A 144,179-nucleotide genomic window follows, 5' to 3' on the forward strand; every position below is an offset into this window, starting at 1 on the left:
GCACCCCCTGTTTTCTTGCCGAGCCATGCGGCCAACTGGGCGGCCAATTCAGGCGGCATGTCCTCCTCGCTAGCGGGCGTAATCGCAACCGGAATCGGCTGACCCGCGTCTGGGAGTACCGGGGCCTCGACCGGAATGGCAGGGCTCACCGGGGGTACCTCGGGGACTGGGACCTCCCCCCCTGGGGCCCTATTCCTGACCCGCTTCCCCTACCCTCCGGGGCAACACCCGGCAATGCCGGGCATATTACCTTCTTTGGTTTACCCGGATTGTTCATTGCAGCCATCTGCTTCTTCATGTTCGCCATATCTCGACCGAGAGCTGGGACCATACCAACGTTTCGTTCGATCTTCGCCATTCTGTTCACCAACATCCGGAGCATCTGGTCACCCTCGGACTTCTTTCCTGCCTTCTTGCCAGACATTCCTTCCGAATAGTCGCTCTAAGATGATCAGAAACGGTTCTAGGTCTTTAGCCTCGAAGTCGCTGAAAGAGAAACACAAGAATTATAAATTCTCAAAAAATGCTCCTTGTTCCGTCGAGGGCTCACGTGCAACGATGGGTGCAGCTTCCAAGCACAGGAACAAGAGGATGCTTCTTTGGATTCCCGCTCTCTTTATTCCTCGTCGGGAGGGCGTGAACCCTCCACTGGTACGCCTACTGGGCGTGGCCATCGGTGTAGGTGTCTAGGACAACCCCTCTTGGGCGGGAAAAGGCGCGCCCCGGCTACGCCGCTTTGGGCATACCAGCCGTGACACGCCCCCCGCCCAAAATGGTTTCCCGGGGGGATCCGGGCCCCCAACCATACGTTCAGGGGGACCGAGTGGTCGCCCCTTTCCAGGAGTCACACTGACTACAAGGAAATCCGAAAACCCCTCCATTGTTGTTCGGGCAGAATGCATATATTATGGGCCTGATTCCGATCCTGGATTTTTTTTTCCATACAAATAGGATTTGTAGTTTTTTTCCATACAAATTGTACAAGTCCCTTCCAAACCGTGTAGTACGATTCGTACGGGAAAAATACATACAGATCGGCCCAATCCTTACAAATCGGATCGGGAAAAGCTGTACGACACGGACTTGTAAAAAAGACCATACAAATTGTAAAAAGGCTGTCCAACCCGTCAAGTACGATTCGTACCAGTTTATCAGCATACGATTTGTATGGAAAATGGCCTATATACGGGGAATGACTCGTACCGGGCAACGAAGCGAACCCCTATACGCCTCATACCCTGGTATGACTCGTTCTGGGGGTACGACTCATACCGGGGTACGGGTCGTATAGAGGTATGAGGCGTACAGGGGTCCCCCCACATGCGAGGCATGTGTATGGTGCGTACACCAAAATCGCATATGTGCGCACCGTACCCCAAATTGCCCGTGTACGCACTGTACCCCAAAATCACGTATGTACGCACCGTACCCCAAAATCGCCCATGTACGCACCGTACCCCAAAATCGCGTATGTACGCACCGTACCCCAAAATCGCGTATGTACGCACCGTACCCCAAAATCGCCCATGTACGCACCGTACCCCAACATCGCGCATTTACACACCGTACATACGCGATTTTGGGGTACGGTGCGTGCACGGCCGATGTTGGGGTACGGTGCGTACATACGCGATTTTGGGGTACGGTGCGTACACGGGCGATTTTGGGGTACGGTGCGTACATACGCGATTTTGGGGTACGGTGCGTACATACGCGATTTTGGGGTACGGTGCGTACACTGGCGATTTTGGGGTATGGTGCGTACATACGCGATTTTGGGGTACGGTGCGTACATACGCGATTTTGGGGTACGGTGCGTACACTGGCGATTTTGGGGTACGGTGCGTACACAGGCGATTTTGGGGTACGGTGCGTACACGGGCGATTTTGGGGTACGGTGCGTACAAACGCGATTTTGGGATACGGTGCGTACACGGGCGATTTTGGGGTACGTGCGTACATACGCGATTTTGGGGTACGGTTCGTACACAGGTGATTTTGGGGTACGGTGCGTACACGACCAGTACCCCTTCATCGCGTATGTACGCACCGTACCCCACTTTCCGTGTCATCTGTACGCACTGTGCATACGCACCGTTCCCCTATATTCATGGGGTGTACGACGCGTACATGGGGGAGTCTGTCCCATACTGTTTTAGGGGTGTACAAGGCTTTTCCCGCACTTTTTGGCTCTTGTAAAAAAAGAGCCGTACCGCATGCCGTTTGTACGAATCGTACTTGCCGGGTTGTAAACTGCTGCCGGGAATACATGGGAACGTCGCGTACAGAGCAATCCGAATCGGAATCACTTGTATATACGAGTTGTATGGTCTTTTTTACAATTTGTATGGAGTGCGTCTATTTGTACGGATCGTACTTCCTAGGTTGTAGGGGCCTCCTTACAAGTACGAGTTGTATGGTGAAAATGCTCCATACCACGGTTTGTACAGCGTTTTTCCAGGATCAGAATCAGCCCCTAAGTGTAGTCTATGTATACAGCAAAACCAAAGGGGATGATGGACGGAGTGTTGAACATTGCAAGCACTCACCCCCAGTCAACTGATCTGGGTTTAATCCATCATCATTCTTTAGCTCACTCCGCCACCTCAGTTCAGACATGGCCATATACAAATCAGTCTGACCCTGTGCCTCATGGGAACAGTCCAGCCCGAACTGCCAAGCCATGTCTTCCCTGGCCCGGAAACAAGCATCCTGGGACCAGTTTCTGGCTAATCAGCAATCATCAGCCAGGATAGCTTGAATCCAGTGGCAAAGTGAGCAAGGGACCCACGTCTGGGCATACCCTGCCAAATTAGGGCGAACAAAGCAAAACCAAAGAGGATGATGGACGGAGTGTTGAACATTGCAAGCACTCCTCTCCAATCAACTGATCTGGGTTTAATCTGAACATTGCAAGCACTCACCCCCAGTCAACTGTCCCTGCTTCAAGACACACAACCCCTGTACCCTGGATAAGCTGTAAGGAAATGTCATACTAACTGCTCTGTACATGTAGAGGGCAGGTACACGAGGATAATCACATTTAATCATGTGAGATGGTTACAGGTTTCAGATGATTACATGTTATACTTAATGGTTACAGTTCTTCATGATAAACACATTGGATCATGTTCTCTGTAGCTGAAGTTCCTGTTGAGTGTCAAGAAGATCCTTCTGGATCCTGCAGTCATTGAGCAGGAACCAGGCTGACACTAGTAAGATGTTGTGAATGTGTCCTGGTGCAATATACAGAAAATATGACACATTCAGCAGCCCCTGCACCTTGGTGCTTTGAGTTCAGAGCAGCAACCTGCATGGGGTGATGAAGACCTATAATTTTTAGTTCCTTAGGGCCCAACACAAATGCCTCACTGAAAGGGCCATCAGCACTCCTTTTCTTTTGCTCAATTCTCAATAGATGAAACAAAGACACTCGCCTTGTCACTTCACAATAAACTAAGGTTTAGAGGTAGTTTAAAAAAAATATTTATCAAAGCTTTCTAGGAAATAAACTCATTTGGAGGTATGTTTTTCACTTTTCCAATCTTTGTATGAACGTGATCTATATGCATGCCCATGAGCATATCAGATGCATCTGCCTAGATGAGTATTTAGACTAATACTCACTTATACAGCACTTATAAGAAGTATTTACTACCAGAACAATAAATCCTTTAAGCAACTTAAGAAAAGCGAAAGATTGAGAACATAAACCGCGAGATCGTACATTGTTGCCATGCTTTTTCCATACCATCTGCAGAGGCAGCGGCTTGTCGGAGGAGCAGCGCCCTATTACGAGTTTGATGATTGCGAGCCCGTTTTGCAGCAAATACCTGCCGATTTGCTTTACTCCAAGTTTGATATTTCGCTTGGAAGTATTATAAATAACGTGCTTTTCACTAGATCCCTCTCCGGAGTTAGCAACCAGGAAGATTTTACTAATTACTGACTTAGCCAGGATTTAATATTCCACATGGAATGCTTATTAGGGTCGTTCAACAATTTTTACTCCACATCCTGAAGATGGTCTAAAGCATGGGTACTCGCAAACTGTCTGTCGGGGCCAAAATTACAGTGTGGTTTGTGGCCAAGGGCCCCACTGGTAGGGGTGGGGTCAGTGGGGTGGGGGCGGGGTCAGTGGGGGGCGGGGCTATAGTAAAAAATATCAAACCAGTTTCAAAACCTTAGACAATGCGACAATGCTGTATTTCAAAAGTAGATGTAACTACAAAGAGCACATTTTGAGAATACATTTTTATTAGCAGACAATAGCAATCTTAAGAGGCACTGCATACCTTCATGCACACTCTGACCCCAATTCCATCACAGTCTCTCACTCAGTCAATCAGTCTCTCTCTCTCTTTCTCTGTCAGTCAATCTCTCTCAGTCAGTCTCTCTGTCAGTCTCTCTCTCTTTGTTAGTCTCTCGGTCAGTCAGTTTCAGTCAGTCAGTCTCTCTCTGTCGGCCAGTCATTCTCTCTCTCTCTCTCTCACTCTCTCTCTCTCTCTCAGTCAGTCTCTCTCTCCGTCAGTCTCTCTCTCTCTGTCAGTCAGTCAGTCTCTATATCTCTTAGTCAGTCTCTCACTCAGTCAGTGTCTGTCAGTCAGTCTCTCTTTCTCTGTCAGTCTCTCTCTCTGTCAGTCTCTCTCTGCCAGTCAGTCTCTCTCTTAGTCAGTCTCTCTCTCTGTCAGGCAGTCTCTCTCTCCCTCAGTCAATCTCTCGGACAGCCACTCAGTCTCTGTCAGTCTCTCTCTCTCTCTCTCTCTCTCTGCGTCTCTCTCTCTCTGTTCATCTCTCTCTCTCTCTGTTCATCTCTCTCTCTCTCTGTGAGTCTCTATCTCTCTCTGTCAGTCTCTTTCTCTTTGTTCCAGGACCGCAGAAACCACATACCGATACTCTAGAGAATCATGAATTCTATCCACCCCAACAACTGATATTTGCCTTGAAAAAGCCCACAGCCTATAGGCTATAGGGGCGAAACACGTGTCGGCTGTCTCTTTTCACAAATATAACTAGTAAACACAAATAAAAATCACACACGTAAAACTTTCAAAGAACGTTTTATTTTTTCTTTTGGACAAATCGTGAGGGCACAATCCTTCTTTTTCCTCTATACCTACCCTTACAATGGCTCTTGGGTGAAGCCTTTTGCGAGGAATGTGCCACAACACAATTGGGTCCTGACAATTGTAGCCCCTAAACCCAGAAATTTCCACCTAAACAGTTACCCATAGTCTCTTTCTTTGTCAGTCAGTCTCTCTCTGTCAGTCAGTAGCTCAGTCTCTCTCCACTCTCTCTCTCTGTCAGTCTCTCTCTCTCTCTCTCTCTCTCTCTGTCTCTCTCTCTCTCTGTCAGTCAGTCTCTCTCAGTCCGCCTCAGTCAGTCAGTCTCTCTGTCAGTCTCTCAGTCAGTCTCAGGCAATCTCTCTATGTCAGTCCCAGTCAATCAGTCTCTGTCTCAGTCAGTCTTTCTCTCTCAGTTATGGTATGTTATGCGATTTATAGAGCGCATGGCTGTCCCAGCAAAGGGACGTCCCAGCGCTAAGAATCAGGGAGAAGGAGAATGTGATGATTTAGTTACTGAAACAACCATGTCTTTACTGCCTTTCTGAACTCCCAGAGATTGGGGGATGCTCCTTATTGCGGGGGCCATTGAGTGCCATAAACTAGGAGCTAAAACTTTGAATGAACGGCCTCCGGCTCTGGCTTTATGGAATTGTGGCACCCGCATCAGGTGTAGATCCGCAGAGCGCAGAACCCAGGAAGGAATATAATGGTGGCCAAGGTCCCTGAGAATCATGGGCCAGAGCCTGCCAATATTTTGTGAGTAGCACAGAGTGCTTTGAAACTGATTCTTTACTCCACATGCAGCCAGTGGAGTCGACGCAGCACCCTTAAAACAGCGCTATATTTAGGCAGTGCAAATAAGGCGCGAGCTGCCGCATTCATGGTTCATTAGATCCTATTGGTCACAGATTTGTTAGCACTGAGCAAGAGGCTGTAACAGTAATCTAACCAAGCCAGGATTGTGGCTTGCACAACCAGCTGGCACATGTGAGGGTCAAACAGACCCAGAATGGGTTTAAGGCCACGCAAAATGCAGTAGCAGGTCCCTGCCACGGACTTGGCATGCTCCTCAGACGAGAGTGCAATGTCTAACTGGATGCCAAGGTTTTTTACTGCAGCTTTGGGGGTAGGAGGACTACCCAACTGCGGCGGCCACCAGTTGTTACCCAGAGGTGTGAGTCTCTGCCAAACAGGAGGATCTCAGTTTTAGATGAGTTTAGCTCCATCCAGCCCGCTATAGCTACCAGATCCTCCTGAAATATGATCATGTCCTGGCTGGAGTCCTTGGTACAGGAAAAGACCAGTTGTTTCATCTGCATGTGATACCAAATGTATGTTACGAGTTTTGGCCAACAAGGCCAGCGGACGAACGTAACTGTTGAACAGGGTCGGACTCAGTGCTGACCCCTGTGGGACTCCACGGCACAAAGGGTGTGACTGTGATTGAAAAGGTGGAGATATGACCTGGAAGGACCTGTCACGCAGAAAAGAAGAGAACCAATCAAGGACACTACCTGTGGTGACACCGATCTAATGCAGCCAATATAACAGGATGTTATGTGAGACCGTATCAAAGGCTGCACTGAGATCAAGTAGGATGAGCGCAGTCAGGTTGCCCTCCTCCATGGAGGCTCTTAGTTGTTCTGTTACAGATAATAAAGCTGACTCTGTGCTGTGCTTAGTACGGAAGCCATTCTGGGACTGGTCTAATATGGAGTGACACTCCAGATACTGCATAAGAATACTGTTCTGTTGTGATGAAATAAGCGCCAGCACGAGTAAATCTCTGAGTTGCAAGTAGGTTTATTCTGGGTGAATAAGCTGAGTAAGAAAAGTGTGGCTCTTCCCTTGGCCAGTCCAACAGCAACTGCCACGAAAGGGAACATTGAGACATAGCTGGAATGTGGAACATGGTGAGACATGAATCTAAACTCTGCCCACCCTCGTCGCCAAAAATGTTGTGATGAAATAAGCGCCAGCACGAGTAAATCTTTGAGTTGCAAGTAGGTTTATTCTGGGTGAATAAGCTGAGTAAGAAAAGTGTGGCTCTTCCCTTGGCCAGTCCAACAGCAACTGCCAGGAAAGGGAACATTAAGACATAGCTGGAATGTGGAACATGGTGAGACATGAATCTAAACTCTAAGGTGGAAATAGAAGATTACAACATGTTCACATGGGATTCTGTGACTTTGGCTCAAAATAGCAGAAGCGCAATCGGGCGATAGTTCTCCGGCCTTGAGGCAACCAGAGAATGTTTCTTCAAGAGGGGGATTACTTTTGCATGCTTCCAGGTTTGTGGGACCTCGGAATTGAAAAGGCATAGATTCATGAGATCTAGGCAGCTAGGCAGTAGGCAGTCGTGATTTTTGATGAAAAGATCTTGCTTGAGAGGGTCATCGGGGGACACTGATTTAATCTTCATAACAAAAGCCTTGAGGCCCTTTAGAGTAATAGAAGGGAAGGTAGGCAGAGAGTTGGCCCCATTTCCTGCAGATTCATCCTTCAACATAGCAGAGGCTTCACACTTTCCATGGAAGGTATCATAAATGCCCACTACTTAATTGATAAAGTAGGTGGCCAACACCTCACACTGGTTTTTAGAGGTGATGGAGCTGTCACTGGAGATTTCAGCATGTCCTTTAATAGGGATCTCAGTCGATCAGCCTCTCTCTTTCTGTCAGTCTCTCTCTCTCTCTCTCTCTCTCTCTCTCTTAGTCTGTCTCTCTCTCTCTCTTAGTCAGTCTCTCCGTCAGTCAGTATCTCAGTCTCTCAGTGAGTCAGTCAGTCTCTCTCTACTCTCTCCACTCTCTTGCTCTCCACTGTCTCTCTCCACTGTCTCTCTCGCCACTGTTTCTCTCTCTCTCCACTGTCTCTCTCTCTCTCCTCTCTCTCTCCACTCTTCACTCCCTCTCTATCTCTCCCTCTGGGGGACCATGGGTACATTACCTGCAAGGTCCACGTGCCGCCAAGGAAGGCCTGCCGGGCAGCTGGCACCTAGCGGGCCGTACTATGAGACCACGGGTCTAAAGGATGCTCACACCAAAAAAACATGAAACGTCGACAACCTCATCTATTTCCATAGCGATTGATTTTATTTTAGAAAGTGATTTCTGTATTGTTCAGACTCATTGTTCTATTTATGTATTTTGTTCATAATAGATGTTCACAATAACGACTCTGGGGTATCCGTAATTTTGAATCATTAGTAAACCTCTGTCGTATTTTGTATTGCTTTAGTCTTTTGTAACTTTTTTATTTATCTCTCATTATAAAAAATCGTGATATCTAAAGAATTCACATCCATCTCAAGAGTATCTTTGATAGATATATTGTAAAGTAATTCATAAATTGAATTATTGATTGTTCGACTGTCGGTTACCGGTTGGTACATATACACATTGCTGTATGCTTTAATTGTTCAACTGAGTGAGCTGAAAGAATTCCCTTGCAGGCACAGGTACCTGCTAGTATATACATTACCCAAGCCTCCAAGGGTCAATTGGGTTCCCCACTTTCTCCTGCTATGCTTTTTCCATGCAGCGCATTGTTGCTGGTTCATAACCAGGGCCACTGCAATTATGTGATTGTGTTCGCAATGGCGATTTATGTAAAATTATAGATTAGCCGCATTTGCCACATACTTTTTCATCTACTGCATAATTTGCGGATTTTCACATCAACAAAAATTGTTTCTAGCTCAAATGGTTCACAAGTTATGCTGCGAAATGGAAGGCAGGTTGAAGAGGTTCACTGCTTGCTTATTAAATGTAGCTGTTAAAATAAGGTGCAGCTAATGTCCAGACAGTATTAACAAGTGTAACAATGACAAAATAATGACATACTATGACGAAATGCTCCTCATAATTTACCTTTTCTTGCTGCATAATTTACTCAACCCTGCCGCATAATTTGGCTCTCCCTTGCCGCATAATTCCAGTGGCCCTGTTCATAACTCATAACTCATTAAGCTAAATGACACATAGTTGTAACTTGTGATCTGCAAGTAACAAAACGATCTCTGCAATGAAAGCAGCAACCCATTGAGCAAGCTACTTAAAGTACAAATCTGTGACTTATTTGTTACATTCTGTGCTTTGCATACTTCAGCTCAATGCTATTTTACAGTGAAATATGCTACTAGACTGCAGATACTTCTCTCCAGCAAGTGCATTAATATCCCGAAGTATCTCACTGCTATTACAACACGTAACTTGCTGGAAACCCACACATCTCTAGCATGGCATAACCCTTCAAAATATCTCAAAATCAAGTTTGTGTGACCAATTACGTAACCCCGAAAACACTTTATGACATTTGTCTTTGTTACCAATATCTTGGGAGGGAGAGTTTTTATAAAGAAAATGTATAGGACTCCGCTCCTCATGACGCTGCCCCTTGTGACTCCACCCCCTTCCTGTGGCCATCTCTAGTCCCAATTTAAAGGCTCCTGGGTATTTTTTTTTCCATTTCCAGGATGCTTGTATGGATGCATGTAAGGATACAGCAATGCCTTCCTTAATTCTTGTCTGAAAATTAATCCTCATACTCTCAAAGGGTGATAAACCGCATAGGGCTCTCATGCTACTCGAATTGCCCAGTTCCACGCATGAGAAGCTAATTCAGATCAGGATTTTTGGGGGCATTGTTGGTATCTGTAGTTCTGCTGAACCGAATATGTTTAGTGCACAGACAGTCACACTAAGCACTAACTTATCCATTGTAGTTTCTCCTATTGTTAGAATTGGCATTGTCTGTTTGGCGATGCCTTAGCCAGGCATAACCTACCACTCCCACCACTTCCCACTTGGAAATATTACTAGCAGTACTTGGTCCAATCCTGTTAAAATGACATCAGTAATATGCACACTTGGGACGGATCCTATTCTAACCCTCCCCCCAGCACCCTTATGCGGTACAACACGTTGGCAACCCCAGACCCACCCTAGCAATTCGTATAATTCAGTACCACACAGTTATAGGGTGCACCCTGGGCTACAACGATATCAGAAATATGTGCATACAAAGAATTATAACACTTTCTGGCAACACCGAGGGGCAAGGCCCCACAGGTAAAATCAATATCAACCACAGTGGTATTCTGGCAAGAAATCAACATGTAAGGTGACGCCGCAGGTTAGTGTTGTGAATCACAGGCGGTCCGCAGACTGTCACTCCCACACACACAGACTCACTCCACACCAATACCCTGTGCAACGAATATCAGACAGGTCTGTGCAGAACGCACTTGCACACATATGCACTCAGCACACTAATGCGGTGCAACTGATACCCAGAAGGTTAATTGATAGCCCACAGCCAAAGCCTCCCTCCAGCTAAACCTGACTGACCTACGCCCACAGATGGAAGATAACCAGCCCTCCTTTGGCATGCGGCCAAAGTCATACTTAAGAGAGTAATCAAGGAGGGGTACGAGAAACCATATATTTACAGAGGTCCTACACCCATGTTCCTCAGGGGTATGGGATACAAAACACAAGAAGGGGTAGTTCCTCAGAGGGATCAACTAGTTCCTATTCAGGGCAGAATCAACCTCTTCCGACTTCCTCGATCTGGGGGATCTGAGTGGTCCAAACGTAAGACCCTCACACACCATGGTCTCCACTTCCCGGCGCGACTCAAGGTGATCTTCCAGGACAAGACATTCTTTTTTGACACCCCCCAGGCGGCATGGACCTGGCTCACGGAGGAGCAGTCCCTCCTGTCTGGTGCGCCCCCCTCCCCTGCCTGAAGATCACCGAAGCAGCCTAGCCAGGATGCTCCCAGGGCCCAGCGACGCCGAACCGGATCTCGAAGATGGGGCAACCGCCGAGGGGGGAGTTCCCGTTCACCGGAGGCGCAGTCCCAGCACTCCCCAACTCAGACCCCGGACCAGAGAGCCTCTTCCCCCACCTTGGCCTCTTCCTTAATCGATGTGGGTGGCATCGCTGGGCTGGATGTCACTCGGCGAAGAGCCATGTCAGACTCTGACCTGTCTGGGAGCCCCATGATCCGTGGCTCCGGTGGGGAGGAGGGGGTGTGACTAGCACTGCAGGCTATGTGACTCACATTTCTCCCTTCAAGACTCTCTACAACGGGACTGCTCCTGCCCCCCTGAGCGAGGACCTACCTGGCTACACTGGGTGGCCCGATCGGGGTTTGCTTTTCCATTGCAGTCCCAGGGCTGACTCATCCTATTAATCTTACGTTAACCGCTTCTTGTTTTTCAGCTGTGGGCATTTATCCATATACATGGAGGGGGGTCCACGCTCTTGATTGATTGTTTGTTGCTAACCGTTTTAGATTAGCGAATCACCTCTTCGTGGGGTAGTTAGTGGTTGGGGTTTTTTTGGGGCGACAGATGCTTCCACTTCAGAAGTGTAATGTGGGGGGAGTTGGGGGGCAAGGGTGGGGGGGGACCATTGTCTCCCTACAGTTTGTTGTTTTTAGCCACCTACGGGCTGCTGTTCATTTTTCTCACTGGCAGCCGTGATTCCCTAGTTGTCTCCGCAGTTAACAAACAGATCATCACTCTCCATGTCTCCTTCCCTAGGCCCCAGACTCTGGTGGGTGCTTCCCCCGGACTGGATTGGCTCCACGTCTACATCCGCCCCTCCACACATCATTCCTCTAGATCAGGGGTCTCCAAACCGGTCCTGGAGGGCCGGATCCATGCCAGATTTTTAAAATAACTACATGTATCTCAATGGGGATATCCAAAAAATCTGGCATGGATCCGGCCCTCCAGGACCGGTTTGGAGACCCCTGCCTAGATGACCTACACCCTCAATAGGCCAATCCACATCCTCTCCTGGAACGTCAATGGCCTCCTTGATTGAATCAAGCGCACGGTCGTCCTCTGCGCTGCCCACCGCCAGGCGCCGGACATCCTGTACCTCCAAGAGACGCACCTCCTGGGTACACAATGCAACTTCCTAGCCCGATATGGATTAGACAGGGTCTGGCATTCTGGTTTTGCACGGGGTTCCCGAGGGGTGGCTATTTTACTCAGAAAGGGACTTCCCTTTATCATGGCTACAACCGAGACTGATGCACAGGGCCGGTATGTGGCTGTTTCTGGAATGATTGAGGGGCACCCTATCAACCTCCTATGCACTTACATTCCCCCTGCACTTATGCCCTCGACCCTTCGACACCTCACGCTGGTATTCTCCTCCTTTCCACAGGGCTACCCGGTGGTGGGGGGGATTTCAACGCCGTCCTGCAACCCCTGCTTGACGCGACGGGGACCCCATCGGAGGGCCGCCTTGCCTCCGCGAGGTCCCTCTTGAGTTGGTCTTCGGCCCTGGGCCTTTGTGACATATGGAGGGTCTGGAACCCCTGCAAAGAACAATACACCCACACGTCGGCAGCCCATCATACTCACTCCCGTATAGACCTCCTCCTGATGCCTGCCAAAGACTGCCAACTGGTATCTTGGACCGCGATTTTGCCCAGGGGGATCTCGGATCACTCCCCCATCTCCCTCCGTCTTGGGACCTCCTCAGCGGGTCCGCGGGCAACTTGGCAGCTGAACGCCTGGTTCCTGCAGGACTCCACCCTAGTGGAATCACTCGGGCAGGAACTGCGTCATTACTATTACACTAATGCGGGCTCAGTTCCCTCACCGGGGACGCTGTGGGAGGCCGGCAAGGCTGTTGTCCAGGGGGTGGCCAGGGGACTAGTCCACGCGAAATGGGTGGAGCAAACAGCCCAACTTGTGCAGCTGGAATCTCAAGCAGCGCAGCTGGAAAACACCCAGCTCACTAACGGTCGCGGAGACTCCTTGCGGCAATTGGCAGTGGTCAGCGAGGAAATTCGCTGGATCTCTTTGGAATCCGCTAAAATGCTCTGACGTTCATCGGTGGCACGTATTTATTGGTGGGGCGATAAAAAGGGTAAGCTCCTCCACAACCTAGTGTCCTATCCGAAGGTCAACGGCGTTATTCCCGAAAACCGTTCGGATACCGGGGCCCACCAGGTGACGTCCTCAGCCATAGCACAAACTTTTGCTGATTACTACGCAACCTTGTATGCCGCTCGCACTCCTGGTGCTCCGCTGGTGGACCTGCTGGAGAGGTCCGGTACCCAGTTGCCTTGCCTGCCCCGGGAGACCGCGGAGGCTCTGGACCATCCCTTCACCCCGCAGGAAATTCACGAAGCGATTTCACTATTGCACCCCGGTAAAACGCCTGGTCCGGACGGCTAACCCCAGGTGTATTACGCGACCTTCCACGAGCTTCTGGTTCCCCACTTAGTGGAGCTATTCAACCATGTGGCGGAGGCAGGATCCTTCCCACCTGAATCTGATGTGGCCACTATAGTGGTCATTCCAAAAACACAGCCGCCCTCCCTGAGCTGTGCGGACTACCGCCCGATCTCGCCGATTTAACACGGAGCTCAAGATCTTCGCTACCGTGATAGCCCAGAGACTCCGGACCCTTCTGCAGGACTTGGTCCATCCCAACCAATGTGGGTTCATGGCTGCCAGGGGCATTTGTCACTGCATTCGCCGCCTCCACCTAGCTATGGCCCACCGTAGTCGCCTAACCCCGTATCTGGCGTTGCTTTTCATTGACTTTGAAAAGGCCTTTGATACGGTGGACTGGTGGTACCTCAAGGATGTGCTGGAGAGGATGGGCTTTGGCCTTCCCTTCTGCCACCTGATCAGGGTCCTTTATACTAACCCCAGAGCCCGTGTTCTCATTAACGGCGAGCTCTGCGAGACATTCCCAATCCGGAGGGGCACACGTTAGGGGTGCCCGCTCTCCCCACTCTTGTTCGCGCTGGCGATGGAGCCCCTGGCGGCGCTCATCCGGCAGGATCCACTCATCCGGGGTTGGGCGTGGGACTTGAGCCAGGTTGACAAGATAGCCCTTCACACGGATGATGTCCTGCTCTATCTGACGGACCTGGACAGTTCTGTCCCCAGATGCCTGGAGGTTCTCTCCGATTTCGAGCGGGTCTCTGGACTCCGCCTCAATGCGGCAAAATCAACTTTAGTCCCTTTACATCCCTCCTGGGCTTGCTTCGACTGGCAGACGAATATCCCCCTTCGGAGGCAATATATGGGCGTCTGGATTACCCTTCTGCCAGAGCTAGGATGGGCTTTGAACGTTGCGCCTTTGGTCGCCCGGATGAAGTCAGACCTCAAGAAATGGCAGGCCCTCCCCCTTAGCCCCCTGGGCAGAAGTGCGCTCTTTAAAATGATGACCCTTTCCCGCTTTCTTTACATTTTGAAAACCTCACCATCCATCTCCCGGGGAGTTGGTTCCGGGAACTAGACGGCGTTCTTACCCGGTTTCTCTCGGGAGGAGGGAGGCCGCATTTATCCCTGGCGCACTGTCGTATCCCCCCTTCGAAGGAGGTATGGGAGTAACTAATCTCCACCTCTACCACTTTGCCACGAGGCTTATCGTGATTCACGATTGGTTTACAGGCGGCTGGTCTGACCCAGCATACTGAGTGGAACTCAGCACAACGGACTTCACGAAGATCCAGGCGTTCTTGTATGGCAGCCCGGTGCCACAGGCGCTACCCCCGGTCACGAGGACGGTGCTCATGGCCTGGCACACAGCCCCACGCCATGTGCGGTGGGATCGGAAGCTCACTCAACAAACACCGCTCTGGCATGGGGCCTGGCTACAAGAAGTCTCGTCCATGCAAGGGTTCCGCCGCTGGGGCCTCATTGGGGTCTCGTTGCTTGGAGATGTCTGCGTGGGAGATCACATTCGATCCTTTGCCGACCTGCAACAGCGCCACGCCCTGCTTCCTTCTCAATTCTATAAATATCTACAACTTAGACACGCCCTCCAAACGCACATTTCATCCCCTACCTCTTTTCCGGAGTTCAGCCCGCGGGAGGCTCAGGTGATGATGGGGAACCTGGGGAGGAGGGTGTGGGGGGAGTGTCCCGCATATACCGGTCATTGGTGAACAATGGTCCCGCTTCCCTGGACCCGCTCCGGGCTCGATGGGAGGGATGGTTGGGCCCCCTAGAGGAGGCGGACTGGTGCGATGCCCTTATGGCACCCAAAACCTTGACCACATCCTCCAAACTGCGCCTGGTCCAACTTTACTACCTTCATGCAGCCTACCTCACTCCGGCGTGCCTATTCCGGGCCCGCATGAGACCTTCCCCAGTATGCACGCGCTGGGACTCTGCTCCAGCCGATTTCTATCACATGGTATGGCAATTTCAGGCTTTAGCGTTGTTCTGGAGAGGGGTTGAGCTCGAACTCACGTGGGCCCTAGGATGGGAAGTTCCCCATGATCCGAGACGTTTGCTGCTGGGGTGTTCGACGGCCTGGATGGCTCTAGGGCAGACAAGCGCTTTCTGGGGACAGCTGTGGCGGTGGCCAAAAGAGATATAGCTGCACTTTGGTCCCAGGCGAAGACGCCCACTATACAGAAATGGAAGAGAGGAGTGGATTGGTGTGGAATGCAGGAGGAGTCTCTCTTCGAAGCCCGGGGCTGCCATGACTTATTTGGTAAAGTGTGGGGTAAATGGTTTAATCTGCTACCAATGTGATGATCTGTCTAATTCTATGTATTTGCAATGATTATCCGATCTGCCCGACCAAGCCCAGCTGGGCCGTCCATGCCTTGTTGACTGTGTATAATTTTATTTATTTATTTATTTTTTTAAACAAGAAAAGAGTGACCAAAGGGCACACACAATTCGAAAAACAAATGGAGCAGCTGGGGGAATAAAACTAACCCCACTCAGGTCAGTTTAAAAAGCCCTCACTCACCAACCTGGTTGGTGACATGCTTCATCATTGGGCTCCACTGGAGAGGCCGAATGCCTTGTTTAAAAAGCATAACCGGGGACTAAGAGTGTTCCTCATTCTCCCTACCTCTCTTCTTGTTGTTGTGACTGTGTATAATGACATGTTTCTTTCAATGATGAATGCTCTGCTGCCAATGAATTTTCGTGCTTTTGAAAAATCCAATAAAGTTGATTATCATAAAAAAAGACCCTCACACACCTGGTATGGCGTCATGCTTCATCATAGGGCGCTCCTTGTCTGGCCGACGCTGCAATGCCTGATAGGCATGTGGACTCTTCATCGGAGCTCTTTTGAACCGTGGACACCGTAAGGTGAGTGCAGGTGAGGGGCTCAAGGGTAGGGTGGTGATAGGGGTGACATAAAAGAGTCTAAGGGAGCCTAGAAAAGCTTTAATCCTGTTGGGGTCCCTTGACACAATAAAACCAATGATGCTATCTAGGGATAATAATGTACCCTTAGCTGTTATGGGAAGGAAGTAAATCTAGTGAGTTCGACATGTTTCATGCCTTCTTTGCCAGGAGGGTCAATTGGCATTTCTTAAAGGCCAAAACATTACCTACCGTTTTGTAGTAATCTACGAGGGTCAGTATAGTGTATAGTGTGCACTCCGAGAGTGTAGAATACTGCACCTGTTTTGGTGCAGTTCAGGCGATTCCACCTATGAATATGCGCAGGGGAGAAGGGAGAATAGTGGCCTTACGGTATATGACTGGAGACCTAAATTTGTCAACTCAGTTCCGGGGTAAAAAAACAACAAATCCCCTCTTCAGGAGGTACAACCACCAAACCCTTTTTGTCTCTCTCATTGATCACCGTTGAGGAAAGGCAAGCTATCATACAAGATAAGAACAACACCACCCACGCCTCTCTACCTATTACTATTGGTTGCCGCCTCACTTGTAGAGATTGTAAATCAGTCCTTTACAGAGACTAGGATCCCCAGTGCAACTAAAACAATCATAGATCACTCTTTTACTAAAATTGCTCACTCTGAACCCACTGCAGCTGTTTAATTGCCAACTGATCACTGTCTCTACCTTTTTGTTCAGTGCATAGAGAAGGTGGTAATTACCCAACTGCCTATGACCATCATGTGCTGATGGGAGGTAGTCAGATTTTCACCAAACAACAGTAACCGACGTATGTTGCTGTGTGTGGCTGATGAGTGTTCTGCAGCCCTTTTACTGTTGTTGAACTTGTCAATCAGCATTGAGACCATAGAGTAGAATGTAGTGTAGGACTGCCCGTTTAAAGAGGTCCTGGTCTCGGACTCCTCAAGTATAGTCTATACAAAAGAATTACACAAGCTAGATCCCAAGATTATTGGCCTGTTTGCTCTCTGGCTATCTCTGGTGTGCTTCAAGGTTCCACCTGTCCATGATATCACTCCTCGCTTCTGCCTCGAGTGATCGCTCCCCTGCCTGCGCTCCCTCTGAAAGTGGTATCGTTATTTCTATGCTGCTCTGCCTCTAAGAATTGCATATTAAGAGCGTGTGAATTCAGTATTTAGTTTTTCATTACCTGCTTATTTCTCTCGCTGCTTTGTGTCCGAGTTTGGCGATTTAAAAGCGCATGCAGTTAGTTTTCATATCGTGCTTATCTCTAAGTTGCATTGTGACTAGTTTGCCATATTTAAAGCGTCTGCATTCCGTTTTCATTTCTTGACCATTTTAACTCGACCTGCGCATTGTTTGTAAGAGCCCCCGGCGCCCTGCCCTCCCCTCCATTTTGTGCTTGTTGTTGTTGTGCTCCGTCCCTTGAGCCCGCCACGCCTCCCAGCTGAGCCGCCCTCCCACTAGCATTAAAACGCGTCCTCTGTCCTCACGGCGCTGTGATTCACTCCTCGCTTCTGCCTCGAGTGATCGCTCCCCTGCCTGCGCTCCCTCTGAAAGTGGTATCGTTATTTCTATGCTGTTCTGCCTCTAAGAATTGCATATTAAGAGCGTGTGAATTCAGTATTTAGTTTTTCATTACCTGCTTATTTCTCTCGCTGCACTGTGTCCGAGTTTGGCGATTTAAAAGCGCATGCAGTTAGTTTTCATATCGTGCTTATCTCGAAGTTGCATTGTGACTAGTTTGCCATATTTAAAGCGTCTGCATTCCGTTTTCATTTCTTGACCATTTTAACTCGACCTGCGCATTGTTTGTAAGAGCCCCCGGCGCCCTGCCCTCCCCTCCATTTTGTGCTTGTTGTTGTTGTGCTCCGTCCCTTGAGCCCGCCACGCCTCCCAGCTGAGCCGCCCTCCCACTAGCATTAAAACGCGTCCTCTGTCCTCACGGCGCTGTGATTCACTCCTCGCTTCTGCCTCGAGTGATCGCTCCCCTGCCTGCGCTCCCTCTGAAAGTGGTATCGTTATTTCTATGCTGCTCTGCCTCTAAGAATTGCATATTAAGAGCGTGTGAATTCAGTATTTAGTTTTTCATTACCTGCTTATTTCTCTCGCTGCACTGTGTCCGAGTTTTGCGATTTAAAAGCGCATGCAGTTAGTTTTCATATCGTGCTTATCTCTAAGTTGCATTGTGACTAGTTTGCCATATTTAAAGCGTCTGCATTCCGTTTTCATTTCTTGACCATTTTAACTCGACCTGCGCATTGTTTGTAAGAGCCCCCGGCGCCCTGCCCTCCCCTCCATTTTGTGCTTGTTGTTGTTGTGCTCCGTCCCTTGAGCCCGCCACGCCTCCCAGCTGAGCCGCCCTCCCACTAGCATTAAAACGCGTCCTCTGTCCTCACGGCGCTGTGATTCACTCCTCGCTTCTGCCTCGAGTGATCGCTCCCCTGCCTGCGCTCCCTCTGAAAGTGGTATCGTTATTTCTATGCTGCTCTGCCTCTAAGAATTGCATATTAAGAGCGTGTGAATTCAGTATTTAGTTTTTCATTACCTGCTTATTTCTCTCGCTGCACTGTGTCCGAGTTTGGCGATTTAAAAGCGCATGCAGTTAGTTTTCATATCGTGCTTATCTCGAAGTTGCATTGTGACTAGTTTGCCATATTTAAAGCGTCTGCATTCCGTTTTCATTTCTTGACCATTTTAACTCGACCTGCGCATTGTTTGTAAGAGCCCCCGGCGCCCTGCCCTCCCCTCCATTTTGTGCTTGTTGTTGTTGTGCTCCGTCCCTTGAGCCCGCCACGCCTCCCAGCTGAGCCGCCCTCCCCCCTCCCCCTCCACTTTCCATATATGACAGTAGTTCCCGCGCGCAGCGTTCACGCGCAGCGATCGCGCCCAATCCGCGCCGAAGGTGCGCCAAAGGTAAGCCCGTCTACGCCCGTCCGCGCCTGGACCGCGCCCAGTGCCAGACCCCCTGCCCCTCGCGCTGCCCAGCCCCACCGCATTACCTACGATGCTACCACCCTCCTAGCCCTTAACCCCGGTCGCGCCCCCAACTGCGTCCAAGCCGCTCCTGGACGCACCCATGGACCGTTCTCCTGCATCTCCTGCAAATTCATCGGCACCGACAACATCCCCGCTACGACCACAACACAGACTCCCGACCCCGACCACCTAGAATGCATCCTTCTCAACACCCGCTCGGTCCACAGGCACGCCATTGACCGTTGGAACCTACTAGACACCATCTCTCCTGACGTCGCCTTCCTAACGGAAACATGGATGAACGCTTCCTACGCCCCTGACATCGCCATTGCCATCCCCGATGACTATAAGATCACACGCAAGGACCGCACCGACCATACAGGAGGAGGAATCGCTATCGTCCATAAGAAATCAATCCGCATCTCAACCAGCTCTGACGCCAACCTCACCAACTCCGAACACCTTCACTTCCAGATCCACATCGACCCCAAGACCACACTCAGAGGCACCCTCCTCTACAGACCACCAGGACCCCGCGCAAAATTCAGTGATGACATCACGGACTTCATCACCCCACACGCGCTCCCCTCCAAAGATTACATCCTTCTGGGAGACCTCAACTTCCACCTTGAAAAGATCAACGACCGCAACACCGCCACCCTCTTGGACAACCTAGCCAACCTCGGACTTAAACAACTGGTCACTTCCCCCACCCACATCGCAGGTCACACACTCGACCCCATCTTCACCTCCAGCAACCATGTCTCCTTCAGCCACACCACGGATCTCCTCTGGACTGACCACAGCTGCGTTCACTTCACCTACAACAAGCCAAAACCCACCAACCACCTCCAACCAACTCTACAAAGAAACTGGAACAAAATCACCACGGAGCAGATCTCCACATCGCTCCTTCAAACCTCCCCAGCCCTCTCTTCTAACGCCAACGAAGCCGCCTCCAACCTCACCCTTTGGTTATCCAACACCGCCGACACCTTAGCACCACTGAAGAAACGTCAAAGCAAACCTGGCAGCAAAAAGGCCTCATGGTTCAACGATGATCTTAAGAAGTCCAAGAAACTGTGCCGCTCCCTTGAAAAGGCCTGGAAAAAAGACCCATCCACCAGCAACAAAGACGCCTTCAAAAGCGCCATCCGTACTCACCACCAACTGATCCGTAAAGCCAAGAAAACAGCATTCAAGGATCGACTTGACAACAACGCCCACAACAGTAAGGAACTTTTCAACATCGTCAAGGAATTTTCCAACCCCTCGGCCAACTCCAACGACATCACCCCCTCTCAAACCCTCTGCGATTCCCTAGCCTCTTTTTTCCACAACAAGATTGCTGACATCCACAACAGCTTTGACAACCAACCCGGAAGCCAACCCACCCTACCATCAGCTGTCCATCTTCCCCCCATTAACACCCTTAACGCCTGGAACCCTATCTCCACTGAGGACACCATCCGCCTGATGAATTCCATCCACTCTGGATCCCCCACAGACCCTTGCCCTCACCACATCTTCAACAAAGCAGACTCCGTCATAGCTCCGCACCTCCGAGACGTCATCAACTGCTCCTTCAACTCCGCTACCTTCCCAGAACATTGGAAACACGCTGAACTCACCGCCCTTCTGAAAAAACCAACAGCAGACCCCACCGAACTCAAAAACTACCGCCCCATCTCGCTTCTTCCATTCCCGGCCAAAGTCATCGAGAAAGCTGTCAACAACCAGCTCGCCGCCTTCCTCGAAGCCAACAATTCACTCGACCCCTCACAATCTGGCTTCCGAGCCAAATACAGCACTGAGACCGCTCTCATCGCAGCAACAGACGACATTCGAACTCTACTGGACAATGGAGACACAGTCGCCCTCATCCTCCTCGACCTTTCTGCAGTCTTCGACACAGTCTGCCACAGCACCCTTTTACAACGCCTCAGAAACATCGGAATCCAAGGAAAGGCACTGGAATGGATCACCTCGTTCCTCACCGGAAGAACCCAGAGAGTCCGCCTCCCACCATTCAAGTCCAAGGCCTCTGAAATCATCTGCGGCGTACCACAAGGATCCTCACTCAGTCCCACCCTCTTCAACGTATACATGAGCCCCCTCGCGGCCATCGCCCGCCAACACAACCTCAACATCATCTCTTACGCAGATGACACTCAACTGATCCTATCTCTCACCAAGGACCCCAGCACCGCCAAAACTAACCTTCACGAAGGAATGAAAGAAGTCGCCGAATGGATGAAACAAAGCCGACTGAAACTGAACTCAGACAAAACAGAAGTCCTCATCTTAGGTAAATCCCCCTCTGCATGGGACAACTCCTGGTGGCCAGAAGCCCTCGGAAATGCACCCATCCCGACAGACCACGCACGGAACCTTGGCGTCATCCTGGATTCTTCACTCTCAATGAACAGACAAGTCAGCGCCGTATCGTCTTCCTGCTTTAACATTCTTCGCATGCTCAGAAAAACATTTCGCTGGATCCCCACCGAAACAAGGAAAACAGTCACCCATGCTCTGGTCACGAGCCGACTGGACTACGGAAACACCCTCTACGCAGGTACCACCGCTAAACTCCAGAATAAACTACAACGAATCCAAAGCGCCTCAGCCAGGCTCATATTAGACATCCCACGCAACGAACACATCTCTGGTCACCTTAAAGATCTCCACTGGCTACCCGTCAATAAGAGGATTACTTTCCGACTGCTCACCCACGCACACAAATCACTCTACGACATCGGACCAGACTGCCTCAACTCTCGACTGTCCTTCTACACCCCCTCCCGCCAACTCCGATCTTCCAGCCAAGCCTTCGCCACTGTACCTCGCATCAACAAGACCACCATGGGAGGCAGATCCTTCTCTTACCTGGCTGCCAAAACTTGGAACTCACTCCCCGCTTACCTTCGCCTCACCCAGAATCACCTAGCGTTCAGAAAGCAGCTTAAAACGTGGATATTTGACAAATAATCATCCCCCCCCTTCCTAAGCGCCTTGAAACCCTCTGGGTATGTAGTGCGCTATATAAATTTTATGACTTGACTTGACTTGACTTGACTATAAAATGTACATGAAACCTTTGCAGGGCCTTCTGAGGTTCTGGTGGGTGTAGTTCTAGAGCTAAACTGACAATACACCGCTGTTTTCAGCTTGCTGACCACTATGGAATAGATTTGTGGGAACTAAACAGGCAAATCAGATTAATTCGGGTATATATTGGCAGAAATTGGTTATCCCTGAATAGGGGGAAACCTGAGGGAATGAAAATTTAATCCAATCATAAGACCAGAAAGCTGAGTCCAAACTTGCACTTATTCCAAGTGAATGGAGTAAACATTCTGCTAGGAAAAAGTCTGGGTTGTGTGTTTAAAACACACCTGGCCCTGAGAAAGAGGTTAATTCCATCACACATAACTGAATCCTTTACAAGCAAGACGTGCCTTTCCTGGATATAAAACTTTTGCTGCTATTAGTCCGTTCATCACTGTCTGAAGGATTGACTAAGATAACCCCATTTACAGAAACCTCATTAAAATTAATAAGCAATTTGCAGAACGTTTTGAGCTATTCAACGCTCGCTCTATGGTATTTCTAAATTTGATCAAGTTTCTTCAATTCTGCAATCTCGTCGTTGGCTTCCAAGTTCCAATTAAGGACAGGTTTCAGTTCCAGAGTTTGACCCTGATGTACCAGTTTCTTCATGGTGGGATATGTGGAAGATATGTGGTCTAGTGCCTCGAGCTGCCGCCTTTGGAAACTGGAGACTCCGGTTCAAATCCAAGACTATGCATCCCTCCTGTAATGTCACAGCCTGGTTTGTGCTGTATATATACCAACACATACATACATAAAACAATTGGCAGATACATTCATTTCAATCTTTATTTCGATCAATTTAGATCATAAAAGAGATGCACACAATTTAAAGTCAAAATACAGATAATACCCAATGAAAAGAATTAAAAGGCAATACAGTAAGCCTGTTAAAATCAATTGCTATATGTTACAATTAAAAAAACATCAATACAATCAATATTTGGCAGATACATCCCAGTATGAGAGGCGAGGCCCACAGAGAGAGCTTGGTGCCACAAGAAGGTCAATGTCAGGGAGTTAAAGCGTTGTCTCTAGTGTACTGCAGTTTTTGGGATTGTGATTCAATCTTTTCTAGGTGCTCAGCATAGATAAATCTATTTTTTCATTAATAATGTAAGTAGTAGACCCCTCTTGCCTGCTGCCAGCACAGTCCAAGCAATGGTGATGCTACAGCTCTATGTGTCTGTCTCAAGTCCATTGCTCACCTCCTACATTTATATCCCATTAGAAATGTCATACCTGCACTAAGCAAACATAAGGCACAACGCTGGATTAAGCTCCCGTTGGCATGGTGGGATGGCGGGTCAGATAGCTATTATAAAAATGATTGTCCTACCCCGGTTTCTATATATTTTTTTAATATTCCCATTTCCCTTACTAACAGGATTTTCACTTCTTTGTGCAGTCTACTCATTCGATTAATATGGGCCGTCTCTCGGCCCACATTCGTTGGGAGGTTCTTGCGCTTCCCTAGGAGCGCCGCAGTTTTGGAATCCCTGATTTTCAGCTATATTTGTATGTTGCCCCGGCCCATTACACATACTTCTGGTATCACCCAGATGTCCATTTACAGTTTCTTAACCCCTTCAGTGCTTAGGACGGCCCCCGGCCATCATACGTCACGGTGGGCCTGTGCGGAGGACGGACAGGAGCCGTCCAAACCCCACCCGCTGATTTAATTCAGCCACACAGCAGGAGAATTATTGCAGCTCGCAAGGCGTTCGTTATCGTTTCCCTGGACAGCAGTCGCCTTGTTTCTAAATTGTATCACACTTCCTTACAGCTGAAGCCTGCTGGTGTGGGGAGAGGCATGATTGCATGGGAAAGAGACCAAGGTATTTCCATCCTAGATAAGACATGGTATTATTGCTGCACGCAGACTAAACTCATCTCAGGCAATCACCACCATCAAATATTGCATTATAAATATCTCTGCAGAGCCTACACTACACCTGATGCTCTAGTGAAATTTGACCCTTCTAGATCTCACTGCTGCCCCAAGTGCCAGGCGGACCATGCAGATTTTCCCCATTTGGCATGGACCTGTGGGATGATAGCTTCCGTCTAGAGAGACATCTATTCCGCATTATCCATCATGGTTGGATGCTCTTTCGCCGGACCCCCTGTCTGTCTTGCTGAGATATGTTGAGCCATTGCCTCTAGGGATAGGTCGTTTTACTGCTATTGCTTTATTACTCACCAAGCAGCAAATCTCGCTGCTCTGGGGAGCTCGCACCCCCCAACTCGGGCAGCATGGTTGAAAGACCTGTCTTGTGATACAAACTTTGAGCAATACGTTTCTCTACAGCCAACTACATCTAGGTCCAAGGACATGAGTCAACCACTGCGTATCTATGTGTTATCTCTGGATTGTTCTACAGTAACGGGTTGCATACTTGCTATTTGTTAACTGCTTTTTCCACTTTTTTCTGTAATGTCTCATGATATTTGATATGTTGACATGTTAGAACGTGTATGCCCTGTCTTTGGCAATTTTTCCATTTCTCGGTCTTGAATTTTTTTTGCTACTACTGGAGATCTACTGTACCACAGGTAAATGCTATCTCACATTTTTTCTTGGCTTGTCGTGTGTATTGTTGGGAAAATGACAACGTTAAGAAAAGACATTACATACCTCACTTATAACCGAGAATGTAGTGGCACATATATGCTGTGTTATAATCAATATTATTTATGCAAATATACAAAATGAAACACAAAATTAAGTGTACACCACATAAAACAAAAATTCCATTATTTCAATATTCGTTATATTGTCCTCCCCATAATCACCCATTCGCACTCCTACTCACGAAATTAAAACACTGTTCTGTTCCTGAATTCCATTCTGTAAGGCAGACCCACAATTCAGTCATTATGATCGCGTAAACATTGCCTCAATAACGGTGAAAGTTAACAAAACATCATTGCAAGTTTTCAGTGGTTTGCATAAAATATGGCCACTTTTATCAGAACAACTTTTTTATTCCACTCAATACCTAAAAAGTAATGTTCTCTCATATAAAGGTTCTCTGATGTAAAGCATGGAGGATCATTCTGCAAGATATCATTCATACATGCGCAAAAAAGTTATTTACCAATGTTCCTTCATGGCACCACAATCAATGTGTCGCCATCATAATCCAAGCGACTCATGAGGGGAGTGTGCTAATTGCATGTATGTGTTCGCTAAGATTACATCAAGCATGATATTTCCACATGGGAGATTAATCGTAGTCCATTAAACTCCTATCCCATCAAAATAATTAATTTTATGCTTTGACCAATCACCGTCCTGATTAGGATTCTCGATCACTTCTAAGTTTTTTCCCGCATTTCCACTTCTGTGTTACAGTGAAAACATCTTGAAATTATTCCAAATATCTCGCAGATCTTACACCTCCTAGAAATCACTCTCAGGCAGAAGGTTCTTCAGCACAGTAGGTGCATTAAGCTCAAATCATCAACTTTGGTATGTACAGGTATCACTATTTATTTCTAAATGAGGATTTTATTAATTATCCCTTCCAGTACATGGCATCCATTTATTCAGACATTGGCACAGGTCTGCATTAAATTGCATTTTTTTTCTTCTACACAAGTGCATGTGCTACTGTGTTATGACCTAATATTCACGTCTCTACACCAGGTTGTTGTTACCTCGTGTTGTGTCGGGCAGATTACAACTACCCTGAACTTCTTCAGATGCCCTCACAATCCTTGGACTGATAGAAGCGCCATTTTAGGCCCGGCTGGAGTTAACCCTATGTAAATACACATTGCTCTTTGCTTCTCAGCATTTTAAAAAAATCATCTTACTTTTTAAAAATGTAATAATATATTTATTACGAGCAGTTCTTCTCTACACCCTATTTAACTTCTCAATTTATAGCCAGATAAAAGATCCGCAACGTATGCCCCCTTTCTGAAGATACAACATCAAGATATGAGGAACCTTGCTATCTAAGCGAGTGACAAAAATAACAATTAAATGGTGCTAAACCAGGCAATTCCTAATCCAATGAGTATGGGCCACCTGGGCTTAATTGTGCACTCTAGGTCCTAGTATATCATTCAGGTCATAACCTTTAATTTAGTGTGAGGCAAGGTGCCAAACCGCTGGTCTGCTCTCTGGACAGCGAACCAGATGTTTCTAAGTTCCACCTATACAGTTTACGAGCAATCTCACCATTGCATGGGGCTCACTTCTGTACCGCCATAGAACCAGAGATTAAAACATAATCTGGTGAAAAATGAAAGCTGGCCTTTTACGATCCCTCCTGTTTTTCTGGAGACCTATGAACGCTGTTTGTGGTATTGCTTTCTTTTTCTGTTTACCCTTCTTCCCTCCATCCATTGCTAGCTGTCTCCTGTATCCCACTTTCCTTTTTAGGTTTTGCCTGGCGAAAGATGCGCTCTGCGCATCTTTTTCGCGCAGGCGAAAACCTAATGAGTATGGTACGGGAGACAGGAACGGCCCCCGTCTTTCATTGGCTAGCTCCATAAATGGAGGCTAGCCATTGGAAGACGGGCCTGTCCGTCAATGCCGGACCAGATTCGGGGGCGTTCCCGAGAATTTTTGGCTTTTGGCCACGTAACGCTACGTCAGCCAAAAGCCGGGAACGCCCCTGAATCTGGTCCGGCATTGCCGGCACCTGCCTTCCTGCTCCTGTTAGCGCTGATTGGTTGAGCTGCGTGGACGTCACTGCTGGTTGAGAGCCCCCGCCCATCTCCGCTCAGAGCGATCCGCGAGGGAGCCCACTCCTCTGGAAACTTCGCCGCCCGCCTGCCTGAGCTAGAGACGGGCCGCCGCGCTGCCCGCTGCGACCCGGAAGTGACTAGCCGGCCAGCCAATCCTAGCGCGGCCGGCCGGAAGTGCCCGCCCCCCCACCCCCGCAGCCCGGGGGAAGAAGGAAGACGGCAGCCCAGGAGAAGAAGTATGGCGGCCCACACGGGGCTCCCGTGGCCTGGAGGGAGCCCCGGGAGAAGTGGAGGACGTTGCCGGTCTCCCATGCTGAAGAGGGAGACCGGAGAAGTGCCCAAGAGATTGCCGCCGTCGCAAGGAGCCCCCGCCAGGACGGGCCCAGGAGAAGAAGTATGGCGGCCCACGCGGGGCTCCAGTGGCCTGGAGGGAGCCAAAGCATACCGGCGGCGGAAGGGAATCTGGCAGCGATGCCTGGAAGCATTATATGAGGAGATCTACCTGGTAAGTCGCATCTCTGTCTGGGGTATTTTAAAGGGCAGGGTGAACTGTAGGTGGAAAATGTACTTCTTTGTGGTTCGCTGCGGGAGACTGTTAGGCACCTGCTAATTATCATTTCTGAGGAACCTGTTTGCAGTGGCTGCTGTTGACATGCACGCTAGCAACTGCGGGGAATGAGATTTTGATATCTTTTCTGATTACCTTGATACCTATCTCATTCATCCAATTTTGGATCGATTATTGACTGTCATTGAGTAAAAGGCAAACCCACATAAGTTAAATCAACCCCATAGACTGACGCAACTCTGAAAAACCACTTACGACTGGTAAAGTTTAAAAAGTTTAATATAAACCCAAAGTTAATTGCAAATACAATCCTCTCAAGATAAGATTCAACAAGTATACAGGAACTAAAAGGAACATAAATTCCCTAAAGAATCTTAGTCTACAAAAGAAAACGATCAAAACCAATTCCAGAATCAACAAGTTGAATAGCATAGACACAAAATGAATCTGATGCGTCATTTACAGAATAAGAATGAAACAAGTTAAATCTTTCCCTACTCTATGCTAGATGACATCCCTACTCAGCAAGTCCTTTTACCTAAAAAGGTGTCAGCAGTTTGACTTCCAAAGAAGTTCAAACTCTCTTAATCTCTGATGGAAACCTATGTCGAGAAGCAGTACCCTTTCTGCCTACCCATCCGCTCTCTAAGGGTCCTCGGCTTACTGCTCTCTCTCTCTCTTGCTCAGGCCATCTGCTCTGCCTCCTCCCCGGGGTGCTGTCCCTAAATACAAAATCACAGTATGGATGGAACGCCCCTTTGAGACGCCCACCATGTACACATTTCACGTAGTCCTGCTTCTGGTTTTTTCCATAGCTTCGTCTCTTCACGTCGTCTGTTAAGTTGACCTTGCTTCTCATGGCGCCGTCTTCGTCATCGTCCTAGTAACCCCATGACATTCCAGTTGACACTTTCAGACCAAAGTCTATCACTTCAACAGAGCTCTATTCATTACAACTGTGATTGTAACCCCCTTTTGGTCCTGTGAACAGACACTTTGTGACAAGACCCCAAATTCCAAGCGTCCCTTATCTCACTAGGCCATAAACTTCGTCCAGTATTGTCACTTTAATTTAACAAGACCTTTGACTCTTGGCTCGCACGTACAGATCAAAGCTATCCCCCTATTCCTGTGAGCCCACTAAATTATATGCGGCGGACTACACTCTTGCGAACCCTTGGTCCGTTAGGTTAAAATCACATATGATCACACCATTCTAAAATTCCTACAAACTCTTCTACACGGTATGACTTTTAACACACATATATATAATCGAATTAGCAAATCATTGATTATAATCGAATCCATGTTACATAAAATACAATGTTATACTCTCGTTCTTACACAGTGCTATATAGTCTGCACATTTCTTCAATTTACATTTCATCTCTTTCTCCGTTTAATTATTGCATACGTACATGAACTCTGTTTAGCACGTTCTACTGTTCTTAAGCATTTTCACATTTCTATATTAGCCCAACCTATGTATACGGGCCTTTCTAATTCTAATGCACATTCTAGAGTAAATACAGATACCTTTTCTATTACTTAAGTTACATGTGCTAACTTTTCGTTACAGTGCTAACTTTACATTACAAGTTCTAACTTTATGCTATAGGCTTGTAAATATGGTACGGACATATGTTTCATTCAAATTGCGCTCTCTCAGTTCCCCCCTTTGATGACCTCTAGGGGTCATCACAAATACTTCAATTTGAATGTCGCTTTACACAGAAGTAGTTACAAGGCTCCCTCTTTTTATCGTCTCGAGAGCTCTTAAACTTCTATACTGCTGATCTTGTAAAGCAGCTAATCTCCTTTCTTGCTCTCTCATGGACCTTTGCAACCGGTTCGACCTATACCATTTGTACAGTCTCACTAAACCCCACAATGTGATTATGCAAATCAATATTATTAAGACAGGTTTCAAGATGTACCAAACAACACTTTTCCCAAGGTTGGCAAACCAACCTCCAACTTTTCCCATTCCATGACCTACTTTTTCCCACACATTTATTTTTGTCAAATCTTCGATTTCTTGATGTATCTCAGTAATGTTCTGTATAACCTTCTCAAGTGGTTTTGAATTGTCTGGAATGTAAGTACAGCATTCCTGGACCTTCAAAGCCTTGCAAACTCCGCCCTCTTTTGCTAGCAGAACATCTAAAGCAAGACGGTTCTGAAGAACCATTGCCCTAATCGACTGCATCTCTCCTTCTACTAGCATCAATGACCTTGCAGTACTTGCAGACAATCTATCCACAACTGTAGCTAGTCTCCTGATCTTAACATCATTAAGTATCAAACCTAAAAGAGGAAACATTGCTCCGAATACGTCTCCAACAACCTCAACATCTCCTACTTCCCTTTTCCCTCTTGTCGAAGCCTTTCCCTCTATGATCTCTAAATCCTTTGCATGATATATTTTGGGGAAGACAATTGCCAAATAACATGAACCATACCAATTGTCTGGCAATTTTACATAGGCATTTCTTCCACATACAAAATATACATTAGGAATCGCTTGCATCCCTTTCATGAAATCTTTCGTATAGTATTCCAACCGAAAAGCATGTTCACAATTAACTTCACCTACAAATACACTCTCATAATATGTCTTGCTTCGAGTTAAACATAACTTTCCTTTCTGCGTTCTATCCAAAGCTATTGGACCACTACTACCCTTCCTTTTGTGTGCCTTTTCCTCTTCGGTCCAATCTGTTTTCCATTGTCCTGACATTTTTAGAATCTTCTGCCTCCTGTACCTGTCATCTACTTGTCCAATAAACTTCTTCTCGATCTCTGACACTTTGCAAGTTAGATTATTTCGGCGTGCATATGAAGTATCTAATGTATCCCAAGGAAGAAAGAATTTTGCTAATCTATCTTCCTTTTTGTGATAGTCCCACTTATTCATTTGTTTATAATTCGGGACTTCAGGCAGTACCGAATCATAATTTGAAAAGTAGTACTCAAACCCTTCTCTACCATAAAATATACTAAGCAATAAACTACACGTTATCCCATATGTCAGTGGGAGGTGATGATATCTGATGCCTTCATCTACAGAAGCCGGCAATTGCATGCAAACATAACAATCTTTGGCCTCCATGGCATCAATATACTCGTATAATAACTTGGCATATGCGTTTGATCTAAAATTTCCCTGCGACTCTTCTACGTGTAACCTACGAACTTCATCTGCCAGTAACGCCTTTTCACGGATTACATTGCTCTCGCCCCTTCTTCCCAACAAGAGCAGGTTTCAAAGTCGTTACAGGCTTTACATCTGTTGTCTCCGTTACACTTGCATGTCCTACTATGTATGATATGGTAACTACTGTAATAATGAGAAAAATTACTACTGCTATTAGTGTACCTATTATGCATTTGACCTTTCGGTTTGGGTTGCCATTCTCCATGTTATCAAACAACGTGGCTCTTTCTTTTTCGAGGAAAAGTTTTCTTTTTCAGGTCTCTATTTACTTTATTTGATTTCTCAGTCTGTGAAGCACTCTTAACCAACAAAAGTCTCTTTTTCACAACAATGTCTTTTTACTTCAGCCACAGACAACCCTAACCCTTCTCCGTCCTCTAAATGTAATCCCTAATTTTATTCTTCTTTCCACTCGGCGCTAGGTTATCTTCTTCTTTATAGCTTAATCACAAAAGTCTTTATGCATCTACAATGATTCTAGTACCTACAGCTCTAATGGCATATTCCAATAATTCTAAACGAATGACTTTTTCTTCCTGTGCTGGTATGGATGACCCAAAGTTGGAAACTCTAATCGATTCAGCACTAGGTCTTTGATCCGACTTAGGTAAGGGGAACGGGAAGTGTGAAGGTCAGTAACCCCTCAGTCTCGATTCCAGGCGTCAACATCCATATCTCCACCGTCACAATTGGATCGAGATTGGTCACTTGCACCTCTCTCACTCTCCCAGATCTCTGTCCCCAAGACATCTGCTGCTAGATAAGTCCACTCAGGGGTGGCGTATCTTCTGCGGGGCACACGTACCCTTCTTGATCTTCTCGGGCTCTCAGAGCCTGAGTCCGTAGCTCCTTCGTCTAGATCTGAATCTTCCGAGATCGGGACAAGGGTTCTCTCTGGATTTGCTCTCAAGCTTGACCTTCTCCTTCTTTCCGGCCAACTAGCTTCTCCATTCCTTGTCCTCCTGCTCCTTGTTCTTGGACTCGTTTCTTGACCACTTACAGCTTGTTCAGTGTCTGACTCGAACTCCCAGCTACTTTCCTCTTCTGAGGCAACTTCGGTCTCACTGGTGTCCTGACCATCATCGGCCTGTTCCGACACAGGCTCAGCCTCTTCGATCACCTCTACAGCTTGACTTTCCCTCTCTGTGGCTCCTCCGCTTTCCGCTGGATTTTCATCCGAGAGAGGAGCTGTTTCTTCCAGAGGTGCTGGAACTCTTCGGGTGTGTGAGGCGTGTATCCAGTTGGGCAAGCCTCCACACTTTACTGCAGTGTTCGTAACTAGTATGACTTGAAATGGTCCACGCCAGCGCACGTCTAGACAGTTCTTCCTGACATGCTTCTTCACCAGGACCCAGTCCCCCGGACACAGGTCATGGCACAGGTCTTGAGCTGATGGAACCTCTGCAGCCTGCACCTGAAGGGACACAGAATGAATGGCATCAGATAGTCCCTTGCAGTAGTCCAAGATCAAATCGTCTGTGATGTTCAACAATGCTGCAGTCGGAACCGATGGCAGTCTCATAGCTCTCCCCATTAGCACCTCGTGTGGAGAGAGACCTGTCCTTCTATCTGGTGTGCTACGTATGCTCATAAGGACCAATGGAAGTGCATCAGGCCAACTCAGAGATGTCGATGAACAAACTTTGGCAAGTCTGGATTTTATGGTGCTGTTGATTTGCTCTACAATCCCCGAGGCTTCTGGTCGATAACTACAGTGGAGCTTCTGGTCAATACTTAAGGCTGAACATAGCATCTTCACTATTTCGCTGTTGAAATGAGTTCCTCTGTCCGATTCCAAAGAGGCTGGCACCCCAAACCTCGGTATCAGTTCTCTAAGCAACAATTTTGCTACTGTAAGTGTATTGCACCTACGTGTAGGGTAAGCTTCAACCCATCTGGAAATTATACAGGCAATCACTAAGACGTATCTGAGTCGATTGCACTTGGGCATTTCAATAAAATCCAGCTGCATTCTATTGAAAGGCCCCCCAGACCTCCCTATGTGACTTAATGTGACTGGTGTTCTCTTTCCTACGTTTAGCTGCTGACAGATCACACAACGCTGACATACTGCTTCTGCCGCTACTCTAAACTTCGGATTGTACCACGTTTGTCTGAATACTCTCACCATGGCATCTCTACCTATGTGTGCTGGTCCATGCAATCTCCTTGCCATTGGACTAACAAGTTCGTTTGGTAAAACTGCTCTCCCATCTGCGGAGATCCAAAAATCCATCTCACTTTTGGTACAACCTGCTGTTTCCCATGCCTTTTTCTCAAAATCAGGTGCATTCTCCTGGACACACTTCAGTTCATCCCACGTGTCTACAGTATCTAACAACATAGTCAAATCAGTTCTTTCCTGTATTCCCCCCACTTCTACCTTAGTGAGAGAATACCCCTGTTCCGCGCAGTAACGTGCGACTTCATCTGCATATCGGTTACCTTGCGACACAAAATCTGTATTTTTTGTGTGCGCGGCACATTTAACAACCGCTATAGCTGCTGGACCTTGTAATGCCTCTAACAATAATCTCACGAATTCTCCATTCCTAATAGGAGAACCCGAGGAGGTCATGTAACCTCTTTGAGACCACAACTGCCCATAGTCGTGAACTACCCCGAAACCATACTGGCTATCGGTGTATATGGTGACTCGAATTTTGTTGCCTGCCAAACAGGCACGGGTCAAAGCAATGATTTCAGCTACCTGAGCGGAATGTACTCCTTCCAGGCAGGCGGCTTCCACAACTCCGGTAATTGTACAAACTGCATATGCTGCTCTCAGCTGACCGATATCGTCTCTTACGCATGAACCATCAACAAAGAATATTTCATCAGGGTCAGTCAATGGCTCATCTACGATATCTGGTCTTGGTTTGGTGCATAGTTCAGTCACATCAAGGCAGTCATGATCTGTACAGATTTCATCATCAATATCATTTGGAAGTGGCATCAAGGTAGCAGGATTCAAGACGGAGCATCTTTTTAGGGTCACATTCTCAGCAGCCAATATGACTTGCTCATATCGTGTGAGCCTGCTATTCGTCAAATGCTGAGTCTTGGTCCTGGTCATTAACAATTCCACAGAATGCGGTACGTACACCACTAACTGATGTCCCATAACCACATTTTCACACCTTTCAATGCTGACACCCGTTGCAGCAACGGATTTGAGACATCCGGGCAACGCTGCGGCTACTGGATCTAAGGTAGCCGAAAAATATGCAACTGGTCTACGGGCATTTCCGTGTATCTGGCCCAAAACTGCTAAGGCACAACCTTCCCTTTCACAGCAGTAAAGCAAGAATGGTTTCTCGTAATCAGGCATTCCCAAAGCCGGGGCACGACACAAGTCCTCCCTCAGCTGCAAAAATGCCATCAAACAATCTTTGTCCCATGGTACCGGATCACTCACACCCTTGTGCGTCAGTTTTTGTAAAGGTTTTGCCTTCAGTGAAAAGTTGGCTATCCACTGCCGACAATAACCGACCATGCCTAGAAACATCCTGACTTCTCTTTGTGTTTTGGGCGTACTCATTTTCATGATCGCCTCTATTCTGTCTGGAGACACCTTCCGCTTTCCCTTTTCAATCCTATGGCCCAAGTATTGTACTTCAGTCAGACAATACTGCAATTTACTTGGAGACACCTTGTGTCCGTTCTTGGCCAAGTGATTTAGTAAGGTGATGGTGTCTACTTTGCAAGCTTCCTCAGTTTCTGACGCCACAAGTAGGTCGTCTATGTACTGGACCAGAACCGAGTTCATGGGCAGTACTAGACTTTCAAGATTTTTCTTCAGCAGCTGGTTAAAAATCGATGGGCTTTCTGTATACCCCTGGGGAATACGACACCATGTTAAAACGCGATTTTCCAGCTTAAAAGCGAACAGATATTGGCTTTCCTCATCTAAGGGGATTGAAAAGAAAGCCTGACACCAGTCTATCACGGTGAACCATTCAGCTTGGAACGGTATCTGAAACAATATCACTGATTGATTCGGTACCACTGGACAACATGAAACAACGATATTATTAATCTTTCGAAGATCCTGCACTATTCTGTATTTACCACTAGGCTTCTGCAAACCCATAATCGGGGAGTTACATGGACTTCCCACGATCTCCTTCAATATTCCCTGTTTAATCATGGATTCGATCACAGGCTTTATTCCTGCAATCGTCTCCGGTGTCAACTTATATTGTGGTGTTCTTGGATACTCGGCATTGGGTTTTACCTTGATCTTTACCGGTTCTACCCCTTTAATCAGTCCTATTTCTTCTCCAGTAAAATCCCACACCTCAGCTGACACTGTCTCCTTCAAGTCCTGTGGAAGCTCCTCCACCGTTAGGGTAGGGTATAGTTCCACGCATCCCTGCGAGTTTACAACCTTAAAATCGGCATCATCATAGTTAGTCTGCACTTCTACTCCTTCAGGTGTGCAATATATGGTGCAGTTTAGTTTACACAACAGATCTCTTCCTAGCAGACACACAGGGCTTGAATCACAAATCACAAACTGGTGTTCATCACTGTATTTCCCTATCTTCACTGATACTGGTTCTGTCAGAGGATTCGTCATTCTCCTATTTGCGACTCCTACCACCTGGATCGTTTCTCCCGACATTGGCAGACCTGGGACTACCGCCGATCTCAAAGTGGATCGAGTGGCCCCCGTATCCACCAAAAAGGTCGTAGGACATCCAGCCACCTCAGCCTCCACGTATGGTCCTCTCTGGTCTACCTCTAGGGCTGCTCCTAGGGTACAGTCTTCTTCCCTATTCACTCGTTGTCCCGTAAGGGGATCAACGTAGTAGCATTCTTCTCCTCCTACGAACAGTGGCAGTTGTCTATAGGTTTTCCCTCCATTTGCAATGCGAGGCGGTTGAGGGAACTGAGCTCGAGGAGTCTGAGTCCCCCCTTTGATAAACTTTCCCTTCGGGACCGCTGTTCCCTTTACCAGGCTGTTCTGAACCTCATCCTCCTCCTGTTCAAATTCCCCCGTCTCGACATTATAGGGACACTCGCGTCTCCAGTGTCCCACCTCGTTACACTGATGGCACCTCGTTGTCTTTTTCAGTGTCGCGATATCTACCCTAGGTCTCGGTTTTTCCTCCTCATCTCTGCTTTGATTAATCTGTTTCTTCCCTAGGGTTCCTGTTCCCTGTTGCCGCTGTCCACCCTTTCCAGCTGATTGCATCTGCACCAACATCAGCTTCTCCTTAAGTTTCTTTGCTTTCGAATCTATTTCATCGCTACAGTATCTCGCATACCTCAGGATCTCATCTAAAGGTTTGTTTTGCCAACAGATCAAATGCTGTTGAATCATTAAGCTTATGTCTGATCTCAATCCCAGGACGAACTTCGACACAAACTGTCCTATGTCTTTAGGATCCATCACGTCCAATCCACTGTACTGTTTGAATGCTTTCAGCAATCTCTCATAGTACTCGTGAACGGTCTCTTTAAGTTCCTGAGTGGTTCGATCTATCTTAACCCAGTCTATGTCCTGCAACGGCACCTTCTCTTTCAACCATGCCATTACCCTCTCGTACTTTTCCATGACTTTCTCTGATGGTCCATTCGTCTGGGCATCCCTATCTGGTTCACAAATGGGCCATTCGACACTGAGCTTGCATGCCGTCCACAAATCTCCGGGTACTACAATGTCAAACAGGGTGTTCAAGTCGACCCACAGCACCTTAGAGATCTTCACGAACCTCTCTACCTGTTTGTACCATTCGACGGGATTCTCCCTTAGCTTTGGGAAAGAATTGGTAAATGCCGCTAGATCCCCCCTACTCCAGGGCACATGCACGTAGTTTCCGTTCGCGATTTCTCGCAAAGGGAAAGCTTCCATTCGCATTAGCTCTCCCTCCGGGGACCTCACAAGTGTACTCCTTCTGACGGATCCCCTCTTGGACCATCTTTCCTCCCATTTATCCAAACCCCTCCACAATCTGATACTCGAGATCAGTTCCTTTATGTGTATTTTCAGCCCAATCGTCCTACGCTCATCTAGATCCTGATCCGTGCAGTTTAACCTATGGTTACCCTGTAAAGCTTTAGTTCGTGATAAGTCTATCATATACCTGTTTGCCAACTCAGATAATTTTTCATGAACTGACCTCGCTTTCCGAGTAACATCCTTAGACATAAACAGTATTTCATCCTGTTCATACAGATCGATCCTTTCCATTGGCAATGTGCTGTCTATTATTTCATCCAAATCTGATTTCAAGCTGGTTACATCGAGCCGTTTTGCTTTTATCTCAGCTCTCAGTACCTCACTCCTAGGTGGTTCGTTTACATCCCTCTCACCCCCACTACGAGTCCTTCGTCTAGGCACAGGCGAGTTATGAGGAGTCCTCCTTGCTTCTCTTTGTTCCCACCTCTCTAGGTCCCAAGCTTTCCCATCTTCCCTAGGGGTATGGTGGAACAACGTTCTATTCCCCATCACTGCATTCTGTCTTTTTGGCTCGGTCTCTCTAGATGCAGGATAGGATCCTCCGTTCTGTTCTAAATCACTGCTATTCCCTTGCTGTCTGGTGTCACTCAATAAACGGAAAGGTCCCTCACGGCCCTCCATGTTCCCGCGATCCCGTCCGTGATCACCGGATGCATGGCGAGACCCTTCGCGACTCCCCATACCCTCGTGACTCCAATGTCGCACATTTTCGTCCGGGGCATGGTGAGTGCACCTGAAACTATCTCGGTACTCCTGTGTCTTTCGTTCTCCCTCACTAAAGATGGGGCGAGGCATCCCCCCACATCCTGTACTCTTGTCTTCACACAATTGTCTATTGCCACCGATGGTATGGCAAGTATCTCCTTTGCTTCCTTGACTCCCTCCCTCCCACTCCGGGCTGCTTTCGCCAGCTCCGCAGTGAGAGAGGATCCTGTTATCTTGATCTCTCCATTCTGTTTCTGTTTCTATTCTTTTATTCTGAGTCTCTACGGCAGCATCCCATTCCTTCAAGTACTCTCTTAACTCCTTAAAGGATTTTGGTTTCAGTCCCCTCAGATCCATCTGTCCTCTCTGACCCCCCTGTTCTATCCAGGGATCCGTTACTGGACCCAATGGGGTACTCCGACTCCTTGGTCCTAGCAACTGCCTTTGGGAATTGATCGTATTATTCCTACTTTCCATCTCTGCCCTTTCCCTGTCCCACCGTGCCTGTTCCTCCTGCTGGGCTCCCTCCGGGTTATAGATTGACACTATAGGACCTATGGTAACAGGTACTTGTAGAGCATCCGGCAGTTGATACGACCTTGCACACTCCGTTTCTGGCACCTTCTGGACCACAAATCTTCCTACTACTCTCTGTACGGGACTAGATTGAGGTACTTCCTCACCTTTCTTGGGTTCCCACTCGGTTACGGGGAGCGGTGTATATTCCCCCTTCCTACCCCCGTCCCCCTGCTGTAATTCGGGACTTTCGGCTTCTCTGTTGTACGGAGGTGGTCTGTCCAATAATAGCCTATCTATCAGATCCTCCTCCGTCTCACTCTCCTCATCCTCTTCTGGAGGTTTCTTTTCTCCCGTAGCCTCTAGCATTGGGTACAGTTTGTCTGCTTCTATTCTTTGCACCCTCCACTTTTTAGCTTCATCATCCCATTTAGCATCCTGCACTGCTCTTACCGATCGTCTCACTCTTTCTTGGCGTCTATTCAAGCTCCTGTCGTTTGCCGCCCTGAACCATGCACTGAGGGCTTCGAACTGTGTTGGCCTCGGTAGAGGTCTCGTTGCGAGCATTACCGCTTTCAGCTGATTCAATGCTTCTAACCTAAACGTCCCGTATTTCGGGAACGTCAGTTCCTTATTTCCTTCTGTTAGCTTACTCCACTCGGAGATCCATAGTATTGAGTGTAACCCTACATTCACAGCCATATAATAAGCTGGTGTGCCCTCCGGTGGGGCTTCTTCCCCTGCATACGAGTTTCCTCTATCTCTCTTAAAGATCGCCCTTAAACGTTTAAAACACTTCATTTTCAAGAATCTACGATTTTCCTTAATTCTCTTCCTTATTTACTTCCCGATGACAAACAACCAATCCCTGCGCGGCTCTCGCTGACCGGCCTATCCCAGCGCGACTCTACGCTAACCAGCCAATCCCAGCGCGGCTCTTACGCTGACGTCACTCGTCCCCTCTGCAGCAGTTCCCCTCCTTTCTCAGCTCGTCTCGCGGTCTTGCATGCGTTTTCATTCATACGCCGAAAAATGACTACTTCCGACCAAGCGATCACTTTTCTTGACTGTACGTCCACAGTCTAACTGTAATTGTCACCTCAACTGACGAGACGTCTTTCCTCTCACGTTCAGACGCTCGCCTTAACTGATAGGTTACTTACACACAGTAAACGTCCGACCAGCGTCCGTTACTCATACACTCACTCAGACATTCCCCCTATCTCGGTCCTGCGGGCGATCAATGGTACCTCATGACCCCCTTTACAATGGTAGACAATTACTCTGGGTGTTCGATACACCCGAACCACTTAAGCCCTTCTCTGGACTTAAGATTTTTATCCGGTTGCGCACGCTCACAACCTTCCCTCAATCACACTACAGGCATTCAACTCCGCTTGACATTACAACACAGGTACAACACAAAACACCGCAATCTGGCAACGCATGACCCTTATACTCACTCTCGACCGACTCTGCTGCTTTTCTCTCTCGCACCGTCAGCACCTTCTTCGGTGAGGGACTCTTCTTCTGGTCGTCGATGACTAGGGACCTTGGGGTAATCTAGACCTGACCTAGGTTGCCTTCCTCAAGAAGCCAACCATCTTTCTCTGCTACCAACTGCGGGGAATGAGATTTTGATATCTTTTCTGATTACCTTGATACCTATCTCATTCATCCAATTTTGGATCGATTATTGACTGTCATTGAGTAAAAGGCAAACCCACATAAGTTAAATCAACCCCATAGACTGACGCAACTCTGAAAAACCACTTACAACTGGTAAAGTTTAAAAAGTTTAATATAAACCCAAAGTTAATTGCAAATACAATCCTCTCAAGATAAGATTCAACAAGTATACAGGAACTAAAAGGAACATAAATTCCCTAAAGAATCTTAGTCTACAAAAGAAAACGATCAAAACCAATTCCAGAATCAACAAGTTGAATAGCATAGACACAAAATGAATCTGATGCGTCATTTACAGAATAAGAATGAAACAAGTTAAATCTTTCCCTACTCTATGCTAGATGACATCCCTACTCAGCAAGTCCTTTTACCTAAAAAGGTGTCAGCAGTTTGACTTCCAAAGAAGTTCAAACTCTCTTAATCTCTGATGGAAACCTATGTCGAGAAGCAGTACCCTTTCTGCCTACCCATCCGCTCTCTAAGGGTCCTCGGCTTACTGCTCTCTCTCTCTTGCTCAGGCCATCTGCTCTGCCTCCTCCCCGGGGTGCTGTCCCTAAATACAAAATCACAGTATGGATGGAACGCCCCTTTGAGACGCCCACCATGTACACATTTCACGTAGTCCCGCTTCTGGTTTTTTCGATAGCTTCGTCTCTTCACGTCGTCTGTTAAGTTGACCTTGCTTCTCATGGCGCCGTCTTCGTCATCGTGCTAGTAACCCCATGACATTCCAGTTGACACTTTCAGACCAAAGTCTATCACTTCAACAGAGCTCTATTCATTACAACTGTGATTGTAACCCCCTTTTGGTCCTGTGAACAGAAACTTTGTGACAAGACCCCAAATTCCAAGCGTCCCTTATCTCACTAGGCCATAAACTTCGTCCAGTATTGTCACTTTAATTTAACAAGACCTTTGACTCTTGGCTCGCACGTACAGATCAAAGCTATCCCCCTATTCCTGTGAGCCCACTAAATTATATGCGGCGGACTACACTCTTGCGAACCCTTGGTCCGTTAGGTTAAAATCACATATGATCACACCATTCTAAAATTCCTACAAACTCTTCTACACGGTATGACTTTTAACACACATATATATAATCGAATTAGCAAATCATTGATTATAATCGAATCCATGTTACATAAAATACAATGTTATACTCTCGTTCTTACACAGTGCTATATAGTCTGCACATTTCTTCAATTTACATTTCATCTCTTTCTCCGTTTAATTATTGCATACGTACATGAACTCTGTTTAGCACGTGCTACTGTTCTTAAGCATTTTCACATTTCTATATTAGCCCAACCTATACGGGCCTTTCTAATTCTAATGCACATTCTAGAGTAAATACAGATACCTTTTCTATTACTTAAGTTACATGTGCTAACTTTTCGTTACAGTGCTAACTTTACATTACAAGTTCTAACTTTATGCTATAGGCTTGTAAATATGGTACGGACATATGTTTCATTCAAATTGCGCTCTCTCACATCTCTTGTCACCTCGAGCTGAGGGATAGCTGCAGCGGATTACTTTCCGTAGCTATCCAGTTCCACCAACAGTAATGGGAAGTGTTATACTCTGTTGTACTGACAGAGGCAGCCCTCACTGGTTGTGCAGCTTTTTCATGGCTCTAGAGGGAGAGACGGTGGTAGAGTCCAGGGTATGACACATTTAGCAATCCTCGTCCTCTTCATCACTCGATATAGCTGCCACCATGCTGCTTTAGTTTTCCCCTACACGTGTCACATAGGTCTTATATGGGAGAATCCGATTTTGCTCATCTCACTGACGTGCCGTTACTCTGGAACAGCAGGTCTTTCAAATTGTTCAACTTGGTTACACCCCTTCCCTTTTTGTCCAGCCCTCCACATGTATCACCAGTAGGTGATCAGACATTGGTAGAGCATGCCAGCATTCTAATCAGAAACGTTTGGGTGCTGTTTGCCAGTTGTGCGATCAAATTTGACCCAAGGCAGCATGGGGCGCAAGATGCTACTATCAATACTTCTTTGGGGGCCAGGTGGGAGAAGTGAGCTGTGAGGAGTGAAGCCAATACTGGTTCTCAAGACAAGTTCAAATCCTTTCTGCCTTGGATTCCCAAGATCAAATGGTGTCCTTGACCTTGCAGGACATGCACTTTAACGTGTTGCTTCTGCAGTCCGATTCTCCCTCCAGTTTGTTGTGGGGTTGGAGTACTTAAGTTTACTGTCTTACCCTTCTGTCCTCCCAGGTATTTACAAAAGTGCAATTAGTTGTTGTGGCTCAATTTTTCCATACCTCGTTAACTGGCTGTTAAAGGCTGTCCTATGCCACTTGAAAGCAACAGTTTCATTGCTGTCCACCCTAGGATCTCCTGTCTTCAACCTGCATGGAGGAGTACCTTTTATAGGGACCATCCTGGAAATGTAGCCTTTGAAGGCTTTTCCATCTTCGCAATAAGTTGGGGAACATTTCTAGCTCATGCCTTGCTTCCGACTCAGATTGTCCTGAGGCTTCTTGGTCTTGTGCATAATCCTTGAGCATCGTACTCGCTGGCACATGTGGGCTCCGCAGTGGAACCTTCAACTAACCCAACACTGTGGATGCCTCTTGGACAACAACCACATATCCGACGTTGCAGCCCTTCTATTGTGGGTGACAGATGCTAGCCTGACCTGCGGCATACCATTCTTCCTGTCCTATCCAGAGCTCACCGTATTAATGAACACATCTTCTGAGGGCCGGTGAAGTAACCTGGATGGCGTGGAGAACAGAGATTTCTTATGTAGCACCATCTACATACAACACCCTGCCTGTATGTAAAGGCTCTGAGGCTGTGTTTTGTGGCTGCTCAGCGGCATATACCACTGTTATCCATGACAAATTGGTGCTTCAGACTTGAGCGTCATTTCTCGCATTCTTCTCTCCCCCACATCTCATTATGGAAGAGGAGAGGCTTCACCATTTGGAGCCTAAATGAGGCCTTAGTTATAACAAAGACACGACTGAGAAGCACCTAGAGGACAATCCACTTTCTGTGCAGGATGCCTGCTGGAAACAAAGGTTCCACACCATTATTTCCCGCCCCCCGCCCTGCTCTGCTGGGCCCTGCTGCTGCTCTGCGCCCCGGAGAGCTCCGTGCTGGCAGACTTCTCAGGTAGGACCCTCTCTGCTTCCCAGCCTGCCCTCTCCCAGCCTGCCCTCTCCCAGCATGCCCTCTCCCAGCATGCCCTCTCCCAGCCTGTCCTCTCCCAGCCTGTCCTCTCCCAGCCTGTCCTCTCCCAGCCTGTCCTCTCCCAGCCTGTCCTCTCCCAGCCTGTCCTCTCGCAGCCTGTCCTCTCGCAGCCTGTCCTATCCCAGCCTGCCCACTCCCAGCCTGCCCTCTCGCAGCCTGTCCTCTCGCAGCCTGTCCTCTCCCAGCCTGTCCTCTCGCAGCCTGTCCTCTCGCAGCCTGTCCTCTCGCAGCCTGTCCTCTCGCAGCCTGTCCTCTCGCAGCCTGTCCTCTCGCAGCCTTTTCTCTCGCAGCCTGTCCTCTCGCAGCCTGTCCTCTCGCAGCCTGTCCTCTCGCAGCCTGCCCTCGCGCAGCCTGCCCACTCCCAGCCTGCCTACTCCCAGCCTGCCCTCTCCCAGCCTGTCCCCTCCCTGCCCTTTCCCAGCCTGCCCTCTCCCAGCCTGTCCCCTCGCTGGCAGACTTCTCAGGTAAGACCCTCTCTGCTTCCCAGCCTGTCCTCTCCCAGCCTGTCGTCACCCAGCCTGCCCTCTCCCAGCCTGCCCTCTCCCAGCCTGCCCTCTCCCAGCCTGCCCTCTCGCAGCCTGCCCTCTCGCGGCCTGTCCTCTCGCGGCCTGTCCTCTCGCGGCCTGCCCTCTCGCGGCCTGCCCTCTCGCGGCCTGCCCTCTCGCGGCCTGCCCTCTCGCGGCCTGCCCTCTCCCGGCCTGCCCTCTCCCGGCCTGCCCACTCCCGGCCTGCCCTCTCCCAGCCCTTTCCCAGCCTGCCCTCTCCCAGCCTGTCCCCGCGCTGGCAGACTTCTCAGGTAAGACCCTCTCTGCTTCCCAGCCTGTCGTCACCCAGCCTGCCCTCTCCCAGCCTGCCCTCTGTCAGCCTGCCCTCTCCCAGCCTGCCCTCTCGCAGCCTGCCCTCTCGCAGCCTGCCCTCTCGCAGCCTGCACACTCCCAGCCTGCACACTCCCAGCCTGCACACTCCCAGCCTGTCCTCTCGCAGCCTGTCCTCTCGCAGCCTGTCCTCTCGCAGCCTGTCCTCTCGCAGCCTGTCCTCTCGCAGCCTGTCCTCTCGCAGCCTGTCCTCTCGCAGCCTGTCCTCTCCCAGCCTGCCCTCTCCCAGCCTGCCCAGTCCCTGCCCTCTCCCAGCCTGCCCTCTCCCAGCCTGTCCCCTCCCTGCCCTTTCCCAGCCTGTCCTCTTCCAGCCTGTCCACTTCCAGCCTGCCCTCTCCCAGCCTGTCCCCTCCATGACCTTTCCCAGCCTGTCCTCTCCCAGCTTGTCCACTTCCAGCCTGCCCTCTCCCGGCCTGCCCACTCCCGGCCTGCCCTCTCCCAGCCCTTTCCCAGCCTGCCCTCTCCCAGCCTGTCCCCGCGCTGGCAGACTTCTCAGGTAAGACCCTTTCTGCTTCCCAGCCTGTCGTCACCCAGCCTGCCCTCTCCCAGCCTGCCCTCTCGCAGCCTGCCCTCTCGCAGCCTGCCCTCTCGCAGCCTGCCCTCTCGCAGCCTGCACACTCCCAGCCTGCACACTCCCAGCCTGCACACTCCCAGGCTGTCCTCTCGCAGCCTGTCCTCTCGCAGCCTGTCCTCTCGCAGCCTGTCCTCTCGCAGCCTGTCCTCTCGCAGCCTGTCCTCTCGCAGCCTGTCCTCTCGCAGCCTGTCCTCTCGCAGCCTGTCCTCTCCCAGCCTGCCCTCTCCCAGCCTGCCCAGTCCCTGCCCTCTCCCAGCCTGCCCTCTCCCAGCCTGTCCCCTCCCTGCCCTTTCCCAGCCTGTCCTCTTCCAGCCTGTCCACTTCCAGCCTGCCCTCTCCCAGCCTGTCCCCTCCATGACCTTTCCCAGCCTGTCCTCTCCCAGCTTGTCCACTTCCAGCCTGCCCTCTCCCAACCTGCCCTCTCCCAGCCTGTCCCCTCCCTGCCCTCTCCCAGCCTGCCCTCTCCCAGCCTGTCCCCTCCCTGCCCTCTCCCAGCCTGTCCTCTCCCTGCCTGTTGTCGTGTCCCGGTGGCAGCAGGCAGCAGGCAAGAGTGTGCACTGCGTCCCCGAAGTAACAGCCCTAAAGCAAGCAAGAAGTACCCCCCCTTCCCACCAATCCCTGTTAGGTAGTGGAAACTGTCCAAACTGGGGTGCAGACAGCCCCTCTCACCTTTCTGCCTGGTACCACTGCACCAGCCGCACTACTTCCCTACTGACCGTTCTCCACTTCAGCCCCGTCTAAATTACAATTCCTGCTTGTGACCCTTTTGCCTGCTTGTGCTTGTTTTCGTGACCCTGTTGCCTGCTTGTGCCTCCGTGTGCCCCTGTTGCCTGCTTGTGCCTCTGTGTGCCCCTGTTGCCTGCTTGTGCCTCCGTGTGCCCCTGTTGCCTGCTTGTGGCTCAGTTTTCGTGCCCCTGTTGCCTGCTTGTGCCTCAGTTTTCGTGCCCCTGTTGCCTGCTTGTGCCTCAGTTTTCGTGCCCCTATTGCCTGCTTGTGCCTCCGTGTGCCCCTGTTGCCTGCTTGTGCCTCCGTGTGCCCCTGTTGCCTGCTTGTGCCTCCGTTTTCGTGCCCCTGTCGTCTGCTTGTGCCTCAGTTTTCGTGCCCCTGTCGCCTGCTTGCGCCTCAGTTTTCGTGCCCCTGTTGCCTGCTTGTGCCTCAGTTTTCGTGCCCCTGTCGCCTGCTTGTGCCTCAGTTTTCGTGCCCCTGTTGCCTGCTTGTGCCTCCCTGTGCCCCTGTTGCCTGCTTGTACCTCCGTGTGCCCCTGTTGCCTGCTTGTGCCTCCGTGTGCCCCTGTTGCCTGCTTGTGCCTCCGTGTGCCCCTGTTGCCTGCTTGTGCCTCTGTTTTCGTGCCCCTGTTGCCTGCTTGTGCTTCCGTGTGCCCCTGTTGCCTGCTTGTGCCTCCGTGTGCCCCTGTTGCCTGCTTGTGCCTCTGTGTGCCCCTGTTGCCTGCTTGTGCTGTGTGGGTGTGTGAGGAAGGCTCTGTGTGGGTGTGTGGGGGGCTTTGTGTGGCTGTGTGTGTGTGGGGGACTTTGTGTGGCTGTGTGTGTGTGGGGGGCTCTTTGTGGCTGTGTGTGGGGGGGGCTCTGTGTGGGTGTGTGTGTGTGGGGGCTCTGTGTGTGTTTGTGTGTGTCATTTGCGAGAGATAAAGCTAGTGGCATTGTAAATGACAATGCCGTTTATTTATGTTAAAAAAAAACATAAATAAAAATAATGTCAAGAGCAATGCCAATAGCTCTAACTTTAACAAAGGCAAAACCATTGCATTGTAAATGCTTGTTTCTATGTCCTTTTGCTTTACTTATTGCGCTCGCTGCTCTACTCTCAATTAATCAAACAATCATGGTTGGTAAAACGCAACTCCTCACCCATGAGGGTCTCAAGGCGCTAGGGGGGGGGATCGGGGTGGGTGGAGGGCTCTGTTGAGTGCTGGGGTCATCAGAAGAGCCAGGTCTTCATGAACTGGGGTTCTGCATCTGCGATGTGCAGATCTTTGGGCCTAGACGTTGAAATAAACCATTTGCCCCATCCCCTACAGCAACCTTCTCCCCACCCAACTCCCTCCCCCTCCCATAGGACGCATAGGCAGACACCTGTCCCCTCCCTATCCGGTATGGGCTGCCACCACCACGTAACCAAAATCTGGTGCACCAAACTCCTCCTTTGGGACGCAACAAACACAGCTTCCTCAGCAGTACCTAACATTCCCATCCACATCGACCCACAGAATCATCCCGCTCATCACACCACGCCCTACCCCCCCCCACTCAATACCGATCACTGACGCCCGAGACTTACGGTACTGCTCCCTCCTTCCCCCTCAGCTTGGAGGTCCTCGCTAACTCGTGACCTCCTCCCTTCTCTCGCCCAGAGCGTCCACCAATTGAGGCCATCACAAAGCTGCCAACAAGGGGAATGATTGAGGCACCATTTATGATGCCCACTGCAACGAGCCAAGTACTACATATTAAGTTGTTTGCGTTGCTGCACTGTTCATGTTGATGATCTATCTCTCTACATTGTTATCCTCCCCCATCCCTCTCCCCTCCTACCCCCGACCCTTCCCACCGCCTCCACCCCATTGATGTATGGATGTATCCAGCATGCTATAACCTCCATTTTGTATCATGTTGTGCGCTTGTTGCTCTGCTGTTTCTTTTTGGTACCCAATAAAAAATTACGCCACAAATACATCATATGATTTATTTCATTGGAGTCCCTATTGCCCTTACTTGTTATGCTGTTCCCAGAAATAAAGTCTCCTTTACTTACTCTTTATACTTCACATTTTAAGTTATAATGGCGATGTGAACAAGCATATCCATCAGCTGCTGATGGGCTCCCACATACCTTATTAGTAGTTCATGGTCAGGCGTAGAAAGTCTCTGCCACTTTTATTTCTGCACTCTCTTCTCAGAGAGTGGCTGCTCAAAAGGTGTTGCCAGGTGTGGACTTGTCTGCTGCGGCTTACATCACCTTCAACCATGCACTTCCTCTGGTGCACTTACAGGTAGGAACATGGGAATAATTTTCCACTAGGGTGGTTCTTATCTTCATTGATGCAACAGTCCTCCTCCGCTGCCCGATGTCTCTGGTCGAGTACTGTCACCACCTGAACCTAAGTTTGTCCCAAACATAAAATCAAAGTTTCATCTGTCCTAAGAGATTATTCCCCCAGTGTTCAATCCACATCAGTCACCTAACAGTCTCCCCACTCTAGATGACAGAAGTACACTCTTAAAATACTTAGAGTGAACTACGCTCTTTAGAGTATCCAATTCACTCTGTGTGTTCTTTGACTTGGCCATTAAAGGTAAGAAGTCTACTTCCACACTTAGTAACCAGCGGGTCAAGTTGCAATAATACAGTCCTATAGAACAGCAAATGTGATCCCCCAGCAAACATCCAAGTCAGATCTACAAAGTCCATTTCAGCCACGTGGGCAGAAGGTGGTGGAGCATCCTTGGTGTAGATATGTAGGGCTGCAAAATGGAAATCGCCACAAACATTCGTCAATCATTATAGATTGCACCTGAACTACGTTGTTAGAACATTTTGGTTCAGTAGTTCTGAAATCAACAATGAAGTAATTGTCGTCTTGATTAATAAACATTTATGTCTGCTTCTATGTCTCCATTTGGAGCAAATGTTTGTTTCCTTGTTAAATCCTCACTATTGTTGGAATTGGTACGAGGATGACGAATGATGGGCAATGAATCCGTTACTCACTGATAATCTTCGCTACCCTGAATTTTAGTCCTCCTCGACCCAGTCTGCATCCCTCCTCTCCTCCCTGTGCTTTGCTCCTCATGGAAAATAATTCTTCACTTGTTACAAACAGTAACAAGCATTTGAAATGCAATAGGTCTCGCATTTACGAGAGTTTGACCGTTTGTGTTGTTTTTAAAACCGATAAATAAAAGGCATTGTCATTTAAAATGCCAATAGCTTCAACTCTTGCAAATGCGAGACCTAATGCAAGTGCATTCGTCCTAAACATTTTTTTAAAAAGCGTTAGGAGAGAGCGTGTTGTAGTCAGGACAAAGCTATTTGAGAAAATAGTGCAAGGAGGCTGTAAGTAAAGCCTACCGAGGAACAACACACCTAACCGGGGGTGTCCCCATGGGAGGTTCCAAAATAAGACAAGGCGGTATTAAGGGGGGACCACTAAGCCTATTGACCAATGAATTGCCACAGTTTATAGTGGACTATGACACCAGCCAATGAAAAATATGGGCAGAGTGGGCGGAGCTTCAAGTCCCTACCTGAATCCAGCATGCCTCACAGAGCAGCGCATGCGCTGCCCAGTCTCAACCTAAAAATGAAGGAAAATTAGTTTTGGTGTAATACAATGTTTGCCTAAAATCACAGTTTATGTGGGGAGGCCTTGATTTATCCAGGGCCTCTGGTTTCACTTTGTACAAATCAGTAAATCAGTATCCATTTATCTTTCCTTATGTTAAGATTTTGGTTTATCTTTTGGTGGATTTTTCTGCAGTTTTAAAAATATATTGCGAACTTGACCCATAGGTATTGGAGCGCATTACGTAAGCACCAGCTACATTACTCAGCGTTACAGGCATTGTTTATAAACACAGCCACATGAGATCGGCTCGTTATGGGCTTGCGGTCCCAAAGGACCTCGACCTGAGCTAGAGCCAGGCTTCAGGCTCGAGTCTGACTTGAGTTCTCAGTGGCTCGCCCACCTCTCTGCAAAGCTACCAAGTTCATGCTGAAGGCAAGCTCTGCAAAAATCCGCCATATACTGCAGGTATCCAAGCGTAACGTTATTTTGACTGCATGTCACCGGGGACACTACGTTACTTCACTTTAAATGCTTAATGCATTCTTGGAATTGTCTGTGTGAATTCTGGAGTTGAACCAGTTGGAGTGAAGTACATGTTTAAATTAGTTTCTAAAGGAAAAGCCCATTACAGGACGCTTGGGAGTCCCCGGTGAGATGGTGCCTTCTGGTGACAAACATTTACTAGCTACTTCTGACTTTTGGAAATAGTCCAATGTAAGAAAATAAGATATAGCTTACACAAGTGTTACAGGCCATTCATGTACAGTTGAACAATTTCATAGCACACGTCACACACCCATTTGTATGTGCTAAGACTACCCACCTCAATAGCTTTATTATACCACTCTGTCAGGATTGTCCTGCGCCGATAGAATATCAAAAATGCTATTGCGTCTCAATAAGTACATACAAAATGCAAGTTACACTATTTTTATCGGCCTTAGTGGGATGAAAGGCAGAAATAACCACATGTGTGGCTCAAGAAATTGAGGTACTTTACCTGCGCAGATCTGCCCAACAGGTGCTCCAGCGATGCCATCACAACAAACCATTGAACCTGTTAAAGGTGGAGGTTGGATGAGCATTGTCAGGCCCACTGTTCTGTGGGTCAGGAATTCGGATAGAAAACCCATTGCAAAGGCAGCAAAACTGAAGCCACCCCTCTGAAAAGCAATTAGATAAGAAAAATGGCCGTACTCAGATGACAAGGATGACAAATAGCCCCTAAATCTGTAATTACCACACTAGCACATTGCTAACAGAAACCAGGAAAAGGAGATTTGTGGTGAGAGAGTGGTCTTGGGAGCCAGAGGAAGGGCTGCAGCTGTTTGTTCCAGCGCCCCCTCTCTGTTGCTACCGTGTGTGCCGGAGCATGAGGAGAGAGAGTGCCCGCCGTGCCTGGCCCAGCTCGGTTGGGCTTGCTGCCTCTGGAGGCTGAGCTGGGAGGAGGGAGTGGGAGGGGCGTGTGACTGCTGCTGGCTGCGAGGCTCCTTCCTATGAACGTGGGGAAGGGAACAGGAAGGAAATGCTATATTTCCAAGCTGAGGATCAGCGCAGAGTCTGTTTTTCCCATAGTGGAAGCAGAGGCACTGTCATGAGAGAGCAAGAATAAATAAAAAACCAAGCTGAGCATAAACACGTATGTGAGGCAGGTGCCATAGTAATTACATTTTAAAAAATATCAACGCGTGTCCCGGGCTGCTTGGAAAGTAAAAGCGTGCATGACGCTCTGCAAGTTGCAGGAAAGCATGTTGTGCCTTCAGAAGGAGAAACGCATGAAAGAAAGTAGTACAGACTAAATAAGGCCTACTGTGTAACAACGAAGTAAAAGGGTCTGTCCTCATGGGAGGTTACAAATGAAGACAAGGCGGGACTAATAAGCCTATTAACCTATTAGAAGCCAGCATTTACAAAGGACTAATGGGAGCAAATGAAAAATCTGGACGGAGAAGTGGGCGGAGCTTCAAATCCATATTCGAATAAAACATGTCTGCAGAGCAGTGCATACGCTGCCCAGGCTTGACCTAAAAAGGGAGGTTTGGGGGAGGTCCTATTGGAGGCATGCCAATAGACATAAAAATTGGGCCTTGGGTCTTTTGATATATACTTTACACACCTGTAGGAGAGACGAGACTCCCCACTACTGTTAGGAAGAAGACGAAGAATAATAAAATTTGGGGTAATGAAGATTACCAATAAGTAGTGGTGTCATGGAGATGGGCTTTGCCTACGCACTGTGTTAAGTTAGCATGAGCTTATTAGAAGTTTAAACGCCATCTTTCCTTTCTGCTGCTTTTGCAAACGGCACATATTATTATAAATGTTTAGAGTCTAGCAGAATAATTTGCTTCACACAAGAATAATATGTTTTCCTATTGTATCAGCTTTGCTTGGTAGGCTATATCTGTACAGTGAGTGCCGAGGCCTTCAAGGTTATTTGTTTCAACACAGTGGTGGTTGTTCGGTCTGACCAGCGCACATCCTAGACATAACACATATGCAGCTGTGGCCAACTCTGGTTTTGGCGCGTTTAATAATGCACTGCGCTGAGCATACAAACACACTTGAAGAATATTTGCATGCAGAGAGTTGGTGTAGAAGATGATGTGATCCCTTTCTACTAAGACCAGAGGTATGGGGCTGCCCTTCTAAAACCCAAAGAGACCTTCTGTAGATATAATATAATCAGGGCAATAGTCCTAAAAAAAGAAGGGGGGGACTCACCAAGTTAGGTAATGTCACAGGAAGTGACATCACGGCCGGAAGTGACATCACAACAGGAAGTGACATCACATGTGCAGCAGATCTATCATTTGTACGTATTGCAAGATTTAACAATTAAAGCTGCTCAGTACTTAAGCCTGTGACTTAAGGTCCCTGTATGGAGGAATTAACAGCCCAAATGTGGATGAAGTTTGGCGTACAACTACATTAGTCAAGCCACACTATTTTGGAATTGCTGCAAAACAACTGAAATAAAAAGTTGCGTTTCATACCATGTTCACACATTCAAATGCAATCTATAGTTGTGAGAAATTGGACAGCAAATACTGATTAGCCTACACATGCTTCAAGCAACAAAAATGTAACCTTATGAAAGGTAGCCAATTAAAAGCGATGGTAAAGTACATATGCTTCATGGGACCGTTGAACAAGATTGGAAAGCCGAGGCACAAGTGCTGACCACACATGTTACTCTTCAGATTTGTGTTGCTTTCTCCGTCATGTGCTTTCTTCACCTTCTGAACACCCCTGCACTCTGTGTTGCTCTCTCTCCTGTGTGCTTTCCCTTGCAAATCCCTGTCTTGCTCATTTCTCCCCTGCCCTTTTACTGTAATTCTCCCCTCTTGTGCGCTTCTTTCCCCTTCAAACCTCCTTTGCCCAATGATCTCTGTTCCTCCCTAGCTGTTCTGTGCTTCTCCCCCAGGAAGATGCTCCATCTGCTCTGTTTCTATCTTCCTCGTGCACTTCCCCTTGTAAACTCCCTCCATGCTTTGTGTTACTCTATCCCCCCTCTGTATGCTTCTCTCCCCTGAAAACACCCCCTGCCCCGCACTCCTTGTCACTCTCTTCCTTTTGTGGTCCCCCAAAACCTGGAAAACACTTCCCCTGCTCTGTGTTGGTCTCTCCCTCATGTGCCGCACTCCTCTATCCACCTAAACCCCTGACACAGCATTGGCAAAACCAGTAGCCCATCTTGTTGGGGGTTTCTTAGTTTTGTGCAAGGAAGCGTCGGGAGACTTACAAATACTGGAACTAACACATGGCGAAGACTTGAAAACGTTTAGAGAAGCTTGGCATGTGTGTAACATTAATCCGAAGTACAGCAACTACACGCCATGGGTAAACACAGGAGAAGAGTCCAGGAGAGTGACAGAGATAACACAATCAGGCAAATCAACGGAACCTAAGACAACATTAACAGAGGATCAAGCTGGCCAAAAGAGGTACACCTGATGCTTCCCAAATGTTAACAAAATGATAGCGATAGAGACATGTCACAAGGTACCCAAAACAAGGACTCAATGTATGGTCATTGCACACACATTGGTGTCACTGGAAGCAGCCGCTCAGAGTGCAGTGTGCTTTTGACTCTCCCAGCAATATGCAGAGTGGAGATGCAGGGGCTCTAAGAAGTGGTGAAAGCAAATGGTCAATCTATGAATCTGTGAGATCCCCCAATTACGGCACTGCCTCACAATCAAGGCTTCTTCCCGGTCTTGATGGGTCAAGAGAAACCGTAGACTCTGACTCGGGGTTCAGATTTATGACTCCTTCAATAGATCAGATACAACAAATAATGTTGGAAATTAAGTCAGGGGGTACCATTGACCCATGCCCACCTACGATCTTCCATCTGTTCCCAGAGATCCTTAGCAAGCAACTCCAGACACTTTTTGATAACATCCTGCAGGCAAGCACCTTCCCTAAGGTATGGAAAATGGCATCTGCCACACCACTACTGAAAAAGCCTAATCTGGATCCTTTAGACCCGGCCAATTACAGGCCAATATCAAAAATACAATTTCCGGCAAAAGTGCTAGAAAAAATTCTAAATTCACAATTGACAGGATTCCTCAGGTCCTCTTGCGCCCTAGACCACTCGCAGTATGGGTTCAGGGAAGAACACGGGACCGAGACAGCTCTGATTATGGCAGTAGAAGAACTCAGGAGTGTGTTGGACATAGGCGGGAAGGCTGTCTTGATTTTATTAGATCTGTCCGCAGCCTTCGAGACTGTCAACCACAACACACTCCTGGATCACCTCGCTGATCTAGGGGTTCATGGTTCTTCCCCTGCCCTAATGGCATCCTTCCTCAAAGATAGAACCTTTACTGTCAAAACAGGGGATTGTACTTCCAAATCCCCATGGGGGTACCACAGGGCTCCTCATTGAGCCCGACCCTTTTTAATATATATGTAGCTCCATTAGCCTCCATTACCTGAAACGGCGGGTTCCTTCCAGTCTCTTACGCCGACGACACCCAAATAGAGGTGTCCATCTCCAATAATACTGATGAAACGGCGGAGAAGTTCAGGAACTGTATGGAACTAATTGGCGACTGCATGCAACACAATTACCTAAAATTAAATGGCGACAAATCAGAGGTAATGTTATTTGGTTTACAACCTAATAGCTGGTCGCAGAACTGGTGGCCGGACAGCCTGGGATCATGCTAACTTCCAGTAGATAAAATCAAGAATCTGGGCTTCGTCCTAGATGATAAACTTACTTTCCTAGCCCAGACAAACAAACTGACTTCATCAGTATGGTACACTCTAAAGATGATCAAAAAGCTACTACCGTTTATTCCTGTAGAGATCCGTAAAACTGTGGTTACTATGCTAGCCCTCTCAAGGCTGGACTACGGGAACCCTGTTTGCAGGGATGCAGAATCAGTTAATGCGAAAACTTCAACGACTTCAAAATGCAGCAGCTAGGTTGATCCTGGACATTCCCAAATATGAACCAGTATCCCACGGACTCAGGAGTCTGCACTGGCTCACCGTAGAGAAAAGGGTGCGTTTCAAATCCGCTTGCTTGGCATATAAGGCCCCCCCCCTAAGCACCTTGAGACCCTACGGGTAAGTAGTGCGCTCTATAAATGTCTTGATTGATTGATTGATTGATTCATGGGATTGGCTCTCACATTTTAAAACAGAACCTAAAACCGTATGAACCCACTTGAAATCTCAGATCTAGCAATGTGTATTGAATACTCAATTTATCTTTTACTTTTCCATTTGTCTTATGTTGCTTTCTTTTCAGAAACCTTTTGTACCAATGATGTCGAAGATCAATCGGAATTGTTAGCTTTGTTGATGCTGATACAAAAACCTATAAATAAATATTTAAAAAGAAAAATTTATTTTGCTTGCAAAGGCAATTGTGTCCTCAATTGGGAATACCAGAGATTTCTCAAAATTATTTTATGTCCTTGTGTTCCAGAACAAGTCATTGTAGTACCCAATGTTGCATGGTCTGATGCATAACATTCCCTTAAAAAGTAATGCCAAACTAGTGAGCAGGGCGTGGATATTAGCATGAGAAAGTGAATCAGGGGATTGGGTATTAGTATGAAAAAGGAGTTGCAGAGTATGCTGTAGAGAAAATGGTTGAGGAAGTGGTCATTACAAAAATAGAGTCCTCCTGGTCTGTATCTCCTATTGGTTTGGCCAAGAAAAACAACACCAATCTTCACTCGTGCATGGATTTATGAACCTTGAATTGTTTTACAATTTTCAGCACATCGACTACCAATGAATATTGAGATTCTCTCCATGTTAGAAGGTGTTGCAGTTTTTTTCAACTCTTTACTTGACAGTGGCTTATCATGAGATCGAACAATATATGAAAGTAGAGCTTCAACAGCTTTTGTCACCCCTTCTGCTTCAAAAAATGCTGTTGTGGCTCACTCTTGCAGCTTCAGTCACCCAGAGAGCACAGTTCCCCCTTTTCCATTATTCAGGAGACTTTTTGGAATAGTTCCAGAATGACATCTCAGTTTTCCCTATGGTGTACTCTTGGAGGTTTGCCCTAGACTTGCTCGTAGCAGGTTTGTGCTGAGTGTAGAGAAATTTGCATTTTTCTGAGCTAAGGAGGAATAACCTAGGGCTTGTTGTTGATACAAGAAATGCTCCAGTACCTGAAACTAAAGATACATTGTTGTCCTTCAAAGGGCCGTGTGAATACTACAGTAAGAACATCAGGTATTATGCAGCGGTTATAAAACTAATTCGATATTTTCTCTGTGAAGGCCAAGATGTTGTCATTATTAATCGAAGAGTCGATCATTTTAGCCCTGAATATCAATAATTTAGGTGTCCTCATTGTTGATGGAAGTGAAATTGGTTTAGGACATTTTTTTGTGGCCAGGCATGGGTTGGCAAGTAGACAGTTGAGAGTAGGTCTTATGAAATCTGTGCATCTAGCAATAGGAATCTGATAGCCACTTACATTAGCTGTGTCGCTTGCACCTTGTTCACAATGTGCTTTGCAAAAGTTAGGTTTTGGCATTGTTGATATGTTCAGTAGTCTTCCCAGACACAAGAATTTTGCATTAGCCCTCAAAGAAATAATACTAAATGACCAGTGGTTCAATTAATTGAAAAGTCAGTAAAAGTTCAATGAGTAAATGTCTCTTAGGAGTTCCTGCAAGTATAGTTTTCCCGAAGTATTGGTAGCAGGCAGCAGGGTCCAACTTACTTCTTAAGACTTGTTTGACTTCCCTACTATAACATTTTATATTTCCTATCAGCCTCCAAGATCCACATTCCAGTGGTCAAATTAAACATTCACTTGTTATCTGAACAGAAACTGTTCGGATGGATTATTGTTGCAGCCAGCACATCTTGGGGGATATTTTTTGTAGGAGACAGTTTATGGCCATAAATAATTAACTTCCATTCAGATGCTAGCACTAAGCTCTAACTGGTGCTCATGATCCCCATTATGACCTTAATGATGAATGAACAAACTATTCTTAAATGCTGGTCTTTCTTTTGGTAAGAAGGCGAAGATTAGTAACATGTTTTACAATGCATGTTGCGTCCGAATGGAGATATGAGAAAGAAACCAGGGAGAAACAAATTAAAATATGTGATTGGAGTCATATTCACCATCTAAGTCCTCCCAATAAGTGTAGCTCTAGATTTAGTAAACCTGTCGAGGTGAATAAAGGAAATATTGTGACTCATTACTGGAGGTGGTAGAACCACAGATGGCAGACAAATTCATGATTCTAAATTCCAAGAGTTCTCCACCTGATTAAGACACAGAGATGACTTATCTAATGCCACTAATGCTAGAAGGAAAGACTTTTTGGCTCTACGTCCTCAGATGAGACAATTAAATATCAGATATGGTATCCTTCATCCTTGCCTGTGTAAAGTTACTCATACACATGTTCGTTCGATAATCCTTTTAAATTGAGGTCTTTTCTCCAGAACATCTCTACCACTTTTACCGGAGACTCTACCTCTCATCCTTAATGTTCCTGTTGTTCCATTTGTCTGATTAGCATATTCATTGTGGCTGTTCGTAACTATTTCTTTGTATATTTTTCTTTCTCTGCCCCCCATCTCCTGTTGCTGCAGCTACGCCTCATCCTGTCATCGTTCTAACTTTCTCATAGATCTAGACTTCTGTCCTTGATCTATCTTCTTTTTTCATTATTGGTATTCCCTTTCTCTGTTTTCTCTTCTTCTTGCTTTTTCCATCTGTTTTCCTCACTTGTTGTTTAATTTGTGGCATGTGCCCATTATTAGTATTTGTTTTTCTGTAGCATATTTCTTCTATGGACCTCATTTGTGGTGTTTTTTCTTTTTTAGCCATATCCCTGATGTGTATCATCTCCAAAAGTGTATGACCCACCCCCCATCCCTTCATCATGTGTAAGTTTCTTATGTGGAACATTCGTGGTCTTGGACATCCCGTCAAAAGACAAAAGGTATTCTCTAATTTGTCCAAACTAAACTCTCAGGTTTCTTTTCTTCAAGAAACACATTGTAGTGAAGCAGAATCACTTAAATTGAAAAGACAATGGGTGGGTCAAGTTGTTTACTCTACTGCCTCTAGCAAAAAAGGGGGTGTTGCCATATTGTTTCATAAGTCATTGTCTGTACAAATTCTATCTACACAAAATGATGAAAATGGACATTGGGTAATGGCAAAGGTTGTTATACAAAACAAAACACTGGTATTAATAAATATTTATGGCCCTGTTAAATCAGATCCTAAGTTTTGGAATGATATTAAGATTTTACTCTCTTTAATTGATTGTCCTAACATTATTTTTGCCGGTGATTTTAACCAATGGATTGATCCTTTTTCTGATAGATTATCTAAGTGTAAATTTAACCCTCATAAATCTCACAAAGCATTTCAATCGCCCATTGCCTCTCGTTTTTTATACGATGTTTGGAAAACTTGTAACCCCGACTCACTTGAGTATACTTTTTATTCTAATGTTCATCAATCACTTTCCCGGATTGATTATATTTTGGTTAGTAAGTCCTTGCTTCCTTCCATTCAACCCTCCAAAATTGGTACCCATTTTTATTTCTGCCTATGCACCAGTCCATACTGTTTTAGATCTCTCCCATTGCTCCCCACAATACAGCCGCTGGAAACGCAATAATTTTTTATTGTCTGATGATGTTTTCATTAAAGAGGCTACTACGTTTATTACTGAATTTTTTAGAATCAACAATCCATTAGACACCTCTGTTTCTAATACTTGGGATGCATTCAAGGCCTCTTTCCGTGCCTTTACTATTTCATATGTTTCGAGAAAAAAGAAAACTACTCGGAACAAATATACTGACCAGTTGGAACAACTTAAACTCCTGGAACATAATTATTTTACTTCCAAATCATCTTCGACTCTGCATGAATTGATCAAGGCCAAATCTGAACTCAACAAACTTGCCACAACGGAAGCATGTAACATTATCCTTAAAATAAAATCTAAATATCATGGTGGTCAAAACAAAGCGGGTAAGATGTTAGCTAACTATTTGAAAATTAAATCTGACACAAAATCATTGGCCTCATTTTAAAAGAATCAACTAACAAATTGGTGTCATCAGATGAAGATATTGCTAATGTTTTTCATGAATATTATCAATCACTTTATTCTGATGACACAAATCCCTCAAATCAGAATTCAGATACCTTTTTTCGGGCCTCCCTTCCCCACCTTCTTTACCCGATGAATTCAATTCATTGGAGAAAGAGGTTACTGCTCAAGAAATAACTAACGCTATTAAATTCTTTAAAAAATCCAAAGCACCAGGACCTGATGGTTTGTCTGAATTTTATTCTACCTTTTCTTCCATTTTTGTCCCCAAACTTCTGACACTATTTAATTAATTTATTGACGATGCCAAAGCATCCGGTTCGTTTATGGACGCCCTAATAATTCTCATTCCTAAACCTGACCAAGATCATTCCCTTTGTAAAAGTTTCCGTCCTATATCCTTCATAAATTATGATTGTAAAATATTTGCCAATATTCTTGCATCACAACTTGAAAATACTATTCCTTTATTGGTTAAAACTGACCAACTATTGCTTGCTGCCGCACGGTCAATCAGCTTGAGCGGGGCGGAGCTCAGAGGTGGGGTCAGACCTCAAAAGGAGCAAGTACGCGAGGGGCCAGCTACTATTGCTTGCTGCCACACGGTCCGTTCTGTTTGGGCTAAATAAAAATTTGGAAACGAAACTGTGTTAGGAATATCGTGGGAATTTTTAATAGTTGTGAAATACTGTGTTTTTAAAATGTACTTGGGGGCGTGGCCAAGATGGCGGGCTGAGAGGACGCACTCGCCGAGAGCTCCCGAGCCCCTGGAACCCTGCACCGCTTATATCCGCTGATCCCCCCCCCGGATCGAGCGGTAACCACACCTGGTGATCCCCGCGGTGGTGTGGAGCAGTCGGCGAGCCCCAGGTGTCCTGCGGCAGTGGTGATTCCGGCCGGATACCGCCTGAAACTGCGCCCGCTGAGCGGCCTGTGAGAAGCCCGAGAGCCGCGAGACCTTCAGGCTTGGGGTCCCGGCGGCGTGATCCGGAGACTGCGAGTGGCCTGTCGGAGGACCTGCGCTGCGGCGATCGAGTGGGTGCTGAGGCGGCCTTTGCCGGCGGAGCGGAGCTGAGCGGAGAACAGCGACGGAGGCGTAGCTGGCCTGCGACTACTACGCAAGACCGGGGCTCGAGAACGCCTGCTCCACGTGGTTGCTCCGGCCCACCCCTGACCGTGGCGGAGTAGAGTCGCGCCTCCGGAGTACTTGCACGCTCAGGCGAGCCGGCCCCAGTTGTCACTCGCCCTGCGGGCCTGCCCTCCGACTGTGTGCATTGCAATTGGACCCGGGACGGAGGCAGGCCTCGTTCCCTGGGCGTTGGCCCCATTGACTGTAATGGGCGGCCATTTTGGAGACCTCGGACCGGCCGCCCAGCCTTGATCCGGGCCTCTGCGCTGCAGTGCTTCCTGACCGACGACGGAGTGCTCGACCGGCTCAGCGGCCTTGCCCTTGGGCGCCTCTTTGCCAAGCTGCGGCCGTCAGTGACTCCCGCCCGCCAAGATGTCAAATGCCAGGGGTCATAGGAGAGGCGACCGAACTTTGCCGGACATGTTGGGACGTGGTGCCCTGCGGAGCGGGGGGAGCCAGGCCGCCCCGAGCTCCCCAGCCCATTCCAGACGCGCTGACGGCGGAGAGCCCCCAGTGACTCGATCGTTCCTGGAATCGCTGTTTAGCTCCTTGAGGGAGGATTTTCAGACTCTTAAGCAAGAGGTGGCCGGAGAGGTCCGGGAAGTCCGGAGAGAAGTGGACTCCCTGGGGGAGCGAGTTAATACTGTGGAGGAGGCTGGTCATTCCAGAGATGAAGAGATCACCCACCTGCAGCAGGAGGTCCTGCGGCTGCGGGAGCAACAGATTGAGCTGCAGGCCCACGCCGAAGATCTCGAAAACCGGTCCAGGCGGAACAATATCAGGGTCCGGGGCGTCCCGTCCAACGAGGAGGGCGACGACGTGACCGCCTACCTGAAGGCCCTCTTCCGCGCAATCTTGGGGGAGTCGGAGGACTTTCAAGTCTGTATCGACAGAGCGCACAGGGTGGGCCGCCCTCGCAGAACCTCGGCGCCCCCCCCGGACATTTTGGCCTTTCTGCCGGACTTCCCCCTGAAGGAGCGGATTCTCCGTGAGGCACGGAGGCAGCAGCCTTTCCGCTTCAGAGATCACCCGGTGGCCTTCTATCAAGATTTAACCATGGTCACGCTGCAGAAGAGGAAATCTTTCAAACTTGCCACGGACTTCCTTCGGGAGCACGGAACGCAGTATTCTTGGGGGCACCCCTTCCGCTTGATCTTCCGGTGGAACGGGACACTGCACCAGCTCCGGTCCCTCCAGGATGTCTGCGCTGTACTGGGAATCACGGCCTCGGATGCAGACACCCCGGCACCGCGCCGCAGGCGAAGCACTCGAGATGGTTGGCAGCAGATCGGGGAGAGGCGCTCCCCTCCACCGGAGCGACCTGACTCGCCCACGATTCGGGCGGACATGTCGAGCACTATCCAAGAGGCCTCCAGAGCGACAGCGAACAGTGATGTGGCCTTGACGGCCTGAATGTACTCCGGGGGGAGTCTACATTAGCTTTTCATCATTGCAGGTGCGAGGGTTCCAGGGGTAAGGGGGGACGGGGGTGCTGGTGGTGGTGGCTGGACGTCCACTTAATCGACTCTCCACGGCCTTGTCCGATAGGGACCGGACTGGGACAATGACTTTTTTGAATGGCTTGGGAAGCGGGGGGTGGGAAGGGGAGTTGGGGGGTTTGTTGGGGGGATGGGAGTTGGGGACCGAGTGGAGCTGAGGGTGTGAAGTTTCGGGGGACAGGGGGAATCCACTCAGTCGGGGGATTTTGGGGTTTGGGGACTGTACTGTGCCGTAGGGATGTTTGCTCTCGCTGTGTGCTGAGGTTTTTTGCTGTGGCCTCTGTGTTTCGTTTGCTGGGCCCTGCCCGCCTTCATGTGCGTTTCTGGGGTTCCCCTCCTTGCTGGCTCTTAAAGTTGTTACTCTGAATGTGAAGGGGCTGAATAACCCGGTTAAAAGGCGGGCCGTCCTGTCTCTTTTGGAGAACTCTCAGGCCGACATCTGCCTATTGCAGGAGACCCATCTGCTGGCCAAGGATTGTCCCAGAATGCGCACTCCCAAGTTTCCCACACAGCTCTTTTCCTCCAGTGCTTCTAAAACGGCAGGTGTAGCGCTCTTGTTCTCTAGGGGGTTCAGGGGGGAGGTTTTGCAGAAGGTAGCGGAACAGAAAGGGAGACTTTTGGCATATAGGATCAAGGTGGGGGGCTTGGTGATAACTGTAGGCTCTATATACGGCCCCAATGACCATCAAGACCAATTTTTGCGTAGGGCATTGGAAGACTTGGCGTCCACTTCTGATAGGCACATTGTGCTAGGGGGGGATTTGAATTTGGTCTTTGATGCGACTCTGGACAGGTCAGTGCAACGGCGCCACCAGTTGGGAGAGCTTTCGGGCTCGGTTCGTACCCGGCTGGAGGAGCTCGATATGCACGACATGTGACGCCGCCTCCACCCCGCGACCCGCGCGTATTCCTATTTCTCTCATGCACACAAGTCCTACGCGAGACTGGATCATCTTCTAGTGACGGGCCCGATGTTCGCACTAGCCTCGAATGCCGACATAGGGGTCCTCTCTCTCTCCGACCATGCGCCGGTGGAGGGCACCTTCAGTCTACCCCCGGTGGCTCGTCCGAGAGGGGTTTGGCATCTCAGGGACACGCTGTTGCACAGGCGCTCAACGGTGCAACAGATTCGCCTGGCCATAATGGACTTCCAGCGGGTAAACGACAACGACGACACCTCCCGCGCGACGCAATGGGCTGCCCTGAAGGCTGTACTCCGGGGCGAATTTATCGCTATCTCCTCGGCGGAGAACAAGGATCGCCAGCTCAAGAGGGACGAGCTTACTCAGCGGGTGCGGGAGCTGGAAGAGGTCCACCATAGAACTGGCGCCCCCAGAGTCTGGAGGCAACTGAAGGCCGCCAGGAAATTCTTGTCTGCTCTTGACACTGACCGGGCGGAGTACGCGATGCTTCGCCTGAAGCACAAGTATTACACCGGGGGAGACAGGTGCGGCCGGCTCTTGGCACACAAGCTTAGGGTGCAACATCAGCAGCACCGAGTGAAAGAGCTGGTTACTCCTGCCGGAGGGTCAGTCACGGAGGATGAGCGAATTGCGGACGTTTTCCGTAACTTCTATGCTGACCTCTACACTGGCGAGCCCCCCTCCGCCCGGGCGGAGGCGGACTATCTGGAATCGGTGTCGCTCCCATCGTTAACACCGGAACAGGCCCAATATCTGGAACGGGAGATCCGGATCGAGGAGGTGGTTACGGCGATCTCCCGGCTTAAGACGGGTAAGGCCCCGGGACCGGATGGCTTTATCCCTCTTTTCTATATGACCTTCTGTCAGGAACTTGCGCCTTTGCTGATGCGCCTTTTCAATACATTTTCGGAGCCGGGTGCCATCCCCCCTGAATTTCTCCAGGCCACGGTCTCCGTGATCCCGAAGCCGGGCAAGGACCGGACTGCTTGCGGGTCATACCGCCCTATCTCGCTACTAAACACGGACCTGAAGGTTTTCACTAGCATACTGGCAGCACGTCTGGCACTCCATCTCCCGGGCATGGTCGACTCGGATCAGGCCGGCTTCGTGCCAGGCAGGCAGACAGTGGACAACACGAAGAGGGTGACTCATATTCTTGAGAAGGCCTCCAGGATTCCCGGGGAACGCATGCTCCTCTCCATAGACGCTGAAAAGGCGTTCGACAGGGTGCACTGGCCCTATCTAGAGAAGATCCTGGGCAGGTTTGGGGTCGGCGAGAAGTTCCGACACCTGATTTTCAACTGCTACCGGTTTCCGTCAGCGGTGGTTCGGGTGAATGGAGGCAGCTCCCGACCCTTTCCAATAGAACGTGGTACGCAACAGGGATGCCCGCTGTCCCCTCTGCTCTTCGCTCTTTATATGGAGCCGTTCGCTCAAAGGGTCCGACAAAACCCCGATATCACGGGGGTCAGGATGGGAGAGTTTCGCCATGCGCTCAGCCTCTACGCGGATGACGTAATTTTGACGCTCGATGACCCGCGGAGGTCCCTGCCTGCATGTATCGAGGAATTGGACCTCTTTGCCGCAGTGGCGGGCTTCAAAGTGAACCTTGGGAAGTCTGCTGCCCTCGATATTTCGCTGAATAGCGCCACCAGTGCTGACCTACAGAGGCTTTTTCCTTTGAGCTGGTCGGGGGACCGGATTCCGTATCTGGGGATCCTCTTGGCACCCTCACTCCCCGCGATGGTCACGGCCAATTACACGGCTTTGAGCACGAAAATCAGAGAGGAATTGGCCCGGTGGGATAAGGGCACCTTATCGCTGCTGGGCAGGGTGGCCGCAGTGAAGATGACCCTTCTACCTCAGGTGCTGTACCTGTTTAGGGCGCTCCCGCTGCAGCCCCCCAAAGGATGGCTCGCAGAGACTCAATCGGCCATCGCACGTTTTGTGTGGCAGGGCCGTAAGCCTCGGATCAAACGGACCATAGCTACGCTGGCGCCTGAATCTGGAGGACTAGGGATTCCAGACCTGCAGAAATATTTCCAGGCTGCCCAATTGCGCTATTTGGTGGAGTGGAGCCGGTGGGAGTCGGATAAACACTGGTTGTTTCAGGACCAGGCGGTAGCGGGCAGAACGCTGCAGGAGGTGCCTTTCCTGAGACGGGCTCATCGGCCCCCTAACCTTTACGCCTCCTTTGTGACGCGGGTCCCGCTTCGGGTGTGGGACTCGGTGGCTACTAGGCATGAACTCACTACCTTTTCCTCACCCTTCACGCCGCTGATTGGCAATCCGGACTTTGGCCCGGGTATGGAGCCTGGCGCCTACGATCATTGGCGAACGGCCCGTTGCTGCACCCTGTTTCATCTATATGGCCCGGAGGGTGTCGTCCCCTTCCAGGACTTACGTCGGGATTATAGCCTCCCCGAGACGGAGCGTATGCGGTACATGCAGGCGCGCCACTGGGCGCTACAGCCTCAAGTGCGGGCGACGGCGGACCGGGAGATCACGGGGTACGAGCGCTGGCTAGTCACTCGCACGTCGGACGCTAAACTTATCTCCGATTTGTATAAGATGCTGCAGCCACCCCCCCCTTTCATATCCACAACCCGGGTAGGGAGCGCTGGGAGCGGGAGCTTGGTCGAGTGCTGAGTCATACTGAATGGGACCACATCTCCTACCGGGCGCACCACTCTGCCTATCACACAGGGCTCACGGAGACCTTTACCAAAATTTCCACCTATTGGTACCGCACTCCTGAGAAACTACATGAGATGGATAGATCAATACCGGGGACGTGCTGGCGTCACTGTGATCAGACTGGCACGCTGACTCATGTCCTGTGGGACTGCCCCCTTCTGGCTTCTTATTGGGAGGAGGTCCTCAATGAGATTGACAAATGTTTTGGGATAGAGCTGCCCCGATTCCCTACCTACGTCTTATTGGGATTGCCGAATTTATTGATGTACCCTCTCAGGTCTAAAAGGGGTAGACAGATAGCGATAGCTTTGGGGTCGGCTGTGCAAAACATACTCATACACTGGAGATCCACCACGCTCCCCACTGTTGTCGGTTGCTGCACAGATTGTGGCATGTCCTTGGCATGGAGAAGTTGTCCTTGGTGGTGGCAGGGGACGTGGATTCTTTTGAGGAGCTGTGGGCGCCTTTCCATAACCTGTTGTGCTCTGAATTCAAAGAAATCACCTGCCCTAGGTATCTCAGACTGTTGCGGCTGACACCGCCGCCGGCCCCGCCTGTTTGATTGGTCTAGGACGACATCTGGTAGCGGGGGCACACGATAGGTTGCTAAGATGGGAGAGCGAGTGGTTGACGGCACAGTACAGGGGGTGGGTTCGGGGTGTGGGAGTTAGGGGGTAGTTGGCTGGGTGGGATAGGGGGCAGGATTGTTTTCCCCACCCTTTTTTCTTTTTCCCTTTCCTCCCCTCCCCCCCTTCTTTTTTGTCTTCACCCACGGGTGCGCGAGCTGTGATCCAAGCATGATGGTGCCCACTGTGGCGAAAGATTTACTCTGCTGTATCTAATGTACCGTATGCACTGATTATGAGGGCACCTGTGGTTTTTCTTTTTCGTGTACTTTGTTATTTCCTTTCTTACCCTGCTTCAATAAAATACTTTAAACCTAAAATGTACTTACCGAATCGCGTGAGGCATTAGAATCGATCTGTTACACTGCCTGACACCCTCCCAGCGGCCTTAGCCAATCAGCTTGAGCGGAGCGGAGCTTAGAGGCAGGGTCAGTGCACGTATACATGTGCATAGGCACGCAGGAGCGTAGCGGCCGCGCGCAGCTGGCGCGCCAAAGGCAAGCCCGTCTGCGCCCGCCAGGGCCCAGGGGCCACAAACCCTGGTCAAACTATGGCCTATTGTTCAGATGAGCTCAGATCTCTTGAGCAATATGAATCCGGGCTTCCATCAGATATCATGGACCGGATTAGGATGCACGGTATCTCCCTTGATCAGGCAGATTACTCTGCTCCTTCCCCGCAAACCGCGGAGCCACTTACTAAATCTAACTCGACTTCCCTGCGGGTCATGTATCTTAATACCCGCTCGCTGGTTAGGCATCAAGTAGACATTTTTTTTTGTCAATGTTGTTTTTATTAATAGTTTGTAGAACGGAAAACAGAGGAAGTATGCGACAGTCCTGCACAACTTCCCACGCAGGGGGCTAGTATGAAATCAGGCGAGGGAGATGGCAGGAGTCAAAGATAAGCACAGGAATCTGGATCGAGGGAAGCCAAAGTTGCATGAAAGCAAATGAACTGTAGTCCCAGCCATGGACGTGGAATCAGTACACTATTGGAGCCACTAACTGGAGTGGGTGTCACCACAGAGCCAATTAGTAATGAGACAGGCCTACCCTCTCATCGGATTGTCCATCTCTCCGCCTTCTCACTGTAGCGGGTGTCACTAGAACTAAAACCAAGAACTCCCCTACCCACCCCTAATCCCACCCCCCTCCACAGTTGTGGTAGCCTAACCGTACTCACACATTCATCTGGGTGGACTCCTTCATACTTGGAATAAATGAAGGGCTCGTATCGTGGGCGGGCGGACCGCAGATGGCAAACACTTGGAGAGAAAGCGGACCAGGGGGCCCAGCGGAATGTGAAATTTTTAAAAACGCCCCGGAAGATATCAGCCATGCGCTCCATACTTAACAGCTTCCACAGTCTCGCATGCCATAAGGAAATCGCTGGGGCTTCTTTTTTCTTCCAGGCCGCTGCCAGGGTTAATTTGGCCGCCACTATAAACAGCCAGAGTATCTTTTTGTCAGCCTTGGTTTGGTGCTCAAGATCCGGGTCCCGAAGGCCCAACAGAACATGGGCCAACAAATCCGAGATCGGGTAGCCCAGTATTCCCTTGATATGGGACAGAATCTCTTCCCAATAGGGACGGATGACAGGGCAGTCTCACCAAATGTGGCGGAAGTCTCCCAGCAGGCCACAGCCCCTCCAACATCTGTCCGAAGAATTCGGGAATATCCTTTGTAACTTTGCCGGATATAAATACCAGTCCATCATCGTTTTAAGATGGGCCTCTCTAAGCTCTACTGAATGGTTGTGTTTCGCTATGTCGTGCCACAGATGGGACCATTCCTCGTCCGAGATGTTGCGACCGAGGAGATCCTCCCAGAGGCCCATGTAACGTGGTCTAGGAGAAATAGTGGTAGAGAGAAGGAGTCCGTAAATTAAAGAAATGACCCCCGCATGGTGGAGGTCTTAGAAAGGAAGGCTTCAAAGGGGGTAAGCGGCCTGGTGGCCGCGTCCCTGACCGAGGGCGACAGTGCCCAGTGGAGTAACTGGGTGTGGCGGAATTGCTCCGACCGCTGGACTGCATAATCTCGCATACAGTTGCCAAAAGTGAGTGGGGCGAAGCCATGAAACAAGTGCGTAAGAGCGTGGCAGCCCCCGGACCTCCAGGCGTCAAAGGGACCTACCCGTGTAGCAGGAGGAAAGGCTGGGTTAAAGTGTATAGGCATAAAGGGGGATGGGAATGTCGTCCAATGCTCATCCCCAGAGACTGAGTCCCAGACCTTCAGGGTGGTGCCGGTGGGCGTACTAATGTATGCGTTCCTGGGCCTATCTCCCTTGGGCTTCCACACCAGGTCCCAAATCGTCCTCCCCGCCACACTTCTATCCATATGCAGCCAGTGTTTCTTGGAAATAGGCTGGATCCACTCGACCAGGACCCGCAGTTGCACCACCTTAGAGTATAAGTGCATGTCGGGGAGACCCACCCCTCCCTCCTTCTTCGGGCACCGGAGGGTGGCAAATGAGAATCGAGCACGGCCACCCTGCCAGATGAAACTGAGCATCAAGGATTTAATGCGTCCGAAGAAGTCTCCTTCAAGAACAATAGGTAATGCTTGGAAGAGATACAAAAGTTTAGGGAGCAGGGACATCTTGAGCGCGTGAATACGCCCCAGCCAGGATATAAACATAGGCTTCCACTGGGCCAGATCGCCCTGAATCCTCGCCAGGAGGGGGGGAAAGTTGGCGAAATAGAGCTTCCCAACAGTGGGGGTCAAATGGACCCCCAAATACAATATGGAGGAGAGGGAACAAGGCAGAGGCGAAAGCGGCCGGAGGTGGTCCACCTCGGCTGACGGGAGCGTGAGGTTAAGAATGTAGGACTTACCATGATTGATCTTAAAACCTGCCACACTCTCAAAGCGCGACAGGGCGTCCTGGACGTGGGGGAGAGAATGAGCAGGGTCTGAAAGGTAAGGCAGGACATCGTCCGCGAAGAGGGAAATCTTATATTGCTCCCCAGTGAAGGGCAGTCCCCGACTGTCCGGATCCTCCCTCACGGCCAGTGCCAGAGGTTCTATGCTCAAGGCGAATAGTAGGGGAGAAAGAGGGCAACCCTGCCTAGTGCCTCGTGATTGTGGAAAGAACGCAGACAAGTGACCATTAACCATGACTCTAGACCGGGGGCTGCTGTAGTTCGCTTTCAACATTGACAGGAATTTAGCTGAGAAACCAAATGCCGCCAAGGTTTGGAATAGGAAGCCCCAATCCACTCGGTCGAAGGCCTTTTCGGCATCAAGGCCCACCAGGACCGCTGGAATCTTGAACCTGTTGGCCTTCTCAATTAGGTGGATCCCTCTTCTGGTGTTATCATGAGTCTGACGCCCTTTAATGAAGCCAGATTGGTCTAGGTGAATGAGGGCCGGCATCAGGTCCTGGAGTTAATTCGCGATAATGGAGGAATACAACTTGGCGTCTATGTTAAGCAGGGCTATAGATCTGTACGATGCGCATCGGGAAGGGTCTTTACCAGATTTAGGGATGACCGATATAACAGCTTCCGCCATGGAGCCCGAAGTCACGCCCGTCTCCCCCATGCTATTAAACAATCGCACCAAGAAGTCACTCACCTCCGAGGCGAAGGTTTGATAAAAGAGGGCGGTGAAGCCATCTGGGCCAGGCGCCTTATGGGGCTTCAGCGCTTTAATGGCCGCTAATACCTCTTCCCTGGTGAAGGGGGCCGTGAGCAGCTCGTTCCACTCTGCGGAAACTTGGGGGAGCGGGCGGGTCCCGAGGTAAGCACTTTGTTCCTTGGGGTCAAGAGTGTCCGCCGAGTACAGAGCAGCGTAGAAGTCACCGAAGAGGCCAGCCTTGGCTTCGTCCTGGTGCGTCAAGGCGCCCGTCGGGTCCTGAATACCCCTTATGTATTCCTTCTCTCTCTTGTCCCTGAGTTGGCGGGCCAAGTGTTTCCCTACCTTATTCCCCTGGGAATAGGAGAGGTGCCTCAGTTTCAGTAAGGTGAATTCCGCTCTGTTATTATAATGAGCTCTGAGTTTGCCCCTAACCGCCGTCAGTGGTCTTAACGTTATTCTCGAGGGGTTTTGTTTATGTGCCAGCTCAAGCGCGGAGAGTTCCCTCTCCAGTTCCTCTATCTCCGCCCGCCTTAGCTTGTTAAGGGCAGAGTTGAGAGCTATGCAGCTTCCCCGTATGGTTGCCTTAAAGGCGTCCCATAGATTAAAAATTGAGGTGTCATCCTCGTGGTTGAATTAAAAAAAGTCACGTATGGCCTTACGTAGTTCCTTGCAGGATGGTTTGTCTCGGGTAAGTGAGGTCGGGAAATACCATTTGCGTTGGACGTTCGCTCCCGGCATCCATCTCCGGCAAATCGCAAGTAAACTGTGATCTGAGACAGATAGGGGGAATACTTTGCCCTCACAGAGGTCCCCCTCAGAGACTGACTTAAAAAGATATGATCCAGTCGAGAGTAAGAGTGATGGACATGGGAGAAGAAGGTATAATCCCTAGAATGGGGGTGTAGAACGCCCCACCCGTCTATAAGTCCTAGGCCCTCCATGGTGCGTTGTGTGTCCGCGGAAAAGAGACCTGCATCGGATCTCTGGCGATGAGAGCTAACTAATTCCTTATTCCACACCAAGTTAAAATCCCCCATAACAACCAGGGCACCCTCAACGAAGTCCTCCACTTCCCGCAGCAGTACCTGAAGGAATCCGGTTTGACCCATATTGGGGGCATACAGGACCAAGAATGTGCACGCCCTGCCAAGGAGCCCACCCTTGACCATGAGCCATCGGCCTTCCTTATCGCTACGTACGCCCATAGGTTGGAAGTGTAGGGTTGAGCGAAATAAAAGGGCCACTCCTCTATGTTTCGTGGAGGCAGAGTATCTATAAATAAGGGGGAACTGCTTGTTCTTGAGGCAGGATTCATCTTTCCGAGCTAGGTAGGTTTCCTGAAGGCCCACCACATCTAAATGATGGTCTAGTACATATTTCCACACCTTCTGGCGTTTCTGGGGGGAGTTCAGACCCTTCACATTCCACGTTCCTAAGGTGATTGTTGCACCCCACCCCGCTCAATCAGCAGCATTACACTGGCAGGGACCCCGCACCCCAGCCTGTCCCGCCAATCCCCCTCCATCACCCCTCCGTAAGCTTAAGCTACACAAGATAAAACAATCCCTGGGAGGCACCATTCGCGCAACGAATAAACATCACCCTTAACCCTCCCTCCAGAACCCTTAGTGCATCGTACCAAGTCCAGGCTCTCCACAATGAATCATTCAGACATACTCCCCTGCTACCTCCACTGCCCATCCACCTTCACCTCGGGGGTCTCATGCCGCTGATGAGCTGTCCGTACGTGCTGCCTCTGTCACCAGCGCCACTGAATCAACTGCCGCTCCCCGTTCGTGCAGGCTAACTGACGGGTCCGGACCCTCCAACGCCGCAGAGCGTCCCACTCTCTGCCAAGCCGGGGAGCGAGATCGACGTCTTGCTGAGGAGGCTCCCTCCCTGTGGGATGTGGAGGCATCATCCAGGCCCAGGAGATCCCTGGCAACAGACAGCGATCTGATCTGGACCAGCCTGTTTTGCCATCGAAAGATGAGGCGAAAAGGGTGGCCCCATGAGTAGGCCACATTTTGTTCTCGTAAGAACGTGGTTACCGGACGGAAGTCTCGCCGCTTCTGCAATGTTGAAGCCACCAGGTCCTGAAACAGCACGGGGTGGTGCCCTCGAAATTGCAGAGGGTTAATTCCTCTCGCTTTCCGAGTATGCGCTCCTTCAGTTGGAAGTCGTGGTTACAAACTAGAATCTCAGAGGGCGGCGACCTCGCACCCCGCGGCAAACCAACTCGGTGGACCCTGTCCATACAAATCTCCTTAAGATCTTCCTCTGCCAGGATCTGAAGAAAGAGGGCTTCCACATAACCTTGCAGGTCTCCCCTTCTCCCTCCCAGGGCACTGCCCGGATTCTGATGTTGTTGCGGCGTGACCTGTTTTCCAAGTCTTCGGCATGGGCCTGAAGATCCAGATTCTGTTCCGTAAGCCTAATCATATCTTGCTGGAGTTGGTGCACATCTCCTGCCAGACCTAGGTCGTGCTCCTCTAGGGTCGTCACCCGCTCTCAGATACCGTCCACATCTCTTCTCACGTCTCGCAAGTCCGATGCCAGCTGAGAGCGGAGTTCGGAGATGTCCTCCTTGATGGCTGAGAAGAGCTCGATCATGAAGGCTTTGGAAGCGGATGCATCGTCGTCTCCTCGCGGGGGCGACTTGCTAGAGCCGGGGGGCGACGCCGCTGTGGGCCCTTCCCGACTCGATCCTTTCCAGGCTTGTCCTTACGGTTTCTGGTCGTCATGTTGGTGGCCCCAGGGTGCCGAAGTGGATAGAAGAAGCAAGCCAAAACACCTCCCTGCGTTGGAACTCACTGGGGCCACGGGTCAGGCCCCGGAGGGTGCTGCACCTTAACGTCTATTTACCCTCCTTGTTCCTGTAGCCGAATATCGTGGTGGTAGTCCTCCAGGTGAATCCGTTCCCGGGCCCCAAGGGAGCTAAGTCTTGTCTGCCTTGAGATTACATATGGTACCAGAGTATAGAACTGCCGCTGATCAGAGTGCGGCCATCGCAACCAGTCGGGCTAGTCCAAATGATCAGATAGGGGTGGAGGCCCCGGACAGCGCAACAGTGGGGAATCCGTAGGTCGGGGGTGCCAGGCGCAGCTTTATCCTTTCTGTCCAAGTATAATAAGGGACAGGTGTAGGTCCTTTGCACTGTCCAAGTATGCTTAATTCAGACACTCTGTTCATCACCACCCCCTTTTCTGAATCATTTTTGTCCACCATAAGCGTGGAAGGGTATACTCAGATGTGAGTCCCTTGCTCATTGCACGATCAGGATTCAAGCAAGCCGGGCCGAAGACGGCTGAAATGCCAGAAACCGGTCCCCGGTAGCTTGTTTCCTTCCCAGTATAAGAATTGGCTTGGTAGTTTGGTCTGCCCTGTTCCCATGATGCACTGGGCCAGGGTCAGACTAATTTGCATATAGCCAAGTTCTGAGCTGGGATGGTGCAGTGAGCTAAAAAACGGTGATGGATCAAGCCTTGATCTTTGGACTGGGTAAGAGTGGTCCGCTTAATTCAGACACTCTGTTCATCACCACCCCCTTTTCTGAATCATTTTTGTCCACCATAAGCGTGGAAGGGTATACTCAGATGTGAGTCCCTTGCTCATTGCACCATCAGGATTCAAGCAAGCCGGGCCGAAGACGGCTCAAATGCCAGAAACCGGTCCCCGGTAGCTTGTTTCCTTCCCAGTATAAGAATTGGCTTGGTAGTTTGGTCTGCCCTGTTCCCATGATGCACTGGGCCAGGGTCAGACTAATTTGCATATAGCCAAGTTCTGAGCTGGGATGGTGCAGTGAGCTAAAAAACGGTGATGGATCAAGCCCTGATCTTTGGACTGGGTAAGAGTGGTCTGCTTAATTCAGACACTCTGTTCATCACCACCCCCTTTTCTGAATCATTTTTGTCCACCATTAGCGTGGAAGGGTATACTCAGATGTGAGTCCCTTGCTCATTGCACCATCAGGATTCCAGCAAGCCGGGCCGAAGACGGCTGAAATGCCAGAAACCGGTCCCCGGTAGCTTGTTTCCTTCCCAGTATAAGAATTGGCTTGGTAGTTTGGTCTGCCCTGTTCCCATGATGCACTGGGCCAGGGTCAGACTAATTTGCATATAGCCAAGTTCTGAGCTGGGATGGTGCAGTGAGCTAAAAAACGGTGATGGATCAAGCCCTGATCTTTGGACTGGGTAAGAGTGGTCTGCTTACTTCAGACACTCTGTTCATCACCACCCCCTTTTCTGAATCATTTTTGTCCACCATAAGCGTGGAAGGGTATACTCAGATGTGAGTCCCTTGCTCATTGCCCCATCAGGATTCAAGCAAGCCGGGCCGAAGACGGCTGAAATGCCAGAAAACGGGCCCCGGTAGCTTGTTTCCTTCCCAGTATAAGAATTGGCTTGGTAGTTTGGTCTGCCCTGTTCCCATGATGCACTGGGCCAGGGTCAGACTAATTTGCATATAGCCAAGTTCTGAGCTGGGATGGTGCAGTGAGCTAAAAAACGGTGATGGATCAAGCCCTGATCTTTGGACTGGGTAAGAGTGGTCTGCTTAATTCAGACACTCTGTTCATCACCACCCCCTTTTCTGAAAAATTTTTGTCCACCATAAGCGTGGAAGGGTATACTCAGATGTGAGTCCCTTGCTCATTGCACCATCAGGATTCAAGCAAGCCGGGCCGAAGACGGCTGAAATGCCAGAAAACGGTCCCCGGTAGCTTGTTTCCTTCCCAGTATAAGAATTGGCTTGGTAGTTTGGTCTGGCCTGTTCCCATGATGCACTGGGCCAGGGTCAGACTAATTTGCATATAGCCAAGTTCTGAGCTGGGATGGAGCAGTGAGCTAAAAAACGGTGATGGATCAAGCCCTGATCTTTGGACTGGGTAAGAGTGGTCTGCTTAATTCAGACACTCTGTTCATCACCACCCCCTTTTCTGAATCATTTTTGTCCACCATAAGCGTGGAAGGGTATACTCAGATGTGAGTCCCTTGCTCATTGCACCATCAGGATTCAAGCAAGCCGGGCCGAAGACGGCTGAAATGCCAGAAACCGGTCCCCGGTAGCTTGTTTCCTTCCCAGTATAAGAATTGGCTTGGTAGTTTGGTCTGCCCTGTTCCCATGATGCACTGGGCCAGGGTCAGACTAATTTGCATATAGCCAAGTTCTGAGCTGGGATGGTGCAGTGAGCTAAAAAACGGTGATGGATCAAGCCCTGATCTTTGGACTGGGTAAGAGTGGTCTGCTTAATTCAGACACTCTGTTCATCACCACCCCCTTTTCTGAATCATTTTTGTCCACCATAAGCGTGGAAGGGTATACTCAGATGTGAGTCCCTTGCTCATTGCACCATCAGGATTCAAGCAAGCCGGGCCGAAGACGGCTGATATGCCAGAAACCGGTCCCCGGTAGCTTGTTTCCTTCCCAGAATAAGAATTGGCTTGGTAGTTTGGTCTGCCCTGTTCCCATGATGCACTGGGCCAGGGTCAGACTAATTTGCATATAGCCAAGTTCTGAGCTGGGATGGTGCAGTGAGCTAAAAAACGGTGATGGATCAAGCCCTGATCTTTGGACTGGGTAAGAGTGGTCTGCTTAATTCAGACACTCTGTTCATCACCACCCCCTTTTCTGAATTATTTTTGTCCACCATAAGCGTGGAAGGGTATACTCAGATGTGAGTCCCTTGCTCATTGCACCATCAGGATTCAAGCAAGCCGGGCCGAAGACGGCTGAAATGCCAGAAACCGGTCCCCGGTAGCTTGTTTCCTTCCCAGTATAAGAATTGGCTTGGTAGTTTGGTCTGCCCTGTTCCCATGATGCACTGGGCCAGGGTCAGACTAATTTGCATATAGCCAAGTTCTGAGCTGGGATGGTGCAGTGAGCTAAAAAACGGTGATGGATCAAGCCCTGATCTTTGGACTGGGTAAGAGTGGTCTGCTTACTTCAGACACTCTGTTCATCACCACCCCCTTTTCTGAATCATTTTTGTCCACCATAAGCGTGGAAGGGTATACTCAGATGTGAGTCCCTTGCTCATTGCACCATCAGGATTCAAGCAAGCCGGGCCGAATACGGCTGAAATGCCAGAAACCGGTCCCCGGTAGCTTGTTTCCTTCCCAGTATAAGAATTGGCTTGGTAGTTTGGTCTGCCCTGTTCCCATGATGCACTGGGCCAGGGTCAGACTAATTTGCATATAGCCAAGTTCTGAGCTGGGATGGTGCAGTGAGCTAAAAAACGGTGATGGATCAAGCCCTGATCTTTGGACTGGGTAAGAGTGGTCTGCTTAATTCAGACACTCTGTTCATCACCACCCCCTTTTCTGAATCAAGTATGATAAGGGGCAGGTCTAGGTCCTTTGCAGTGCAGCCACGTCTCCTGAGCTCTGGTCAATGACTGCATGCCCCTGCTGGAGGAGTGCGGGTAGATCGCGAATCGTGGCATGCTCCGTAGCACAGGATCCCAACGTTCCCGTCAGTCTGACGATTCAGGTGTGGGAGTGGGTAGGCGCGGGTCAGGATTTTTGGCGCAATCCCCGTTCTTTATGGCGCCAGGTCGTGTGAACTGTGATTGGGGGGACCAAATCCAGGCCGGGCGCGCTGAAGAGGGTGCCACATGATGAGCAGACCGATCCAGCTCCCAAAATCGATCCCGGGGCCCCCACCTAGATCACGGGGGTCCCCTGCAGCTCGCAGCTCCTGCAGGCAGGTCGCCCGGCCCTCGGTGTGACCCAGTCCCCCGGGGCCGCATCCATCCACAGCCCACACTGGGAGATCTCCAGCACCAGGGAATGTCCGAGCTTCCCAGCAGCTGTCCGGGCGGGCCTCAGGCCGTCATAGAGGTCACCTACTTGGATTGCTTGGCGTCCCCAGAGCAGCCGATATGCAGGTCAGGGGGCATAGGGGGTCCGAGGAACTCGATCGGGCGCCAGGCCCTCCAGACCCCACAGCCCGAGTCAGAGCGCGCACCCCGCCGCAGCTCCGACTTGCACCTCCGACAGTCGGTAGCAGCACCCTCCGACTCTCAAATGCCAATGCAGGACAGCCCAGGAGTCGCCTCTGGGGCGGCGAGGGGACCGGAGACAGTCTCACCGCTCAGTCTAGAACATCCGTTGGAGCTTCCGCAGCAGAGCGCCCCCCGGTGCAGCTCATTCTTGGCCAAGGCCTTCCTAGGCCGGGAGTCCCCGCTCTGTCCTGTGTGAGCGGCCGGGCGTGTGCCACCAGGTCTGGGCGCCAACTCCCCGCAGGAATCACCTCAGCAGAGGATAGGCTCACACGTTCTGTCGGGGCCCACGCGTTCTGTCGGGGCCCAAGCTGGTGTGTTCGAGGCAGGTTGCACCCGGAGTTGCCCGTTCTGGGTCAAGACCGCTCCAGGCCGGAAGACCCCGCTCTTTCCTGGGAATGCGCCCCTCGTCTCCGCGTCTCCCCGATTACGGAGATCGCCACCGAAGCTTCAGGGGAAGGTTGCAGGTTCTGGGTCCCAGGTGCATCACTGCTGATAGCAGGGGCCAGCGGTCCCCAGCCCCTCCGTTCCGGGCAGTCGTGCTTCCTGGGCAGCTCCACTCCCCGAACCGGCCAAAGGCAGGCCGTGCGAGCTCCCGCCTCCAGGCCGGTCGCTCCTGCTATCTCCATCTCTGCGCACCTCAGCTGGGCGGACGAAAGCCCGGGACGCTCCAGGCCGCCTCAGGCACCTAGGCAGCACGGTTGTTGGGGAAGAGAAGCCCCTTGAAAGGCTATACAAGGCTAGGAGTGGTTCGTGGCGCCGAAGGGACTCTCAGGCATGTCTCACTCTGTTGCCATCTTGGCCACGCCCCCCCCTAGACATTTTTTTACTGTTGACGTCAGCGAAACCAGACGTCTTGCTGCTTTCCGAGACGTGGCTCACTCCCCACTCTACCCCCGACATTCTAGCTGCTCTTCCTGCTGAATATTATATTCTATCAGTTAATAGGCCGGCTGGGAAGGCGGGAGGGGGAGTTGCTGCTATTATAAATAAATGCCATAAGTTCAACAAGTTGAACTCTTTGATCCTTCCCGAGGTCGAGAATATGGTCATTAATTTTAATACGAACTCAGGATCTCTGGCGTTGGTACTCATGTACCGCCCTCCCCAGCCTATGCCTTCTTTTCCCCTTTCTCTTAGCGAACAGTTAGCTAATCTCGCAATGAACCACGCCAGAGTCATGCTCATTGGTGACCTGAATTACTGGTTCAACGACGAAGGGGGAGGGACACAGTCAGCAGAACTGACTGAAACGCTTTCTAATTTAAACTTGGTCCAACACATCTTGGCTACCACGCACATAAAAGGCCATATCCTGGACCAAATATGGTCGCATAATATCGATCTGTCACCCCCGCTCATCTCTCCTTGTATTTGGTCGGATCATCATTTAATTGAATTCACAGCTACTTTTAATGGTAGGGTTAAGCCATCGAAGGTCGCAGGAGGCATGACCAGAAAATGGAAAACGCTCGCCACCCAGGATTTCATGGCCACCTTAGCCAGTTCCCTTCCTTCTGCTGACACTAACATTAGTGTCGACTCTATGAAAAAGGGTATTTCTAACTGGCTACTAGCGGCTAGTGACATCCATGCCCCTCTCGTTAAATTCTCCTGGGCGAGACAGGCCGAAGCCCACAAATGGTTCACTGCGGACCTGAAATCACAAAAACTACTTCTACGTCAGTCAGAAAGGAAGTGGAGGCGCAGTTATGCCAGTGAGGAAAGACTACTTTATCTCACTGCCCGTAGGGACTACAAGAATGCCCTATTGGCTGCAAAGACACTATATTTCTCCACAAAGGTGCTCGCTGCTCCTAACACATCTAAAGAAATCCGGGCGAATTAGTTCCCCCTCCTGCACCGTCCCCATCAGTGAAAAGTCTTGGAGTGACCATAGACTCTGACCTCTCCTTGAGGGCCATGTGAGCACGGTCATTTCCTCCTCCTTGTTCCAATTACGTAAAATAAGAAAGATCACCTATCTGCTATCTCTTCAAGCCTTGATCCAGGTGGTGATTGCGCTGGTACTCTCCCATCTTGAATTTTCCAATTCTCTATATATTGGCCTCCCGCTTGGTCTGTTAAACCGCCTACAAAAAATTCAGAATCAGGCGGCGAGATTGATCTATAGGCAACCTAGATGGCAGTCCGCCAGGAAGTTAATGCGTACTTTACATTGGCTACCTATGGTGCAACGCTCTGCATTCAAATTGGGCTGTATAATTTTTAAGGCTTTGCATTGCACCAGTCCTAGATTTCTTAATAGCTTAATCTCGAGACACGTCCCCACTCGTAATCTTCGTTTCGCCCATCTTCACCTTTTATCCACTCCATCAATTAAATTAAAACGACTAGGCGGGCGTCGGTTTTCCTATTTGGCCCCCAGGCTCTGGAACTCATTACCACTCTCAGTTAGGAACTGTGATAGTCTCTTGGGATTCAGAAAATCCTTAAAAACCTGGCTCTTTGGACAAACTGTTTAAACCGGTCCCCCGTAGCAGCTAACATAGGAACAGCGCCAAGAAACCTATGGTGTAAGTGCGCTTAACAAATTTATCCTAACACAACATAACAAGTTGGATTTGTGAAGGGCAGGTTAGCAACAGATAACGCTCGAATGTTTGCTAATATTATTTCTTATGGTAGAAAATTCAAATATCCTCTTGCAGCATTGTCTTTGGATGCTGAGAAGGTTTTTGACCGCATCAGTTGGCAGTTTATGTTTAGGACCCTCCAATGGTTTGGCTTTGGCCCTGCTTTTATTTCATATGTTAAGCTATTATATTCTTGTCCAAGGGCCAGTATTTTTGTAAATAGTCACTTTTCTAAAAAAAAAAATTGTCTAGAGGAACACGCCAGGGATGCCCCCTTTCTCCCCTGTTATTTATTTTATGCCTTGAACCCTTCCTTGAACGCATCCATGTTAATATTCATATAACCAAGTTATCTATTAATTTACATGTCAAATCTCCATACTTCTCTCTCCCCATTTCGGATGAGGTTCGGTTATACTCCAGTGTTTCTGGTTATAAATTAAACCTCTGTAAGAGAAGTGTTACCCCTAAACCCCATATGCTATCAATTTATGTTCACTGATACAAATTTCGCATGGTGCCCCACAAAAATTAAATACCTGGGTATTTGGTTTTCTGCTTCTTTAGCTACCACAATTAAACATATGTTTAATGCATTAATTACTCAAATTCAATCACTCCTCCTTAGCTGGATTCCCCTTTATCTTTCTTGGTGGGGTCGTCTGGGTACTATTAAAATGATGATTGTACCGCATGTCTTACATACAGTTTCCATGCTACCTATTCGGATCCCCATCTCATATTTTTCTCAAATTACCTCCATTTGTACAAAATTTTTATGGAATAAAAAACATCCACGAATTGCTCTTACAAAACTCACTCGCCCTAAATCTGAAGGTGGCATACGTATTCCAAACTTCAAAGCTTATCACTCGGCCTTTTTGATTAAACAATTCTATGCTCTATCCTACGACTTTGAAGATATCCCTCTTTGCAGGTGGATTGTTTTTGAACGCTCATTATTAAAGGATTTTTCCTTTCAGAACGTACTGTATATGTCCAATAGTACCTTCATATCCACTAATCCTATTTTAAAGTATTCCCAGAGCTTTTTATACAACACATTCTCCACAGGACGAACTCCATTTCAACGTTTTTTTATCTTCCACGATATGGTATAATGAATATCTCAAGATAAATCATTCTACTACAAATACTGGAAGCAGAACGGAATTACTTTTGTATACCAATTGATTCACCATAATTCTGTTACTTCCTTTCCTGATTTACAAATACAGTTTAATTTACCTAACTCTTGCATTAATAAATATACCGTAATTTCAGCAGCCTTACAATCACAATTAGCCACTTTTGACCTTCTGATACACCATCTCTTACATCAATCACCCCATTATATAGTTTATTTCAAACTCACAGACCTAAAGCCGCTCTTGTCTATAAGCTATTGATGTCTCGTGTTCTAGAGAGACCTAAATCTCCTATTCAATGTGCATTGAAGCTGACTTGTCTGTTTCCTTTTCCATCACGACTTGGGATAAGTTATTGTCTAAATTATTCAAAGTTTCTCCTGCTGCTCTCATAACCCAATCTTTGTATTTTATTTATAATAGGGCTCCTGTTTGTATTTCCAAGTTTTCCCCTTCCTCGTCTCCATTATGCTGCTCTTATTCTAATGATACTGGCACCTTGAGACATCAATTTTATGATTGTTCAAATGTATTACTATTTTGGAAATCTGTTTGGGCTATTCGCATGAAATTGTTTAAATGTGATCTTACGTTATCAATACAAAACGTCTTTCTAGGTTCTAACTCACCTGATGTTGACAAATTCTCCTCTATTTCAATGCTATTTGTCTTGTTTATTGCGTTGGCATTCAAAGTTTTCTTATCGTCTTGGAAAGAGAATTCCAACTTATCTTCATTAACGTGGTGGAATTTTCTTTGTGATGAACATAGAATTGCTAATGTTTCCTCTATCTCCCTCGCTCAAAAATTAAAGCTGATCTTATTTGGCTACTCTTTACATCATATCTCTCTTTACATGCTACTTTACATTACATACATTTTTAGAACTTTCTTCTCTTTTGTCTTTCTTTATTCTTTTTCTCCTATCTCTTTTCGTTTATCTCCTCCTTTTTTTCTTTCCTTTTCCTTCTCATGTTCACATATTGAATTTATATATTGATCACTTCTTTATAATATTGTACTATGTTCATATATTTTATGAATGCGTTGTGTCTTTGTTTATGTTTTTTCCTGAAAATTCAATAAAAATTCTTAAACAAAAAAAAAGACACTGAGATGACAAATTGGTACTCTATTTATTTTTCCCACATCCGATCGAGGCTGGTGGAAGTGTACATAGTATGGATGTTTCAGATGATTACATAATTGAGCACATATCGAATCAATTAACATATGAGGTCATCTGTTATTCTATAGCTAACAGCATCAAAGTTTCTGATGGATTATATTCCGTTTATTCCAGTTTATCCCAAGAATAATTCTGGTTTATTTGCATCAGGATTAGCACAGTTCTTTTGTGATGCTGATAGTATTGTGTGAAATTACTTGTTATTGTTCCATGTTGTATTTATTCCCCTTCTGGTTATCTTTTCATGAGATTTAATTGAAGGGGAATAAGGATGTGTGGTATAACTTTTTTCTCTGCTAAACTATCTTCCATCTGCCCCACACCTTCTTTCTTCAGTGCCCCAGTTTCCATCAAACAATTTAAATAACAAACCTTACTTAGTATTTGGACTCATAACTTTATTACATTAAAGTCCATCACACTGTCCACGACACTGTTTCATATTATAAATTCCTTATACACACATATAAAGCCATACACAACATTGGCCCCACGTACCTCAACAACCACCTAAACTTCAACAAACCTACCAGACACCTCCGCTCTGCCCGGACTCCTACTCGCATCAGATCCATGGTCGTGCCTTGTAACTTACTCGTAAAGCCAGGAATGACCAACACCTGTGATAGAGCGCGCGGGTCACCCGGGTCACAAGTTTACCAATTTTCACCCCGCGCACTGGGCCCTGACGCGAGAGACCAAGACTAAGTTTTGCAGTGACCCGGGTGATTTCTTGCACGCCACTATGAGTAATTCGGGGGGTGTCTCTTACACCACTCACTATTCGTGTACCTGACTTACCACAGGCACATTACTCCAGACAGATCAGGAGCTATCAGGGAATAGGTGACAGGTTTCCTAGGAAAGAATATACTTTATAAACCACAATACATTTTTCCACACTATAATCTGTAAAATAACCACAGACACCTGATGGGTTTGAACATTTATCTGAAGATTTCAAAGTGAATAGGTTAGGATAAGCAATATACAAAATAACACATCAAGCATTAGGATCACAACCAAAATATAACTATGAATTAGGGCAAGGACCATTTGAGTATAAGTGGACACTATGGGATAAGAGCCTTTAGTGAACACGCTATTCAACACAAGTTAAACTACACGAGAGACCTAAAATGTATATTTAGACTAAGCTACTTATGCTATTCTTACTTAGTTCACTGCAACCATGCTAAGGGAAAGGGAAAACGGGAACACACTAAAAATGTGACAGTTTGATAATCTCCTACAGGTGGGGAGAGAGGTGGAACAATTCTAATAAACAATTGCATATAATTTGCATTTCAAGGCAATAGGGCAAATATCACAGGCAAAGAGTGCTTTATTAAGGAAAAAGAGAGTAAGTGAGAGAAAGACGCAAACCCACAAAGTAGTATTTACCTAATTAGGAATGAGGACTAACCCTGGCCACGGGTCAGTTTGGAAGGACGGGGACAGGGACCCTCAGAAAAGGAATGCCAGAATGCGAGCAGGTACAGCTCACGGGCAGTCAGGACAGGATACCCCTCAGGATTTGGGTCAGGACTGGGCTCACCAAGGTACAACCAACACCCACAGCTTCGGAAGCAACGCCTGCGTTACCCCTCTCTGCAAGTAATCCGCCAGTAACCCCGATTGGGTTTTCGAATTTCCCAGCAAAGTGCTTCGCCAGCACTTAAGACTATTTCCACCCCTAGGAGTTTGTGGAAAGTATGGACAGAGTGCTCCGCAGCACTCTAGATTGAGCACCTATAGAGGTCGTAGGGTCAGTGACAGGTCTGCTACTCGGACAAGTCGGACAATTTTCCTAAGCTACACTAGGGTAATTATACAGTTTGGGGACCCTTAGACCACCCATCAATGTTGCAAGTGACAGTTTCTCACATTATGATTGGTCAGGAGAGGTGGCACGGACATTGTCACCTCCTAGAATTCAACGTTCCCATCATAAATTTAAATTTTGCTTATCCGCCCCTTGGGTTCACGTTCCCATCCATAGGAATACAGTAGAAAATACGAGTGTACAAGGCATAGCAACAATGTCTCTGGGTTTCAAGGTGAATTTCATCGTCTTGTGCTGGGTTCTCAGGCGCATTGGGCTTCAGGAGCCAGCTGGCTTGTTTCAGCTTCTGCGCAGTAGAGTTTCTCCCAGGTCACATGGCAATACTCAGAGGAGCCTCATCATGGCGCCGGTTATGAATTTTCCAGCCCCCAGAGACGCGATACATGAAAAGTAAGCGAGAACAAATTAAAATCACACATAAAATGATCACACTGTATACCGTGATAAAATTCTACACACCCCTTACTTTATAACAGCAATAGTATTAAAGTTTAGTGCGAAAAGACAGATAGGCTAAAGCAGCAGTTGCAAGCATAGAGCGTGGTGAGAGACAAGCGGCCATGTTTGCAACAGTGCGCATGAGCACAGATTCCCTCCAGAATGCGAGTGCGTCACATCACATGGGTATGACCGACGCATGCGCAGACTGAATTTCAGCGAAGCGGCCATTTCTTTAGTGCAAGCTTTGTGAGAATGAAAAGACACATAGGCAAGCCTCTTGGGGACACCCGTGTGTTGGGGAAAATGCTAAATACAAGATGGACAGTTGGATTAATATGATTATAATTTGAATGAGGTTCATGAGTGCGAGCAAGTCGCTTTACGTGCGAATCCTTGCTCCATCAATCCCCTCTTTGATGATATTTACTATCATCACTATATAACGGAAACAGATGCCAACTTTCATTCTTCCATATCATTCATTTCAATTTCAACAAACTTGTTGTTGATTTTTCTTTCAGCTTCTCTATGAGAGTGGTGATTCTTCACCTTTTTGTAGATTTCGTTCCTTAATTCTTCTAATTCTAATTCATCAATGTTTCTCTTCACCCCTCTTTTGTTTACAGTTTTTCTTTTGCACTTTTGACATTTACAGCAGATGAAAATTATCAACACAATCACACCTATTCCAATTATTGGCATCAGTATTTTCCACAGAATGTTTCTACCTAAGTTAGAAAACCAACTACCTATAGAGGAGAGACCTCCAGTCAGTCTCGTCCAGGCACTGTCAACCTCTAATGGTTTGAGCTCTTTTTCCAAATTAGTTATGTTCTTCACATATTGTTTTAATTCGATACTTTTGTCAGGAATGTAGGTGCAACAATGTTGCGCCTTCAGCATTCTACAGACTCCGCTCCCTTTTGCCAATAAGGTATCAAGAGCAAGGCGATTCTGCAAAACCATTGATCTGATCGCAACCATTTCAGTATTGACAAACAGGAATCCAGCAGCAGTGTCAGTAGATAACCGATCCACTACTGTAGATAATTTGCAAATTCTGTGTGTGTTCAGAACTACCCCCATTCCAGGTATCAGTGCACTAAAAATATCACCTATGATTTCTCCTACACTTTCACGTTTTCTACGCACTAAGCCATTAGTATCTTCATCATTGCTTCCAGCAGCATTATTCACATGGTATATTTTCGGGAAAACAATGCCAAAGTAGCAGCTTCCATACCAGTGATCCGGCAATTTGAAATAAGCCTTGTTCCCACATATATAATATATTCCGGGGAACACAGGTTCTGACCCATTTTTGAAACCCCAACCTCCAATGACCTTATAATTATGTTCACACTCGCTGGAACCAATGAATACATTGTTATAATATTCTGTCCTTTCTCTATGGAGACAAAGTTTTCCTTTCCGTTCAAAATCCAGCAACAAAGCAGGATTAGCTTCGCCTTGAGAGGTGTTATCCATGTGCTCGGCCCACCTAGGGACTCTATCCTTTTCATCATTTGCCTTTCTCTGAAACTTTTCCCTCCTTCGGTCTGCCATTTTTATAAACATCTTTTCCTGCTCTTGCAAAGAACAGGTCAGATTCTCCTGTCGTGCTTCATCTAAGTCTATGTCACCTATAGTCAGGAAATATTCACCCATATAACGGGTTACCTCGCTTTTAACATGGACAAGGTTCAGATGTCCTCTAATAGGAAGTTCAGAAAACACTACGTCAGCATTTGAATAGTAGTACTGCAAAGTGCTTCTATAAATTAAGCTAGCTAAGATACTGCAAGAAATTCCGTAGGTTAGGGGCAAGTGGTGATATGTCACACCTTCAGCTACAGATGTGGGTAGCTTCATGCAGACATAACAGTCTTCTATTTCCATAGCTTCTACATAATGCACTAACAAGTTAGCAAAAACATTTAAATGCGTCCGGTTTCTCATCTTGTGAAAGTGCAGTTCACCCTCATCTGATGCTTCTAAATTCTGTCGTGTGTGTCTTTGCTTAACTGGATTGTCATGTCGTTCTAAGCTTCGTGGTGTTTCTGCAGTCCGTGCAACGTCTGTGTCTAATATTTCAGGTTCAGTAGGGGACAGGTTAGGATTTTTACTTATCATAAAAGGTAAAAAGACGGTTAATCCTATCCACATCACTATTAGCATTGCTATACTACACAAGCATATCTTACAGCAAGTTTTACAACACCCAAATCTGGATCTGCCAGCTACGCTTGAATCAGACATTTTAGCTTACAGGTGGCTTTTGCAACCCCTCTTCTTTTCTTTACACCAAGGCTTCGCTCTGTTTTGTCTCAAGGAGGGTCTTCGTCCGAACTCCGATCAGTGACGGACTCCTCGTCACTTTTCCCACTGTGATTGGGCTCATCAATTTCTTCCAGCACCAGGTATGTCCATTCGGGGCTCCGATACAGTTTATTCTGTTTCTTCACTCTGTCGCTTTTTCTCAGAAACTTGCCTCGGGCTGGTTTTCTTTCACTTTCAGCCCTTTCACGGTCTTTCAGTTTCTCCTCGACTGTTTTTATTCGGAGTCTTAGCCTTTTGACGTACCTGGGTGTACTTTTGCTTCTGTGACTTTCAGTGGTCGAGGACACTTGACCTTCCTCGTGCACTCTTTTATTTTTCTTCTTGTGCTTGACAGAGTCTATTTCCCTCCCTGTCTGACTAGTTCCAGGTCTTTCATCTATTTCTTCTGCCTGGTCCTCAAACTGGTCCTGTTCAGGTTCGCTTTGTAGGTTTTCTTTGCTGTTAGGTGAACTGGAGTCTGATTCCTGCACACGTTCATCTATTTCTATCTGCTCTGGTTCATGCACTTCGTTCTCTTCACTGTCTTCCGCATGAACTTCAGCCCTTACCACTATCTGTCCCTTCCCAGACTCCGGAGTTTCAGGTGGAGTGTCGACGTCTTGATCTGTCCCTACTTGGCCTATTTCCTGATCAGGTGTGATGTGTGTCTTGTTGACCTGACCTTCTTCCTCTAGTTCTGTCTCACCTGGACTATCCCACTCACTGTCTAGGTAGGAATATTTCCTGGTTCGTATTGGATCATGAACCTGGTCGTCGGCAGGGTACCACTCAACGTCTCGACTTGTGCTCGGCAGTTCGATGTCAGCGAGATCCGGACTCTCCTCGGGAGTCTCCTCAGCGGCGCTGCCTTCAGCTTCAGTCGCGTTTTCTCCGGTTACCCGCTTTGTGTGGCTGGCATGATTCCACTTCGGCACACCAGCACACTTTACAGCAGTAGTGGTGACAAGAATCACTTGTCTCGGCTTTCCCCACTTTGGTCCAAGGCAACTCTTCCGGGTGTGTTTCTTTAACACCACCCAATCGCCTGGTCGTAGCTTATGTGCTGGAGTCTTGGGCCATTCGTCTTCTGTCTCTCCAATCTGGTGGGAGATAGAACGCACTTGGTCACCCAGCTGCTTGCAGTATTCTAGCACCAAATCATCAGTAATGCTTAGCAGTTTGTGTCCAGGTACCCATGCTTGTCGCATCACTCTCCCCATTAGTACCTCATGGGGGCTCAGGCCTGTTTTCCGATTTGGAATACTTCTCAGACTCATCAGCACAAGGGGCAAAGCGTCTGTCCAGTTCATTTTGGTGGAATCACACATCTTCGCCAGCCTGGACTTTATCGTGCCATTTATCTGTTCAACCACCCCAGATGCCTCGGGATGGTAGGCACAGTGCAGTCTTTGCTTCATTTTAAAGGCCTTACAGAGCTCTTCTAGGACGTCGTTGGCAAAATGCCCACCTTGGTCCGTTTCAATCGTCTCAGGGATCCCAAACCTAGGTATCAACTCCCTGAGCAATAGCTTGGCTGTAGTTAGGGCATCATTTTTCTTAGCTGGGTAGGCCTCCACCCACCGGGAGAACAGACAAACTATGACCAGGATATATCTATATCCCTTGCATTTGGGCATTGTTATAAAGTCTGCCTGCATTCTGACAAAGGGACCTACTGCCTTGCCGATGGTACTCTGCTCCACTACAGTCCTCTTTCCTGCATTGAATTGCTGACACACTAGGCACCTCTGGCAAAGCCTTTCCGCCTGGTTCCTGAACTTTGAATTATAGAACACCTTGTCAAATACACGACACATGGCATCCCTTCCCATATGTGTTGGTTCATGTATCATTCGGACCATGGGATCTATCAGACTGTCGGGCAGCACGGGCACTCCACTTTTGTCTACCACCACACCGTCATTCCTCATTCTGCAGTCATTTTCACTCCATCTAGCTTTTTCTTCCTGCCTGTTGACTGTTGTAAGTCTTTTAATTCATCCCACGTTGACACATTATCAAACAACATCAGTTGGCAGCTGTGTCCACCCCACAACCCAATTTGGAGGGACATTTGGTGTGGGGCACAAAATTGGGCAATTTGGTCAGCGCATCTATTTCCGGCTGTCACATCATCATTTCCTGATCTGTGAGCCGCACACTTGACCACAGCCAATTCTTTGGGCAATTGAATAGCTTCCAATAATTCTTGTACCACCTTTCCGTTTCTGATAGGGGTACCTGAGGAAGTCATGAATTCTCTTTGTAACCATAGTTGGCTGAAGTCATGAACAACCCCGTAACAGTACTGACTGTCGGTGTAAACAGTTATTCTTTTGTTGTTTCCCCTCCTACAGGCTCTTGTCAAGGCGATGAGCTCAGCTACTTGGGCTGATTTCACTTCGCATAGGTAGGAGGCTTCTATGGTGTTTGTCAACGTGACAACAGCATAGGCAGCACACAGACCCCCACTCTCATGTCTTAAACATGAGCCGTCCACGAACATTGTATGATCCCCATCAAGCAATGCTACTTCTCTGATGTCAGGACGGGGCTTAGTGCTGAATTCTGTTAGATCAATGCAATTATGTTCCATTTCACCCTCGTCGTCTACATCCAGGGGAACAGGTAACAGAGTTGCTGGGTTGAGGACATTGCACCGAGAAATTGTTACATTCTCAGCACCAATCAAAATTCTCTCATACTTAGTCAGCCGACTAGGTGTGAGATACTGGGTCTTAGTTCTTGTCAGTAGAATCACAACAGAGTGTGGAACATATACTGTGACAGGATGTCCCATGACAATATTTTCACTCTGTTCCAGACTGACGCAAGTAGCAGCTACTGCTTTCAGGCATCCGGGCAGTCCAGCAGCCACCGGATCTAGAGTGGCTGAGAAATACGCTACAGGACGCCTGACCAGCCCATGCTCCTGGGTCAGGACTGAGAGCGCACAATTTTCTCTGGTGTCACAGAATAGTTCGAAACGCTTGGAATAGTCTGGCATACCTAATGCAGGTGCGGTACATAGACAATTTCGCAATGTTACCCATGCGGACATGCTTTCGCTGTCCCAACTGACTGGGTCTTCCACTCCTTTCTTGGTCATTTTTATCAAAGGTTTGGCTAGATTTGCGAAGCCCACAATCCACTGTCTGCAGTACCCCACAACTCCTAGAAACATCCTCACCTCTTTCTGAGTTCGGGGTAGGTCCATTGCTTTAATTATCTTGATCCTTTCTGTGGTGACCTTCCGGATCCCTTTCTCTATCTGGTGCCCCAGATATTTTACTGAGTTTTTACAGAACTGCAATTTGTCAGGGGATACTTTATGTCCTCCCTTTCCTAGGTGATTCAGCAAGGCGATGGTGTCGGTGACACAGCCATTTTGAGTTTTAGATGCCACTAGAAGGTCATCTATGTACTGTACCAAAACGGACTCTCCGGGCAGTATCAGGGTCTCAAGACATTTCTTTAATATCTGGTTGAAAATCGAAGGACTTTCAGTGTACCCCTGGGGGACACGATTCCAGACATAGATATGGCTGTCAAATTCAAAAGTAAAAAGGAACTTGCTTTCTGGATGCAATGGGATGGAAAAGAATGCATGGCACAGGTCAATGACAGTGAACCATTCCGCATTCCAAGGAATCTGATACAAGATTACTGCAGGGTTGGGCACAATGGGACAGCAAGGTACAACAATTTGGTTTACCTTGCGCAGGTCCTGCACTACTCGGTATTTCCCACTAGGCTTTTTAATCCCAATGATAGGCGAATTGCAGGGACTGCTCATTACTTCTTCTATGATTTCTGCTTCGAGCAATCGGGTAATTTCAGTTGCGACTCCTGCCTTTACTTCTGCACTCATTTTGTACTGTCTTGTTTTGGGATATACTGCATTTGTCTTAATTGCTATTTTAACTGGGTCCACGTTTGCCATTAAGCCTACATCCTTTCCTGAGAAATCCCACACTTCTGGTACTACTCTTAACTGAAGCTCTTCAGGTAAGTCTTCAATTGACAACGTTTTAATGTCAGCATCAGGTCTTACTAACATTAGTTTGTACAAACCATCTTCATCGGGGGTCTGAACTTCGACGCCCTTTGGTGAGCAAAAGATGGTGCAGTTCATTTTGCACAACAAATCGCGTCCTAACAGGTTCACAGGACTGGAATCACAGACCACAAACCTGTGCATTTCTTTAAAGTTTCCTATGGAGATTTCCATAGGCTCAGTTACTGGAGTACTTATTATCTGATTTGAGACACCCACTACTTGGATAGCTTCTCCCGAGAGGGGTAGGTTAGGAACATCCACTGTTCTCACAGTGGACCGGGTAGCACCAGTGTCCAACAGAAAGGTGATGTCTTTTCCCTCAACCTTCCCTTCAATGTATGGTCCAGTCTGGTCTACCGGTAAGGAGGCGCCAAGTACGCACTCCTTGTCCTCCCCTCTTAGGCCCCGTCAATCTTGTTCATCACAGAGGAAAGAATCATTTAACAGGTACTGTGGAATTGCTGCATTGCTTCCATTCTCTCCCTCCCATATTTCCGCCCTTTCATTCTGCTGGCCCTGGTTCTTGTAGTTCTGTCTAGGAGCGCGAGGTACTGGAGGTAGCTTTACCTGTTGCTGGTTCTTTTTCGTCCCCTCTTTCTGCACCTGTGGATTTAAACCATTTATAGGGGCATTACCAGCCTGCAGGTGTGGACACTCGTCTCTCCAATGCCCTAACTGGCTGCACCCGTGGCAGGGGAACTTCTTCATAGCCTCTTCCCGACTCAATTTTGCCCGGGGCTTCCCTCCTCCCCCAGCAGTGGCATTCTGAGCATTATTACAGGAATTCAATTTACTTAACTGTTTTTCTTGCTGTTCAGCCAATTTTACTTGTGCCCACATCACTTTTTCCTTGAGGGCTTTCTTTTTATTTTCGATTTCATCTTCGCAGTATTTTGCGTATTTCAGGACATCATCTATGGGCTTTCCCTGCCAACTTATTTTATTATCTCGAATCCATTGAGATATCTCAGGCCTTAATCCTAGCACGAATCTGTAACTGAAATGGGTCATGTCTTTCATGTCCACATTATCGATACCACTGTAAGTTTTGAATACTTGCAGTAACCTTTCATAAAAGGAATGGACAGTTTCATCACGTTCTTGGGTGGTTCTATCTATTCTGGTCCAATCTGTCTCTTTTGCGGGCACCTTTTTCTTGAGGTATTGTATGACTTGCTCATACTTCCTCATTACTTCAGGTGCGGGAGCTCCTGTTTTCTCGTCTCTCGCATATTCCTCACTAGGCCAATCAATTTCAATTTTGCAGTCGGTCCACAAATCTACAGGGACCACAATGTCGAAAAACCCATCTAGGTCTTTCAGAAGACATTTCTGAACTTTTATAAAGCGTTCAACCTGCCTGTACCAATCAACTGGTTTTTCCCGTAATTTCGGGAAGTCATTTGTAAATGACACAATATCCTGTCGGGACCAAGGGACATGGACATATTTTCCTCCCGGGACCTCTCTCATGGGACACAATTTTTCTGTCGGGGTTACTTCCTTTAGCACGTATTCTGAAGCCTGAGACTTAGCCCTGCTGTCTTCCTTTTTCTTTGCCCACCGGGTTCTCCATTTCCCCACCTCTCCCCATTTCTGCAAGAGTTTCAATAATTCCTTTATCTGGATCTGTTTTCCTACCACATTCAAGCTCTCTAAGTCTTTATCCGAAAAATCTACTCTGTAGGGTTTCTGAAGGATTTTGGAGCGACTGACATCGATTCCCATTTCTGTGGCTGTGTCCATTAACCTTTCATGGAGCAATCTAGCATTTCGGGTAAGATTTTTACTGATAAACAGTAACTCTTCTTCACTGTATGAGTTTAAGCGCTCTAATCCTACGTTTCCAGCCATCATTTCTTCTATTTCTATCCTTAGTTTATAGATCTCTAATGGTCTGGATTGGGGAGTGGTCTCTTTCTCCAACTCTTTGGTCCATCTGTCTAATTCTTCTGGTGATACTACTGTGGCATTCCTAACCCCAGATGCACCTTCAATCAAAACCTCTTTTGGCCTATTCTGACTTCTTGCCCCCGACATGCTAGTCCTAGGTTCTCTAATGGGCAAATCCATCAGAACCACTGATTCACATTCACTCTCTTGATCGTCATCTATGAATACTTCCTTTCTCGGGGGTGGAATGCTAGGAGTAGGCATTATTGGGGAGATAACAGGAGGACGAGGACTAGCCAGGTTATCCCTATAAAGAGGAATAGCGGGTCCAATGGTTACTGGGATAGTCAGGGAATCTGGATGGGGATGTATCTGGGCTATGGTCCGGACTAAATCATCTCGCTGCCTAGCCAGGGCTTCCTTTTCTTGTTCTCTCAAACCCTTTCCTGTGGGATTGTCATGCAATACTTGAGGTACCAAGGGAGGGTAAATACTTGGGGCAGTAGGAGTAACCAATCGTGGTGGTCCTTCTCCAAACGGCTGATAATTCGGGACCGTGGATTTTGGTCTGCAAAACCCATCCCCTTCACTGGTTTTACTGTCTGTACCTGTTCCATCTGTCTCGCTATCCCTCCGACATCTGGGATATTTGGCAAACGGGTTTGGTGAACTCAAAGGCTCTGACTCGGCTGCATAGGGAGGGGGGTTTTTCATCAATAAATCTTCTAGGTGCTCATCTTCTGAGTCCCCTACGGGCATTATGTGATGGGTCTTTTCTGTGCTTTTTCCTTTTCCTTGTTCTAATACCCCCATCATTGGAAACAATCCCTCTGTCATCATGCTTTGTCTCCACGGTTTCATTTTCTGCTCTTTGGTTTCTCTATGGACCCTCGGATACCATTTACTCACTCCCTTATCCATCCGGGGTCTATCTCTCTCCAAAGCCTCAATTTCCCACTCTTCTAAGGCTTCGTACTGGGTCAATCTGGGTCTGGGATGCAATTCATTCATGCGGGTCCTTAAGTTAAACAGGATCCTACCATTAAAGGTACCATCAATAGGAAATGCTAGAACTCCGTCATCTGCAGTATACTTTGCCCAATTCTCTAGCCACACACAGGTATGATAACCCTTTTCAAACATCATGAAGGAAGCAGGTGTATTCGGTGGAGGAATGATCACACCCTCTCTCGTTCTAATGGGCTTATCCATTTTGAAGAAATTCTTTACCTTGTCGGCAAAAGACATTTTTCTTTTTATTCCGTACATCATGTGCGGTCTACCTCATATAATCTGTTCCTTATAGAAGCCTGAGTTCTGTGGATTAGGTAAGAACTCAGGATACCACATATGCCTTTCCAGGCTCGCTTCTAACTCGGCCTGATTAATTTTGTTTACTTTGGTACTTCCAATGCTAGCGCGACTCTTATTTTGTAGCAACCAATCAACACTGTGAATACAAAAATCCTTATCCAATGGGTGCGCGGCCTTTCGCGAGACCAAGTCCCACGCTCCGGCACTCACCCCTCCCCTACAAATTCGGCTTCACTACACACCCGCTGTTCTGACCAATACCAGCGCGGCACGGAGTGACGTCAGAGCAGCCTTCCGCCCGACTCCCTCCTTCACAAGGTAACGGAAACTTTTAACTTTTCCTAAAGTGCGAGCGCAAAACTTAGTTACTAACACACAACGTCTGCCACTATGTTTGAGTGTTCTAAATAGGTAGAAAAATTTCCTCTCACTACAAGTAAACCACTTCTGTCTACTTTTCATTCACTCTGGATAGACTTCTTTGCCTAACCCCTCACACTAGTAATATAGAACCCGTTATTCTTCTGACTCATCCACCTCAGTCGGGGATATGTACTGAGCCAGGATTTCACCAGCGGACTATCTTACTTACCAGTCAAGCCTCGGAGACCCTATTACTCCTCCCACATGTGACCCTTTCTAGGTGATATCACAAGGGAAGTTTTATACAAAGGACTCGTGGCTATCAATTATACAGATACAAAAAGATCCTAATTAGTGCTTCCAGGTATTTCTTAACCCTACACTAATGACTCTAAACAAGTGACTTTTCCAGCTAACCGGATTCTACTCACCGTTAGCTACATACTTCCCCGGGGATTCGGACTACACTGAACACGTACAAACAGTTCTTTGTTAATATTACATATAATACTTATAGCAGCAATGTAAAATCATATACACAGTCATATAAATCCTTAAAACATCGCAAAATATTTGAAAAATGCAATAGAAAAATCAGCAGCATAGAAATTTTAGCAGCACATTTTAATTTCACAGTTTGTTTATCAACTATCCTGTCTACCTAATTTAACTAGTCCCAACCATTACCTCTGCTACCAGAAAATTACTGATAGAGCGCGCGGGTCACCCGGGTCACAAGTTTACCAATTTTCACCCCGCGCACTGGGCCCTGACGCGAGAGACCAAGACTAAGTTTTGCAGTGAACCGGGTGATTTCTTGCACGCCACTATGAGTAATTCGGGGGTGTCTCTTACACCACTCACTATTCGTGTACCTGACTTACCACAGGCACATTACTCCAGACAGATCAGGAGCCATCAGGGAATAGGTGACAGGTTTCCTAGGAAAGAATATACTTTATAAACCACAATACATTTTTCCACACTATAATCTGTAAAATAACCACAGACACCTGATGGGTTTGAAAATTTATCTGAAGATTTCAAAGTGAATAGGTTAGGATAAGCAATATACAAAATAACACATCAAGCATTAGGATCATGTGGTATCTATGGTTCTGTCTCTCTGTCTATCTATATTCTTATCTGTCTCTATTGCTTAGAATGCTCTCTTTAGGTTCTATCCTGTATGTTCTACCTTTTGTCAGTTGCTGCCTGATTCCTGTTCAGAGCTGACGTTGCTTCGTGTTTGCTGTGAAGGTTGCTTATTAAAGAACCTATACTTCACCAGTCTCCTATCCGCCTTTCATTGAAGACTGGATGTAACATTTGGCGACGCTTGGGATTTTTCCTGGACTTCCTTCACATCTTCAGCATCCACAGAAGTACTGGGAGGCTTTCTCGACCATCCGAGTGCGCTAGAACTGTTTCCACAAGAAACGCGCATCCTCTTCAAAAGGTCGTATGAAAACTTTTATTTCCTGACAGTTCTTACCTGTCCTGCGCCACCTTCATCTTCACTGCGCACCTCCTTTCCTCGAGCGAGTTTTCCTCGAGCGCCATAGACTCTACGTTCCTCTCTCTCGAGCAAGTCCCTGCTTGAGGATTCCATTCGAACGTACTCTTCTGAGTCTTCTCTCCCAGCCATCTTCGTCCCTCCTCCCAGTCAGCCTCTGCGCACGTCACAGCCTTCCGTCAGTTCACGACGGAGTGACGCGCTTCACGTTGTTTTACACTACGTGACTCCATCTTGGTGCAGTTCACGCATCTCACCTTCATTTGCATGCGCAGTCAGTTTCATGCGCTCGCTTCTTCAAGATCATCGCATCTCATCGTCACGGTGGACAACGTGTTCTTCATTGTTTTTACTGCGTTTTTCATTATTATTCTATTTTTTCATTACGCTGTTCTGGACTTCAAGCAGTTTATTCGCCTTCAGGTTTGGTTTTGTTCTATTCAAGTCTGTGGTTCTGCTTCTGCCACGGCACATCTCCTTGAATTCTACTCGATGATGTGCACATCTTTCCAAGTACTTTAACCCTTATTTGAGAGAGACCTTTTTTTTTTTTTTTGTGTGTGTTTTTTTTACCTTTTCTTTTTGTTTTATTGTGTTCTCTGTACACATTGTTGCTTTGATATGTCGCAAAACATTGTCACTCCTCCTTATTTTCTTCCTGATCCTGGTGTACCTAAAACTAAATGGAAACAATGGTTCAAGGGTTTTGGCAGTTATATTATTGCTTTAGATGGTCAAAAATATGAACCAGACAGGAAATTAGCCTTACTCTATAACAGTCTTGGAGCAGAAGGTCAACGTATTTTTGACCATTTACCTGTTTCTCCTCAACCTCATGAAACTGAGTGAGATTGTTTTCAGGAAGCTGTTTCTAGGTTAGCCAAATATTTCATTGATGAAACCAGTGTTGTGGTAGAGCGTCACAAATTCTATACCAGACATCAGTTCGAGTATGAGTCAATTGACACTTTCTTGACAGAACTTAGAGTTTTGATAGCAACTTGTGAATTTGATGGTAATATTGATTCTTACCTCAGAGATCAAATAGTGGTTAATTGTTATAACAAAAAGGTCCAAGAGAGATTGCTTTGTTGTAGGGATCCATCTCTCAATGAAACTCTTGAGCTTGCGAGAGGAATTGAGAGATCTGTCTCTTCTCAAAGGGTTTTGAACAAAAATAAAGGTGAAGCTGTAACTGAAGCTGTCAATGCTCTAAACATCAAACCCAAGCCTTTCCAATTTAAGAACAAAGATTCCAGAGAACCAAAAAAAAGCTTTGCATGTTTCAGGTGTGGTTCTTCTTCACATCTTGCCAATTCCAAAAGTTGCCCAGCTCTTAGTAAAACTTGTCTTAATTGTAAACGTACTGGTCACTTCACCAGGGTATGTAACAGAAATCCTGTAAAAGTTAATGCGATAGAAAACGTTGAATTTTCTGAACCTGAGAATGTATGTACAGTTGTCTCTTCTAAAAAGATTGTTTTGTACATTGATGCTGAGTTGGATGATGGTGGTCCTATCTGCGATATCACCATTGGTGATACAGTAATCCAAGTGACGGTGGATTCTGGTTCTCCGATCACCTTTGTCACTGACATTTTATATAATTTACACTGGAGTTCTTCCCAACTTTTCCCTCCTGACATTCACACCATTTCTTTTGGTGGCCATTCCATTGACATGCTGGGATTTTTCAATGTTACCATTAAGTTTGAGGACAGGTCTATTGCTACAAAAATATATGTTGCTAAAAATGGGTACAACATTTTGGGATGGAAAGACCAGGGCAAATTCGGCATGGTTTTAAGACCAGGAACTTCTTGTCCTATCTCCTTGGTCGATGTTTGTTCCTCCTCTAATCTTGCCTTACACCAACTTTTAGCCAAACATAGTGCTCTGTTCAGGGACAAGCTGGGTCTTGTTCATGACTTTGAGCATCGCATTGTTCTCAAAAAGGATGCCATTCCTGTTGTCCATAAAGTCAGGAATGTTCCCCTATCTGTTAGGTCTCAACTCAAACTACACTTAGAGCAGCTATGCCTTGACAAAGTTATTGAGCCTATAAATTCGTCAGAATGGGTCGCCCCCATTGTTATCGCGAAGAAAAAGGGTAGCAAAGACATAAGATTATGCATTGATTTAAGGTCCTTAAACAAAAATATTTTAATAGATTGCTTTCCCCTACCCAAAATCCAAGACATGTTGGCCCAAATTGGTGATTCTAAAGTTTTTTCTTGTCTGGACTTAAGGTCTGCCTATCACCAGGTTGAACTCTGTGAAGACTCCCGTGATTTGACTTCTTTTAATACACCTTTTGGTCCCTATAGATTCTTACGCATGCCTTTTGGGCTTGCGTCTGCTGCCTCTGTCTTCCAGAAGCTTATGTACAAAATGTTTGGTAATTGTAGCAATGTGTTGGCTTACCAAGATGACATTCTCATCTATTCTAAATGTGAGGATGATCATATAAAGAAACTTTCTGAAGTGTTGAACATTCTTGAAACCAATGGTTTTACTGTAAAAAAAGAGAAGTGTAAGTTCATGGTTGACAGTATTGATTATCTTGGCCATCACATCTCCAGCAGTGGCATCTCGCCCAAACAAGATCTTGTTAAAGCCATTGTGGATAGTCCCAGTCCGGAAAACAAAGATCAACTCAGGTCTTTCCTCGGTGTTTGCGAGTATTATTCAATATTTGTGGATTGTTTTGCCTTGCAAACTGAACCTTTAAGAAAATTGCTCAAGAAAGGTGAAAAGTTTGTTTGGGATGATTCTCTTAACAGGACTTTTGTGCACTTAAAGAAGCTCATTGTTCAGGCCCCCTCTCTTCATTCCTTTAGAGATGATATTCAATCAGTTGTCACGGTGGATGCAAGTGGCATCGGATTAGGGGCTGTCTTGTCTCAGTTGGTTGATGGTGTGGAACAGACTGTTGGCTTTGCTTCCAGATCCCTTTCTCCTGCAGAGCGCAGATACAGCACCATTGAGAGGGAAGCTCTGGCTTGTCTTTGGGCCACCAAGCATTTCGAGACTTACCTTTGGGGTAGAAGATTTATTTTGGTGACCGACCATAAACCCTTAGTGTTCCTTTTGTCCAACAAAGACCACAATAGTCTCAGTCCTCGTTTAGTCAGGTTACTCTCAAGGATGTACGATTTTAATTTCTCTATTTCTCACATCCCTGGAGGCAAAAATACCCGTGCTGACTTCCTTTCTAGATGTCCCCTTAAGGATTCTGAAGATGCTTCTTCCCTTTGTGAGGACTCTGAGTGCGTTGTAGGTATGGTCGATGGTTTGTTGTTCTCTGAGAATATCATCAGCAAGGATGAGTGGTTGGATTGTGTTAAATTGGACAAGGTCCAAAATTTAGTCAAGAGTCATGTTATCAAGGGCTGGCCCGATGACAGGAATCTTGATTCTGGTTTACGTTTGTTTGCCAAAGTCAAAGATGAACTTACTGTAGAGGATGATTTTTTGATGAGGGGCTCCTTGTTAATTCCTCCTAACAAGCTGAAAGTGAAATTGTTGAATTTGGCTCATCTTGGTCATCTAGGGATCACCGGTACCAAGAAAAGGTTAAGACTCTACTACTGGTGGCCTAATCTTGATGTTGATGTTGAAAACTTTGTTGGTAGGTGTTCCTGTTGTTTTGAAGCTGACAAGTCTCTCAAGCTGCGGAATACCCCCCTTATTCCTGTTCCTTACCCTCAGGGCCCCTGGGAGAAACTGGGCATTGATTTCATTGGTCCTATGTACAACTTGAAGCCCCATTTAAGATTTGCCATAGTCTTGGTGGATTATTTTTCCAAGTGGGTTGAGTGCAAGTTCATGTCTGATCCCTCCACGGTTGGTGTCATTGATTTTCTGGATGACCTCTTTCACAGAGAAGGGATCCCTAAGTTTCTAGTCTCTGACAATGGTGTCCAGTTCAAGTCCCATGTCACTCAAAAGTTTTCATCTAATCTTGACATCAAACACTTGACTGTTGCCCTTTACAGTCCACAAGGAAATGGCATGGTCGAAAGGGTTAACAGGATGCTAAAAGACACTATCCAGTTAGCCTGCATGCAAAATTTGGATGTTCCCAAAGCTGTCAAAGAAAGGTTGTGGAGTTATCACAATACTCCCCATTCCACAACTGGCATTACCCCTTTTGTCTTGTTAAAGAAACGTTTTGGCTCTTCCAAGCTTAGTCCCCCCTGGGTTCTTGACAAGACAAAGGTTGATGGGAAATTACCCAACGTTGATCAGGTTCGCAACAAGGTTGTTTCTATGCAAAACAAGATGAAAATTGCCTATGATGACAAATTCAAAACTAAAGTGATTCCTTTAAATGTGGGTGATTCCGTCAAAGTCAAGAGACCTCTGAAAAACAGTAGTCTAACTTCAAAATTCTATCCTACTGCTAAAGTTATCAGAGTCTCCAAGAATGCTGTGTTACTTTCAAATGGGAAGTGGTGGAGCAAAAGAAATGTCGTGGTTGTCAATCCTCCTGTTTCCAAAGACTACAAAGGTCAAAAGGACAGCTACTCTTCAGTTTCATCTTCTTTGGATTTTCAGCCCTCCACGACTTCTCCTCAAAGAGACTCTTCCTTCATTTCTGGTGTTGATGATCCGGAACGTCCATGTTCTTCTTCCTTGCTATTGGACCAATGTTCTTCTTCTGATGTCATCGATGATGTTTGTGCCTCTAATGTTTTTCCTGATGGTTCTGACTCTGCCACAAATGCCATTTCTGCTCAATTTGATCTTCCACCTGTCCTCAGGCGGAGTTCTCGCAACACTTGCGTCCCAGCTTATCTAAAGGACTATTATCTTTAATCTGTTTTTTCTATCTCTCTCTCTTTCTTCTTCCTTCTTTTTCGTTTTGGGGAAGGGAGATGTGTGGTATCTATGGTTCTGTCTCTCTGTCTATCTATATTCTTATCTGTCTCTATTGCTTAGAATGCTCTCTTTAGGTTCTATCCTGTATGTTCTACCTTTTGTCAGTTGCTGCCTGATTCCTGTTCAGAGCTGACGTTGCTTCGTGTTTGCTGTGAAGGTTGCTTATTAAAGAACCTATACTTCACCAGTCTCCTATCCGCCTTTCATTGAAGACTGGATGTAACAGATCACAACCAAAATATAACTATGAATTAGGGCAAGGACCATTTGAGTATAAGTGGACACTATGGTATAAGAGCCTTTAGTGAACACGCTATTCAACACAAGTTAAACTACACGAGAGACCTAAAATGTATATTTAGACTAAGCTACTTATGCTTCACTGCAACCATGCTAAGGGAAAGGGAAAACGGGAACACACTAAAAATGTGACAGTTTGATAATCTCCTACAGGTGGGGAGAGAGGTGGAACAATTCTAATAAACAATTGCATATAATTTGCATTTCAAGGCAATAGGGCAAATATCACAGGCAAAGAGTGCTTTATTAAGGAAAAAGAGAGTAAGTGAGAGAAAGACGCAAACCCACAAAGTAGTATTTACCTAATTAGGAATGAGGACTAACCCTGGCCACGGGTCAGTTTGGAAGGACGGGGACAGGGACCCTTAGAAAAGGAATGCCAGAATGCGAGCAGGTACAGCTCACGGGCAGTCAGGACAGGATACCCCTCAGGATTTGGGTCAGGACTGGGCTCACCAAGGTACAACCAACACCCACAGCTTCGGAAGCAACGCCTGCGTTACCCCTCTCTGCAAGTAATCCGCCAGTAACCCCGATTGGGTTTTCGAATTTCCCAGCAAAGTGCTTCGCCAGCACTTAAGACTATTTCCACCCCTAGGAGTTTGTGGAAAGTATGGACAGAGTGCTCCGCAGCACTCTAGATTGAGCACCTATAGAGTTCGTAGGGTCAGTGACAGGTCTGCTACTCGGACAAGTCGGACAATTTTCCTAAGCTACACTAAGGTAATTATACAGTTTGGGGACCCTTAGACCACCCATCAATGTTGCAAGTGACAGTTTCTCACATTATGATTGGTCAGGAGAGGTGGCACGGACATTGTCACCTCCTAGAATTCAACGTTCCCATCATAAATTTAAATTTTGCTTATTCGCCCCTTGGGTTCACGTTCCCATCCATAGGAATACAGTAGAAAATACGAGTGTACAAGGCATAGCAACAATGTCTCTGGGTTTCAAGGTGAATTTCATCGCCTTGTGCTGGGTTCTCAGGCGCATTGGGGTTCAGGAGCCAGCTGGCTTGTTTCAGCTTCTGCGCAGTAGAGTTTCTCCCAGGTCACATGGCAATACTCAGAGGAGCCTCATCATGGCGCCGGTTATGAATTTTCCAGCCCCCAGAGACGCGATACATGAAAAGTAAGCGAGAACAAATTAAAATCACACATAAAATGATCACACTGTATACCGTGATAAAATTCTACACACCCCTTATTTTATAACAGCAATAGTATTAAAGTTTAGTGCGAAAAGACAGATAGGCTAAAGCAGCAGTTGCAAGCATAGAGCGTGGTGAGAGACAAGCGGCCATGTTTGCAACAGTGCGCATGAGCACAGATTCCCTCCAGAATGCGAGTGCGTCACATCACATGGGTATGACCGACGCATGCGCAGACTGAATTTCAGCGAAGCGGCCATTTCTTTAGTGCAAGCTTTGTGAGCATGAAAAGACACATAGGCAAGCCTCTTGGGGACACCCGTGTGTTGGGGAAAATGCTAAATACAAGACGGACAGTTGGATTAATATGATTATAATTTGAATGAGGTTCATGAGTGCGAGCAAGTCGCTTTACGTGCTAATCCTTGCTCCATCACCTGTACATCAGCACCTTCTCCTCAGTTCTTGAATTCCGCAAGAAACTGAAGACCTGGCTCTTCACCTAGCCCCAACTAGGGCCACGGCAGGAAGGAGGTGGGTGTTTGAGGTATGGGCCAGCCCATAATAATCTTTGCCCCACCACCAAATGATCGAGGCAGCTGGCACAGTATATAGTTGTAGGAGTTCAGAAGATAAATGAGCAATAAAAATGCCTTTAAATTACGTTTTTATCTTGTCACATTTGCTGCATGTTCCAAGACTGGTTAAATGTCCAGCTATGTCTTCTGGCAAATTATGCGGCTTAATGTGGCACATTTTGTGATATCACTTCATTATTTTGTGATTTTTACACGTGAGCACGATCTAGGCAAAGGTTTCACTTCATTAGTACCAGTTACACATTGAAAAACAGCTGTAAGTAAATGAAAGTCACCAGTCAACCTTTGCGATGGACTTTCCACTGCACAGCAGCATGTGTTGCAGTATTTTTTAGTAACGTTCAGTTTGAACTAGAAACAAAATTAGTTTTTCATTATTATATGCAGATTATGAAGCAGGTGATGGATTATGTAGTAAATGCAACAAATTCATAATTATGCAGAAACTGCAGCAGCCGCAGAATCACATAATTCCAGTGACCTTGCATACAGAGAGTGCAAAAAGAAATACTGTAGGATGTCCATTTGTTTTTAATTCACACAAAAAATTAATACCTGTAAAGAAACTGTACACATATTTCAACATATGCCAGGAGTTATGAAATCACAAATGAAGCAAATTTTGTTTCATTATTCTGAAGTGTAATGGAAACATAGATCAAAACAAATCTTGGTGATGCACAAATGATAAATATTGTATTATAATGGCACATTTGTATAGTGCTTACTACTCTTATGTGTGGCACGGAAAAGCGTACCTACATGGTAGCACGCTACACCATGTAGATTGGTTTGTGGTTGGAAGGGTGTTGTCTTTGTTTTGTGATAATGTGGGTAGTGTTTTCATGTCATGTGTGATGACCATTGAGGTGCAGTTATTGTGTTATGAGCTGCAGAGCTTAGCAGTCTGGGAGGTGATGAGGTGTGAGAGACACAGAAGCGCATTTCATGGTTTGCAGTACACTGGCAGATTTAAACAGCTCTGCAGGTCCCTTTATGCTATTTTTTATGATTATAGTCTATTTAGCTGGTTACTGCACTGGGTTGTCCAATCAGATATCCTGTACTATTTCCTGAGTGCAGGAAGGGACACTTTCCTTTCTGTTCAGATCAGAAGCCACTGAAGTCAGCTGCGGCGTACCACAAGGATCATCACTCAGCCCCATGCTGTTCAACATCTACATGAGCCCCCTCGCGGCCATAGCACGCCAACACAACCTCAACATCCTCTCCTACGCAGACGACACCCAGCTGATCCTCTCCCTCACCAACGACCCCGCCACCGCCAGAACCAACCTACACGAAGGGATGAAAGACGTAGCTGAGTGGTTGATGAACAGCCGCCTGAAACTGAACTCAGATAAGACGGAAGTCCTCATCCTGGGATCTTCGCCCTCCGCCTGGGACGACTCCTGGTGGCCCCCTGCCCTGGGCAGCGTACCCAAACCAACGGACCACGCACGCAACCTGGGCTTCATCCTGGACTCCTCCCTCTTGATGACCAGACAAGTCAACGCCGTCTCATCGTCATGCTTCAACATCCTACGCATGCTACTGAAGATCTTCCGGTGGATCCCCACCGAAACCAGGAAGACGGTCCCCCAGGCCCTCGTCACCAGCCGACTGGACTACGGCAACTCCCTCTACGCTGGTACCACTGCAAAACTCCAGAAAAGACTCCAGCGTATTCAGAACGCCTCAGCACGACTCATCCTGGACATCCCCCGACACAGCCACATCTCCGCACACCTAAGAAACCTGCACTGGCTCCCCGTCAACAAGAGAATCACATTCCGACTCCTCACCCACACACACAAAGCTCTCCACAACCAAGGCCCAAGATACCTCAACAACCGCCTGAACTTCTACACTCCCACCCGCCAGCTTCGATCGATCCAACCATGCCCTCTCCGCCGTCCCCCGCATCCGAAGAGCCACAACGGGAGGAAGATCCTTCTCCTACCTGGCCGCCAAGACGTGGAACTCCCTCCCCACCCACCTCCGCCTGACCCAAGACTACCTCGCCTTCAGGAAGCAACTCAAGACCTGGCTGTTCAAGCAGTAGAGGATCCCCCCAAGCGCTTTGAGACCCTCCGGGTGAGTAGTGCGCTATACAAATGCTTTGATTGATTGATTGACTGATTCCTGCACAAAAACAATCCTTGGAGCCATATTCCTCTTCTATCTGTGCTGAAGAATGTAGAAGACTTAGAACCAGGAAGTAACTTGGATAAATTAATATATTTCCCCTCCTTATGCCTCACTGGGGAAGGCATAATATTTTGACGCATTCCCAGGTTTACTAGCTTTAAGTAAATCTTTGAATGCTCTACAATCCATGGAGGGGTGCATGGTAATGCCCATGCTACATATTGAACAGCTTCCCAACGCAGGTTAAAGCAAGGCAGCAATATTTCCTAGCATTACTATATATTTACAAAACTATGCAAAGCCACAAAAAGTGGCTTTGCATGTCTTAATATATATCAAAAATGATTTTGCGTCCGGTCTGCGCCACAAAAGTGACGCAACTCCAATGCAAAATCTTAGTTAATCTGATCCTTAGTGTATAGTTCTGGGCCAGAGCTGGCAGTGTTAGAGGGAGAGAGAAATGGAGAGATCTTCTGGGATGCGCGTTGTTACTATCATCTCATACCTGAAAGCCATTGTGGGTTGTAAAGATGTGGTCGTAGTGTATAGATATTCGGGAACGGCAGTCATGAGCTAGATTAAAGTCCTCTGATTGACATGCCCATTCATTTTGTGATGGCTTTTTTATTGGCTGCAGAGTGCTGGTGATGGACAATCCTAACAGCTTATGAGCCTTAATTAAATGTAAGAGGCGTAAGCTACAGTTGGATGCCGACCGCGTTATTGTATTTGCATTAGTGTGGCCCAGAAATGTTATAATGGAATTTACATAGCTATATAATACCCCGCCAAATAACAGGTCAGCTCTCCTTAACTTACGTATCAAAAGTCGTTTGCAGTTTGGTTTGTTTCCAGTCAGTGGATTGTAAGATAAAGCTTGAGCTCGAGGTGCGACTGTCTTCCCAAGTTCTGTTGCTGGCATGTGTGGTGGTGTAGTTGTTTGGAAATAACCATGTTTCAACTGGCTTCTGAAGTGTATATGCTCCCGGATGCTTCGAATGCTGGCTGGTAGAGTGTTCAGAACTTTGCAGCTTGGATTAAAAAGCAGTGTCTCCTACATATTTCTAATGGTAAGGTGGTTTAATAAAGTTGTGCAAGTCTGGAGCAAGCTGCCCTGATTTGTTTGTATTGCTTGAATTTAGCCTGTGGGTATAGGAGTCCTATTCCTTAGTTGACTCTGTAAACCATTCATGGTGGCTTAAACATTGCCCTTCTTGCTATAGGTAGTCAGTAGAGTGATTGTGAGACTGACCTCATGTGTTCTCTTGGGTGAAGGCAGAGAAGAAGTCTTGCAGCAGCATCGTTGAATGAGTTGTATTATACGTATGATAAATGAAAGTTCACCAAGGTAAGGACTGTTATCATAGTCAAGCTTTGAGATTATCAATGTGAGGATGGCTTGCAGTTTCTATTGGTATCCAAGGAATGGGAAGATGCAACATAGTGCTTTCATTGTGTAGATGGCATTTTATTTTACATTGTTAACATGCTGTATCCAATATAGGTCTGAATCCATAGTCACCCCTAGGTTTCTGACTTCTCTTGATATTGTTGGGCGGGGCCTCATGTTTCAATAATTCTTCATTACTCTTTGATGTGGAATTACCATTCATTTCATAATTGCTCCTCAAGAGTAATTTGAATAATTTGGGTGGAAAAATCCTTCCGCAAGAGCATATTTAGGGCACGCTATTTGTGTTCTGCTGCATTTTGCACCAAGAAAATAGCTCTAAATGTTGATAGCAAGTGGGGGAAATTCTTCACCAAGAGCACATTTAGCATGTTCTGACATGAGGGCTCATTTTTGCACTAAGAGATAGCACTAAATGCAGAATTACTCTTTTTGTGCAGTTTAAACGTAATCTCGTACATTCTTAAGCAATTCTGTGTAATTATGCTAGATGGAATTTTACAAGGTAACCCACCCCTACTAATGCCCTCAGTCATGCCACAGGCCTCAAATGGACCCATCCCAAGCTCACACAATCACCTATACTTTACCATGCCTACCTGTCTTGCTGGTCGATGTCGAACTAAGGTCTCTTTTTGTACACCTTTTGCACAGCTCGACTTTAACTATGAGGGGTGTTTGCCAGTGTCGGAGTTCAAATCCATGCAGTTTTGAATGGTGCTTTTGATTAAATGGAATTGAACTATCCCTTTTCTGTAACATCCTTAGAGTGCAATTCATATTGGGACCGGTCCAACTTCTCCTGTACATTGGCATTTAAATTCTATTTAGTTTTCACTATTGTTGCATCTTTGAAATGTCTAAAACACACTGTTCATAACTAATTTCTCAAAATGTGCTTGGTGGATAAGATCCAAATTCTCTGTAAACTTATTTATAATTAGTAGTGAGTTAAATGAAAACTTTACTTACAAAATTAGTTGAAATTAGGAAACTTCCCACTTTTGTATGAAGCTGATGAAGTTTCCTAAATGTATGTAAGCAAAGGTTTATCATTTCAGGCCTTTCAGGTGTGATTGTTTCTTGATTTAGAATGTCCTAGATAGGACATCTTCCAGAAAAAAAAATCAGCGTGGAGCCTGGACTTCCACCACCTGAGGTATGAAGTGTGGGTGGGAGGCTTTTGAACCAAGCTCAGCTTATGTTCAGTTTAGAACAAAGAACTTTATAAACTTTGCATTGCACAAAGCTTTAACATGTTAGAAAATAAAGTTGCGAGTCAGCCTACTTTACACCCTTCCATTTTAAATCCCATCTAATTGATAGGATTTAAAGTTGGATTGTGAAAAGTTGATTGAGTGTGCTTTAATATGTACCTTAAAAAACACATATTGCTTCACATAGAATCGCACAGTGTTCACCTGAATATCAAAACCGAATATCAATGGCACAGAATATCGAATCCAAAATATCGACTAAGTAAGTATAGTTTTTCTATATCCCAATCCGCATATATGTGCATATGTAATATATGTATCCTCAAAATATGTAGATGTGGAGTTAGGAATAGTGAATCTAAACTTCCCTACAGGCACTTTCCCTTCAATATTGTGTCTTCAATATTCTTGGACCACTATATTCTGGGGGTCGGTATTAATGGATCACAGCCAGTATTTTGGAACGAACGCACCTATAGAGCACAGCTTTAATGTTTTGTCATAGCTGATGTCCATGCTCTCCCCTGGCTCAGGCCATACTCCTCCATGGTCAGTGCCACGATACACTCATGAGTGGGTTGTGCTATACAAATACACATAACATACTATATGACGAACAGTGAAAGCTGATCTCTTATGGTGCCTCATGGTATTCTGGAGAATTGTGAGAGCAGGCCCCTCTGTACCCTCATGGTATTTTGGAGAGGAGTGATACTTAGTATTTCAATAAATTGTTTTGATTGGTGGGAGCTAATGTATTATGGTGCCCCATAGTATGTTGAAGACAAATGAAAGCTAGTTGACTTGGTTCCCTTGTAATAATTAGGTGAACAGTGAAATCTAGGGCCAGATGTACAAAGGGTAGGTGTTTGCAATTACCAAATAGCAATGTATAAATGTGTGTATAGCACATTTTGGGATTCCCAGTGGGTCGCAAATAGACTTACCTCATTAACATACATGAGGCATTAGGAATCTCAAAATCACAGGTATGGTGGCCACTCTGTCTGTGATTGCTTTTCAATAATGAAATTGTTTTAAAAATACATCCTGTTTTCCTTAAAGAAAAACGGGATGCGTTTCAAAAAGAAAAAAAAGAAACGTTCTCTTTTAATTTTTAAGAGCAGACAATGATGCATGCCTGCTCTTAAAATATGTTTTTACTAACGTTCACAAAAGGCCCTTTGGTGCCCCCTTCCTAATTGCGAATTGGTTATCTCCTACTTGAAGTAGGTGTTAGAATGCAAATGTTTTGCAACTGCATTCACACATACCGTTGCGATTCGGTATTAGGAAGTGATGCCCTAAGCACGCCCCTTCCTAATACTTTATTGCAAACCTAAATTTGCAATTTGATAATAGGTTAACGAATTGCAAATTGGCCCTGGGGTCATTAAAGAATGCTTTTTTTTAGTTCGTAAACGTAAAGCTTTTTACATCAATCCCCTAGTCTCTTGCGCCAGCTCGTGATATATTCTGCAGTGAGGGCGGGTCTTTTCTGTACCCTTCTGGTGTTCTAGAGAACTGTGAAAGCAGGTCCCCTATTGCTCCAGCGGTGCCCTAGAGAATATTGAAAGAAGCTTTCTTCCAGGAATGCTTAACTATAATCAGTTATGACTGTGCGGTATTAATAATTAAATGCTTACAAATGCGGTGGGCGCGGGGGGGGGGGGGGCAGTGCACACACTTGGACTGGATGTAAAATAGGCTGGTATTAGAAGTGTGGTCTGACTGAAGCCTCGCTGTTTGTGTCTGGTGCAGCGGCGGCTTCTCTGAGCCTTTAGAAATCAGATGCTTTTTGTCTTCAAAGGGCGAGGTTTATTGTGTTTTTACAGGGTCGGTCGGTTAGAGGTCTTTGTGGATTCTTACCACACCGTGCACATACAATAGAAATACAAAGTACATAAAAACTTCTAAACGTAATGCCTAATTTGTTAGGTATTATTTATAGAAATTAAAATTAAATTCGTGCTCCCTTGTCTCCTTTATGGTGGAAGGGAAGGATTGAAACTGAATGTTTTCTATATCTGTGATGTAAGCGTTTGCAAAGCCATTGTGTCTTTGAGCATTCAAACACCACATGTGGTTTGTCTACAAAGAAGCTCGCTTGCTTCCAGTGGGCCTTTGCAGACTGTCTGTTCCGTGCCTTTGTCATTTTTGTGCTCTTCCTGCCGCCTGCATGAATATGCTTCTGCCTCCTCTCGCACAGTTTAGTCCATTTCTTTTCCACTCTACCACCCCCATCGAAAATTGTTCTAATTCGCCATTTTAAGCAACGCTTTGATCTCATCCCTTCTCTGCTGAATCCATTCCTTATCTCTCTTCTCTGAACATACCCTGCGCTATAAACACTGGTTTGATATCAGTGCTGTACATCGAAAAGATATATATTCTGACAACCGACCATTGATGGACAGGCAAATGGCAAGGAAGGAACTGTTGGGAGGGCTTGTAGATAACAGGCAGCCAGGCTGGAAGCGAATCCATGATTAACTTTTTTACAACACAGAGAAAAAATGGTGGAATACATTCCTCCAGTGGATTCGCCTTTTTAGCTCTTCCTTTTGTAGTCAAAGGATTTTCCATTACACACTGGTGTGTGCCAATGCTTTTGGTCACATCTGGAAGATCGCTCTTATACCCCAACATTCACAGTAAAAGCATCATGAATTATTGTTAAAAATGGGATCGCAAGTTGGCAGAGATATGCACCCTGTCCAAGTAGAGACCCTAGTCCGGGTAATTGAAGTACACACTAAAAATGTGCACACCCATTGGTAGCTTGGTACAGAGCAGTCAGACTAAACTAAAGAGGCAATGTGTAAAGTATTTGTGCACGGACACACAGTAACACAGTGAAAACACCACAAAAGTACTCCTCACCAGTTTTAGTAAAATAGCCAATATGTATCTGAGTATAGTAGACCAAAACGACAAAAGTCCAACATACACAAGTCAAGATATGAATTAGATAAAAATGCAGTGTTTAGAAGTTTATAGCTCCAACTGGGGCCGTCTGGTAGCGCGTGACTGGAACAAACCTAAATATTCAGTACGAACACGGGCTGGATACAGGAATCATGCAGATCCCCCTTCAGTACCTTAGATGCGTCGGAAATCAAACACGATGTGCGGCGCAGAGGAGGTGAGCGTTGCAGATGCAGGTGAGGCGGTGATTCCTTAAGGCGGTGCAGTTTCATTGAGCTTTCCTGCTCTGGGATGATGCGTTGCTCACAGGAGGTGGTTGCTTGTGTGAGTCTTGGTTATTAAAGGTGATGTGGTGTCATTGTCATGTCTATGTTGATAGTGTGTTGCATCGATTCACCAACATTAAACTGCTGGGCTGAAGGCACTACGTCTGCTGAAAGCCGCGCAGGGCCGAGGCTGCTTCGGAGTCGGAGCGGTGCGTCACAGACTTTGGTGAAGTGATGCTCAAGAGACTAACAAAGTGCTGGTTCTTCAGAAGAGCTGCATTGGCAAAGTCGATTCTGCTTTGTAAGTCGCGGTTGTTGCGTCACAAGCTCAGCGAGCAGGGACTGTGGCTTCTGTGAAGGCAGCGACAATGTGTTGAATGTCGCAGGGATGCGCCGGTGCCAAACTGATGCTTGGAGTTGATGCACTGGTTTCTTGTTTGCAACACCAAATTCACCTCCAAGGACGTAAGTCTGGATTTGGCACCGCGTGGCAGGAGAGGACTCCTAGCAGGGGAGTTCAGATGCTGGTAGCAAGTTGCAGGTGAAGTCTTTGATGTCCCTGAGACTTCAGAAACTGGAGGCAAGCTCAGTCAAGCCCTTGGGGAACCTTAGAAAAGAAGGATGCAGAAAGTAAAACAGAGTCCTTTCACTCTCAGGCAAGAAGCTGCAGGCCAACACAGAAAAGCAAACCGCAAAGTGGCAGCCACAACAGCTCTTCTTCCTGGCAGAATGTCCTCAGCCCGCAGTGTTCTAAGTATATGATGTCAGAGGTCTACTACTTCTACCCATTTTAGCCTTTAGAATGAGGAGACTTCAAAGAAAGGCATTAGTAGTGCACAAGAACCTGACGTTCCTGGCCCTGGCTCCAGATACACTACCGGGAGGTGTGCAGCTCTTTGTGTGGGGACAGGCACAGCCCTATTCAGGTGCAAGTGTGAGCTCCTCCCACCACTTTAGCTCAGGAAGGCTCATCCGCATGGTGACGGGCCATCAGGACATGCAGGGCACACCTCAATTCCCTTTGTTTATGACTGTCTAGGGTGAATTCACAAAGCCCAACTTTCATCCAACCAAGATGTGTATTCTAGGGACAGGCAGAGGTACTGAATGGTTTAGTAAGAAAATGCCAATATTCTAAAGGTGTCATTTTCAGACCTGCAATTTGAAAACCAACGTCATTAAAAGATGTTATTAAATTGTGAGTCCAGAGACATCAAACTCCAATTTAAACCTATGGGAGAGATTGGCCTTGCTGTAGTGAAAAGCGATTTTACCAGTTTCTCACTATTCGACATGTAAAACTCTCAAGTACATGTCCTACTGTTGGAAGCCGGAGTCCCCTTCTTACAAAACATTGTCGCCAAATGCGCGACCCGGGACTCCTCCCTCAACGATAGGCCAAGAAATGACACCGTTTGAGATAGCCCTGCTCACCCCCTTAGTAGCTTGTCAAGAGCAGCCAGGCCTATCTCAAAGGCATGAGTGTACAGTGCGTGCAACCACGACCACAGCAACCCACTGGTGACACCACAAATGGACTCCACACAAGTTTGATAAAATGAGTATAAACATTATATAGAAAGATATACGATCAGACCGCACATTACAAAAGCCAACATATAATAAAGTGTAATATTTGTCTCGGCTGGTTAGTAGGTTCAAATGCCAACCACCGCTTTCCAAACGCTATGCTGGTCGTAGTGCTAGACTCACACATGTTGCAACTGACAAACAATAATGCTCTGCGTAATGATACAATGCTGGGCAAAGGAGAAATCATACAGTGCTTAAGCATACACCCCAGTACCCTGCAATGAGAGAAATAATGCAAAGCGCACTGCCACAATCGTGTACAGCGCAATGAAGGAATAAGGCACTGGGGTCCCCCCCCCCCCCCCCCCCCCCCAATAACTTACTTTGCAATGAGGAAATAAGGCAGTGCGCGCCACTATTATCATGAACTTTGCAATTAAGGAATAATGCAATGCGTAGGCGTCATAAGACAGTCCGGCAGTTTGTTAACAGCAATATTGGCAATGTGTATTACGACAATCAGCCTCTTCCATAACAGTTGACCCCACACATATCAACAATGACATAAAGTACAGCTTACCACTCTGGCCCCAGTACGACCACTCCCTGGGTCAGTACGGGGCCCAATCTGAGCCGAAGCAAAGGCTCACGTCGCCAGCAGGAACGAGAGGCCGAAGAGTGTCCATCCGAGCCCGCACCCCGCCCAGGTAGTGATCCACGTTACCTGGGGGCGCAACCCCACTCTCCTCTCCTCCGTCAGCGGACGGGCCTTCCATGTAGAACTTTCCCAATGGACCTCAGCGGCTCGGCCTGACAGCTCAGCTCCTCTGGGGCTGCCAGTCTGCAACTGTTGGGAAGGTCTCAAGCGGCTGTGGGGCACACATACCCCACGCTTCTGAGATTACATTACTCCGGGTACAAGTTCACCACCACACCCTGCGGGTCTCTTCTGGCATGAAGCCCCAAACACAACGCTGATAGGACTTCTTCTCGATTCAGAGTGCACGTTCATCAGGTACTTCTTTCTGCGGTTTCAGTTGCCACCAAGACACGCACACCACGTTTCGGAGACTCACTTTCTTCTGGTGCTCACGATGATCAGCCGATCACCTCCACAGTACCAGGATGCACCAAAGCATGCATGCTGCTTTACTGAGACTTGCTCCAACTCTGGTGCCCTGATATCCAGGTGCTCTTCACCAATGCCTTCGCCCGCACCACGACACGCTCTCTGTATCCGAGTCTCACTTCTCCTCCGGTGCTCCCCATGACCAGGCGCTCTTCACTAGCGCCTCCGGTGCACCTCGTCACGCACCCTGCGTGTCTGAGATTCACTCCGCTTCTGATGCATGCATTGACCCTGTGCTCCAGCGCCTCCTGTGCACCACGACACACACCCTGTGCGTCCACTCCAGTGCCTCCTATGCACCACAACACACACCCTGTGCGCTTCCGATGCACAAGTTGACAAGCCGCTCCTCACCACCGCCTCCTGTGCATCACGACATGCACTCAGTGTGTCAGCCTCACTCCGCTTCTGATGCAAACGTTGACAAGGCGATCCCTACCAACGCCTCCTGTGCACCACAACATGCACCCAGCGCATCTGAGGCTCACTCCACTTCCGATGCACACATTGACAAGGTGCTCCTCACCAATGCCTCCTGTGCACCACGACACACACACAGTGCATCCGAGTCTAACTCCTCCTTCGTGTGTCCAGGATCACAGGTCACACCTACTGAGGGACTCAAGCTGCCACAACACGCACCCACCGCTTTGCTTGAAACTTCTCCGGAAACTTTTATGTTCCTGTGTTTCCAAACACGGAGCCAGCTCACCTCAGGCCCTTGGGGTTACAAGACACGGCACAAAGCACAGTCTTCATCAAGCAGGGGCACCCAGCGCCCACAGCACAGTCCCAACAGCCTCTTCCTTGGTTAAAACCTCAAACTGCAGAACAGCCCCAGCTCACGAAGCAAGGGTCAGTTCTCCCCCAGCAGTCTCTTCAGTTGTTTCTTCCTTAGCAGAGGTTCCTCTTGACCATGAAATGGGTCAAAGCCTTTTCAGTCTCAATCCATTTCTTTTCCATTCCAATGTTCAGGGGTCCCAGCTCTCATAATTATACCCCTAAATGTATTTGAAGTTTATTTGTGCTCAGGGGTCCCTTACCCCTGCCTAAATCAGTTCTGGGTGTCTCCCTCCCAGTGTCACCTTTCTCCATTTGATACTGGGGTCTGGATACTTAATCACCCAGCAGGAGACAGGTCAATTGTTTTATAGTAGCAACCCAGGCCTCTTCACCTCCCAGGGATTCTCTCCAGCTGCAGGGCAGCCTGGTGCCATCTCAGCCCCTCCCTGGGTCAAGACCTCCCCCAGATCCTCTCACCTCTCAGATCCAGACAGTCAATCCACATCAGCAGAGACACACAGAAATGCTTAAAGCACAAAACTCAGCCACTTTCTAAAAGAGTGGCTTCTGAACACACATTGACAAAACCACTTTCATGGAAAGATGTGTTATGACACTGTGAGTTCATACATACCAAACCTCACCTCTCCATTTGAAATCTATGGGAAACTAGGCTAATAATCACAATACCCAGCCTCCCCCATTCCGTCCTATGGGCAGGATGTCCTTTCACCAGTGAAAACGAAATGGAGTGCTTTTCACTGTCAGGACATAGCACACACCAGTACTTGTCCTGCCTTTTACTTACACTGCACCCCGCCAAGGGGTTACCTGGGACCTACCACAGGGGTGCCCAAAAGGAAAAGTAAGGCCTGACAAGTGGTTGCACTTGTCAGGACAACATGCTAACTTAGCAAACTGCGCGCAGGCCCCACACTGTAGGCCTGATTTCCCTTCTCCGCGCACCTTTGCATCACTAGGCCTGGCACACATAGTGCACATCACTAGGGACTTTACTAGTAAGGCAAACATACCAATCATGGACAACCAATTACCATGACACTTTACACAGGGAACACTTGTACTTTGACACTGATCAGCAGTGGCAAAGTACCCAAGGCATCGACATTGGCTACTCTATGTATGGAAAACGGTCTAGGGGAAAGCAAAAAGATTTAGGGACCCTTTAGCCCAAAAGGCCAAGTCCTACACCTACCTTTTTAAATACACTGCACACTACCCATGGGGCTGCCTAGGTCCTACCTTAGGGTCTACCTTACATGTTATAAAAGGGAAGGGTTGGGCCGGGTAAGTAAGTGAACTTGCCGGGTTAAATTGGCTGTTTAAAGCTGTACACACAGGCTCTGCAGTGGCAGGCCTGAGGCATGTTTGAGGGGTGTGCATGTGGGTGGCACAACCAGTTTTGCAGGCCCACTAGTAGCATTTGATTTACAGGCCCTGGGCAAATGTAGTGCACTGTACTAGGGACTTATCAGTGAATCAAATGTGACAATCATGGGAAACCAATCTTACTGTGTTTTAGAGGGGAGAGCACATGAACTTTAACACTGATTAGCTGTGGTAAAGTATCTAGAGTCTGGTGATGACCCTTTTAAAAAGGTCCAGGCCCAACAGTCGTGGAGTAGAGAGAACACAAAGGGGTCTCACTGGCCCTTCTAGCGACTACAGCGTGGATGGCAATCAGTCCTTTTTTGTGTTACCATTGTTTTATTGAATTCACAAATTCAATGATAACAAAGCTGAATACAAGCAGCAAAAGTATAGGAGAGTGATGCTGTTGTCAAGTGTGATACATATGATACGACAGTAGAGAGGTCAGGGCCAGTGTAACAGATACGCAAAAAGCAAGGGAGGAGTAGAGGCGGTATGAGGGGAGGGAGCAGGGGGAGAGAGGGAAGGTGGCTGGGCAAACGAAAGCAGGAAGGGCAGCCAAGAGGGTCAGTTTCTCCCCTTGGAAGGGGACCAAATAAAGATGTGCTCATAAGCCCTATCCATCAGGTTATAGATCACCTTCTCATAGGAGGCAGTCCTGAAAATGTCCGGAGCCATTTCTTGTGGGTTGGGCCCTGCGGAGATCGTCAATGATGCAGTATACATATTTTGGCCCTCGTCAGAGAGATGGTGAGGAGGTGGCAAGCATGGTGCGTTAGCTGGGGAAGGCCCGCCAGGTGGTGCAGGAAGAGCAGCCAACTCAATAGTGGGGTGGGTATTTCCAGGGTCTCCCGCAACGTAGACATTAATGCAGTCCAGAAAGGACTGACCACTGGGCATTCTGCGAGAAGGTGACCCATCTCACAGGATGCATGGTTGCACCTCCAATGCCAATCCTGAAGGATCATAAAAAGACTGTACTTCATCCAGGTCTTTCGGGATCACCCTGCAGGTACTCCAGTATCTCCACCCAGTCCCCATCCTCGTATTACACCTGGAGACGGGTCTGCCAGAACTCTCTGAGGTGCTCTATTTGTGGCTGTGAGCATAGATGGCGGATCAGAAGATTTCACAGCCCGTACAATATGCCCTTAAAGTGAACCCATGTATTAAGGTACGTGAGCACCTGGGATGGGGGGGGACAGACCAGGGTCGCGTGCCTACTCTGCTTGCTAGACAGTGGCACAGTTGCATATAGTGCCAGTGCTGGGTTTGTGGCAGGTTGAATTCTTCTGCAATGCTGCAAAGGACTTGAGTTCACCTTGAGAGAGCAGTTGCAACAAAGTATGTTTGCCTGCTGCACTCTAGGAAGTCCAATCAAGCATGTCCCCCACCAATGCAGATCCATTGTTTACGCTATATGGGTGCTTTTCCATGAAGGTAAGTATCCACTGAGATTGCCTGAGCCATAGGGTTCAGGACTCCAGTGCCAGCAGACCCTTGCTCTTGCAGTATGATTGGTGGTAGACCTGCCAGAGGAGGCCTTAGCTCTGTCTTTAGATGCTGGGAAGGTCTTCGGCAGGATAGAGTTCAACCACCTGTTCTCAATGCTCCAGAAATTCAGCCTCTACACGGAATTCATCCCTAAAGTGCATTGGCTCTAGGATTCCCCCACGGCGCAAGTAAATTGTGGTGGTTTTCTCTCTGACCCCATGATGGTCGCCAGGGAGCATGACAGGGCTGCCCTCTCTCCCCTCTACTCTTCTTCATCTCCAGCTACTGGTGGCGGCCTTATGTCAGTCGGATCGGATTGTGAGCATCCCTACCCCTGATGGACCCTCCACACTATACTTGTAGACAATATTCTGCTTACTCTCTCTGCCCTGCCCTCCTCCATCCCCATGGTTCTGGAGACCATTGAAGCATTTGCCGGCATCTCCGGTTACCAAATGGCAATCAGTCCTGCCAGATACCCAGTAAAGAATTTGTATGTGGGCGCCACTTTCTCAACCCACAATCTTCTATCTATAAAAAGAAATTATGCACCATTTTGGTGCAAAACATGTGTAGCATGATTATACCAATTGCAGTTATGGCGTGGGAGGAAGCAAATATTAGAAAAGTGAAACGAATGAACACACCAAAAATTGTCTATATGTAGATACTCCTTGTGAAGTTGCCAGCAGCTGTGGCTTAATTGGCTGCTAGGCGTTTTCCCCCTCCTGTGCTGAAAATTGCCATTTTGCTGGTGTCATGACGAGCTCAGCTCGTCATCAGCACAGCTCAACTGTGCATCATGACGAGCTGAGCTCGTCATGAGCATCGAAAGGGCTGGATGCTTTCAATGGGAGCTTTAATGGCAGTTATCCTGAATAAAAAATCCTGCATGCATGGCTGACACAATGAGCACTAATTCCTCACGTGACCGCTGGGGATGGTTATGCATTGACTGAAACTGAAATTACATTGGATTGGTCGAAAATGCACCGAATGTGATCTGTGTGATTGGCTCTACCCTGCATCGGAAAGCTGAGCAAGAAGGCTCTGGAAAGTGGTGGCATGCTCTATCTACCTCTCCAGTGCTTAATTTGTAAAAAGAAATTTTAAAAAAAGTACCAGGGCCCTTGTCAGGATGCCGCTGCACCTCACAACACCATAGCACCTGCCAATGCTGCCAATAATGGTACCTACACAACTACTAACATCACACTGCTACAATTGAGGCAATTCCGACTGTTAGAGGCCCTCAAAGAATGGTATTGGCAACATGCATTAGTTCTTTTCAATTATTAAACAACTGTTGTCCTAATCACCTTTAAATTAAACAAACCGCTAGCAGCTGTCACTAGGCCAGTGTTCGCAATTAAGTGCCGGTACTGAGCACCAGAAACCACTGGCCCAAATTAAGCATTGGCCTCCTTTGCTCCCTCCATTATGCAAACTGAAGAAGTGAATACTGATGCTCTATGCAACTACTGATTTAAACAGGCTCTAGGGAATGAGTCTTGTCTTAGTTAGATGGGGCTAGAAGTGATCAGAGAGTCACACAAAGCAAAATTGACCTTGCATTGGAAGTGTTAAAAAATATTGAATCAGACTTCACCCATCTACCATAGAACTCTACATAAGACGATCATGGTTGATCGCCATAATCAGAAGACCGAACTGGAGAACAATGTCGCGCACAACTGGGAGTTATGTTGTGTGTGTTCTTAAGTAAAACCGGCAAATTCCAGTGGTTTTATCCATTTCAACCTCAAACATAACTCAGTTTTTAACTGTTTTATTTCCGTGAATTTTATTTATTGATTTTTTAATGATTAACAGGCCTTGCTCCCAACCCACGCTGCACACAGCGTTTTGGGGTTGGGTGCAAGGCATGACACTGTGCCCGACTCACCGTGGTTAGCATATCCACACTGCGCACAGCCTGACATTGACCCACTCTGTGTTGTGTACAGCTTTTGGCCAGACCTTGTGCCCCTCCAACTTTGGCTGTGTGCAGCAGGGCATGCTTACTCCTGCACCCAGCCTGATTAGCTAGCTGACAAATTCCATGTAGAATAATTGTACCAGGCCTAAGTTTTTTGTGAGTGAAACTAACTGCCCTCCCATTTCTCTTTGCCCCGTGACCGATCAGCTGAAAACTTGGCATACCAACAGTAAGCGTAACCCACTAAATGTCTGCCAAAGTTTGTGTGGATTCATCAAAGAGTGCCAACTGTATTCACAGATGAACACTTATCTCACGTTTCCCCCCAGAAATAACCCTTTGAAGGGCCTGAACGAAATGTAGAAAACCACCAGTAGGCTCAGCATGCTAAGTCGCTGTCAAATTTCCTGCAGATCCAACACACGGTACCAAAGTTAATAGTAAATTAATAATGCTTTGACCCCTCCCCTGTCATTGGGTGTGCATAAATCCTCAAATAACTGCACTGGCAGTAGCTTGCGAACTGCCAACCACATTTGCTGCAGGTTCAGCAAACCGTGCTAAAGAAATAAGTAGTTGAAAGTTCTATTGTGCCACCATCTCTACAACTTTGGACTCCCTTTGGTGGATTGGTACAAAACTTGACATACCAGTCAAAAACAACCCTTCAAAGCTTCTGAACATTCTTTCGCAGATTCACCACACAGCGCCAATGTTATTACCAAATGGAAACTTTTTTGCCCCCACCTTTTTAGCTCTTCCCTCTCTATGTCGATCTGCACAAACTTCAAAATACTAAAAGAAAGTTAAACATTCTATGTCCCTGCCAAAAATTGTGCAGAACCATCAAACGGTATAAAAATTATTAGTGAATCAAAAATATTTGACCCCACCACCCCTTTAACTTTGACCCTATTGGCTATTCAAGAAACACAACATATTTGCACTGGGTATCTCTAGCTAACTACTTGCCAGAATTGACGCCAATTAATCAAATATCACCAAAGTTATAGGGAAATTAGCATTTCATTGACTTTACCCCTCCCCCAACTTCTGGCCCTTTATCTATGCACACCTTTATTGTAGTGTATTGTAATTGCATTTATATAGCGCTTACTATCTCTGACGAGGCGTCGAAACGCTTTTTCGGCAAGTAGCACGCTACTCTAGGACCCATAGAGGATTACTGTCGAATTAGTGTAGTGAAACATGTACGTACATTTTAATTGGTGGATAGTTTAGACAGGTATTTGAATTCTGAAGGATAGAAGAAGGATAGAAGAGGGAAAAAAGGTTTGTATTTATGTAGCGCTTTTATGTATTGGCACAAAACATAAGCTACCAATAGATAATTAATCTTTCTTAGCTTCTGCCATATTTTGTACAGATTCATTAATGAGTGCCACAACGTATTTGCAAATGAACATTATTTGCCACCTCACCTATTTCAATTGCTTGCCCCCCTTTATAGATATGCACAAATTCAAAAATGCCAGTACTAATGGAAACTACTAATTCTCGGCCAAATTTCAGGCATATTTGTCAAACAGTGAAAAAGCTCTAAGCAAATTTCCATATGCTTTTCAAGTAACACGATGTTAACGTGTTAACCCTTTCAATCCCACAAGGCACCTTTTCCAGTGCTTCTGTTTCAAAAAGTATTGAACTCATTTACACTGAACCAAAGAAGCCGGCTTTCTGAGTAAAGTTCTACATTCATGCCAACTTTAGAAACAATTCATTTATCGGTTGATCTGTCGACAACATTGCATATACAACCTAAAATGGGTCATGATGCCCTTTTTCGCCCCTTACATATTTTCCCATGGATGAATCTTCATGAAACCTGGAATGCCTCTACCGATCTGACTGACTAAGTAGATTGGCAAGTTTCATGCAAGTCCATCCAGAGGGCCAAAGGTTATAGGGTTAAAGTAAAGTGACATTTAATTTAATTGCGGGTTTATATAGCGCTAGGAATCGACTCCCGGAGGAGTATCTCCACGCTTCGACCGCTGGGGAACCTGTCCTGGCTCACCCTGAGAGATGGTCCCTAATGGGTATCTCTAAGGTGCGACCAAGCATCCCCGGCGGTCTGGGGGGGCCGTTGTGAAGATGAGGCAAGCTAATGCCCAGAGTTGCCGAGTGTGGTCCCTGACTGGAGTAGGCACCGAGGCGAGAATTATCGAGCCCGCTGACCCTGGTCCACGACCGGGAATCGAACCCTGGTCCCGGGCCGTCCTCTGCTTACGGGTCTGCCGCCTCTAACCAGTGAGCCACACCACCACATTATAGCTAGGTGTTGAAATGATATACACACACACATTTTTAAAAACTGGAAAACCACTGAAATTCACAAATTAAAGTTCTGTGAACTAACTATAACATGCACCCCTGTCAGTCAGGCAGTGCTTATGGCCTCATATATTATATCCCTTATGACATGGTATATTACAACATTGTTGGCATCACTGTTTCCATCATCAACCTATAGTGACCGCATCCTATAGGGCTTATAGACTTGAAGTAATTCAACAAGCTTCACCTGTGCTCAATTTTGTACTACTAATCAAGTGATAGTGACATAACCTGTGACCACATGCTGGACACATAGAATAGCGGTCAATCACCCACATATGGAAGATGTTACCCTTTTTATACAGTTATTCACACACCTAAAAACAAAATGCATCCATAAACTTTAATGGGATCACCCTTTTTTAAACTTTAAACACCCTCCAAAAAGGGTTTGTATTCTATTGACCTTAACAGGATCACCCTGTTATAACTTCACATGACCCACAATTTAACTCAATAGGATGACAGGTATACATTTGCCACTGATAAGTAACCCTGGGCAAAGCACTACACTATGCTCGCGTAGTTTGCGAAGTTTCCGCTACTTTGCACTACGCAAATTGCACGTAGCACAGTGAAAACACGCGTAGCGTAGTGCAGCTGTCATTTTTTGCTTGCTCACGGTCCTCAACGTCAAGTTGGCGAACGCAAGCAAGCAAAATGACATCCCGGCGAGACTTTTTCCTTGTTCGTTATCAGCAACATCAAGTTAACGATCACAAGCGTGGAAAATAAACCTCCCGGCAAGATTCTCAACGCGTATGGGGTCAGGTTTCTCATTGCGATTTGTCGCGTATGCTCGCGATGCGAAACTACCAGTCCGCGTTGAGAAAGCTGCCGCTCGAGTAAAAATCTACTCGAGCGGCAGAAAACTACAGCTCGTAATGTGCAAGATACCATTTTCAATGATTTCACAGTGCCAGATGCTTGTCCGCAATGTGCAATCATTAAAAACGGCATCTTGCGCAGTGCAAACAGGGTACTACACAGTTCGCATATTGCTACGCGTAGCGCGAAGTGCCCTTCGCGTAGCTACGCGTAGCGCTACTTCGCGAACTACACCCAGGGTTACTGATAAGACACCCTCTGCCAAGCCTTACAAACAACTCTTTGTAGTTTGGTAAAAAACTCTACATGAAATCCTGAGATGAGCACAATTGCATACAACCATTGAGCTATGCTTACAAACCCAGTGTGGGTCGTCCATATATTCTGCATTATTCAACAATATGTAAGGACTTTAAATCTTTAGTGGAGTTCTGGAAATATATATCTGCACAGCTTGTACAATTTTTATATAACGCTGTTACAATTTTTTTAACAGGGGCACATACAAGCCTTGATATCCACTGATGGTTAATTTGTCAACAGTATTATTGGCCTTTCTCACAGATGTATTGGAATAGGCTTCAACTTAAATCCATAGCTTACTTTCAAACTTGCCTCTGCAACTCACATCAGGTGCACTAAGCCTTCACCTTGTTAAACATGGTGTACTTCTGCCATGTAAAAAAATTAGTGATATGTAAATGGTGCACAATACAAGTTTTAAAATGCACAATTACATTTGTCTCCAGGGCTTACGTAATTTTCATGCTATCGATCCATATGTGTGCACTCTGTCACTCTGTTGTGTACGACTATGGTGTGATCACTGATGTCATTAATAATTACATTTTTTTTAAATGTGTGAAAAGAGAATGCTTTATTTATTCACATGGCTCTCTCTCTTTAACTATTTTTAGCACCATTTTAGCTCCTTTAACAATACATTGTGCCTCACATTACTAAAATCCCACACCTGCCCTCACATTTTTAGGTCTAGTCTGAGCCAGTGCACAAGCACTGCTCTGGCGAAGATCTGTTGGAGTTCTGTACGAGAGAGAAGCCACGTCCACTCCCCCACCCTTATTTTTCATTGGCTTGTGTCTGTCCTTGGTAAATGCTGGCGTCTGGTTCCTTAATTGGCTTGTTAGTCCCTCCTTAGTACTGCCATGTCATCATTTGTAACCTCCCATGGGTACAGGCCCCTTACTTGGTTATTACACGGTACGTATTCTATTTTCTTTACTGAGTTTCCCCTACCTCAAGCACAGCAACGTGCTTTGCTTACATTTAGCGGGCCATGCCCGCTTTCACTTTCGCCGCAGCCGGGACAATGGCGGCTGTTTGTTTCCAATGCCATAGGTCTCACATTTAAATGCGAGACCTATAGCATTGCAAATATTTATTTCACTTTGTCGCTGCTCTTGCTTTTCTTAAGCAAGGGCGGGAAGTTTGCCCTCCCTGCCCTTTGCCCGCCCTATACATAAGTCCCGCCCCTTGCACCTCCCTCCCCTGGGCTTTCATTTGCCATCACTGTGGCTCGCTGTGCCCGGGCTGTGACCTTCACAGTGCTGAGGAGGCAGTGGTCCCCGCTGCACAGAGAGTAAACTCCTTTCTGGGTGCCATGCTCCGGTGCTGCTCCCCACCTTCTGTAGAGACTCGCCCTTGACACTATCAGAATACACTTTATTTGTACGGGATTACTTTGAATGCTGCTGCTTGGCTTTGATTTGATCCCGGGTCTACTTTTGTTATTTATTCCTATTCTTCCATTTGTGTGCCCTGGAGGAGGGGCCGAAGGGACATGTTTAGGGCCCCCACAGGGCTGCAGCGCCTCGTGGGGCTCCCTTGGGAACAGACCTTACGAGTGACTAAGCGCCCATCATCTGCCCAGGGAAGAGGGCATTCCGGCGGACAGAACAGATGTGTGGCTGAGCTGGTGTGTGAGAGGGGAACTGAAGACCCAGTGCAGCCCCTGAGCGGGGAAAGAGAGGCCCTCACCGGAGGCAGGAGCGGCGGACTCTGGAACATGCAGTGCACTCTCCAATATCAACTTGTACTGATCCTTCCAGAAAGGATGGCCTCTAACTCTCCTTTCAGGGACGCTCATTGACTTGCGCCTTAAATGGAACGATGGAACTTTAAGGTTACAGCGGTCTTGGGTTACAGGATTTTACCCCATGATGTCACTGGAACTAAACGGTTACATTCAGATCTCTCGGATACTGGGTTCAATGCGAGAATCGCACACGCAATCCAGTTTATTTAATGCATTCTAGGACTTGTTGTCTTGATTTAGCATCTGGACAAAAGACTAGAAACCCCGAGAATTTAAAGACAAAAAGCTGTACTGGATGAGCTACTCTCTCTTGGACCCGGGAAACATTTCCGGCTTGAGTTAGGCCTGTCTGAAACGGGAAACAACCTTTACATTGGTCACTGGAAAAAAGGCAAGTATTTTAAAAAAAAGCTGTAGAAGGATTTTATCTTATGTCAGAATATTATAGGAAAAATATAGGAGAATTACATTTTGTACCCTAAAAATAATGCACAAAAATAGTGTCCCATTTGGTGAAGGTTTTCTATTAATAACTCCAATGGATCAATATTTTAATATTTTTTAAAACAATATTTAAGGCACTATTTCTGATAGAAGATATTTTGGCTACACTAGTCTGGTATTACAGCCTTACTCTTCCTGCAGGTAGGGGACATGAAACTTACCTGCGGTGGCCAGCCCCTTCCAGTTTTGGAGGCAGAAAAAAGCTAAATTGGCAAGTGAGGTCCGCCATTCAGTAAAACAATAAAAATATCAACTGTATTTTTTAATTCACTCGGGCTATGAAGTATTGACTACTGAGCTTCATACTTTGAGAAAGTTTGTGGATCCAGGGAATACGATTTGAGTTCAGGCAGATTTGATTCCTTCCAAGACAAATTTAACATTTGTTTTCAGAATTGATGTTGTTGAAGCTTTTTGAAACAATGGTTACAATTCTGACATTGATGTCTGTTCAAAGGGTTATTGTTCATTAATGATGGGTAGAGTACCTGTTTATCATATTCATAGAGTTGATAGTTAATCACTGGGTTTTCTGTCGGTCAGTGCCTGTTTGTCAAAATCTTTTCCTCTTATATTGCAGAGAACATGTAGGCTGTAATGTAGATGGGCCTTGTAAAGATTGTCTTGTTTTTGCTCTGGTTGGTAAACCAGATTAGTTGCTCATGAGGTGTACTGTACAGCAATTTGCAGTATCCTTGCCTTTAAAAAGAGGTGAAAGGTCACCCCCCCCTCATGTTATCAACTCCCATTCTTTTTTACCATTTGGTACAATTTTCTTCATTTGACAGCATCTGTTTTGTTCATGTTGACATGTTGACATATTGATTATTGCGACTTCTCTGAAAATTAATTTTTTGGCCTACACAGCACCTCCCTGCCTGCTTATGCTGTACTCCTAACTATAATTAGTGCACCTATCTCTCATGCCTCCTCCTCATCACACTACGAGGCACTGTGGCCTAAGACTAGATAAAGCACCTCCCTGTTCACTCACATACAACACCAATACCCTTTCTATATCTGTTCACTCACACACAACACCAATACGCTTTCCATATAGAATGACAACAAATGCAGCACTCTGCTAACCGTGCACCCCCATGAAGCAGACTACACACTCAACAATGTCAGCCCACATAGGACCATGAAGCACTATATAAATGCTAAAATATCATACAATACAATACAAAATAATCAGCTGTTGTTGGGGAGTTATCAAATTGAAGGTTGGTTTAAGTTAGTGTGGCCCAGTAGAACCAAAGAGCGTGTACTGTGCACTGTGGTCTAGTTAGGTGAATGTTATTCTCCTGGTCTGCAAAGTTTGCTCTTACAGGTAGCGTAGCACAACAGAACTTCTAATAAATCATGAAAGAGAAGTCCTGTGCCCCTAAGGTACATATAAGACCACATGTTTTCATGTGATCTTTAGTTTTAAGTTATAGAAAGATAAATTAATACCATGGCTATTCGAAACTAGGACTCTATTGAAGAATATATTCTCAAAAACTAAAAGTGCATAGGAAAAAAAAGGAGTGAGCTTATGATTTCTTACAATGGCAATATTTTTACAAATTAACTTGGCTTTAAATTACCCTAGTCCACTTCAAACTCTGCAGTTTGTTTTGGCTAGACAAGTGTGGCAGTAGGAATCTGTGTGTGCGTTAGTCTGAGTAGTTAGTGAAGTCAGTGAAGTTTATTTTGGATGCTCGAGGTTTAGGTTGGCACAAGTAGGATTCATTTTTACGACCCTAGCTTAGAGCAGTCCATGACAGAGGATGATGTCTCCAAACTTTTCTTGGGGGGAGAACCCTTCAAACTCCCCATAGTAGGGGTTGCTCACTGCGCTTGCTCTCTACACACCGTATGGGAGCTGGTTTCACTTATACTTTGTGCTCTTTGATTTACTACATTTGTCTATTTTTGTTGCTCTCTGTAAGAATGTCTATGGGTACATATGACTGGGTAACCTGGTGCTCTTTATGGTCATCGTCTACTATTTACTGTGCTTTGAAAGTTATTACAATTAAATATGTAATGAAAAATGTGCTGTATAATGCACCATTTTGGTCTGTTTTTTTCCCCAAAATTTTCTTGGGGGAGGGGGATACCCCCCGAATACCCCCTAGTAGTGCTCTAGCTCGCTCGCTATGTGCTGTACCGGAGCTGATCTGGAAAAATTTGCCAGGGCTCATTTCTGTTCCCAGTCTGGCCCTGGTGATGCTGGACTTAGTTGAGGGGCTTCTTCCAGTTCCGCAGACACCATCTTTATTAAACTTTCTTTTTTCTTCCTGACACCCGCTTTTCTTGTCTCACGCCATCGTGCCTCGCTGTCCAACACATTTCTCCTCTCCATTCTTCACTTCTTCTCTTCATCTCTATGTTCAGTATTCCCTCACCCTACCTCCTGTTTTCTTTCGCTGGTTCTTTCTCTCTCTCTAAACTGCATCTCTCTCCAACAGCTGTCTGTCCTCTCTCTTTCCACACCTCTCTTCTTCTCAGGTCTACTACTCTTTCTTCTCTGTACTCTTTACTAATCTCCAGATTGTTCTCCTCCTCCTTTTTTCTTCTCTCCCTTGTTTAAAAATCTCCCTTTCCTCCCTTGCCTCTCCTGCTCTTCTCTCTATCAGTTACCCACAGCAGCACTTTCCTCTCCCTAGTTTGACCCCCTTTGTATCTCCAATCGTGCCCACCCATATGTTGTCCCTTGCCACCGTAGCCCTTTTAGCCATTCTCTCTGCATGCATCCACCACCCTAACCCTCTCTCTTGTTTTACCTCTGCATTTTTTATCCATGGGTTACAGACACAGATGTTGACTTTGCAACTGGGAAACAAGCTCCAAGTCCCGGCGTCGCCGAAGTATCCTGTGATTTTGGGCAAATTACATAATATTCCTGTGTTTAATGTATCTAGTGCACATGTAATGTCCACCAATACGCAATATAAAACTGCGAAAATAAATAAATGTCTGTTCTCGTCTCTCCGTCTTTTCTTATGTCTCCCGCTCTAAATTTTCTTCACTCCTTTCCTTCTGTTCCTTGTCATTGTTTTTATGTCCCCTTCTGTCTCTGCACCTCACCCATTTGCTTCCCATTGTTTATTTAAAAAACTTCCAGCGGTTAAATAGCCAATTGCTTTTTTTTTACTCAAGGTAGCTCAGTGATTTCAGCCCTGAGGGCTGATACCTGCTTGAGATCTGTAGGTCACAAGTACGAATCTTGATAGGGCCACTTCAGTCTTTTTTGCTTCCCAGGTCGGCACTTTGAAGCCATTAAATTGGGTAATAATCATAGCAGTTTAAAAAGCACATTGAAATGACAAAACCTGTGGTACTGAGTTCCATATAAAACAAGTTAATTTAGGATGGCATTGTCTTTTCTTTCTTGGCACTGCCACATGCATGTGAGGAATGTATTGCTTTATTGACATTGGACATTGTGTGTGTAGATAAAATTGGCAAACCTCTACCACCTTTCTTGGGGGTCATACAAGGCAGATGCTGCAGTTGGGGATACTCCTGATCACCTTTTCTTCCGTCACTTCACTACGTGCAGTAGATTGTGAGCCACGCAGGTCAATTTTTAGCCAATTATCCCCAAAGTCATTTATTTGGTCACGGCTAGACAGTGCAAGATGTATTCACTCTGTAGATTCACACCCACGTGAAGTAACAATAGATGTTGTAGAACCCAGGATATAGTGCTGCATGCCTAAACACTTATAAGGTTCCAAAGGTGAGACCTATTGGCTATGCCAATGCTTGTTAACTCTGTTTCATGCCTTCATTAAGCTCTCAATGTTCCTTTACTTCAGCCTGCTCCTCAGGAAAGGTTTAAATTCAGCCACCTCCTATTCCAACAAAATGGCACACACGAGTGTCTCACTTTTGTAGTGATTTAAAAAAATGAGTGCTCTAATTGTTCATTAGAACTCTGGTGACGCTGCTGATGATTACTAGGGAGTTAACTGACAGACTGCTGCTGGTGTTGGAAGTGCATGTTTGATTCTACATGTGAGAATGTTTTACTGAAATGGATGAGGAAGATATTTGAGAACCTGTCAAAATTGTGACCTTATTTTAGTTGTCAAGAGCACTAATCAAAATTTCTTTTACAAAAATAAATCCCTCATTTCTTTCATGTATTACAGCATCGCCAGTAGGAACTGCAGTCAGTCTTACAGCTTTTATTCCATCAAGATGGCATTCAGGTGTGCCACTCATTTGCCATAAATACCAAATGTTAGTACTCTACTTGCTTATTGGAACTTTGTGGTAAATGTGTATTTGATGAAAAGAGAGTTAACTGACAAGCCATGGCTGGAAGTATGTTTCAGTCTTCATGTCAGAATATCTTACTGGCATGGGTGAAAAAGATATTTGAGAACATAGAAAATGAGTACTCATTTTAACTTTGTACAGCACTAAGGGCTAGATATATATAGGTTTGTGTTTGCCATTACCTAATAGTGATTTTTTTGCAATTTGCTATTAGGTCATCGCAAACAGCTATGTACTACAGTGTGTTTTACACAGTTTGTGATTCCCAGTGGGTGGCGGCAAGTGGACCTACCTCATTAATATTCTTGAGATAGGTCGTAATTTGCGACCCACTGGGAAACGCTAAAATCCCAGGAATGGTGTTCTGCTGGGGTCAGCAGACCACCATCTCTGTGATTGCTTTTAAATAAAGCAACAAATTCGTTTTAAATGCAGTTCATTTTCCTTGAAGGAAAACGGGATGCGTTTCAAAAACAAAAAGTTTCTCTTCATTATTAAGAGTAGGCAGTGGTTTGTGACTAGTCCCCTTTAAAGATGCCAAACAGAGCATATCTAGATGCCAATAGTCCAGATATACCTGATTGTTTAACCCCTTCATGACCACTCCAAGCACCTCATTAAATGCACATTTCTCAAAAAAGCTTAAATGGATAAACTGCAAATAATGAAAAGCACGCTTTTTGACCAAAGTCCTAACTTTGTCATATTTGGTGCAGTTCCGTTCAACAGTTTTTTAAGTATCTCTTCACAAAATTCCAAGGGGCATTAACATAGGAAATCAACATTTTGGTACGTTGTGGAGTCAGAGCAGGTTGTGCAAGGTGCCCAGAGTACATCTACTTTTATGCCGAGAGGCAAGAGGTCTGTGATAGAGTTTATTTTTGTCACTTCCAGTCTACTTCATTTACTTAGGGAATTGAAGTTACAGTTGGATGGCCATAGTGACCACAAACTGCTTTTGAGTGGTGCTTTGAGCTAAACAGAAGGGCCCCAAGTATAATGTTTTGCTATCAATGAAGGACCAAGGACATAGAGTAAAATGGGATAACATTATGCCACAAAACGTTTACATTAAACGTTGTGCAGATGGGTTTATGGTCTGCTTGGATGATGGCCTTTCCAACAATGTAATCTTGTTTTCTTTTAGTTATATCTGCAGGGTTGATAAGTCCCAAGCTGCTTTGGCATGGCAACACTAAGTGTTCTCCCCTGAAAGGTGTTTTTCTTATTCTTATGTATCAAGACCTCAAATGGGCTCTTACACAAATCCCCAGAGACTGTACCTTGGTCTCCTTGTTTCAGTCTACAAACAGGAAACAGTATTTACGTAGGGAGGCCTGGGACAAGCTCACTTTTGCCCTAACCTAGAACCTATGTTGAGCTCACATATTTCAGCTGATGCCTGGGTTAAGCATTTGGAATCTATTAATGATGACCCTGAATCCACATTTCTATCCCATCAGCAATTTAATCAATCTAATTTGAGGTTTGAGTTGGAGTAGGTGAGGGAGGCCATTATCGCCTTCTCAAATAACAAAACCCCAAGTTCCGATGGGGTATCAGGTGATCTGTTTAAAGTCAAATGCAGAGCTGTGGACCCCTTTGGTCATAGTCCATCTTAATGCTGTGAAGGTCACACCCGGTGATTGTGCCGCTGTTTAAGAAAGGACGTATAGATGATCTGTGCTGTAATTGGCCTATCTCCTTAATTGATTCACAGGTGAAAATATTAGGATAGTTGGTTTTAAATCAAATGTGTATTTGGGGTAAGGAGCACAATGTATTATCTGACATGCAGTATGGTTTTAGGTCTGACTTGAGGTGGTTGACCAATGTTTAAACCCGTATCTGATTATTACAAAGTACATTGTGGCTAAGAAGGGGTCAGTCATCTTAGTTTTCATGGATCTCAGTTCAGCATTTGACAGAGTGAACAGAAATAAAGGGTGTCCAGGCGTCCACTGGGGTTGAGCAGGATATCATCTGACTATTAAGGGACCTGCATCTTAACTTGACAGCATTGTTCTGCTAAGGTGAGAGGGGGAATGTTCACAACTCTTTAGATTAACAAGCATTGGAAATGCAATAGGTCTCACAATTGTTTGAGTTAGTGTTGTATTGCTTAGTGTGTAAGTATTCCTTTTATTTTCTTGTGCCTAGAATGTAGGGTGTATTCTATTGTGGGAATTCGATATGAGTCAGTTGCGGAGCTGTTGCCGTATGAGAAGTACTTTTCCCCCTGGCCCTCGCCTGTTTCACCTATTTGTGTCACCTAATAAATAATGAGGTAATCAACCATTACGACCCGACCTCGTTACTACAGGATTGGCGACGATTGGGATCCTACAAGACTTGGTTCTTTCGGACAGATGGAAATTTTTTTTTTCCCTTCTCTCGTTTGCTGAATTCCTGAACTTTGCCGAAGATGGACTAAATTGCGATCCACAGCGTGTTAATATCAAGCCAAGTGTTTGGATGTACTAATTTTATGGAAAGACTTGGGCCTCTTACCTTTAAGTTACCGTTACGAGGAGGCGAGAGGAATTTTCTTTTCAATTCTATGTCAGGACGGAGGCGAGGATTATGCAGTCCTTTCTTCTCTTTATTTAAATAGCAAATTTAAAGTGGACCAATAAGAAAACTTTTACATAAACTTCAACTCCCATGAGCACATGGGCCACAGTGTCCATAACAACTGCCATCCAATCACGGGGCTGTCCACTGTATAATCGGTCCTGACGTCCCTTCCTCTTCCTTCTCTGCTCGTCAGATAAGTTATTTCACATTTTTTCTGACGTGTTGTTCTGTTTATTGATATAGTGTTTAACCTGTGCAGTTTTCTGCTTCTGTGGTTTTGCCTTGTATTTACTTCGCTCACGCTGTGTGTCAGCGCTTCATTCGGCAGTTTTTGACGAGCGACAGGCGCTGCCTGCGCCGTCTCTGCCGCTGGATCGCGGAGCGTGTGGAGCGCGCTTCGGCGTTTCCCTGATTCTGTGGGGCTCCCACCTCGTGTGAAGGGCTGCGTTTGCGGTCTTCGCTCGAGCTGTCAGGCGCGTTGAGGCTGGTCTTCCCTTAGCCTCACCAACCCTCGCCAGACGCCGGCTTCGGCTTGGCTGAAATTGACGCGGACTTCGGCGCTACGCCACCTGGTGGCCGCCTGGTGGTACCGCACCTGTCTTGACAGGTTGGCTGATATTTGTCACGCTAATTACGTCCTGAACACCGGCGAGGGGGCTACCTCAGTGAATTAAGAGGTGATAGGTGTTCACACCCTCCATAATGCAATCTTGCGAACAATTACATACCTCCACTCAGGAGGCTGAGGAGCTTTGTGTCTCCCAACCCTTACCACCTGCGGTTGGTCGCGCGCTTTCGCAGGCGTTGGACTCTGTCCTAGCGCCGCTGAGGGAGAGAGTGGACGCACTCGCCCAGAGCATCCCCGGGGTGTTTGGGGGCTCAGCGCCTGGCGACCGTGACCCCAAAGGAGGGCAGGGTGGTGGCAAAGTTTCAGGGAAACGTCACGCGGGGCACCTGGAAGAATTCGATCGCCTTAGAGAATCTTTCCGTAAGAGTGCGCGGACGCTGAAGAATATACCCTGCCGGGAGGGATTTTACCCCGGAGAAAATGGCGACGAGGTCGCCCCGGACACGGACCAGGAGGATGGTTTCCCCATGGAGGGAGAGGGTGTTACTGATGACGACGCCTCCTCAGGGGATGAGGATGATTACTCGGGTCGCCCTTGGCGCCCGGCCTCTCACTCCTCAGAATCCCAGGAGGGTGACGATAAGTCTGACATGTTTGATCCGACCAGAATTTATCATCCCAGATCATAGGAGTGGATCCCTGATCCTAAGGTGGCGAAGTATGTTGCGAGCAAAGTTCGCCAACCCCTTGAGAGGGAGGTTAGGACCCGCATGCGGGGTGAGTGCCCTCGCCCGAAATTGGAAGGCAGGGTGGCAATCACCCCGGATATTGATGAAAAGCTCTGCGCGATTTTTGCCAAATTCATGAGGGACCCCAAGAAGGGTATAGACCGCTCCTGGCGCAACTGTCAGGATAAGCTCCTGGACGCAGTGGGACCTATAACTCAGATTATCCAGCTGGCCGAGAGGGCCAAAGAGTCGGGGACCACGATGTCCACGGAGATCGTGGCAGGTTGGGCCCAGAGGGCCCTATGCTTTTTGGGCAACGCGAATTGTGCATTAGCGGCAGAGCGGAGGAGGTCTCTCCTCATTAAAATCGACCCCAAGTTAGGTGACTTGGCCACCTCAGAAGCAGGCCCCATTGCACAGGGCAAACTGTTTGGCGAACCATTTATCAAGGAATTGAATAAGTTCGTCACTACTTTTTCTGCCTTGGACAGGGCACAAACATCAATTAAAAAGATTTTTCCCGGACGGGTTTTTGGAGGGGCCGGAAGAGGTAGGGGTCGCTCCTCCGGCCGCCAGCAGCAGCAAGGCCCCAACAATAGAAACCAGCAACGTCGTAACAATGGATGGAACGACGGCCGACAGGGAAATTTCTATCCCAGTAGAGGTGCCGGCAAAGGGCGCGGCAGGGGCTACCGTGGCGGAGCCAATGCACCTGGAGGTCCATCCGGTGAGTGTTATCCTTTTTTCCCCGTCCGTTTTAGGGGGGAGGTTACAGAACCACTTTCACAACTGGTGCAGGATCACCTCAGACCCTTGGGTTCTCCAAACGGTGCGGGGTTTCCTGATAGAATTCTACGGAACTCCCCGTCAGAGGGTGCGCCCTCGTCCCCTCGTCTTCTCTTCGGAAGACAGACTCCTGATCGACAAAGAGGTAACAGATCTACTCAGGAAAGGGGCGATCCGCCTGTCACGGTTACACCCGGCGGGCATCTTGAGCAACATCTTCCTAGTCCAAAAGAGGGACGTAGGTTTTCGCCCGGTAATAAACTTACGGGAATTCAATGAGTGGCTGGTGTACCGCCACTTCAAGATGGAGGGGATCCATCTACTACGCGATCTCCTCCTCCAGGGGGACTGGATGGTGCGTCTAGACTTGAAGGACGCCTACCTAACGGTTCCGATCTTCCCTCCACACCGGAGGTTCCTCCAGTTTCTTTGGAAGGACACAACCTTCGAGTTTCAAGCCCTACCCTTCGGCCTATCATCGGCCCCATGGTGCTTTTCGAAACTCCTTCGTCCGGTGGTGGAGACCCTTCGCGAGAGGGGCATTCGATTAATCATTTATCTGGACGATATATTGATTATGAATCAATCTTCAGAACGTTTCCAGTTGGATTTGAACATGACTATTGCATTACTCCAGGATCTGGGCTTTGTGATAAACGTCCAGAAGTCCGTTCTCCGACCGTCGACTCAGATTACGTTTCTGGTATTCCAGATAGACTCGGTCTCGGCTTCTCTCAGCCTCCCCTCTCAGAAGGTAACCAAAATCCGCAAAGAACTCTCCCATGTCCTCCGAAAGGACAGGATTTCTCTACGCCAATTGGCTCGCATCGTGGGTCTCCTCTCCTCCTCAATCCAAGCGATCTTCCCGGGCCCTCTTCACTACAGGGCCCTGCAGCGATTAAAGGCACTGCACCTCAGGAGAGGGCTCACGTACTCCGAACTTATCTCCCTCACGGAGGAAACGAGGACGGAACTGCGTTGGTGGATAGACCACATGAGTGTGTGGAACGGGAGAGCGATCTTCGGTTCCAGCCCGGACCTGGTCATCGAATCGGATGCCAGCAGAGCGGGCTGGGGTGCTCGATGCGGCGACATCACGATGGGAGGTCTGTGGTCGGAAGAGGAGCTTCACCTCCATATCAATTGTCTGGAACTCCTGGCGGGTTCCTTCGCGGTGCGCTCCCTAACACGGAACACCGTATCATGCTGCATTCTGCTACGCATGTACAATGTGTCGGCAGTACAGTATATCGGGCAGGCAGAACTCCATTGCGGACTGGCAATCCAGGCACTTCCAGGATTTCAGCGACTGGCGACTGGAACGATCAGTCTTCCAGGCTTTGATGACCAGGTGGGGTCCATGTTCATGTTCATTGGACCTGTTTGCATCCCGGCTCAATCGTCAACTCCCGAGATTCGTGAGTTGGAGACCGGATCCGGAAGCGTCAGCGGTCGACGCGTTCTTGCAGGATTGGGCTCAGGAACGAACGTATGCATTTCCCCCCTTTCTCATGATTCCGCGAGTAGCGGCTCAGGTTCGCCGTCAACAAGCTTCCATGATCTTGGTGACGCCCTTCTGGAGGGCTCAGGCGTGGTTCCCCTCTCTGTTGGAACTGTCATGGGATTGTCCCATTCTACTGCCCTTGTTCCCTTCGTTGCTCTCGAACCCTCAGGGGGAGCCTCATCCTCTGGTGATCCAGGGAGTCTTGCGACTCATGGCATGGAAGATTTCAGGGGACACTGGCAGGACGGCCGACTTTCGGCAGATGCTGAGGACCTCCTACGCAGAGCCTGGGCTCCCGGGACGATCAAAAGGTACCGCTCGGCTTGGCAACGGTGGCGTCGTTGGTGTTTGGGAAGACACACCGATCTCGTGGGGGCAGATGTTCGCTTCATCCTGAATTTTCTAGCTGAGTTGTTTCGTTCAGGACTAGCCTATCGGACTATCAATTCTTTCAGATCAGCCATTTCGGCTGGGCATGCCCCTATCGATGGGAGACCGGCGGGGGAACACCCTTGGGTTTGTAAACTGATGAAGGGTACCCGGCTGTCTAAGCCCCCGGAGCCCAGATATGACTCCCTCTGGGACGTCAATATCGTTCTCCGTTTCCTCTGCTCTTGGAGAGACAATCAATATCTCACCAGAAAGGAGTTATCTGCCAAGTTGGCAATCTTGCTCTGTTTGGTTTCGTGCAAGCGTGTCTCCGATGTTCGGGCTTTGGATATTACTGCACGGGCGTTCACCCCGGACGGAGTCACCTTTACGGTGGCTAGAAGAACGAAGACTAGTATCAGGTCGGTATCTTACCCTTTTTTTCCAGACCAACCCAAGCTCTGTGTGGTACGGTGCCTCAAGGCGTATGAGGACTTGACGTCAGAATACCGCCTCCCGGGAGAACGTCAACTTCTCATTGCTTTGCAGAAACCGTTCAAAGCAGTTTCCTCTCCAACCATCGCCAGGTGGGTCCGTTGGATCATGACCGAGGCGGGGGTGGACGTGACCAGATTTGGAGCTCACTCCACGAGAGGAGCAATGGCTTCTAAGGCTATTCAGGTAGGCGGCCGCTTAGAGGATATTATGGCCACAGCGGACTGGTCCTCCGAGTCCACATTCAAGAAATTTTACTTCAAACCCATCTATGGTGCAGCAGAATTGGTGGTGGACAGGCTTTAAACCTGCATAATCCTCGCCTCCGTCCTGACATAGAATGAAAAATTTCCTAGCTATCGTAACGGAAAGTTTCAATTCTATTAAGGACAAGGAGGCGAGGATTATCCCGCCCGAGACTCGAGGGTCTCACCCACCCGGAATCTCCGTAGTTTCGGTAAGTAAGTCTTTTGAATGGGTTTGATAATGTTAATGCAACTGTACTTGTTTCACGTTGATTGTGAGATTGTTGAAGTATTTCATTATCAGGACTTTGGAGCATTTGTGATTATTCTGAGCTCCCTTAAGACATTTTCAAATGTTACCTGGTTATGCAACTTGGTATATTGCTTTCTCTGCTTCCGTATACGGAAAAGAATCGGGATAACGGTTGTTTCATATTGGTTTAGGACAAGACCAGAAGGAGTGATGTACGCCCTGGGAATCTTTCCTCGCAGACAAGAAGAGGAAGAGGAAGGGACGTCAGGACCGATTATACAGTGGACAGCCCCGTGATTGGATGGCAGTTGTTATGGACACTGTGGCCCATGTGCTCATGGGAGTTGAAGTTTATGTAAAAGTTTTCTTATTGGTCCACTTTAAATTTGCTATTTAAATAAAGAGAAGAAAGGACTGCATAATCCTCGCCTCCTTGTCCTTAATAGAATTGAAACTTTCCGTTACGATAGCTAGGAAATTTTTCATTGTGCCTTAAGTTTCCAGTGCGTACTGAGTGGTGACATCATCCTTGACATAGTGAGGCATGCGCAGGAGGTGGAGGAGGTCAACGTGGTGACGTAGGAACGCACCATCACTTCCTTGACCTTACGTGGTGGCCATTTTGCCTGCATTACAAGCAGATTGAAGAGGATGCAATGTAAAAACATTGAGTGGCATGCTGAGGTACAATTTTGGAATTACAGGAACCAGAACGATAAAGAAGAATTTGGACAACAGGTGAGGCAGTCGGGAGGGGAAATCTTCGCGATTATTGAATTGGAGTTTTATTTTTAAAAAAAAGAGGAAGATAATATATATAGAGAAGAAGTGTACATTTTAAGAAAAAAAAGAGAGGAATAAGTAACATAAGTTGAATTTTTTTTTTGCGAACTTTAACGGGTGAAGGTGACAACACTCAAGAAGTGAATAGGAAGATGGCACAACAGAATTTTTCAATAAGCCCCCAGAGCCATTTTGGGCTAAAGGTACTCAACCCACTATTAAATGGATAGAATGGAAAGAGTACTTCGTGAATTATATAGAAGCTGTTGATGAGGGAAAAGAGATGAAGCCGGAACAGAAGAAGAGGATTTTGTTACACTCACTGGGATCAGTGGGTTTAAAAACATATTCTAGAATGAGCAAGTGTGAAGACGCAGATTTAAATGTATTTGAAAATGCAATTAAAGACATGGACAAATATTTTTCACCCAAAGTGTATATTGGTGTCATCAGACATAAGTTCTTTCAGAGGAAGCAAACTAAAGATGAAACAGTGGATGAATGGTTAGATGAACTAAAGAAGTTGGCAATTGACTGTCGTTTTGGTGGGCTACATGATGAACTGATTCGTGATCAGATTGTTATGTTTAATAATAATTCTGCACTACAAGATCGACTGTGGGTTAATGGTGACGCACCTTTGGATGATGTTGTTGCTATAATGAGGAAATCGGAGATATCGGGAAGATGTGCTAATGTAGTTAAAGAAGCAGACAAGGAAGTGTCTAAAACTATGGGGGCAGTTTGTAAAGTTCAAGGACCAGTAAAGAACTTGCGTCCGCAGCAACAGGGGAAGTGGGCGAACCAACCTATGAGATATCAAAGTAAAGGTGTAGAAGAAAGAAGATGTTATAGATGCAACAGCAAGGAACATTTGGCTTTTTGTCAATTTTGTCCAGATTTGAAGAAGAAATGTGCAAATTGCGGGCTCATAGGACATTTCAGCAAATTATGTCGTAGACACAGCAATGTTAAATATGTTTGGGATGGAGATGTGGAAGATGAGGATGAAGAAGATTGTGTGAAGAATGTGAGGGGCAATATTGTGATAAATATTTGACAACGCTATGGAAGGGAAACCCATTTGTGAAGTTTCGTTTGGTGGTGTTTGTATGAGTCTCTATGCGGATTCGGGTTCACCTTATACCATCGTTAACCAAGATGTATGGAGACAAAAGTTTGTGGGTAAGTTGGGTGAACATTTGGATAAGTCTGATATTAATCCTGTTAGCTATACAGGAGAAAGAATAGGAATGTTGGGTTTTAGATGGCTCACCTTTCTATTTAAAGGGAGGATTACGATGGGAAAATTGTACGTGTCAAAGGTAGGGCCATCTGTTTTGGGATGGTTTGATCAAAAGAATTTAAATATAATTTTAGATCCGAACAGTAAAGAGGTCTTGATTTTGGATGAAAGTAGTAAGTTGGAAGATGAGTTGTGTGTGTGTTTTCCAAAGGTATTCTGCAAGGAGTTAGGTTCTCTGAAAGGGTTCGAGCATAAAATTGTTTTGAAAGAAAATGCTCAACCTAAAATACATAAAGTAAGACACAGATGTTGATTAGAGAGGAGGTAAAAAAAGAGATTGAAGGGTTGTTGAGCAAGGGTGTAATTGAAGAAATGGAAGCATCAGAATGGATTTCTCCGATCGTCGTGGCCAGGAAACCCAATGGAAGAATTTGTTTGTGCATAGATCTCTGCCATTTTGAACAACAATATTGTTGTGGATAAATTTTCCACTGCCTAGAATAAATGAAATGGTGTCTTCATGAAGGGGTGCAACATGTTTTCAACAATTGATCTCTCTGCCGCTTACCACCAGGTAAAGTTGGAACCGGAGTCCAGAAAACTTACAGCGTTTATAACCCCATTCGGTTGTTATCAGTTCAGAAGAATGCCGTTCGGCCTGGCATCAGCGGCAGCTGTATTTCAGCGTTGATGCATAAATTATTTGGGAACATGCACATGGTGTCATTCTTCCAGGATGACATTCTCGTGGCAGGGTTAGTCAAAGGTGACCATGATTCAAAATTAAAATGTGTGTTAAGTACGTTGCAAAGTGCTGGTTTGACGATTGAAAGATCTAAGTGCAAGTTTGGTGAAAGAAGTGTGTCGTACTTAGGCCACGTAATTAGTGAAGAGGGTGTGAGACCTAAACCTGCCTTAGCGGATAACATCATTAAGTTTCCTGCACCAACTTCAAAGGAGGAAGTTAGGGCATTTCTTGGCATGGCTGAGTATTGTGCCAAGTTCATCAGAAATTTTGCATCAAAGGTTTACAATATTCGTTCCCTCTTAAAAAAACATGTGAAGTTTGAATGGACCGAGTTATGTGAAGAAGAATTTAAGGTGATCAAGACAGATTTACAGAAAGTTTGTGCTTTGGCATGTTTTGATCCTAATGCTGACTGTATTTTGACTACTGATGCGAGCAATAGTGGCCTGGGTGCTGTATTATCGCAAAAAGGTGTGGATGGTAAAGAAAGTATCATTTTGTTTGCGTCAAGAGCCCTTTCTCCTGCTGAGAGTAGGTACCCCATTATAGAGAGAGAAGGGTTAGCATGTGCTTGGGCTTTGGAGCACTTTCGTGCGTTTGTTTGGGGTAAACCAGTGACTATTCGCACTGATCATAGGCCATTAGTTAGGATTCTGTCTAGTGATGGTATTGCTGGTGCATCACCTAGGATGGCAAGGTTGTCTATGCGGATGAAGGAGTACATTTACAAAATGGTTTATTTGCCAGGGAAGGAAAATGTAATTGCTGATTGCCTATCTAGGTTACCACCTCCTCTTGAGGAGTGTGTTGATGACCCATGGAATGATTTTTGTGTGGCATTTGTACACGATTCTGGCATTCCTGCTATTAGTAAGAATGAGTGGATGGAAGAGCAGAATAAGGATCCTATTTTAAAGAATGTTTGTGAATACATTTGCAAAGGATGGCCAAAGAAGGGTAGTATTAGTGATAGTTTAAATGCTTTTTGGCAAGTCTGTATGGAATTATCATGTGAAAAGGATGTATTGTTCAGAGGTGAGAGGGTGATTCCACCAGTGACGTTGAGGAAGATAATTTTACAGTTATGTCATGAAGGTCACTTTGGGATTGTGAGGACAAAGTCTATTGTGAAAGGAATGTTTTGGTGGCCGGGTGTGGATGGAATGGTAGAGGACTTTGTGAGGAGGTGCACTATTTGTAATTCAGCTGACAAAACACTTAAGACGTTAAAGCCTATGATGAGTGATGGGTTGATTCCTGATTCACCTTGGGATACCATTGCTGTGGACATAATTGGACCTATTGGAGAACAAAAATAATTTGGTATAGTGGTCATTGATCTTTTCTTTAAAGTTTGTGGAGAAGGTGGATGCTCAATCTGTAATTAGATGTTTGGATAAGGTTTTCATTATGGAAGGGTTACCAGTGTGCATATTGTCTGATAATGACATGCAATTCACCTCTAAGATTGCAAAATAATATTTTGACAGATGTGGAGTTAAGCATAAAACCACTGCGTTGTACAATCCAAGTGGTAATGGCACCGTAGATAGATTCAATAGGGTGATTAAGGGTGTTATTCAAGCCTCTATGAACAAGGGACTAGAATGGAAGATTCAAGTACAAAAGCGGTTTGGTCCTACAGAATTACTGTCCAAAGTGGTTACTGGTTTGTCTCCATTCACTATGATGAGAGGTAGGTCAGCGAGAGCAAAATTCAATCCTGGATGGTTGTTGGACAACAAGGTGACTAGTTGGTCTCCTGTGGAAGTTAAAAAGAATCTGGTATCTGTTCACGCTAAAAGTAAGGATTTTTATGATAGACATCATAACACTAAGGAAGTACAGGTTAAGATTGGAGATTTAGTTAGGATTAGGAAACCTTTTAAGGTAGCTAAGGGTGAGAGTTGTTTTAAATCCCCTGTTAAGGTGGCAGAAGTGTTGAAGAATGCTGTTCGATTGTAGGATGGTAGGGTCTGGAACCTCAAGAGTGTGGCAATTAATCCTAATCAAGTGGAAAGTGAACTGCCGCAAATGTTAACATTGGATGATTATGGGTGGATTGAAGATCAATTCGAGAATAGTCAACTACAATCTCAGTTGGCTAGTGATTCTGGTGGTAGTGGACAGATTGTTTCTTCTCAATCTGATTCTGATTCCAACTTCCTTTCTAATGATAAAGGGGGAAGGGTTGGGTGTAGTGAAGATCAGAATCACAGTGAAGATCAGCATCACAGTCATACTAATGATGCAGATGTGGTGCCTTTGCCCTGCAAAAGAACTAAAGTTTTGCCTGGATGGTTGAAAGGTTTTGTAATGTAGTTTTGCCTTTGTTTTTTTTTTATTGTGTAATTATTTGGGTTAAGTTGTATTTACCTTATATTTTGAATGTGCATACTTTTCTTTTGTTGTTGTGAGGGGGGGAATGTGTTGTATTGCTTAGTGTGTAAGTATTCCTTTTATCTTCTCGTGCCTAGAATGTAGGGTGTATTCTATTGTGGGAATTCAATATGAGTCAGTTGTAGAGCTGTTGCCGGATGAGAAGTACTTTTCCCCCTGGCCCTCGCCTGTTTTACCTATTTGTGTCACCTAATAAATAATGAGGTAATCAACCATTACGACCCAACCTCGTTACTACAGTTAGAGTTACTGCCCTTGTAAATAGGAATGTCTTTTATAATAATAATAATAATAATCCACATTTGTAAAGCGCGAACACTCACCCGCAAGGGTCTCCAGGCGCTGGGGGCCGTCGGGAAGATTAAGCGAGCTATTGCCCAGAGTCACATGGTGCTGGGCTAACCTGCCGCCGGTGCCGGGGATCGATCGATTCGATCCCCACATTCCAGCGTCAGTCGCCCTGGCCGCGGCGCCACACCTCTCCCCTTTTACCTACCAAGGGAGGAGGGAGGGAGCAGTAGAGAGAGACTGAAGTATGGGGCTTATGCCTGGAAGGCAAGCGAGAAGAGTAGAGAAGATAGAGAGGAGTAGAAACAAAGGCAGGGGTAGAGGGTAAGGAAGAAGTGAGCTAAGCACTAAGGGACAGTTCCACATTGGTACAGGCCAAAATAGAGTCCGTATCCTAACAGATTAAAGTTATTCGACTGTGAAAACTCTATTCACACAGTTTGAAAAACTGGTGACAACAGTGCAATGTTCCTCTGGAGTTCAGCTCAGGCATGGTACCACTACCACATTTAAGAGCTAGGTTCCATCCGAACAAAAGCGGCGTAAACGTGCTGTGTCTTGCATTACACTGAGGACCTGCGGAATCCGAATGTCACCCTTGTGCACTATGCAATTCAAATGTCACATTGGTTCGGCACAATACAATGAATCCCTCATTACAAAATGGAGTCACACAGAAAAGGGGTGATACCATCCATCTCAAAGCATTACTGGCTTTAGTGCACTGGAGCATCACACCACATGCGCCTCAGTTCTGAAAATAATTAGGACTGTCCCATTTAAGAGGCTGCAGTTCGGAAGAAAAGTATGGTCCCTACTCCACTGCGTTTCTCCAAACAAGAATTATGGTGCCCATCCATGTCTTAGCATTGCAACTTGTAAAGACGCATGCGGTCCATGCACCATCTTTTGGATTACAGCGCTAGTACGCACAGTGAGCAGATACAACTTGGACTTTTGTTTCAATGGCTGGATGTTTGCACAAGCAGACTAACAAGCAAACGTGAAGGGGGCTCAGAGGGTGCCAGGGTAAGGTTTGAACATTAAGTGTTGGGAGTCTACGAACCAAATGGGTTACATTTTTAACCCACCCCATAGGTGCCTGGGCAGGGGCGAAGCCTGCGTTCCAGAGCGCACAAAGACGCAGTAGCCAGTTTGTTTAGAAGAGTCTTCTCTGTCAGCTGCCTGTTGACCCAGTAGTGCCAATAGATGACAAAGCTGGAGATCCATTCTCTCACATACAGCCGCAGCCTTCCAAAACTAACCGCGGCCCACCAGCATCAACCCTAACAGCCTCCTGGGAGCACCTGGAGATTCTGTCAGTACCAACGGCGTGTTCGTTTAGCTTCACTTTTGGAGTCAGGCAATGAACCCTTAGCAAAAACAAACCGGGGTACATCGGAAACCAGGGTAGCCAACCACATTACTCCCACACTACCCCAAGAGTTTAACATTGGATGGAGACCAGAGATGCAAACCGAAGGCAAAGCCAGTATCTTGTGGTGTACTTCGATTCAGCTGAACTAAATTTTATTTTTTCTTGGACAAACACTATGCAAATATGTGGATGATGGAAGATTTTTTTCGAACTAAAGAGCAGCCCCAAGTGAAAGAAAACCGAACCAGAAAGAAACACGGTGGTAAATGATGCGAACATATACAGTAAATTGGTTATTGATTCAAAAAGACAGCCAATTGTATTTAGTACGATGAAAACACAGAAAAATGTATCAGTGTGCCACCTATACAAAAGTCCAGACTTTCTTTATATATGTGTCGAAGGTGTTCGACCCTAAATCCAATACTAGGGTCGTCTTATCAAGACTGTAATAACCTGGGGACTAAGGAAATACGAAGAGTTACAAGTCTGAGAAACTGAATCTATTGAATGATAATGAAAAAAAGGGTGGGAAAGTTTGAGGGATACATACTGGCTGATTGTTGGAGGTCCTGGTCGCTCAGTTGGGGACCACTGTGTGTATGGTGACCAGAATTAATAGGAGGCCCTGATTGTGAGGTTCACTGGTGGGCTCAGATAAGGCGGGAGGGTGGTGGTTAGTGCCAACTCGGCGATGCAGCGAGCGCAAGGTAAATTGTTTTATTTATTTATATACCTACTTTTCACCTGCCCGTCGTATGTCCGAGTCCACTACCCCCCCCCCCCCACCACCCCCCAACTCCTCACGCCCCACCGCCTCACCGCCAGCAGCACTCCCTCTGCGAGCCGCCACTGCAGAGGGACATAATATCCTGTATTGCTTCATACAGTTAAAAATAAACAACTAATTGTAGAAGGCAATACAATGTTGACTTCGGATACAGTGAAAGTAGACTAGAAAGGTGCTTGGCTAATAAAAGTAAGGCTCACTGTAAGGTTTACAAAAATTCAGGATAAACGGACATATGCTCAATGATATGTAGCCCTGTTGGGTGAAACAAGTTATATTTAGGGAGAATACAATGTGGCATTATCAAAGTATTCAGTTAAGAAAAAGGGATGGATTCTGTGCTAAAAAGATTCTCACTGTGTTAGGGACTGGGCATTTCCAATTTCTTGTGTAGCTGCTCTCCCGATCAAAGATCCGGTGATCTGATAGCAGATATCGGCTCGTCCAAGCCAGAAAACATCGAGAAGAAACTCCTGCCACGCAGCGTCCATGTGGAGCCGCTAGTCGCAAAGCATGCAAATGCGATGAAATGGACTACATGACTCACACACCTGTAATGTTCAAGACCGCGGGGCAGCGGTCTAGTCACCCGCGTATCCGCGGGTGCGTGTGTGCAGACGTCCTATGTCACGCGTGCAGTATAAAATAAAGAGGGCGTGGCCGAGACAGGCAGTCCGGACCACGCGGTAACCAAGCAGTGTGTCCTGTGTGTCCTTTCATGCAGCAGCGCCAGTCACCATGCGCTTGCGGCCTTAGACCATCACACTGGCGACGAGGGTCTATGAGCCCATGCTGTGCCCCGAAGCACGCCGTTTTCCGCCACGTCTCACAAGCGCTCGGCGAGGCGCTGGGCATGACGACCGGCAGACCCCGTGTTAAAAGCGGCTGGGCGGAAAATCTACACAATCCCCCCCCAACAAAAGGAGTGAAGCCCTATACAGCGTACTGCGCCGCCAGGTGGCCAAGTGCCGATCCAGGTGCTAGAACCGGTGCCCGGGCCTGAAGTGGCGGCCTACCAGCCCACGGCCCTGCGAGGGGAACAAGCATACAACCCCACCCACCGCTATCGCCCGAAACGAGGTGGTTGGACGGCGCGCCTGAGGGAAAGAAGGTCCGTGCCGGCGTAAAGAGACCCCAGTAGGTCGGGACCAACGCACAGAGAGCACGCTTCGCCCCAACTCGCAGGTCAGCCCAGACTGTGCCGCGCCTAACCAGGCCAGAGAGCCACCGCCGCGAGAGACCCCAGGCTGTGAGCTAGGCCCCTCCACGTGTCGAAATGGCATCAATCCCGGCCATAGAACCGTTTGTAGTGGACGGTGCCCCAGCGTCCTTGGCGCCTCGCTGGAAGGACTGGACAGATCGTTTACAGATCTACTTTGAAGGTGCAGGTACAGCCAGAGACCGCCGCAGGGCGCTGCTTTTGCATTTGGGCGGGAAGGACATTCATAGGATATACAAAACCATCGTCGAGGCCAC

Source organism: Lissotriton vulgaris, chromosome 11 (assembly GCF_964263255.1).
Source record: "Lissotriton vulgaris chromosome 11, aLisVul1.2, whole genome shotgun sequence".
In the NCBI taxonomy this organism is placed as follows: Eukaryota; Metazoa; Chordata; class Amphibia; order Caudata; family Salamandridae; genus Lissotriton; species Lissotriton vulgaris.